The 140,321-nt window shown below is 47.7% G+C and overlaps 9 protein-coding genes and 1 long non-coding RNA gene across 14 annotated transcripts; 5 read left to right on the forward strand and 5 right to left on the reverse strand.

Annotated features, from left to right (window-relative positions):
• The first annotated feature begins 5,568 nt into the window (after positions 1-5,568).
• Positions 5,569-7,041, forward strand: LOC140593164 (uncharacterized). The gene is made up of 3 exons (XR_011993424.1): positions 5,569-5,962; positions 6,434-6,561; positions 6,741-7,041. It is a non-coding gene; the product is annotated as an uncharacterized lncRNA (long non-coding RNA).
• A 14,968-nt stretch (positions 7,042-22,009) lies between these two features.
• LOC140593274 (uncharacterized) lies at positions 22,010-27,333 on the reverse strand. The gene has a single exon (XM_072717255.1). The coding sequence runs from the start codon at positions 27,324-27,326 to the stop codon at positions 23,157-23,159; it is 4,170 nt and encodes a 1,389-aa protein (XP_072573356.1). The 5' UTR covers positions 27,327-27,333; the 3' UTR covers positions 22,010-23,156.
• Positions 27,320-43,152, forward strand: slu7 (SLU7 homolog, splicing factor). Of its 2 annotated transcripts, none has more exons than XM_023833911.2 (16): positions 27,320-27,435; positions 35,680-35,849; positions 36,787-36,940; positions 37,057-37,137; positions 37,308-37,472; positions 37,589-37,657; positions 37,940-37,984; positions 38,466-38,597; positions 38,748-38,845; positions 38,935-39,002; positions 39,325-39,464; positions 39,549-39,710; positions 40,011-40,115; positions 40,377-40,451; positions 40,646-40,756; positions 41,933-43,152. In XM_023833911.2, the coding sequence occupies exons 2-16, from the start codon at positions 35,695-35,697 to the stop codon at positions 42,110-42,112; spliced, it is 1,740 nt and encodes a 579-aa protein (XP_023689679.1). In that variant the 5' UTR covers positions 27,320-27,435; positions 35,680-35,694; the 3' UTR covers positions 42,113-43,152. The 2 variants fall into 2 exon arrangements, with proteins under 2 accessions (XP_023689679.1, XP_023689678.1); XM_023833910.2 differs by lacking the exon at positions 27,320-27,435 and adding an exon at positions 35,221-35,355.
• On the reverse strand, positions 27,343-32,306 carry LOC111855165 (uncharacterized). The gene is made up of 4 exons (XM_072717215.1): positions 31,932-32,306; positions 29,315-31,224; positions 27,423-28,951; positions 27,343-27,357 (listed from the first exon to the last, which is right to left on the reverse strand). The coding sequence occupies exons 2-4, from the start codon at positions 31,161-31,163 to the stop codon at positions 27,343-27,345; spliced, it is 3,393 nt and encodes a 1,130-aa protein (XP_072573316.1). The 5' UTR covers positions 31,164-31,224; positions 31,932-32,306.
• A 41-nt stretch (positions 43,153-43,193) lies between the features above and the next one.
• Positions 43,194-45,562, forward strand: c1qtnf2 (C1q and TNF related 2). 2 transcript variants are annotated; one of them, XM_023833914.2, is made up of 3 exons: positions 43,194-43,451; positions 44,096-44,294; positions 44,855-45,562. In XM_023833914.2, exons 2-3 carry the CDS (start codon positions 44,096-44,098, stop codon positions 45,493-45,495), a joined length of 840 nt encoding a protein of 279 aa, XP_023689682.2. In that variant the 5' UTR covers positions 43,194-43,451; the 3' UTR covers positions 45,496-45,562. The 2 variants fall into 2 exon arrangements, with proteins under 2 accessions (XP_023689682.2, XP_023689680.2); XM_023833912.2 differs by having other exon boundaries at positions 43,201-43,451; positions 44,037-44,294.
• An 875-nt stretch (positions 45,563-46,437) lies between these two features.
• On the forward strand, positions 46,438-61,538 carry LOC111855195 (cyclin J-like). Of its 2 annotated transcripts, XM_023833993.2 has the most exons (6): positions 46,438-46,761; positions 47,683-47,791; positions 51,435-51,645; positions 56,822-57,121; positions 57,215-57,374; positions 58,746-61,538. In XM_023833993.2, the coding sequence occupies exons 2-6, from the start codon at positions 47,714-47,716 to the stop codon at positions 59,233-59,235; spliced, it is 1,239 nt and encodes a 412-aa protein (XP_023689761.2). In that variant the 5' UTR covers positions 46,438-46,761; positions 47,683-47,713; the 3' UTR covers positions 59,236-61,538. The 2 variants fall into 2 exon arrangements, with proteins under 2 accessions (XP_023689761.2, XP_023689762.1); XM_023833994.2 differs by lacking the exons at positions 46,438-46,761; positions 47,683-47,791 and adding an exon at positions 47,821-47,981.
• A 1,354-nt stretch (positions 61,539-62,892) lies between these two features.
• fabp6 (fatty acid binding protein 6, ileal (gastrotropin)) lies at positions 62,893-64,350 on the reverse strand. The gene is made up of 4 exons (XM_023833988.2): positions 64,239-64,350; positions 63,472-63,644; positions 63,119-63,208; positions 62,893-63,021 (listed from the first exon to the last, which is right to left on the reverse strand). Exons 1-4 carry the CDS (start codon positions 64,303-64,305, stop codon positions 62,959-62,961), a joined length of 393 nt encoding a protein of 130 aa, XP_023689756.1. The 5' UTR covers positions 64,306-64,350; the 3' UTR covers positions 62,893-62,958.
• A 6,742-nt stretch (positions 64,351-71,092) lies between these two features.
• pwwp2a (PWWP domain containing 2A) lies at positions 71,093-83,295 on the forward strand. The gene is made up of 2 exons (XM_023833969.2): positions 71,093-72,292; positions 78,353-83,295. Exons 1-2 carry the CDS (start codon positions 71,103-71,105, stop codon positions 80,247-80,249), a joined length of 3,087 nt encoding a protein of 1,028 aa, XP_023689737.2. The 5' UTR covers positions 71,093-71,102; the 3' UTR covers positions 80,250-83,295.
• Positions 83,296-87,500: 4,205 nt separating this feature from the next.
• ttc1 (tetratricopeptide repeat domain 1) lies at positions 87,501-98,382 on the reverse strand. Its single transcript, XM_072717256.1, has 8 exons — positions 98,369-98,382; positions 97,373-97,921; positions 96,775-96,835; positions 94,626-94,738; positions 93,809-93,845; positions 93,367-93,515; positions 92,134-92,188; positions 87,501-87,903 (listed from the first exon to the last, which is right to left on the reverse strand). The coding sequence occupies exons 2-8, from the start codon at positions 97,907-97,909 to the stop codon at positions 87,767-87,769; spliced, it is 1,089 nt and encodes a 362-aa protein (XP_072573357.1). The 5' UTR covers positions 97,910-97,921; positions 98,369-98,382; the 3' UTR covers positions 87,501-87,766.
• A 2,684-nt stretch (positions 98,383-101,066) lies between these two features.
• On the reverse strand, positions 101,067-115,688 carry LOC111855193 (alpha-1A adrenergic receptor). Of its 2 annotated transcripts, XM_023833989.2 has the most exons (3): positions 115,181-115,688; positions 113,931-114,946; positions 101,067-104,612 (listed from the first exon to the last, which is right to left on the reverse strand). In XM_023833989.2, exons 2-3 carry the CDS (start codon positions 114,889-114,891, stop codon positions 104,044-104,046), a joined length of 1,530 nt encoding a protein of 509 aa, XP_023689757.2. In that variant the 5' UTR covers positions 114,892-114,946; positions 115,181-115,688; the 3' UTR covers positions 101,067-104,043. The 2 variants fall into 2 exon arrangements, with proteins under 2 accessions (XP_023689757.2, XP_072573358.1); XM_072717257.1 differs by having other exon boundaries at positions 113,931-115,688.
• Positions 115,689-140,321: the final 24,633 nt, after the last annotated feature.

Raw genomic sequence — 140,321 nt, forward strand, 5'->3', positions numbered from 1 at the left:
AAGTCCCATAGAATAAGGAAGAAGTCCTTCATTAATGAGAAACAGGAATATATTATTCCCAGACATACACCCATAAATTATGAATGAGTGAAACAAAAAATTGTGCTCTGGTCTCTTAATTTTTTCCATGGCTGTATATTGAGTATGTATACCCGGATGTATATTGTTTATATGTTGTTTACACTCTTGCATGTTTTTACTTGACTAGAGTGGTGCTAGACAAATTTTCACGGCTCTACGAACAGTGGCAACAAAGATTCTATTCCTATTCCGGATTCATAAAATGCTTGGGCCATTTTCCATGACCATTTTTGCATAATCCCAAGATACCTTCAAATATATGCATGTGATGCCGAATCAGGGTAACAGAACCTGAGTGGTCTGTCCATCTGCAAGCGACACGTGTGGACTGGGGGTGACTGGGCTGGGGCACCAGAGGCATGTTCAGTCTAGGGTCGGCTGCAGGCTTTGCCAGATTTTGCCCAGCTCAGGCCTCAGTGCCTTATGCCCATATGAGGGGGCTTTTTATTTTTTTCTGCTTGTGTACAGTGTGGGCACATAGCCGGCATTCCCCCCCAAACTGTATTTAGCACCCCCCCGCAGCTCGGGTCTGCAGATGAGTATGACCTAATTACTCTGGAGGCCTTCGCGTTCACATGCCCGGGAGGTGGGGCGGCTGGTGGGTGGGGGGTGTTCATTTATGATACAGCATGATGTCATCCAAAGCCTGAACCTCCCCACCCCTGGAATCCTCCCTGCTGGTACACTGCTGTTTGTGAGTGATGACTTCAGTAATAATGCTAACGACAACCCAGAGAGATTTGTGTGTGTGTGTGTGGGGGGGGGGGGGTCGGGGTCACTTCGATGTAGATTGTCATTGGCGGGGTTGGGTGCCGGATGGGTGATGACACCTTTTTTCAACACCTGTCATCATGGCAACCCCCCCACACCTGCTGCCCACTGCACAGAAAATGGTTATTGTTTACTAAGAGGGCAGTTGGGGATAGGATGTGTTATTTATACCGTGTTGGGGGTGTCGGGGATTAGCCTAGCATCTTGGGTGTCAGAGCGGTGTAGCTTGTACACAAATGTCCCTACAAGGTTTTTTCAATCTCTCACCCCTGGGGCCGGTCACTTTTGCCCTTGCTACGGTTTGCACATCACATGGTCTGTAGCCCACATGCCCCTGGGGGGCGGGGGGGGGGGGGGCGACGCTCTCATTTGGGGTTTCATTGGTTCCTGGAGACCAGCGGAGCCGTTTCTGGGACTCGACTCTGATTGAGCATTGTGTCCAGACTCTGGCTTTCCTTTAGTGAAGTAGTTAAGGATCTGAACTTGAATCCCAAATGTTTTAGGCTTCGGAAAAGTAATCGGCGGGAATTTCCCCAGCAAATGCTGCATCCTGCATTTGGGCCCCAGCTCCTCTAACTCAACATTGCGTGTGTGTCTGCAGGGCTGCACTTCCCCACAAATAATCAGATGTGCTCACAATGTTGCCCCCAATAAATATTATAATTACAGCCTTGGTCCCCCCCCGCCCCCCCCAATGTCTACTCCATTGCATGGAATACATAAAACTATACAAAAAAATTAGAAGGGGAGGGGGGATATAATTTCTAGCTACACCCCTGTGTGTTTGTCTCAAAGGAGAGCAAGATGGGATATGCAAAAAAAGGATTCCTGTGTACTTGCTCTTATGCTTGTGCAAACGTCAAAAAGTCATCAGTAAGATGAATGTGCAAAATTGACTAAATTGTCTGTAATTAACATTAGACAGTCTGCTGGGTTTATTCGCATCCTAACATAAGAAGGAGATGGTAATTTTTTGTATGTTACAACAGACGCATCACACAGTGCTGTCCTTCCAACCTGTACAGGGAAACCTCCTCTTATTAGCAGTAACCTGTTGGAAATAGCTGACCTGGACTGGGTTAGCCGGCAGTGGGGTTAAACTCCCCCCTGGGCTAAGCGTCAATCGGTGCAGTGGTGCTGGCTCACGGTAAATATAGCTTTCACCTTGTTAGCATCGCAGGCGTGTTCCAGGGGAGAGCTCACACACTAAATATAACTGAAAAAATATACTTTCTGGCTGGTTGCTTAGCACTTCTTATTAACAGGCAGACCTGAATCCGATGAAAATGGTGGAAAAACCACATTGCGGCTTCTATCGGCGAGCCGCGGGGGACCTGCCGTAGACGAGAGCTGTAATTTGGAGCTGCTTGCCAAATGCCGTGGTCTCTGTGATTACCGCCGCCCCCGTCTTCCCGTGACGTCCGGTATGGTCAGAGGAACAGCCGCAGCCGGAATCAGCCAACGTCTGGTAAAGACACGCCCCCCCCCCCCCCCGCAGGTGTCCATGGCGATCACACGGGCCTCCCTGTTTACCCTGGCGGGTGCACACTCATCCGGCTGTGGAATGCCTCCCTACTCCTGGCACCTTCAGAGAGCAGGTCCATCCACGCCTAGTGACATCTGCAGACTGGCAATGCCGGCCCGTCTGAGGATCGGGAACCGAACGCCTGGCTCGCTTTTGTGGACCGGGGTGACCCCGATGGGCTGCATGTGGCCAAGTACAGACAAGCCGCAGGGTATTTTGGATGTAGCCGACAGAAGCAGACGAATCGGCCGAAGGTCCTTAGGCTGAGTGTTTTCAAAGCAGAATCCCCCCCACTTGCCGATCCGCCCTCACCTGACAGAGTGTAACAAGGGCTCCAGCGATGACGGCATGACAGATCCACTCACTCCACAGAAATGTCAGGAGGCACCTGTTTGTGTTTTCGTCTGCGTCGTGTCCACAAATAGTCCCCTGCCCGTCACCTGGCATAGGTTCAGACGAGCCCCAATGAACATTAAAGTGCCACCTCCCCAGCTTACCTCACATGCATCTGCCTCATGCACCACAGCTCCTGCGTTCTAAACAAGGAGATTTGTTTTGTGCTTTGTGTTACATCAGCGTGTGCAACCAGAAGCTCACTGAAGCTGTGGAGACAATGGGAAAATAAGACGAGGGTTTTCAGCTTGGGAACGTCAAGCGGGATCCTTTTTGAATGAATAATTAACCCATCGTCCCCCCCCCTCCCTCTCCTGTCTTTTGGCGTGTATGGGAGTATAAGCAGATAGGCTGTTTAAACCACCTTCCCAGGGACCGGGTGCCTAATCACTCGTTAATGTGAGCGTATAAACGGCCGGAAGATCTCTTACAGCTACAAGTGTAATTATTCTGTTGAAGGTGACATCTGTGTACTTTGAGAGAATAATGCAAAGGCCTCTTTACTCAATTCTGTCACAATGCTGACTTCTTCAGTTCCTCTCATAATTGCAAAACACCCCCCCCCCCCACACACACCATTGTGATAGCATTCCCCTAGTGGGTATTTGGTCCCATCCTGTAAATTGGACACATGCTTTTGCCACACGGCCTGACCTTTTAATAGAAAGGGTCTCTTGACAAGTCCCTCGATGCACTGAACTCTGCATGCTTTAGGGAACTGTGAACAGCGTAGGTGTATTACGTGCTATATTTGCCTATGATTTAAAGAAGATTCCGCTCTGCTGTTAAATTAAGACAAATGAGCAAATAAAATTCAAATATCTTGCCGGGGGGAGGGTTAATTCCTTATCTGTTGGCATTTTCCATTCTGAAAAATGCAAAGGTTAAACTTCCTTCCTCAGAAGGTGTTTTCTTAGAAGGTGTGCTTTATATAGACAGGAATGGGCAAACAAACATAATGACTTGATTCATGCAGGCTTGCTGCATAGCTGCTCTTAGCCTCATACTCCATCGCAGGATTTACTGCGTGGGCCCCACTGCAGGCTGAGACTAAGTGTGGCAGATATTTTACCAATCAGAGAAAATGAAGGGCAATGAGGCCCAGGTAACAGCACAATGTGCGCTGCATACAACGTGCCTCTCTCACGCTCTCTCAGCAGTAAGTAGCCCTTCTCCTTCTCATAGGCATTATCAATAGTAGCGTTGTAGTAATGATGGCCGCTATCTTTTTTATGATTTTTCTAGCGTGGCAACAATAATAAAGGTGAGTTTCAATTACAGTTTCAGCTGAATGTAATGCCAAAGGATGACAGCATTGTTGCCTCACACCTCCAGGGCGGCGATGTGAATCCTGCCTCTAGCTCTCTGAATGTGGTGTTTCCATTTTCTGCCTCATGTTTCCTCCAGAAGTCATATAACTGGGAGATTCTTGCCTCTAGATTGCGTTACTGTGCATTTGAGGGATCAGAGGTGGATATTTCAGGTCCAGAAAGGAAAAATCCAGACCAAGATTTTGTTTCAACCAACCCGTTGAGCATACACAGACACAGTCACAGATGACTCTGCTGGTTGGCCTGAGACCGACTGCTATCCTGACTCGATTCTGTACTGGAGTAGTTGTTATGGTAGAGGGATAATGTCACTATATAAAATGCCTGTTAAGACATTAAGGCTGCAGAGACATGCAGTTTTGAACATGTGAATTTAATTAAAGTCTTACTTTTCTTCATTGACTGATTAGTAATGTAGCGCTTCTACTGTGTAAGCCCATAGTAAGCAGATTTCCTGAATTCAGAAATCTTTGCATTATTAGTCACTTTTGATTTCTGTAGAAAAATCTGTAATGTTTTTATTTAAACTCAACAGAAGATAGAGAGGAAGATACAATTCTGGTGTGTTATTTAACTAAACAGCAACCATCTGACATCATCCCCAGCTGATCACGCCCAGTGCTGGCAAACCCAGCTTATTCCGCTTATTCAGAAAACAGAAAAGACGCTCTGTGCAGGGAAAGCCCCCCCACCCCCCCGAGGCTTCCAGGAGCTGAGCTTTAGTCTCTTAATTCAAAGCATAATAAAACATAATATTGTTGTTTTGTACTCATTTTTATTTCAAAGTTTTATTTCAGCAGTAGGGCAGCACAGTCTCCTCCCCCATCTGAATTATCTAATAGGTGTGTGTGTGTGGATTAGGTTTATATTACATTGTGGGGGCCAAATACCCCCCACAATGTAATGAAAACCTGTTTTGCTGACATTGTGGGGACCCTTTTTCAGGGTCCCACAATGATTTGTGAATGAAATCCAAAAGGGAAAAATGCCAGAAGTCTCGTATTTTATTTTGTTACCGCTATGGATACAGGCAGCTTTGGCGTGAGGATGAGGCAGAGTGCAGACAGGAACAAACGTGGATGACCCACTTGTGGCTCACTGGCAGACCAACGGGGATTTATTAACAAACAGAAACAAAACAGTAGAAATACTTATAAACCAAAAACAGACCACGTGGCGTAAAAAACAAAAGGGGAATAAATAAAAACTAATTACAAATGGGTGGGTGGGTGGGTGGGTGGGCAGGTAGGTAGGCAGGCAGGCAGGCAGGCAGGACATATACCAAACAGCAAAACTACAACCAACATGACTTCACTGACATCCAACAAAACTCAACAAACCACTAGCGAACTAAACAGAGGCAGGAACCTAAATACAGGAGAGTAACAAGGCTAACAAGGGGCAGGTGAGATTAGGGAACAAGGTTGGGAAAACAGGTCACAGGTGTAACTAATTAACTCAAAGGAACTGAACAGGGAAAAAAAGAACTAACCAAGAAAACAGGGAAACAGAAACTAACACTAGAGTGTATATATATACAGTATATATATATAAAATCAACTGCTATCTGATCAACGGAAAAAAATTCAGCGCTTGAAGAGTGAGACTCCTGGCTGGACCTGCACACCTGTGAGCAGTGAAAAGCTTCTACTCCACATCTCACAGTCTTAGGAACGCTTGTGTTGCTCTGCACAGACTATGGCACGAGCTGTGGCAGGCCAGTCGTGACTCGAACCTTCTCTCAGCAGAAGCGAAAATGAAAATTACAATGGAAACACTCTCGCCTTTCATCATAAAACGGAATTGAACAGCTGAGAGAGTCAGCACCAACATGTGAAGGCATCCTTAGCTGGTTCTCACGGTGAGGAAACAAAACGTCTTGCATATTTTGCATATTTTGGTCGGGAAATCCCATGGGCAGAGGTTATGGTGTGGACCTGATGAGGCCAGGAAATGGGGTAAATATAGGCCCTGACTAACTCCTCAGGGGGGTAACTCAGAGGATTCAGGTCATTATATGCTACAAAATAGCAGTACTTGAATTTATTGGAAACCATAATGTTTGTTTAAGCTGCCTTGTTTTTGTTCCATTGGGATACTCCCCTACATGGAACGGGGAGAATTTAGACCTGCTCTGAAACTTCCTGAAGTGAGGGGAATTCTCCACACATACTTTCTGTTTCTGTTCTGCTCTGTGTACACATGGTAAATTCCGGTGGGGATCACTCAACCCTGCTTCTGTTCGCTAAATTGCTCTAATAGAAATCCATCACTTTTGGTGAGGGGAGCAAGGTTGGATCTGATACGTGGGACTTTATCTGCCACTCTGCAGAGTGATACAAGCCAGCTGTATCTGTAGCTGGACTAATGGGGGGGGGGGTCCCTCTTGATGGGGGAGATGGGCATCCCTCGCAAGATCAGATCGATAGCGTGTCATGGAGTTTCTCTTCGATAGCAGAGGTGAGCTCACGTCTCCCTACCCCCTCTCTGAACATTCTTCACATTCCTCACTTAATTTGAGGTGAAACGCTCCTGTTATACAAAGCCTGGTTTCTCCAGTCATTACGTCACTCTGTAACTCATCTGCAGATCTGTTTGTTTCAGGGGAGAAAGACATTACATTTCTTTACTCTTGCTAGCATCTGCAGGAGAAAGGTGAGCCTTGACTGCAGTCCAGATGGTCTGTCAACCCCCTACTGGGATGATCTTTGAGCCTTTTGAGGGATGCTGTAGGTACAAGTCAAGGTAAATCCCATTAAGAGACTGAATTTTACTCAGACATTAATACTCTCAGGACAGCAGTTCACCTAAGACAAATCCCATCCCTTGGGTTTGGCACATATCACGTGGTCAAATAGTACTATTTTTTCCTTAAAACATAACATAAATGAAACTTAAAAATGCATCAATATGGATTACTATAAGTAATCTTGCTTATTCATTCATAGGACTGGGAAAATACATTAAAAGATCATGTTACTTACAAACTGCTTCTTACATATGTCTTATACGTCTTATAAGTCTTAAGTAGAGTCTAGCAAGTCAATGAAGTTTTGGCACCAGTACAGTAAGCAAGATAAGTCAAAATATAAAATAAACAGGCCAGAAGTCAAGGCGTTGTGCATTAATATCTCATCCACTCAAGAAATGAATGTCTGGTCAGGGCTTTGAATCTTTTAATAAATTTCGGGACACTGAGGAAAAAAGGTTTAAATTGAACAAGGTGAAGCTGCGCTCCGGCAAGGTGAGATTTGGACATAAGAAGACGGAGCTGGGCCCCCTGCTAGGTACTATGCTACCATTCCCTCAACAGAAAAACATATTAAAAAAAATTAAACATGTAAAATTGCTAATTTCCTGACGCAAAACACGTTTCCTCTTTCTTTTTTTACTATATTTTTACCTCAAAAACACTTACTGATTAATATAGCATGTGGTGTGTATATGGAGACAGCAGACGATGATTGTGCTGTATATTATGTTTAATATTTTTTGTATATTGTTGAGGGTTGTCCTAGTTGTCTTGCTATTTTCAGTGGGGTCTTAGACAGGTATTAATAACACTAGTGGGGGTGTGGTGAAAATCAATGAATGGCAGTGATTGGGTATTTTACATCAGAGTTTGGATGCAATATCCATTCTTTTGATCACATCCTTTAACAAAAAAACTGTTTAAATAAATGAAAAATAATGATGTGTGTGTTTGTATATATTAACAATGAGCGATATTGGATCATGGACGCCTGACTGCTCCACCCTGGCTGAACCTCGCAGAAATCTCCACCTCATTTTGCACCGTCACAAAGGTCTGCTAATGTGTGCATTTGTTGACGGTTGCCTAGTAACGGAAAAACACCATGACCATCTAAGGTAGCAGGAACATTTCACAATTCAGCTCACTCACCAGGTGTCGCAGGTTGGTTGCTGGTGGAGCCTTTCAGAGTGCTGGGCCCGGACACGTAACGGTAATTAAGCCCCCCCCCCCCGGAACAATGCCTAATATGGGCTTTCCCCAGAGCAGGTAGGGGCGTCTCTTCATCCAGAGACCCAGAGATACCAATGTTCTGAACATTCGGGGGATCATCTGAAGAGTGACATGAGTGCTGTACAACTGTGCCCCCCCCCCTTTCTGCGAGACTGGGCCTGTCCTGAAGCACCCATATGCTGTCCATAGTCTGTACTCATCCATGTGAACCATTCTGCTGGGAAATCCTGTGGATTTGTGTGTGTGTGTGTGTGTGTGTGTGGATTATGTTTATATTACATTGTGAGGACTAAATGTACTGCACATTATGGTAAAAAGTTATTTTCATGTGATGGGGACCATTTTTCAGGTACCCACAAAGATCGGTGAATGCAATAAAAAAACTAAAAATGTAAAAGTCAAAGTCTCACAAATAGTTTGGTTACCTAAGGTTAGGGCTGGGTAGGGGTTAAGGTCGTCATTGTTGGGTTCAGGGTGTTGTCCACAGAAATGAATAGATGGTCCCCACAAAGATATCAGTACAGGTCTCTCTCTCTCTCTCTCTCTCTGTGGGTGCGTGTGTGTGTGTGAGCGAGAGAGAGAGGAAGAGAGAGAACTCTTAAAACTAGTCTTAAAAAAGTTGTAATATTATTTTGTTTCCACCAGCTCAAATTTAAACTTGTCCAGTTATGTTGTTTCTGACCAGGCCTAAGTGGAGGGCCAGGAATTTTCCCAAGTCTTTCGACTGGCCACTCCGGGCCTCATTATCAGTGTCAGGTTTTACTATTAAACCACATTTTGCAACTTCCCACTCCCGCCCCTTACACTCCCGCCCCTTACACTCCCGCCCCTTAGACTCCCGCCCCTTACACTCCCGCCCCTTACAGTCCCGCCCCTTACAGTCCCGCCCCTTACACTCCCGCCCCTTACAGTCCCACCCCTTAGACTCCCGCCCCTTACACTCCCGCCCCTTACAGTCCCACCCCTTATACTCCCGCCCTTTACACTCCTGCCCCTTACACTCCCACTTCAGCCTCCTGCCTTCAGGGAGAAGGTGCCGGACCCTCTGGGCTCCACAAGGCTCTTAAACAGCTTTATCCACCAGGCTGTCTGGAGGCTGAACCCTGTCCATTACCCCCCCCCACTCTGCCTCCTGCCCCTGGACAGTAATTTATTCACTGACTACCTCAAGAACTGTTTACATTCATACCTTTCCGCTGCTAATTTGAATTTGACTAGTATGATTGCTACCATTTGCACTCTATTGTTCACCATTTGCATCACTTCCTTATCTATGTTTACCATTTGCACAACTACCTTAATATTACAGTATTACCCTTTGCACAATCACCTCTTCTACTCTTACCATTTGCACAACTGCCTTTTAAACTGTTATCATTTGCACAACTGACTATATATTGTTACCATTTGCATTCTGTACCATCTGCACTTTGTCGATATGTCTCTGGCCTTGTCAGTTTGTCCAGTGTCTTGTTATCTGTCTTTTTGTATAGAATGACTATAATTTTTGTAACTGGACGGTCTGCACACCAGTGAGCGAGAAACCGCACTTCTGTTCTCCTGTATGTCTTGCACATAAAATGTGACAATAAAAATATCTTTGATCTTTGATCTCTTTGATCTTTGACCTAAACACAGTAGAAAAGGGTTTGGGTGAATTTGACCAGAGAGTGAAGGAAAAGTGCTCAGCATATATGTGGGAGCTCCTTCAGGGCAGCTGGCAGAGCATCCCAGGAGGCCACCTCATGGAACTGGGGTAAAGGAGACAGTAGGGGCAACCAGTCCATGGAGCAATTGGTGTTAAGGGCTTTTTTATGGGCACAATGTACTAAATCGTGTTAGTACAACTGAGCTCACATAATCCCTAAAATGAACACACAACTTTTTGTGCTCTCAGTTTGCTATTTCTGGCTCTGTTATTTGTGTTCAAGGGAATACTATGGGTTTTACGGTAGCAAATTTATTCACTGAAAAATTCGTAATACTGCAAGTTTCCCAATCTAAGCTGGTCTTATTCTGCTAGACCTGGCACTTGTCCAAAGTTTCAGTCAGTTCTATGGTGGAAGGTAGGCGTCATGGTTATCTAATTATTAACACTGTGAATGATAATAAACACACATTTCTGATCCCACATATTTATAATAATCTCTGGCGTGCACAGATAGAGACGAGGTGGTGCTGAAGCACTTGCCCTTTTGCCCTCAGTCCAAAAAAGTGCCCTTTTGAAAGACGTGATTTTTTTTTTTTTTTTTAAAGCTGCGCGATTTAAAAAGGTGTGAAAATAATGGCTTGATTTGTGCCCCTTCTTCAAAGACACCCGAACCCTGTCGCTTTTTCACTGTCACCGTGTCACGTGAACACGCTTGCAGTTCATTTGTTGTGAGGCGTGTAGCAGCGGCATGACATAGGACTACTTGGAGTAGGCATAGTAGGCTAACTATAGCGACTGGGAGCCACGGCGGACAACACGGCAGCTCTTTCCCTTCCCAACCAGTCAGGTAACCCATGAATCGAGTGAAATTATTCTGTTTGCCCTCTAAGACCAACCTGCAATTGTTTTGTTGTGAAGTAGCCTGTCAGAAACTGCACATGACAAACTTTGCCAGCTTGCCCCCTCCATCCATCCATATGGATAAACAAAAAAACGACACATTTAAAATGTAACCTAAACCATTTAGGCAACCCCACTCTCCATCAATTCCGACCTTTTTGCATACACTATTGAAAATATCACGTTATGCTATAGGCTACATGCCGTTAGGCAGAGGGCTCTTTTGAGCCCATTTTTCGTTACAAATTTTAGGATGATCTCACGGAAATCTGTGAATAAATACAAAGTTTTCAAACTGAAGTCAGTGACGGGAAGACATCACACTTTTTAGAGATGGAACTGCAGAAAAACCTAAAACCTTGACATGATTATGAATAATAGAATTATGGACGTTTCTCCGTTTTTGTGGATTAGCCTTTCCATAACTAACGTCAACTACTGTCCTACTTTGGTAAGATTGAAATTAATGTCTTTGACTGTCTTTAGTAGGTGTCTCCTGTGAGAAAGTTAGAACACCGTCCAACTGTCTAAAGATGCAGTCTTTAGCCTAACTGGTTGTTACTGACTCAGCGATGCTCGCAGACATTTACGCACTGTGTTGTGACCTGATTGTGACAGAACAGTGACGTTGTTATTGGTAGTTTGAAGGGTACGGTGTTGGGGGTGCATGTTAAAAGTTTTGAGAAGCACTGGTTAGACATGTTAATTTTTTTTGGTGTAACATATTGGCAACATTAACACATTAATTTGCTAAAGGAAAAATAGGCAGTTCCCAATTGCCTGTGAAAACGACCATTTTGAAATAAAAGTCAAATTGCATTTAACCTGTGCGTTTTTTTTATTATAAAAAGAAAAGGTTTTCCACATATGCAAAAAGTGCCCTTTTTTCCCCCTGGAGCACTTGCCCCCCAAAATGTCTGTGCACGCCACTGATAATAATGCATTATGTCTGCTGTTACAAATTTATTCTACTGTACTTTTTCATGGACAGAAACTGCGCTTTGTGGTCATTTAGCTACCAGTTACACAATTACGAATCAGGTAGTTCTTTTTAATGTATTTTCTTTTTATTTTATTCAGTATAAAATATGTAATATGTAACTGTTTTGCTCTGCGTTACATTACCATGGTAACACTCCAACAAAAGTCAGAACATCACTGTAGCAGGAAATCTATAGGTTCCTTTACTGTCAGTTTCCATTCTCATCCTGTCCTCTAAATGCCAGCTCCTGTCAACCCAAGAATGAAATCACCTCAATCAGCCTTTACACAGTATCATGGCTTTTCCTCACTGTGTCGCCACGTTTGCCTGTACGGAAACGTACATCTTCGTTTGGCAAACTATCAATCCTCCCTGAGGTTGGCACTTTCAAATTTAAGAAATTAGGGAGGTCACTCCAGCTCTCTGGGTACATGTCAATAAAATGTATTCATTTTTTTTTTTTTTTTTTGGGGGGGGGGGACTTGGTTCAATATAATCAAGTTAATTGGGATGGGTGCAAAATTCCCATAATACTTACTTGCATGACTTCACTGACATGCAGGGGCAGACATTACAGGTCTAGAAAGTAAAAATACAAACCAGGATTTCATTTCAACAAACCAGTTGAGTTCTCCATAACTTTGACTCAACTGGCCCACCAGGAATCTTCCTGAGTCTTTCAATTGGCCCACCAGGAATCTTCCTGAGTCTTTCAATTGGCCCACCAGGAATCTTCCTGAGTCTTCCAATTGGCTAATCCAGGCGCCATGATACCTTCTGCTGACCTGCTACCAAAACCATTTGCTGAAAGGGGAGGGTAGAGTTGGAGCCAAATTTAGTTTGAATTTGCTTTTGTTTGTGCTTGAGCTTTATTATAGTAAACTCCAGATATCTCGTGCCTCACAGTTTGAGAATCACGGCCCTGTACAATGTTCAAGGCCAGATCATCACCCATACAAATGTTTCCACAACTTTGAGGTGATTTTAAAATGATCAGTGCATTACCCACCCAATGCCTCTGCAAAGCTTGAAAAATATCCAGGAAAGAGATTGCATAAGGGTGAGCATATCGGTCCCAAAACCATATGCATTCCCTGTACAGGGGAAGACTAATGGACGTTGTGGAGCGGCCATTTTCATCAAAGGAAGTCATTGGACCTTTTCCAAACTAGACTCTCCCCAGTCCATCACAGAATGCATTCACTTTGTAGCCACACTGAAGAACATTCACTTCCTGGATGTATAGGGTATGAATACAGCAGCAACCTTTAGGACTAACTTCCCTTTCTCTGGAACTGGTTGTAGCTCATTGGCATGGTTTCCTAACAATTCACAAGGCTCAACAGTTGCCATGATTCCCCAATCTACTGGGGGAAAAACAGGATCTGGCAGGTAGCAGACAGATTTTTATACAGCCATTCTAAGGTTTTTTTTGTGGGGGAGAGAGAGAAACACACACCATTTTCTAAAAGTACAGAAAGATACTTGATCTGAAATACAAGTTGTCTTTATAAATTAAATGCTTAGCTAATTGGGAGTAATTCATGCACAGTGACATGGAACATCTTCCATGTGAAAATACATTGGACATTGTTGCATGAATGCAAACAGCATAGCACTCTCCCAACAGATAAAGGCTGCAGGAGCTAGTTTGGATAAGGGTCATTGAAAATCAGGCTTTGGAATGAAAGTGTTCAGTTTATATTACATTGTGGGGACCAAATACCCCCCACAACGTAATGAAAACCTGTGAGAGAAGCCGTGTACTGCAATTAAGATTGAACGACACTCGTTGAACAGAGGAGGCAGCCTTAGGCATAATTTATCACCCACTTACAATGCTGTTCTTTCAACTGTATACAGACGGTTTCACAGTCGTTCACACCCTGGCCCAGGTGGTCACAGTGACATACATGAGCCAGTGGAAACAACCATCAAGTGTTAACGAACAAGTACTGAGAAAAATATGATAGTGGTTCTTAATTTGTACTGCATCATAGTGAACATATAACATACGTGGGCATCTGAAGTTGTATTCCTGCATGTGTAAGGAATCCACTTGCAGAGTCTCCGCAGTTTCGGTAAAACGGTGGATTATTGAACAGTAAAAAATAATATAATGTGATACAGTGTAGACACACACTGGGTACTGAAAAGCAGCTCAAATACAAATTAAGGGCAGTTCTGCACCCCCTTTATACCCCAAAAGACCCTCCCCGCCAAGGTGCTGTGTGTAGGTGTTGTGAGTGAATTTACATATACAGAGTGACCCCCTGTAGTGTGAGGATCCTGACAGGGAGGGGACAGGACAGGACGGGGATTTCCCGTGAGAGCAAATGGTAGCTCAGCCACTCCTCTGGCCACTGTCAACTGAATTATCTTCCTTAGCACCCTAGTGGTGCCAAATGGATCCCCCATTATCTCCCAGATGTCCCCCATGATCACAACTTGTTAACATTGTCTGTATTCAAATGATCAACCAAGAACATTAGGGCATCTTAACTACTTTTCCTTACACATGCATTGTGCAAACCTTTGGCATTTAGATTTGTTACTATTGTCACATGTGCATTGTTGCCTCATTATATCTGCAGTAGAAATGTAAAATGAGAATTAAGGCTGCACGATTCTGGGCAAAATAAAAGTCACAATTTTCTTTTTACTCAGAACCAAGATTGCGATTTTCTCTCATGATTGTTGATCAATACCTTTCTGCTCCCACATTTTCTGTAACAGTTTGTCCTATTCAGGGTTGTGGGGGTCTGGATGCTCAACATTTCTCTCTCCGGGGGGTGGGAGAATCTCTTTTGGAGTGTTTGCTCTAAATGAGGAGTAGTATTTTTTCCTTTCTGTAAAATAACTCTTAATACAGACATTTTGTCAACTACTGTTGCTGTAGGACAGCTGTAGAATAGAATAGAATAAAATAGAATAGAATAGCCACTTTTACAGTGTATTTCTGAATGACAATAAAAGTGGCTATTCTATTCTATTCTATTCTATTCTACAGCTGTCCTAGGAAATCCCTGATCTGAGAACCCTTGATTTTTAGTGAAAAAAAAATGCAGCATCAAAAATTTAAAATATTTATTCTAGGAATTACCGAGAATCAGCATTATTCCACTGATGTGCATCTGGCAAACTATTATTGTGAAAAATTATCAAAAGTGACACATTTTCGCCCCTTTAATTCTCATAACAAGTCATTTTCCAGGCCCGTCGTTAGCTGTGTCATTTCAAGTGGGAGTAAAGATTACGACAGATCACTTCTGAGTCCCTGCAGCTACGCTCGGCGCTCGCCCTGGTTCCACTCGAGATACCGCAGGTGAGCGACAGGGCTGAGGCACTCTGGAAACGGCTTATCGGCACATGCTGGGTGCTGCCAGAGAGTCAGTTTCGGGGGCTAAATAGCTCCGATATCGCTACAATAATAAAGGAAACCTGCCTGTTGTGGAATTTCCATGGGACAGCCCGTGAGTCGCCATCGAACAGCACGGGGAGATCGAGGCCAGTCGGGCCCGTCTGGGAGGGGACACAGGCATGGAAAGTGGAAACAAGACCCAAACAATAACAGGACCGTCCAAATATCTAGGGTGCTGGTCCATGATGTCACCAGTGATGTCTGTGGTGGGCAGCTTTGCCACTGGTTTGGGGAGCTATTTATTGCCCTTGCCGTGGAAGCTGCAGCCTGGCACAGAAAGCTGGACTGTCTGCGACACGGGCATGTAAAGGTCAGAAACTCCACGTCCGTTCTAAAAACATGACTAACTGCTGTGGGCGTTGAAATGACACATGAAGGGCACCATAGAATAATAAACATCTCCTCTGGATCAAGCGCCGTTCGGTCTGTCCCCCCATTCGGCCAACAGGGGTCACTGCTTTTCCTCCAGAGCCCGGATTCTGGACAGCTGTGTTCTGTTCATGATCTGCAATACTAATGTGGTAAGCCTGAATTGTATCAGTCACTTGTTAGTCTTGTTTATACGTGGTTACCAGTTCTCAGTTCCCCATCTGTGGCTGCATTCTGTATTTCTTTGTGCCTTTGATCACCTACAGGCATGACACAGGGCTGCACATACACTCTTCTTTACACTTTAGTGTCAAACCAGGCCATCATGTCTAATGCCATCAGAACCTGAATTCTGAACCACATTCTGCATGAGATCTGTACTACCCTCCAATGTCCACTGGAGGCACTGTACGACTACAGCGCTTAGACCTTAGACCCCACGAGATGGTGCTCTCTGTTCAAAAAGGGCACAAAGCATGCTCCAAAGCAAGCCAAGAGCACCATCTAGTGGGGTCGGAAAATACAGTGAATGGTTCAGTAATTTTGTCCATCACTTATATATGAAAAGGTATAAAATATAACAATAAAAAACAAGTGTTACCAAATATTATTGTAATATTAAAAACAGTGATATAACTTGTACACATTGGTATTGCATATGTGCCAGGTTGTATCATCCAAAAAGATGTGACCACAAAGGTAATATTGCATATCAGCAGTGGTGTAAAGTACTTGAGTAAATGGACTTCGTTACTGTACTTAAGTATTTTTTTGGCTACTTTGTACTTGTACTGAGTATCAAAAATATAAGCAACTTTTACTCTCTACTCCACTACATTTGTGACTGAATATATGTACTCTTTACTCCACTACATTTGAACGGACGCTTACCGTTACTCGCTACATTGTGATTGCGTGCGACAAGTCAGGATCTTGATCTACCACGGCTAATTTCTTCAAGTATGTCTGGCTGCAGCCTGCAGGAGGGCGGGGTTGGACATCCAACCCCGGCCACATCCAACCCGGCCCATTCGTACCGCGAAAGCCACGCCCTTGTCCAACACGTCTTAAAGCGGAAGCCAAAGCGAACTCGCAGAACGGAATCGTTGTAGTACCTGTTATGTCAGTAAGTTAAAAATCTTTAGTATCCCAGTGTAATAACAGTGCTATCTATTATTTATTATTTTGTTTGTTAATGTTTCTGCTAGACACACTATTGACTGTCAATTACTGCACAAAGATTTTACTGTGGGACCCGCATGGTTGTTTGTGGTTGTTTTGCTGCTGGTTAAACGTTTCCATCAGTTAGCTGACTATCTGGCCGACTCACTACCAAAACTATGGTAACTAGGTAAAGACCTTCTTGCTGATAATATAGCTTCCATGTAGTTAACAAGACTTGACACTTAAAGACTTTGTGCGTCATCAGATATTACTGTCTGCTCAAACGACTGTTCAGCTTGCTTCCTATGGGTTACTAGTTATTAGCTAGTTAGCAAAGCCACTGTGGTAGCATCCATTAAGGCTGTGCGATATAGCAAAAATATTTTTATCATGATCATATCAAACGATATTGATAATTATCATGGTGTAATTCAAGTCATTATTTTATTACTATGAGTGCTCCATTTTTGCTTGAAATACCCTTAAGAATTGCCCTTAAAACACCATTAAAGTCAGCTCTGAATTTGTTTTTTTATTAGTTTTTTTTATTGTTTTACCTTTTTTTTGAACATTTGAGTTTGACTGAGACTGACTTTTTGTTCTATTTTCTTCTTCTGCCATTTTGAAACATTGAGGTGTTCAATTTAATGTCTATATTAGGAAATAAAGCCTCATAAATAAATAGTTCCTTGTTTTCCACATTTCTTGGTGTTCTTTGAGCCTACATTCAGTACGAGTAAAATACTTAAGTTCTTTTAAAATTGGATACTTTACGACTTTTACTCAAGTCTTATTGGAATTGGTGACTTGTAACTTGTAATGGAGTAATTTATACAGTAAGGTATCTGTACTCTTACTCAAGTATGGTTTTCAGGTACTCTTTACACCTCTGCATATCAGTAAATAAGAAGGAACAATATTGCAATCAGTGGCAGATTTGGGCATGGTCAACATGGGCGGCCACCCTGAGGGGCATCCTGGCATGGTCAACATGGGCGGCCACCCTGAGGGGCATCCTGGTAGGGGCGCCACTGGGTGCTCGGCAAAAAAAAAATTGCTGAATGGCACATTTGTGCGATCGGTTTTGATATCTCTCATTTGCACGTCAACTCACTGATATCATGTCACAGTGTGGGTCGGAGTGAGGGCCCTAAGTTTGTGAGCTTCTGTCTGAAAACATTCAGAGGTGGGAGAGATGGGTAGAGGGCAGGGGGGGTAGGCTGACCTCGGATCTCCCCACTAGAGTGGGGGAGCGGGGGTCTATCATATAGCGCTCCTCTAACTTTGTACAATATGGTGCGATTAGTAAAACCAGTTACACTAAGAAATGTTACCAAATAAGCCACTGTTCGTTTATAATAAAGTGAATATATAGATTTACGGATATAATTGGGTGTGGATTGTGTGAATTCATTAATAATATAAAACCTCTCTGCATACCATCAAGGTGAAGTGGTTTAATCTTGACTGTTTTTGGTAGTGTTGGAGGATGGATAATTTACGGATTCTCAGGTGTCAAATTAGCACAAAATGGATAAGAAATGATCTAAGTCATCAGGTGCCCAGTTTAGGGAAAAGAGAAAAGAAGAGAAACATGCAAAAGACAAAGGTATGCAGCTGTGTTATGTCTTTACAATATTAATATAATGCATGGTATTACTCCTCTTATGTTTGCTTGCTATGCTCTTTCACATAGGGCGACAATATTATGTTGTCTGTCCAACTAGCAACTAGCCTTATTTTCACACATTTCACATACGTAGTTCCATAATGATAATGTGTGTAGCCTATAGCAAAATTATTACAACCTAACATATTATTGGTTTGGTTAGCTTTCATTTAAGTGACATCATATAGATTTTCTGTGTTTGTACTGACTAGGTCTTTAACTCAGTAGGCTGAGGGCAATTTTCAGTGCTGTAGGATCTATATCTATATGCTTTCAGTATTTGCCTTACTCTCCCAGTGACTGTAGCTGAAGCAGAGAGAAGCTTTTCAAAACTTAAGCTGATCAAAACCTACTTGTCCCAGGAGGGCCTTAACGGCCTTTCCATCATCAGTATTAACCATAATTTTAATTGCTGGGCAGATTTCATATGATGATGTAATTGATCACTTTGCATCAAGGAAGGCAAGAAAGGTCAGGTTTTACATGCCATTTGAGCAATTTTGTGTGTGTGTGTGTGTTTTAGTGTAATAAATAACTTATCTGCTTTATACTGCAAGACACTGTATTATTCTAATTGTGTGATAACGAATATGTGCAATTTATTTGTATTTGATTCCCTAATTTATTTGTATCTGTATACATTTTAGTTTTGCTAATTTATTTTTCCTATATTTGCTCATTTGTATGTTTTAATAACAAATATGGTTAGTTCAGTAATGTGTCTTTTTTGTTGGCTTGGGTTTGTGTTTTCCCAGGATGTCATACAAGCTGACTGCGATATTGCAGATAGTAACAGCATTACACAACAGTGAAACATAGTGGAACAGATTTTCACCTCAGTGGACAGAGTGCAGATTACAAAGCCTGACTGCTGTGGGGACCAATGGGCTGCGATACCGGTCCTTCACACATGCTGGGTGTCTGTTACTGAAGGAGCTGCCCAGGGCTTCCAGCCCAGACAGTCCATGCTGGGATTCACTGCCCAAAGATATCTGTAATCTATATGATGGATGATTATGTATGTCCTGTGATGGGCTGGCATCACTTCTGCGGTGCATGCTTGGCATGTGTCCCATAGGGCAGGCGCCCTGGGATAGGTGGGTGGGGAAGATGGGGATGGGGTCAGTGTTTGAAAAGCAGCAGGTGTGAAGCGAGATGCTCAGCACATAGCCTGGTCTCAATGCTTCATGGGGAGCCTCTTAGCATTTTTCGCTGAGCTTTTCATCTTCTTTTGCACTGTAGCATTTGCAGTTTCTATTGCTGTTTCATTCTACTGACCCGAAAATGATCACCTCTGTCTATGTAATGTCTGCTTGACATTTAATAAGCAGAATAACACATTCAGGGTTCTTACAAACAGGCTGAGACCTTCATTGATCCTCTTCCACTTGGGTGCTTTCCACAAAAAACCCGGAAATGGTATATCGCATCCACATCGCGTCCTGCAAGTATCGCGACATCTACATTGATTTTTACCATATAGCCTACCGTTATTATGGGAAACTCCATTCGTTAAGTCAATAACGTTATAGTGATATATAACGATATATTTTGGTTTATGTTTATGCTTTGTTTTTAACTGTTTATTTCCTCTTAGACTGGACCATAACACCAGGATTGTGTGGTTCTGTCTGGGTCTGTGGGAGAGCTATTGCCGACACAGGAAGCAGGTTAAGGAGTTCACACGTGTCTGTGTTTGCCCGCACACGTGTTTGATTTCCCGTCTAGTTTGGGAATAAGCGGTTTGGAAAATGGATGGATGGGTGGATGGATGTAGGGAAATGCCCCTCCCCTCTCCTTCACGGTATCCCCCTTATCCTCCGTCTGTCGCTTCTCTGTCTCAGATATAACGGGAATAACAATTTTAGTGCGAAGCTTGGAGATCTATACAAGAGACATACATTCTCATTTCCTCCATGACCACTCCAGGGCTGCTCCTTTACGCGTGTGTCTTTCTCTGTGCAGAGTCACAGCCACAGAGGAGCCCATATAAGGAAGCTTAATTCTTAAATATATGGGATAATGGGATTAACACTGTGGGAGAAATTAAATGAAATCATCACCCGGCTGTTTTTACCTGCTTCTGCAGAATACAAGATCTCTGAACTATGCTCCCCCCCCCCGAGTGAAACGATAAGGCATCTTCCTGATGGTCTTTCCTCGCTGAGAAACAAAAATCGAAACAGCATTAATTACACACGGGAACACTCTGACAGTTGGCTGGATTTAAATAATGTCACAATTTCGTCCGACAATGTTTTTGAGACAGCAGGGGGATTAAGGAAAATATTGCTTCGTGATGTAGAATGACAGAACATGAATTCTGTATGTTGTGATATACAGTGCCACCTTGTGGCATATTTAAGTACTTCCATCCGATCATCCATTTCCTATACCCGCTTGTCCTATGCGTGTTTATACTCTTTACATGAAATTTCATGCTAAACTGTTTGTCTTGGAAGACGGAATTAAAATATTTCTGCCTTATGGACTGAGCGATTCGTCTCTGGGATCCCTCGTTTCCGTATGGACCCCAGGCGGGATCACAGACAGTTGTTACAATTATTTTGTGTGCATAATGTCTGTCCGTAGCCCCTCCATGGTCTATCACGCAGCTGGATTTCTTGCTTAGCCGGATAACTTATCGGATTTAAGGTAGTCTGGGCAAGAAATCCACTTTCGTGATACAGGCCCGAGGGCTCCGTACAAATCCGTATTTGTCAGGTAAGTGTAGAGAACAACTCAGACCATACACAAATTAGCCCACCACCACTGGTACAGGTAGTCTCAGGCAGTTTATGCCGTGGCCAACCATTCTAAAGGCACAAACTGCCTTTAGCCATTCTGCGTGTCATGGCCTCCCATTCCCGATCAGACACTTTTACTATGCATTTTTAACAGTTTACCGAACTTTTGTGCTCTTCTAAACAGATGATTATCTGTGTACAGATGTTCACACAGTCGTAGCATCCTGGAACCACAGAAATGGGTATAAATACATTCCACGCTAGATTATGCTATTCTACCAATAAATTACAGAAGTGTCTGTTGTACTGGTCCACTTTACCATGGCAGCTGCCGAATGTGCATTTAAAGGTATTATGGCTCAATGTTTTTTTTAGTTGCGTTTTGCTGCAGGAAGAGCAGTCAACAGCCCGGCGTCTCAGTGCTATCCTCCAATGTCCACTGGGAGGCGCTGTAAGACAACAGAGCTCACACCTGGAACTCCCCCTGCCAGAAGGAATATGATCGATGGAGCCAAAGCCAAATACGGTATCATTTTCCTCGACATGTTTTATTTAAACCCCATGGAGGAAATGAGGAAAATGCTTTTATATGAAAATCTTTTTTGCCCTTTTAAACTGACTGAAGACTTGGCTCATTCTGTAGACATTTCTCTAGCCAACACTCCTAGATCTTCTCCAGGGATTTCCCAGGGCATTCAGCCTGATGCAATACTCCCCTCTAAATGCACAATAGGCATTATAAAAGGACACAAACATCACTCTGTTCCACAGAGCCATGTGCTCTGGACAGCCTGGAAATGAAAAGTAGTTAAAAGTGGTTCTGGTGAAGCAAGAAGTGTCACAGTATATGGGAAAAAAGGATAGGTTGTGTTTCAATGATAAGTATGTTGTCAAGATGATAGATAAGGTTACTACCAGAGGAAGGGCATCATTATATCTGTGAAATTACGGCTTTCTCACCTGATGAATGTCAGAAAAGCATATTTTCAGAAGACGCACACAAGACCATCACACTCCGTCTACGTAAAGACAAATATCTTTATTGTGTACAAAATTTAACAGTGGTCACTTTTGCATTGTTCTACACCATTTGCAGTCTGATTTCTGCTCTCTTTTTTTTTTAAACTTTTTGCCTGTAGTGCACAACAGTCATTATTCACGCCCAGAGATCAGACAAACATCGAAAGCTGAGAGGAGACGGAAGGTGGTACCACTTTGTCAGAGTAATGGCATCGACAGAGAAAGTCTCGGTGTACCGCAGTCCTTCAGCTAGCGGTACACCTGCAGGGTCTCACGTTACACACCACACGGACACAGCTTCTGAACCCAGAAGCACAGAACGGAGAGTGCCCCCCCCACCCCCAGCTCTCCTTCATCCCTGCTAGGGGTCAGTAATGGGATGAGGCCATGTTATAAAATTAAATAATGACTGTGTTATAACTGTAACTGTTTTATAACCAAATTGCCAGCAGGGACTCAGTTCACACATCACAATCAATGGTGCAGAATAGAGAGATTAATGAATTTGTGCTCTTCCGTTCCTCAGAGACGAGGATTATCATCAAACCTGGATTCTAGGGTCTTTGTTAGAGCCCAAAGGCATTATACCATCTCTAACGCCCTTCTGACTGCCTCGGACTGCGGCTTGTATCACAGCCTGACCGCCATAGAAAATAAAAACAGCTAAAGGATAATGCAGGAAGTTTCTGTATTTTAAGCAAGACATTTGATTCAAACTACACAGACAGACTATTACCTTAACATACAAAAACTTGAGTTCCCAGTATAGAGTGCAGCTTTTGAGGATCCATGAGTTTAAGCAGAGCACAGAAATTCATCCCTGTAGTCCTACTGGTTTTCTGCTACTGACCATTTCAATCAAGGACACTTTTAAAGGATACGTAACAGAACCCCAAAGAGCTGTAAAGTTGATAGAACCACTGTTTCTGCATTGCATTTTAACAATTTGCAGTTCATTCTTTTAGTTACGGTAAGTCATGTGACTGAATTTTATCTTAGTACCATTATACATGTAACACAAATGGAACACAATGGAACTATGGGAGAACAGCGGTAAAATACTTACCGCAGTGTAAGCTGTGGATACTGTTGCTGCAAGTTTAATGTTCCACGCGTATTTTGTGTTTTACACACCACAATGTCAATTTTAGGACCTTTTACCCTCAGAACTTGGGCGAGGGGGAAGTTTGTGGTAAAAGTCCGGAGGAGTGGGATTCGGACTTGAAGTCATCCCTGTAGGAACATAGTACATGCTCTCTAGGTAGCTCTGATCCAGAGGTGGGTGGTTCTGGGACTCACGCTTTGAGCCCTGGTTACCTGGGCTCCCAAAACTTCTGTTGGTCTGGTGGAGAGCTGGGGGTGCTGGGACCTCTGGGTGCCGCGGTGGTTGGGTGGGGGGGTGAGGTGAAACTGAGTAAGGCATGTACTGTGGAGGATACATGCTAGGGCTGTGCAGAGAGGGGTAGGGGACAGTGGAGGGTGGGTACAGACCCGACTGCGGGATTAGCACCTCTACGTATTGGCCGGTCTCGGGGTCGAAGAGCATCTTGCGTAGCGGCTGCACTGGCACCTCAACGTAGAAGTACTTTCCAGTCTCGGGGTCCAGCAGAACACGCCGGGGACTCTGTCCAAAGAGGCTACCACCACTCTCAGGGTAAAGTACTCCACTGTCCCCAGGGCCCTCGCTGCTGTACTCTGGGCTGAACGAAGCTGTGAAGCTCTGCGGGCTGCACAAGTAAGGGGGTCTCGATTCCAGTGAGGTGGGCGAGTGGGTGTGGCTGCCGTAGGGACTCCCTGCGACCAGCTGTGTCGGCTGTTGGGGTGGGCGGGGGTGAAGCACTTGCCTGTCCGTCCTCTGTCCTGGCTGCCTGATGTCCTCGGGACGCGGCTGCATCAGTGGTCCAGGATAAGCAGGTACTGCGGGCGGGTGCTGAAGAGGCTGGAATGGGGCTGGAGCCTGCAAAGTCCTGGGCTGGGTGACTTGTGGTGATGCTGGCTGGAGGTTTACCGGCTGGACATCAGACCTGGGCTCATCTTGGTTGGCTGGGGGGACAGCTTGAGGGTAGCACGCATCCTGGGGGCGTAGTAGTGGTGCTGCAGGAGGAGCTATGTTGGGGGGTTGAAGGCTGGGCTGCCCAGAGGTCAAGAGACTCTCTTGAGCGCAGGAACATGGAGGAACTTGGCAGGTGGGATGGTAACGGTGGAACCTTCTGGGAGGCAGGTCCGTTAAATGCAGGGGGCTGAAGCTCTCCCTCTCGTCATAGCTTGGGGGGTCATCTGAGGTATAAAAGCGATATTTGTCAACATATGGCTGATGTCGCATTGGTGCCCTTGATCCCGGTTCCTTGATGTAACTTGGCGCTTGTGTTGTAGTGGGTGCTGCCATCGTTCTTGATATGCTGGATGCCACTGACATAACCTGCTCCTGTGTACTTGCGATATTTGATTGCTGTGGGCTGCTGGGAGGTGCTGGACTTTGTTTAAAGCTGGTTGTCACTGTTACTACAGGTTGACTAGTGTTACTGGATGTCGCGACCACCGTCGACTCCTGGGTGTAGCTGCTGGTGTGGGTTTCTTCTGTCACTGACTGTCGCTGAGTGTAGCTAGACATTGATGATAAGGATGTTACTGCTTGTGTTTCTCTCAGTGGGGATTTGCGGCTGATCTTCCCCATGTCTGTCTTTCCAGGTGTAAGAGCTTCTTTATGGTGGGGTTCACCTTTAGTCTCCAGTGGTGGGACTAGTTTTGGAGAGATATTAGTGCGTGTTGGTGTGGGATCCAAAATTGTCTCTTTCTTCGCCCCTGGGCCAAGATCTTCCACTGGGCGGCTTTGTAACGGGACCTCCAGCCTGTTGACATGCTTCGGTGTGGACAATTGGCTTCCGTTTGGAGCATCACAAAGCCCGATGTCAGCTTGAAAGCAGTTCTCTTTCAGTAGCATGGAGACGGAGCGGCTGCTGCTGGTGGTGGTTAGACTTAGGGGAGGTGGGGCTGTTGGGTCATTGCTGTCATTCGTTTGCCCATCCTGTAGTAGAATGAGGGTAGATATCTCTCTGTCCTTGCAGGGCAGCTTAGCTGGGCTGCTCAGCTTAGGGGCTCGCTCACTTTCCTTCTGTTGCTTCTCTGCTGGCTTGTTTGATTCTGATACACCAAGGCGGTTAACTTTATTAGACTCCGCATCAGGTGTCTCCTCATGTAACTCTGAGGTAGCCATGTCCTCAATCGAAACGTTCCTGGGTGTAACGTGAATCGAGGCTGTCTCTCTGACTTTTTCCTGAATAGTCTGAGAGGATGGCTCTCGTTGTGCCTTGTCGTCTTTTTGCGCCTCCACAGAAGCACTAACTGGTGCCTTCTCCTCCTTCCTGCTGATAGCCTTGAATTCAATCTGCATAGGAGAAGGAGGTGCAGTCAGTTTTTCCTCCTGTGCTGTGGGAATGCTGTCTTCTGCAGTTACAGCAGTTGCCTTAAACGATAAGCTGTATGTGTTTTTTACCATCTTTCTCACATCTTTTACTCTGTGCATGGGACCTTTAGTTTTGTTAGTTCCTGGATCTACATCTATACTGCTGCCTGTTTCGTTCACAGTCGGGTTTTCAATCTTTCCTTCTTGTTTTTCTTCTCCTTTTGCTGAATGAATGTCAGGACTCCTGCTTGGCATTATTCCTGGTCCAGGAGACAAAGGTGGAACCTTGATGGAAGTCTTCTTCTGTTCACCAGCAATGCTTGATTTTAGGGTTATTTCTGGTGTTTTAGACATGAAGATGTTCCTGGCACTCTGCTGTTTGTGGTTATCTGGCTTGGCGTGGCATTCCTTGATTCTGTTTGTCATTCCGCTCTGCGTGCTTGGGGGTCGGGTGGCAGCCTCGCTTGTGTTGCCGCTGATGGCACTTGCTGAGTCACTGGAGTTTTTCTCCCTCAGGTTGTCATCCGTCAGCTGCTTTATGTTCTCCCTGGAAATCAGTTTCTCGTTTTTCTTATTCTCAAAAGGGATCAGTAGCTCAGACCTTTTCCCCGTTCTCCCCGTATCATTACTATGAAAATCAGATCTGACGGTGCTGCCCTGAAGTGCATTAAGATCGAATCTACAGGATGGCCTCTGCTGGGGGTTGGAGTTGTAGGTCTCGGGTTGTTTGTTAAGGTTGCCTGGTAGGTCTTCTGAGGATAGGCTGCATTCAGAGGGCAGTTCCAAGCTCAGGCTAGACACCTCTGTTTTGGTAGTCTGTTTAATAGAAGATTGGGAGGTGTCAGCAGTTTCGTTTATAGGTTCAGATGGGCTGATGACTCTATTCTGGAATGGTACCTGCTGGCTTGTGTCTTTGTGTTCCTGCTGCATCTTCTTAGAGAGAACATTCTTGATGAAACAGGTAGCCATCTTGGTCTTGCCCGATGTCTCGTCCAAGGAGACAGACTTCTGCAGCTTCTGCTTCCTGTTTCCCAAGTCTGAATTGCTCTTGTAAGACTCCTCCTCGACGGCAGCTGGCGTACTATGTTGGCGCAGAAAGACATCTTTAGAGTGTCTTTTGTGCGTGGATGAGGCCTCAGCTGGATCCCCCCCCCCGCTGTTCTCTTGGGCAGGAAGTTCACATGTGTCACGCTTCTTGAGTTGGATCTGCCTCTTCGGAACGGTCCTTTTGCCCCTGCAAGTCTCGCCCCCACTATCCAGGGCCACATCCACACATTCGAAGCTGCCCATCTCAAAGCGTTTCGCTCTATTGAGGCCGTCTGAAGGGATAGCCGTGGGTGGCTGGCGTAACGGCTCGTCGTTCTCGTAACGCACGGAACCACGTAGATCTGCGTAGGCGGACCAGGCATTTGCACCAGTGCTGTCTTCAGTTGATGGCTGTGACATGTTGGTGGAGGACCTGTGACTGGAGTTGTACACATCCAGATAGTCCACCTGAGGGCTGGACAGGCTCTTGAAGGTTAAGTCTGTGAACCACTTCACCTCGTTGTCCGTCTCATCCAACTCACTACCCATACTGGAGCTGCCGCTGGCACAGTCTGGGGTAGAGTTGATGGTACTGCTGTCGGCGGTCTTTGGCAGTACTTGAGGTTTCCTAGGGCCACTGGGGTGATCGTGCTGTGAACGCTGAGGTCCGAAAGAGTTCTGGTGCTGCTGCTGCCGGGTTGCGAGGAGACACTCTGAATAACAGCGAGCTGGCATTCTCGTCTGTGGCTGTCTGTATGTAGCGGGGGGGCTGTGGCTTACAGGGACTTTTCTATTCTTGGCAATGAATGACAGCTCAACCTGTTCCTCTCTGTAACAGTTCTCTCCCCACTTACCCTCCCCCTCCTTGCCCCACTGATTCTTAGCCATGTTGCCCTCTCCCACCTCACCCCCCCTGTCTCTGCAGGGGTAGTTGTTGTGCTCCGCATTGCAGGGACTTCCACTGGATGACGGTTTTGGGTTCACAGCTGCTCTGAAGGTAGGAGGGCCGCTGTGGCTCTTTTCACCCTTCAGCCTGCTCTCTCTGTTTGCAGATGCTTTGTCCAAAGTGGAATGTGACTCAGGGGAGCAGAAGCTCTTTTGTTTGGTGTTATTTTCCAGGCCTACAGCTGGTGAATCTCTGTCTGTATTGCAAGGTTGATGTAAGTTCAATCCTGAAAGTTCAGGGGAAAATGAATTATTAGATTTGTTTTGTTTAAACAAGGGAGTGTCTTCCTGGGCTGAGTCTATAAATTTGCATTCAGGCGAGAAGTCTGTACAGTAGGTCTTGGGCGACAATGACGGGCTTCTGGGTTTGGACAAGATATTAGTCTTTTTGGGTTCAGGCCATAGGTTGGTTCCGTTAATGTCATCCCCTGATTCTACTGAGAGACCTGAAGTGTTAGGATCAGACTTGGGCGGGAGAGCTTTAGTATTGGGTTTGGGTGAGGCTGATGTTTTCCCAAAATTGGATGATGGACAAGTAGCCTGGGATTTCAGTGAAGGTGTTACTGTACTAGGTGTAGCTGAAGGGGGTGTTGTCTGGGGTTTTGCTGAGGTTAATGTAATCCCAGATGTGAGTGATTGAGAAGCAGATTGAGACTTTAGTGAGGGTGATGCATTCTTGGGTCCAGGTGATGGGAATGCACTTTGGAGTTTGGAGAATGGGGATATAGTCTTGGGTGACAGTGATGGGGATAAAGTCTGGAGTTTGGGTGATGGGGACGTAATCTGGGGTGTCAGTGATGGGGATGTATTCCTGGGTGTAGGTACTGAGGATGTGGTCTGAAGCTTGGGTGATATAGATGTGTTTGTGGGTGTAAGTGATTGGGATGTAATCTGGGATATCAGTGCTGGGGAAGTGTTTGTGGGTATAGGTGATGGAGATGTAATGTGGGGTGTCAGTGATGGGGACATATTTCTTGGTGTAGGTATTTGAGATGTGGTCTGAAGTTTGGGTGATGTAGATGTGTTTGTGGGTATAGGTGATGGGGATGTAATCTGGGGTGCCAATGATGGGGACATATTTCTTGGTGTAGGTATTGGAGATGTATGACGTTTGCGTGATGTGGATGTGTCTGTAAGTGACAGGGGTGTGTCTGTAGCTGTAGGTGATGGGGATGTAATCTGGGGTGTCAGTGATGGGGATGTATGTCTAGTTGTAGGTACTGAGGACATGGTTTGAAGTTTGGGTGATGTGGATGTGTTTGTGGGTGTAGATGATGGGATGGTGTTTGTGGGTGTAGGTGATTGGGATGTAATCTGGGGTCTCGGTGCTGGGGATGTGTTTGTAGGTCTAGGTGATTGGGATGTAATCTGGGATATCAGTGCTGGGGAAGTGTTTGTGGGTATAGGTGATGGAGATGTAATCTGGGGTGTCAGTGATGGGGACATATTTCTTGGTGTAGGTATTTGAGATGTGGTCTGAAGTTTGGGTGATGTAGATGTGTTTGTGGGTATAGGTGATGGGGATGTAATCTGGGGTGCCAATGATGGGGACATATTTCTTGGTGTAGGTATTGGAGATGTGGTCTGAAGTTTGGGTGATGTAGATGTGTTTGTGGGTATAGGTGATGGGGATGTAATCTGGGGTGCCAATGATAGGGACATATTTCTTGGTGTAGGTATTGGAGATGTATGATGTTTGCGTGATGTGGATGTGTCTGTAAGTGACAGGGATGTGTCTGTAGGTGATGGGGATGTAATCTGGGGTGTCAGTGATGGGGATGTATGTCTAGCTGTAGGTACTGAAAACATGGTCTGAAGTTTGGGTGATATGGATATGTTTGTGGGTGTATGTGATAGAGATGTATATGTGGGTGTAACTGATGGGGATGTAATCTGGGGTGTCAGTGATGGGGACATATTTCTTGATGTAGGTATTGGAGATGTATGACGTTTGCGTGATGTGGATGTGTCTGTATGTGACAGAGATGTGTCTGTAGCTGTAGGTGATGGGGATGTAATATGGGGTGTCAGTGATGGGGATGTATTTCTTGGTGTAGGTATTGGGGATGTGGTCTGAAGTTTGGGTGATACGGATATGTTTGTGGGTGTAGGTGATAGAAATGTGTTTGTGGGTGTAAGTGATGGGGACGTAATCTGGGATGTCAGTGATGGGGACATATTTCTTGGTGTAGGTATTGAGCATATTGTTTGAAGTTTTGGTAATATGGATGTGTCTGTGGGTGTAGATGATGGGGATGTGTCTGTCGGTATAAGTGATGGTGATGTAATCTGGTGTGTCAGTGATGGAGATCTATTCCTGGAGGTAGGTATTGGGGCAGTGGTCTGACATTTGGGTGATGTAGGTGTGTTTGTGTGTGTGAGTGATGTGGATGTCTTTGTGGGTGTAGGTGTTGGGGATGTGTTTGTGGATGTAGATGATGGGGATGTGATTTGGGGTCTTACTAATGGGGATGTATTCCTGTGTGCAGGGATTGGGGATGTGGTCTGGGGTCTCAGTGATGGAGATGTATTCCTGGGTGCAGGGATTGGGGATGTGGTCTGGGTTCTCAGTGATGGGGATGTATTCCTGGGTGCAGGGATTGGGGATGTGGTCTGGGTTCTCAGTGATGGGGATGTAGTCCGAGGTGTAGGTATTGGAGATGTGATCTGGAGTCTCAGTGATGGGGATGTATTCCTTGGTGTAGGGATTGGGGATGTGGTCTGGGGTCTCAGTGATGGAGATGTATTCCTGGGTGCAGGGATTGTGGATGTGGTCTGGGTTCTCAGTGATGGGGATGTAGTCCGAGGTGTAGGTATTGGAGATGTGATCTGGAGTCTCAGTGATGGGGATGTATTCCTTGGTGTAGGGATTGGGGATGTGGTCTGGGTTCTCAGTGATGGGGATGTATTCCTTGGTGTAGGTATTGGAGATGTGATCTGGAGTCTCAGTGATGGGGATATATTTCTGGGTGTAGGTATTGGGGTTGTAATCTGGGGTGTCAGTGATGGAGATATATTCCTGAGTGTACATGACGGGGATGTAATCTGGGGTGTAAATGATGAGGATGTATTCCTGTGTGTTAGTGTTGGGGCTATAGTCTGGGGTCTGGCTGAGGGGATAGGACATCTTGGATTAGGTGAGTGATTAGATTCCCTTTTTTCAAGTATAACTGTGGTGTTCTTCCTTTCAGGTGGGAGGCCAAAATTCCTGGAATTGTATATATCAGTATTTCCTGGGTGAATTGAGGGGCTGATTCGGTCAGTGGCACCCTTGGACTGAAGGGGCAAATCAGTGTGTTCTAATGTGGGTGAAGTGCCTGTAGATTGAACATTGCTGGATTCAAAACTAGTAGGCGTGAGAGAGCAAGAATCTATACTTTCTGGACTAGATAACAGCACAGTGTCTGAGGATGCTGGGGCATGAGTCTCTGTAGAATCTTCAAAGGTCTCACTAGAATCGCTCAACTGCTCAGAACATATGGCTGTGTGGTAAGAGCCTGATGATTCATTATTGGAGTCATCTGCTAGTGTAAAATCATCTACCTCCTTCATAGTTAGGAAATCTGAGGCTGGGCTGCAGGACGGAGTTGGCGACTCGCAGTCATCTCCAAATATGTCGCACAGACAAGTCGTCTCAGAGATAGCTCGGTGATGGCTGTGGATGTTGATGATGTCGAAGATTTCCACATGGTTCGGGCCATCATTGTTGCGTACACCAAAGTCTTGGGGCATGCTGGGATGGAAATGGAAGTGGTCCTCCTCCGCTGGCCAACTCTCCATCTCCACCCAAACCAGGCTCCAAGGCCGAGGGGCTCTGTCTTACATCCAAGTGGTGGGGAAACTTAATAGGAAACCAAGAATGACACATTGAATGTTGGAAACTTCACTGCCCCTATCACATGACCCATTTAAGAATGTGAAATGTGAAATACATAAGTCTGCATCAGCACCTTCATGAAACATCACAGCTAATACAGCTACTGTACATCAAACTGTTAGATTCTCATGGTTCAGATCAACACACTTACATAACGTTGATATGTTATATTCACTATCAAGCTGGATAAACTTCAAATTTCTAATAAAATAATTAATAAATGGTGCACAATTATCTTTAGAAAATGTTAATTCAACATTTCCTAAATTTCCTGTAAAAAAAATCAATTGACATATATAGAAACAATTCAGCAAATAATCATAACAAACACCACATATATAAGCTGTCAATCCATCATGAACCTTACATCCCCATTTTCTGGAGCATTAAAAGCTTCAATTGATATAATTAGATATCACTTGAATTCAGATTAGATCCTATGTATTCAGTGAAGTTTTCCATATGTCCAGTTTAAACCATTACTCATGAAAACATTCATTGTCCTTTTTAATCCGGCAGCTGTCTTGTAAAATGACAACTATTCCGAATAAAAATCTAACATATCATTAAGTTTAAACAAACAAATAGCTTTAGGGTGATGAATGACTGATGAATGACTATGAATCTGACCTGTTGCTGCAATTTGGCAGAGAGGTTTTTCTGTACTGTACCTTCAGGTGAACACACTCCCCGGGAGACAGACCGTCAGAGGTGCCGTGACCCAGTCGTATAGATGAGTTCAGCAAGGACCCAAAGTCCATCCAGCACCGCAGCACTGTACCGGTACAGTCCAAACTCAGGTCACCGCTTTGAAAAGGGGAAATAAAAAAAATAAAAGCAGGCCCACCCACCCTTAAACTACCGGCGTTAAGGATGGGACGAGTCTGACCGGTATTTTTTCCCGCTGCGGTCTGGAGACGGAGCCCCGCTGGATCGCTGGTGCTGTCCAGTCAGAGAGAGCGCTATACTTAGCAGCAGGTGCTGATAGAGCCGCCATGGGGCATGCTGCTGAAATCCGACACGCGGGACCAGCAGTCAGAGGGCACGGTAAATATAGCCCCCCTCCTGAATAGCATCACTGAGAGATTGCGCTTGGGCGCCAGGCACTCTGACAGACATGTGGCTGAATTGCTCTCAGAATGGCAAACTTAACGCTCAGGACTCTCGCCTGTTTGACATGAATTCTGGAGCAGCATTTGCATGTCGTATCTGTTCAACGTACTGTCCCCTACGCGCATCTTACATTCATAGTTTCTTTTAAATGAAACGGCCAGTCACAGTTTCACAGGGGAATTCTGGGTTCGTTTTATGCTCCTCCTGTGACATGCGGTGCTGCGGGAGGCTGGAGCCCAACGGCGATCCAGTCGCCGCGTCCTTCAAGTTGCGGCCTGATTACTCCCTCCCACAGTAACGTGCAGCGCGGTTGGTATTTGCCGGGCAGCTTCCCAGCTGTCAGAGAACACGCCGGCGACTCGAAGATGAGCAAGGCGGAGTACGCCCGGTTTGACTTGGCAGGCACAGAAAAACCACAAGGGGCGACAGTGCCAAGGTGAAGTGATACAGAGATACCCAGTACCCAGCAGCACAAGGCACCCCCACCCCCCAGGCTGGCACAAGTGTCAGGTCACGGGGCATCTGCAACCTCCAGGGCGAGCCCACTGTTTATGATGCATGCCCCGCACAAGCCCCGCCCACAGAACCACTGTTTATGATGCATGCCCCGCACAAGCCCCGCCCACAGAACCACTGTTTATGATGCATGCCCCGCACAAGCCCCGCCCACAGAACCACTGTTTATGATACATGCCCCGCACAAGCCCCGCCCACAGAACCACTGTACAGTGACTCATTCTCCTCCCTGCAGTGAAGGTGTATTAAACAGGCCCCAACCTCAGAGGAGTCAGAGGGAAAGCACGTTTGGCACCCTAGAGGGGCTTAATTTGAGGGGAGAGGATTATGAAAAAGAGCCTCTGCCCCCCCCCCCCACCGAATGCAGAATGACACATGACCCTGTCCAAGCTTATCCTCCATGATACACTCATGCCTCAAATATCATAATTGAGTAGTAATATCATTAGACAGAACATTAAGTCCACTGTCCAGGAGTGGCACAGCATGGCGTGAAATTACATTGTCAAATTATTAGAGGACGCAGAACAGAGACATGGGTCAGTGGACCTAAAGAATTTGGCTCGCAGCTGGTTAAAGAACCGGAAAAGTGCTAAAATGTGCCATAAACTGCCATTCGGTATTATCCTGCTTGGCCAGCAGGGGGCATATTTGGTTCTTAGTAAAACCATTGGAGGCCAAAGAAAGATCATGTGTAACGTTGCCTTGAGGTTAATTAATCGGAGTATAGCATCGCGTTTATAGCCATCTGATTTAAACCAGTAACCCAAGAGGCAGCAGACAAATGGCAGGGAACAGCAAAGCGCTTAGAAACTGGATTAGAGCTTGGAAGAATGACAAATAATATAAATTATTGCAGACCAGTTTTATTATGAAACACTTCACTAAAAATAGGTTTTTATTTAGTGGTGCTGTAGGTAGCACTGCAGCTTCAGGGTCAGGGGTCCAAATCATACCTGTCAAGTTTTGGATTTGAAAATAAGGGAAATTTTCCGGCACCCACCGCGAGCCACCCCACCACCCCAACCAAGCTCCAGTATCCCTTACGTTTTAAGACAGGTGTACAATAAATCTAAAATAACCACTTGTCATTTACATTTTATTTTCATTACACATTTTCTTTTATTTTCTCATGTTCACTCATGTGGCTCTCTGGCATTCACTAATGACTTATTATACAGATTTGTTATTATGCAGACTTTGTATCCTTGTTCAAGTCATCACGTTGTTTTTCGCACACAGTATTGCCATTTTAAGCTCCGCATTTATGACCTGGTTAATGTTGTAAATGACCTGCAGACTACTGCAGGTGGCAGTTCTCGCGAGGCTATGACAGTTCAGTTTGGAGAGGCAGAGGAATTTTTTTTAAATGATATTATAATACAGGAGATTTACGGGAAAATACTAATACGGGAGGACGGCGGGAAGGAGAGGGTAAAATACGGTAGTTTCCCGGCCAAAACGGGAGACTTGACAGCTATGGTCCAAATCCCCCCACATACTCTGTGTGCATGGGGTCTGCATGTTCTTACCATATGTACAGCTTTTTTCCTGCAGGTCAAAGACAGATTGGTGAAGTGATATTGCTAAAATTGCCTAGTATATATGTACGTACCCTGTGAAGGACTGGCACTCTATCCATGGTGTCCCCCTAAACTGTAACTGATTTTAGTAGTCATAACATCTCTTGTGGAAATACCCACATGGATCAAATATGAAGATAATATATGCGATATTCACTACAAACACGGTATTTAAACTCAACGCTTGCCTATTCTTATGGTGAAACCGTAAGCAGAGACCTGGGCATTCCTAAGCCTATGACGTGGATCGTTGGTGAAGCAGGTGGGGAATCGATTTAATACTCTGGAAGGATGATAACACTGTAGCCTTCATTCAGACGTAGAATGTAAGCAACTGCATGACAAATATATGTGTGCAACCCTTCAGAGAGAAATACGGGGCTAGAGCAGCACTGAAAAGTACACATAATAAAAATTATACCGCCATCTAGTGAAACAAATTTAAAAAGATTCATCAAAAGACTGCGTCCCTTCCAAGGCCGTAGCTTATAAACTACATCACTGCAATTTGAATTTCGGACATTGTCGATTCATAATTAGTTTTACTTCAGCTGGTCACTGAAATTAAGCTGTCCTCCACACACAAATCGCATCTTTACAATAAAATATATACAATTTAATGGCGGCATGGTGTTGCAGTAGTTAGCACTGTTGCCTCACACCTCTGGGAATGTATGTCCATACCTCTGGGACCAGCGCTTTGACTGCGTTTCAGGGCGCATGCGCCAAAACCATAAAAACGTTCTGACGTTAGTATGACGTCGGTCACGTGGTTCTATTGGAAAATGGCGGCGCTATAATGTGATTGTAAATACGACGGATAAGAAGAACTTAATACCAGCTTTATATATAAAATATTGTTTATCTTACGTTTTGCGACAAGGTACGTGATATTTAATGAAACATTAATATGTTTATTTGGACCCTCTTCAGTAAGCGTGATGTGGATGGTTTGTCTATACAGCAGTTCCCTGTTGGCAATATGCTAGACGGACGCTGCGAAAATAGATGAGCCCCTCTTAAAGTTTAGATGTCTTGTTACAGTTGTACCTTCTCAGAAATATTTTTTGTTAGATTATTACATGATGGAAATATATAGTTACATTATCTGCATAATGCTCTACTGGCACTGTAGGAGAATGTTATGGCTAAGGTGCTATTTATTATAACATGTATTTAGTCCGTTACAATAAATCTCTTATTTCAGAGACTGTTGGGAGTCATGCAGGAAAGTAGCGGAACAACTCAGGGGTCGGAGGGGTTAGTAGGGCTGGAGGAACCCAAGAAGATGACCAGGGAGGATTGGAGGAAGAAGAAGGAACTTGAAGAGCAAAGAAAGCTAGGAAATGCTCCAGCTGAGGTGGATGAAGAGGGAAAGTAAGTCTCTCTAAGAGGAGGATGTGGGCTGGATGGTAATGCCCGGAATCCTCTGACTGTGGCTCTGTGGCTGCGAGTGGACTTAGATGCCCGTAGAGGACTCTGCAATGAAGCGAGGGTTGTCGTACCAGGGTTGTCTTTATTAAATAAAATTATATATAAATAATCTTCTAACCTGTCCAGAGGCTGCTTTTAGGAGTAGATGTTTTTGTTGGAGTAGGTGAAAAGGAATCTAAACATGGGGATTAATAAAGCATCATTATTAAAGAAGTGCATCAAATTCTACTTGCAGTACCAGTCAAAAGTCTGGGCACACCTACTGAAAATCATTTGTTTTTTCGACTAGATAATGACCCTAAGCACACCTCGTGGTTATGTAGTAAATATTATTATTGTAAGGAAAGAGATGGAGTGCTGACATAACTTGGCCCCACAATTGCCCAACCTAAAATATAAAGCTAGTTTGGAGTGAGTTGGATCAATGAGTAAGAGCAAGGTAGCCAACCTGTGCCCAGAACTTGTGCCAACCCCTTCAGGACTGTTAGAGAAACATTCCAGGTGGGTACAGTCTGTAATGCTGTCATTAACGCAAAAGGGGGCTATTTAAGTCTAAAATGTATTATTTCATTGCCTCAAGTCCTTTTATTATAAGGTGAGTAGCGTAACACAACTAAAATAGAGACAAATGCATTAAAAACGGGGTGTGTTCAGACTTTTGGCTGTTGAAGAATTTGTATACAAGAGGTTGTTTTTGCTTTCTGTAAAGAAGACGTATTTTAGAAGTCGTTAGTATAAATACAGCTGGTGTTTTATCTTGATTTGTTTTTACTGTACTCTCTTAGCTGGTTGAGGCAGGCAGCTTCTGCCTGAGCCCACATTCTTGTTAGCTTCTATATCTGCTGCCCCAGTCCTTAACTTCTCCTCTTCCCATCTTCAGAGACATCAACCCCCACATCCCTCAGTACATCTCATCCGTACCCTGGTACATCGATCCCTCAAAGAGACCGACCTTGAAGCATCAGAGACCCCAGGAGGACAACCAGAAGCAGTTCACTGGGATTGGCGATTGGTATAAGAAGGGTGTGGTCGAGGTGAGACTCCTTAAATCTTGCTCCCTTCCTTCTCTCTCCTCCTGCTGAGGGGGCTGTACGGTGCAAGCTGAGTGCCCGCCTGACTTCTGAAAGTCCTGTTTGTCTTCCTGGAACAGAAGCCTGCTACCACAAAGTACCGGAAGGGGGCTTGCGAAAACTGTGGGGCCCTGACCCACAAAAAGAAAGATTGCCTTGAGGTGAGGAGGCGTAGGCTTTCATATTAGCATAAACAGATTTTGCTTCTATGGGACAGCAAAGCAGCAAGATGACTCTGAACAACTTACTTTGAAATGCTTCTGGTGATTAGTGCTGTCTGAAGTTGATTTTGTGTCATGTGCATATTTCCCTCCCTATTCTTCACCCCAAGCGGCCTAGGAAGGTCGGGGCAAAATTTACAGGCATGGGAATCGCCTCAGACGAGCACAAACAGGTCCATCTGTTGTTGGACTATGACGGGAAGCGGGACCGCTGGAATGGCTACGACCCTGAGGAGCACATGCGCATTGTAGAGGAGTACGCCAAGGTGGACTTGGTGGGTGTTGATTATTACTACTAATATCATTCTAGTGCAACCAGCTTTTGTTGTACTGCCTATGCGTGAGTGCAGTGATTTGCACACAAACTACATGCCCCCATGTGCTCTCACAGGCGAAGCGCACTCTGAAGGCGCAGAAACTGCAGGAGGAACTGGCTTCCGGGAAGCTAGTGGATCAGGCGGTGAGTGACAATGTCCCCTTTATGCGTTCCTGCTCTTCGATCAGAGAAGTGCCATTTAGAGAATGTGAAGCACTGGGAAATAAATGATAGGCAGATTGCATTTAAATAGCTGGAAGTACAGGAATGTAAATAGGTAGTTCATTCTTCTTCTGCAAAAAATGTGAATTGACTATAATTGTTTACAGTTAATCTTTGTACAGAAGTTTATCTCAAAACTTTTGTCATCTGCTGCCAGGCCTTGTTCTCATTTTGTCGGGTTCATCATTTTCTGTTTATCTCTAGGCCTCATCCAGGAAGCAGTGGGATGAGGATGAACATGGTTCACAAGTAAGAGTTCTTAAATAAATAGCATTTGTTTGTGCCTGGCCCTCGATTGAGTAAAGTGAAAGCAGGTGCCGGTTGCTGGATGTTGGACAGATGTGAGGAAGACAGGAGTCATTCTCCATAGCTGGGGCTGCTGCCGTCGAATCTGCACTGTGGGGCTTAACTTGCTGAAGGCCGAAACATATGTAGTTAAGATGTCATTTTAAAGAGTTTAGAAAATGTAATTCTTTTAAGGATTTTACAGCCAGACTCCAGTAGTTATAACTTTGGGTGTATCCATTTTTCATACCGTCCTGCACATTCATAAGTTGTCAGAATATCATTGATTCTCTGCGTAAGTGATGTATCACTGTATTGTGTGAAGTGTTCACTTCTACTCCTAAGGATTTGCTGCATTGCGTCCCTGGACGACTTTCTGTATGTTGATTCTAAGATAGTTTGTGATCGGTTAAATCCATCCATGCAAACCATCTCATCCCCCCAGGAACGGGAGCACAACAGTGAGGACGAGGATGAGGACAAGTACGCAGATGACATAGACATGCCCGGGCAGAACTTCGACTCCAAACGACGCATCACTGTGAGGAATCTGCGCATCAGAGAAGACACAGCCAAGGTGAGATGACCGTCTCACAACTACAGTCAGAAAAGTGCATTGCTGTATCAGATTATTAGTTTACTTCTGTGTCCGTAGAGGGATGCATTTGTTTAGACTTTTTACAGAACATAACTGTTTGTTCTAACTTTCTGCACTTTACCCTTGTAGTACCTCAGAAATCTGGATCCCAACTCGGCCTACTACGACCCAAAGACTCGCGCCATGAGGGAGAACCCATATTCCAACACTGGCAAGAACCCAGAAGAGTATGTTCTCTTTCTATCCATATTCCTGGATTTGTAGCATCTTTAGAGTTGTTCTCAATCCTTTCTGCTGTCTTTGTTTCACGCGGTAGGGTTGGCTATGCTGGGGACAACTTCGTGCGGTCCACTGGGGACACCGTCACCATGGCCCAGACGCAGCGTGAGTCACGCCTCCCTTGTGACATAAGCTTGGCAAAGAGACTGGGGGCCTGTGAATTAACGGGAGGATAAGGGATATGTCTGTGTCATCTGCCAGAGACAGTCGGGGTACAACCAGTCAAGTCTCACTTCCTGAGACTAAGCCTGTAGTTTGGGGCGTTAAGCTGTGATCACACAGCAGAATGGTAGAGTCGTCTAACTTTGGTGTGCTCCATGCCGAATCACACTCAAGCCATGGGATGAGTGAGCACCTTTCGTAGGGTGTGCGTTCGATGGGATGAAACGGGGGAGGAGGATGATTAAGCTTCTGGTCTGCTTGCCAGTGTTCGCCTGGGAGGCCTACGAGAGGGGCTCGGACGTCCATCTGCAGGCCGATCCCACTAAACTGGAGCTGCTGCACCAATCCTTCAAAGTAAAGAAGGAGGATTTCAAAGAGGAGCAGAAGGAGAGCATCCTCGAAAAGGTATTCCCTCTTCTCTCTGTTAAGCTTATTATAAATTTCAGTGTCTTCTGGGTATTTATGTTTTTTTTTTTTATCTGGTAACAGTACGGAGGTCAAGAACACCTGGATGCACCTCCGCGGGAGCTGCTCCTGGCCCAGACGGAGGAGTACCTGGAGTATTCCCGCCACGGTGCCGTACTCAAGGGTCTGGAGAAGGCCGTGGCTCGGTCCAAATATGAGGAGGACGTCCTCATCAACAACCACACCGTGAGTGCCTCAAGGCCACCAGAGGGGGGCAGTAGAGCTACTGCTGCATGTCCTCAGTTTGTACAAACGTAGATGTGGGGAGTCTGGAGTCGCTGCCTCTGACTGCACTAATAGGTTTATGTAATTATTCTGGTCAGATGCAGGCTGCATGCTGATGACACAGAAGGAAGTCATGTGTTTTTCTTTAGGTTTAACCAAAACTGTGTGTTATCTGCAGACAAACTGCTGTTTTAGAATCTGAATGAGCTGTTGGATAGGTGAAAGTAACAGATCGTGTCTGTGTTCCTTGTTGAACTTCAGTGCATCTGGGGGTCATACTGGAAAGATGGCTGCTGGGGCTTCAAGTGCTGCTTCTCGCTGGTGAAGCAGAGCTACTGCACCGGAGAGGGTGGCATTAAAACAGTGGTAAGCAAAGAGCGTACTCAGGACCATGTGGGCATGCTCTTAGCCACCATCAGCATTTTTCAGGGACTTGGAGCAGAAAAACGTTCAGTGATAGACGATGTGTTCTGGTGAGTCTCTGCATATCGATAGCTTACGTTTGTCTTCATAGCTTATTGCGATGAAAAGTGCGCCGTGATGGTGGGTGACAGTGACACGTTCCATCTCGAATATCCATGCAGAAGAGTGTGTCCTGATAGGTTGACTGAACTTCTCTTCCTCTAGAACTCCAACTGCACTCCGTTTGAGGAGGACCTGGAAAAGGAGGTTGAAGATGAACAACCTAAGACTTTGTTGGAGGTAAGTCCCTTTTATTGAACCTTTATCGCAGACAGGAACCCTATTTTTTTTTGTTTAAGCTATTGTTCATCTTTTTTTCCAGTTAATTTATTTTTTTTTTATTACTTTCATTGTACTCGTGTTTCCACGGGACTTTAGTGAACTATGGGACATTTCTCTGTTGAGACGTGTACCTGCCATTTTGTCCCCCACAGATGCATCAGGAAAAGATGAAAGCGAAAAAGAGGAACAAGAAAAACAGGAAACGGGACTCCGACAGCAGCGACGACGAGGATGAGGCCAAGAAGAAGAAGAAGCTGATGAAGGTAAGGGGGGGACGTCTTCTGCTCTGGGAACCAGGCTGCCGTGCACCAAAAGGGTTTACTGTCATTCATGTAGATTTATCTCAGTTCTTGGACTTGAAAAACAAGAACTATTTACCACTTTTTTTTAATCCTTAATATGCATATTGTCAGTAAGATGTCTGAGATAATATTCCAGTAACCATACACTCTCAGAAAAAAGGGTAAAAATATGTACCTTTACTTGTTGCTGGGGCTGGTCCTTCAAGGGTCTGCCAATTATACCCTTAGCTGTAGGTAATTGTATCTTTTTAAGGTACAGAAATGGACTCTGAACACTTCTGTATCATTAATGTACATTAATGTCGTTTGTACCTTTGGGATGTTCCTTGGAGTCCATTCCTGTACCTCAGAAGGTACAGTTACAAGGGTACTGCCCAAGGTCCATTCCTTCCTCGGTCTGCCCTGCAGCCCCTGTCCCCGGCGAGCTCCTCTCCTTCCTCGGCCTGCCCTGTAGCCCCTGTCCCTGGCGAGCTCCTCTCCTTCCTCGGCCTGCCCTGTAGCCGCTGTCCCCGGCGAGCTCCTCTCCTTCCTCGGCCTGCCCTGTAGTCCATTTCCCTGTAGCCCCTGTCCCCGTCGGGCTCCTCTCCTTCCTCGGCCTGCCCTGTAGTCCATTTCCCTGTAGCCCCTGTCCCCGTCGGGCTCCTCTCCTTCCTCGGCCTGCCCTGCAGTCCCTGTCCCCGTCGGGCTCCTCTCCTTCCTCGGCCTGCCCTGCAGCCCCTGTCCCCGTCGGGCTCCTCTCCTTCCTCGGCCTGCCCTGCAGCCCCTGTCCCCGGCGGGCTCCTCTCCTTCCTCGGCCTGCCCTGCAGCCCCTGTCCCCGGCGGGCTCCTCTCCTTCCTTGGCCTGCCCTGCAGCCCCTGTCCCCGGCGGGCTCCTCTCCTTCCTCGGCCTGCCCTGCAGCCCCTGTCCCCGGCGGGCTCCTCTCCTTCCTCGGCCTTCCCTGCAGCCCCTGTCCCCGTCGGGCTCCTCTCCTTCCTCGGCCTTCCCTGCAGCCCCTGTCCCCGTCGGGCTCCTCTCCTTCCTCGGCCTTCCCTGCAGCCCCTGTCCCCGGCGGGCTCCTCTCCTTCCTCGGCCTGCCCTGTAGTTCATTCCCCTGTAGCCCCAGTCTCTGACCTTTCTCTGATCCTTACTTCTCTCAGGCCCTCACTGCAGAGGAGCAACGTCTGAAGCAGGTGGACAAGCTGCTGCAGGTGGATGAGCGCCGACGCCCCTACAACAGCCTGCAGGAAGTGAAGGAGCCCACTGAGGAGGAGATCGAAGCCTTCCGCATGAAGCGCAGCCGGCCCGATGACCCCATGGCCTCTTTCCTGGGCCAGTGATCAGAGATGGGGGCCTCTTTGGACCCTGATTGGCTAAGTGGTGCAAGGAATCCGTGCTTTTCATTCAGGAATCCTGGGGGTGTGCATTGGGAAAATGTGACATAGTTGTCTTTGCCGCAGTTGTCCATAATAAAAGTATTAGTAAATAAATCCATGTATTTTTGGCTGTCACAAACTACGCTAAACTGCATGGCGTAAGTGTCTTTTTGTAACTCATTCATTTTAATCTCAGTCCTGACCTTGTATGTAAATATTGAACATAATGGAGGATAAAACCTTGTCTATGTGTTAACACTCTTCTCCTCCTCCTCCTTCTGGTACAGCCCTGCTGTTGGAGATTCCATGTTTCCTAATCCTTGTGAGATTTCATTTCCCCGCAGATGTATTAATGCAGAAAGGGTTTGAAGGGACTGCAGCAGCTGTCTGGTTGGATATGTTTGCCGAGAGCGGAATGGCACTTAGTTTGCAATCGGACATACCTCTAAGAGTATGTCACAAAATTTATTGGGGGAAAAAAATGTAATTTAAATCTGCAACAATAAAGGGGTTCCGAACAAGACTGTAACTGTAATGATGCTCAAGAGAGTGGAGAGCATTAACTGGGGCCCATTTGGGATGTGGATCTGGAGTCTGAGAAGGAAGACTGGGGAGGGGGTGGGGCGTGACCCAGCCAGCGGTTTAGCTATCAGCTGATGGGAAATCTTAAGGTCCTACTACACTTCTGAGCCGTAATGCTAAATCCGAGAACATAACGGAGGAGAGATGAAGGACATGGTTTTCTTAGCACGTGCTGACTGTTCAGCGAAGGGTCTCCCTTTTTATGCCACTTGGCCTGTCTGCCTTTGGATGTTTCTATGCAGAGGGACGCGGTTCGTATCGCGACCTTAACGACGCCGCGTGCCCCTGAGAAACACGTGTCTTTAGTCATATAGGGGAATATTGAAATGTTTTTAAAAAGGTTTCATAAGCAAGTAGATAAATACTTCTGTATATTTTTTGTGTAAGATTTTCACAAATAAATGCATACGGTAATTCATTGAGTGGCGCTTGTTTCCTTCTCGTTCATGTATTTCCGATGTTGTGATGTTTGATTCATTACGGCAATGGAGCAAGTTTGCGTCACAGATGAAATATTTCTTGGCGCAGATGGAGGGTTGCTGCATCGACAACGGATGGTGAAAATAAAGCTGCCTTAATGTCTTCATGTTCTCTGTGGGGACGTCATTTGTGCGAAAAGCTTATCACGCAGTCTAACAAAAGTTCGGGGGCATAACAGCAAGTTCGTCTCCCCTCTTCACAAGACGGATAAAACTGCAGATTGCGAGGAGTGAAGTTGGTGGTAAGATACTTTCCTTAATTAAAGTAATCTGTTTAGCCAGAAAAAGGCAGGGCTCTTGAGAGCGTACTTATAGTCCCACTTCATTGTTAAGACAATATAGACATTCGTATTCTCGTAGATCCGATTGTACGCCCATTTTCTGTGGGTTTAAAATTAGTTGTAAAACATACAAATAAATGCTAAATTTCACATATTATTGCAACATCTTAATAAGCATATTTCCCTTATTTAAAACGCGCAGTCCCTCTTTTTAACGGAATCATCCTGTAAAAATGTTTCGTACGTTTTTCAGCAGGATATGTTTACTTAAGCAGTAGAATATCAGGAGTTAGGCCTATTTATTTTAGACTCAATATTTGTCTTTATCTGAGCATTGCGATTATAGCGTTCAGATATAGAATGTTCATTGTTTTCGGACGTATGATCATCTTGTACACTGACGCTGTATCCAGTGCCGTTCACATTGTGTCGTTTTTTCCCTTTATCTATAACCTACCGTTTATCCGATTATCATTGCCGCCGACTTTCCCTGACACCCTAGTCGCATTGCTTTTTACGTTTGCCTGCCCTGCTTTGCCTAACCAGGTGGGATCATGCTCCCGCTGGTGCTTCTGGTCTCTATGCTGTCACTCACCTGCCAACAGATGGCGCTTCCTCCCTTTAAAAAGGGCCGGAACTTCACCATCCATTCCTCCCAGCTGGCGTGCAGCCTCCCCGGCCCCCAGGGCCCCCCCGGCCTACCCGGAGCCCCGGGGCTCGCCGGCTCCATCGGCAAGATGGGCTTACCCGGAAAGGACGGTCCGGATGGAAAGGATGGGAAGAAGGGCGAGAAGGGAGACAGAGGCATGTTCAGCACTTTAAATGAGTGAAGCATGTGCTGTATGGTAAATTTAAACCTTAATATCCATTTCAGTAAAGAGGACTTACCTGACATGATAATTACTGTCATGACTGTGTGAGCAGGACTGTGACACAGGATTACTGCAGTTAACAGAAATACAGGGAGTCCCCTAGGTAAGAACGTCCGACTTACGGACAACTCCTGCTTAAGAAGGGACTACCATAAAGCCCATTATGGTAATGGGCTAAATATGTACAATGGTTCATAATAATAAATGCTCGCACTACTTAGTGAGCTCGTAAAAACATTGCAGAACTTCAGCGGTCCGTCGGCTCAAGGTACAGTACCGTACCATATGTAGCTACTTTTATTATTACTGTATAATAATTTATTATTATTATGTATTGTATTATTATTTTTCTAACTTACCTGCAAATTTGGCTTAAAGAGAGGTTTAGGGAAAGATCTGCCTGTATAGAAGCGGTGACTAATGTATAGTTTTAAAAACAGGAGATAACTGATGTATGCACCCCCCTCCCCCCACCCCCCACAACTCCCAAAGGTGAACAGGGCAGACCTGGAAATCCTGGGATACCTGGTATCAAAGGCCGTCAAGGCGTGATAGGCAAGGCGGGACCCAGGGGCCCAAAGGGGTTACGTGGGGCCCCAGGTCTCGCAGGGGTCCGTGGAGAAAAAGGCAAGGCAGGAGATGACGGGCAAGCAGGGGTCCCAGGGGGCTGCAACTGTGGGACCAATGCAGCACGCTCTGCCTTCTCCGTGGCCGTGACCAAGAGCTACCCCAAAGAGCGCCTGCCCATCCGATTCAACCGCATCCTGATGAACGAGGGTGGTCACTACAATGCCAGCACTGGCAAGTTCGTCTGCGCCATTCCTGGCATCTACTTCTTCAGCTATGACATCACGCTGGCCAACAAGCACCTGGCCATCGGGCTGGTGCACAACGGCCAGTATAAGATCAAGACGTTCGACGCCAATACGGGAAACCATGACGTGGCCTCTGGCTCCACAGTGCTCCGTCTGAAACGTGGGGACCAGGTCTGGTTGCAGATCTTTTACTCGGAGCAGAACGGACTTTTCTTTGACCCATACTGGACTGACAGCCTCTTCACCGGATTCCTCATTTACGCCGATCAGGATTTTCTTGACAGAGGGGATGAGAAGGTCACTGCTGGACCTGTCTGATGTTTGACACTGCCAATCTGTCAAAGTGAAAGATCTTAGTCAAAAATCTAACTCATTTAATTAGATATCCGTCTTCCATAATGGACCATATGCCAGTAGGAGACACCCTGGATGGGATACCAGTCTATCACAGGGCACAGACACACACTCTCAATCACAGAATGGGCAATTTGGAGTTCCAAGTATATCTAACTGCATGTTTTTGGATTGTGTGGAATCCCCAGAGGAAACCCACTCAAACACTTTAATGTATTAAACAGCTAACAGTAATTCTGTGCTATTCTTTTTATTCCTGCTTTTCCTGCTCTCTCTGACTCAGCTGTTTTGTCTGTGTTGTCAGTGTGAGTGACCCAGTTTCACTACGTTCTGTGACCCAAATACTGGAGCATTAAAGCTGTCAATACCACATTCACGCAACTCATAGTGACCCGTTTCTCTCACTGATTACCATTTTTGCTCTTCGGGGAACATTTGTTGACTTATTTGTGGTTTACATTGCATCTCAGATGCATGCAATTCAGGTTTTTAGAGCTTAGCTGCAAAAATTACGAGACATTTCTTGTTCAGACACAACCCGACTTTGACAGCAGATGGAGCCAAATCTCATCTTAAACATTCAAAATTTATTACATACGTGTTTATAATGGCTGTTACAGTGCAGCTTTTTGCCGTCATCATATCTAATTAGTTACTGCCAGGATACTTTCAAATACTTTTGACAATTTTGTTGCTAAAATATATTGCATTTAGCATAAGGTTATACAGTATATATTATTAAGATATAATAGCTTTTTCCGAATTCCTGTTTAATCATAATAATGGAAATGAAATATTTACATGGAACAATAATTAAATTATTAGACAAATTTACTTAATAATAAAAAAAAAGTTTGAATGGTGCGGTCATCACTTGAGAACTACAACTCCCAGAAGCAACCAGTGTCCAGCCTCTCGCCGCCTCCCCCTTGTGCAGGTTCACCAGCCCTGGAGCTCCACACCACAGTAGCAGCTGGGGTACTGATACTACTCCGCTGCCGGAGAGCGTCAGGAAAGACTGCTGTGGGGGTAATCGGGGGAAAACGCCAAAGCATCCTGATAGATCCCCCTTCAGAGAGTTTTGGACCCGTTGGAGTCGTTATAGACGGGAGGGGGCCTCGTCTTCCCGGATTATTCCCCTTGCGCGGGTATAAAGAAACTTCCAGCAGGATTTGTAAATTCAGGATGTCGGTGTGAAACAAAGGGGTCCGGAGCACTGTTGTCTGAGTGGTAAGGGTATTTCTGCTCGCATATCTGCAATATCCTTAATGCAATGATTTTGTGAGGAGGGATACGTCAAGTGAGAGGCTCTGATTGATGAAAACACGGATTAGCCGGTGATCGTGAAATAGGTGGTTAATGAACTGGGTAGGACTGTAACGGTGAGCTTCGAGTGGTGCGGCACGGACGCCGGTGGAGGGGTAACTATCACATGGAGCACGCAGGATCACGCCTCGTTGTTGCTAAAACACGATCAAAGCACGGCCGCACTTCGGGGGACCCTGAACCCCCCGCAGGTTCCTCTGTACCCCGTTACCCCCAAGAGATTAACACGCGTTGAACTGCAGAAAAAGTTTTCTATAATATGACATGTATAACAGCGATCTGCGCACGGAAAACATCGCGGCGCCTGGTGTGGGAGTGAGAGGCTGAAAACAGCCCAAATATCTGATCTGTGACCCGTTACCGCATAAAAATCACTTTTAAAACCCCAAATACGCCCCGTAGTATTATTAGCGGAGTGGAAATACTGTAGGGAACCACGCGATCGACTTTTTAACCGCATAAATGTTTAAAAGGCTTTTCAGACAGCTGAAAGGAGTTTTAGTTAAATTGTTGCTTTTCTAGCATTTCGTATTTGACGGTATGGGATATTTAAGTTTGTTCAATACAAAAACACAACAAAGTAACATTTTGGATTGGACTTGCCTACATTCATCTTCATGGAAACTTAATGGTAGAAGTATGAGAACGTAGGTTAATGAGAATGCAGAGAAATGGGGAAAGGGGCCGTTGTGGGGTCTCTAGGACAGTGTCTGTTAAGTGTTATGTGGTTAAAATGACCGGAACCGGCCGGTGAATTGAACCGAGGTGGGGGTGTCCACCCCGGGTGGGAAATGTCCGAGCCCAAATCCCCTTTGATCTTGGCAGGGTACGATTGCGTCCTCTTCGCCTGCTCTGGATGGGAAAGATGGAAACGGAAGGGCAGTGGTGGAAAAGCCAGCTCGCAGCTGACATCCATCAAGCTCTGCGCGTCAAGGTGAGTCCCGCTTTTATAAACGGTAATCCTTACATCATGCTTTTTGTTGTCGAGTAGGGAAACAAGATTAATTGGGTGGCAGAGGGTGGGATGCTTGTATATGGCTCCGTGCGCCTTTGATGTGGAGGTGTGAGATGTGGCGTGCGTCTATCAGCCCGTGATAACATCTGACTCCTCCGTCTGCGGAAATGTGAGGGAACCGTGGATCAAACGCATACCTTAACACTCAAAGACTATCCTGCTGTACATAACTGCTAACCTTCTCTTTGACACCACATTGTTTTTCCTTTGTTTCCAAACCTCATGTAACTATGCAGTTACCAGCACAGACGTCTGCTTGTACAGTTTTTGGATATATTGTCTCTGAAGCTCAGGTATCAACACACTCCTAATCGTTGTCTTTATGTTGCTATGCTCTTATGTGTATTACTACCTCAGGGACAGATCCCTTTGGATTAACCGTCCAACGTGCTTGTAGAATAAGTGGGATTCTGATTCAGCTTTAAACGCCCTGACAGTCTGGTGGATAACACTGATGTTGTATCATCGTGGTGTATGGTTGGTCTTGTTGGGTTGAAGGTGACCTTGATTGACTGATTTGTACCCAGCAGTGTGTACCTTGGCCCAGTGTTGTTTGCTTTATAGTTGTTGTCCTTTATTCATACGCTAAGCGGCGCTAACTGTTGGTCCCCTTGAGTTTCACATCATCTAGATGCATCTACCCAGGTTCCCTCAGAGCCTGGCCACTGTGTGCCTGATTGCACGCTGAAGGCCCACTTAGACAGTCCCTCAGAATATCAGGGGAAGCAGCTGAGAAGTCTGTGCTGATCTAGCAGGGCTTGTGGGCCTCTCGCTGGGAGATGCGATGCCATAACTGGTAAATCCTGGGCCCTCGACTGCCTGGGGGCGAGGCGCCCTCGGGCTAAGTGTCTCCCCTGGGGCCTGCCGTCACCTTGCTCTACTGCCGGCTGTCGTTATAGGATCCTGCCCCGTTTGCAGCGGGTCTGCGGGGAGCGCCTAAAGCCGGCCCAGGTGACGCCGAGCCACTGGCTCTTATCCCGGCAGATTAATCCTGACCGGAGTGTCTCTGATAAAGGGCGTCAGAAGGTGATAAATGTAGAGAACAGCGGCTGAAAAGCTGCCGAGGCCGTCTCGAGGCCGTGCACGGCGGATAGTGACGCATTCACGTCTAGCAGCTGTAGGGCGAGCGTGCGGTCATTGTACGAGCGCCGCGTCGCACGGGACGAATCCTGCGGTCCCTCAGTAACACGCTGACACACTGCACAGTCTCTCTGGAGAATGAGCCCTGCCATCATCATCATAATCATCCCCTTGGTCACAAACGCAGGCTTTCATGCGAAAATACTACACTCTTTGTTCCCAGTATCAACTACTGGGATGTGAATAGAGCTTTTCAGAGGATGGGAAGTTTTTTTTTTTTGGCATTAACCTTAAATTGTTGCCCATGGTTCCAGTGACGCCGAGGCTTATTGGAAACTCTGGAGCAGTTGGGCAGTGAGATCAGCTGCTGCTTTCACCTGTTTCTCGTTTCTGGTGGGGGTGGGTCGTGCGAAAGTGGAGGTGAATCCGCGCTCCAGGTTTTCTTTAAGAGGGCATTGAGCATTGGGCTGATTTTATTGGTGCGTGGGAGTCAAGCATTGGGATGGTGATGAGTAATTTATGGTGTCTGCATGTGTGTTTTTTTTTGGGGGGGGTGACTGTGTTTGTGTTTGCTGTCGACGTTATGATGCCTTCCTCCAGACGGGGAGAAGCTGTCTGCTTTGAGACAGGGTGGGGGTGGCGTGAGAGTGACTGAGCAGTTCAGGGACACAGGGCTGTGTTTGCTGTGAAGGTGGGGTGGAGGGCGCGGGGGGGGAGGGGGGGGCAGTGACGTTCCTGTGTTTACCGTCACCAGACCTCTGATTCATTGTGTCTCGGTGTATTTCTTTACTGTAAGCATGATTGTGAAATTATTACAGAGCTGCTCACCCCCCCCCCCCTCCCCCCAGCACAAACACAGTTAGAAGAGAAATGATGGAAGAGCCTAGTCCCGCTTTATCCTTTTGGTTGGTACCTGGCGTCCGGAGCAAACATTCTCTACCATCAATCTTTAAATTACCTGCCACGTCTTTTCAGATGTCCCCCCCACCCCCAAAAATAACATGGGGGGGGGGGGGTGAATGCCTGCACGCTGATTTATCACCCCTGTGGAGGAGCAAGCGGTTCGAAACGGCCGTTACGGTTATGAGCCGAGTGCTCCGTCGTGGTGCCTGGTGTTGATTTCGAAGGGATAAAAACCTTTTTGAGAGGGGGGGGGGGGGGGGGGTTTCACCTCATCTAAGCAGGGCCACCCACCACCACACTCCCATCCAATAGTGCTTAACACACGCTGAGTCAGCATTAATGCAGCGTCGGGGGGGGGGGGGAGGTGGGGAGGTGATCAGGCATGGGAATAAAGAAGCAACTGCATAACCCCGTTCCGGCCCCGGCCCCACAAAGCCCCCCCAGCCTGACGGGCTCCAGCGTTGCCCCCCCCCCCCCCAGACGGACAGATGGGCTGCCCTCCTGCTCTCTCCCTGCAGGCCAGGCTGCCTTCCAGTGCGTCCCTGTCTGTGGCATTTAACTTTTGTTTACAAAAAACCCCCCCAAAAAATCAGTGTGTGCTTGTCTCCCCCCGTGTTCTCTGTGTGGGGGGGGGGGGGGGGTGGTTCAGAGTGTTAGAGTCCGCGGTGAGGGGTGTGTGGGGGGCCACCGGTCTGGAACAGGGGGTCGTCAAGGAGACCCACAGAAATCCTACTGCTGCAACTCCCACCTCGAGCCGGAAAATCTGCCTCCGCCTTTATTTGTTGTTTTTTAGGCTGTGTGTTTGTCTTCAGGGGGACAAAGTGAAACCTTTGAATGGTGTTATCTCTCACCAGGCAGCAGGGAAACTCAACCCCCCCCCCCCCATATGATTCTGAGGAATGATTGCGTTTACGTGTCGCAACATCTTAAAGCCACTGTTTCTCATTTACAGCAGTGGCGGCCTTAGAGGAGATGACCGGTGGCCGGAGGGTAACCCTGACCCTCCATGCCGGGGGTGTTTGTGTTGTGTGCCGCCATTTGCATTTGTGTGATTAATTTAGCCACTGTTGGAGGGAAGCTGCTGATCTTTCACCTCTTGCAAAATCAAGACATAGGTCTGACGTTCTTCCATGCCTGTGAGCCCCTGGACATCTCCCTATTGTAGAAGACCCCTGCGGAAGGTTCCGGTGGGGCTGAGCCGCTCCTGAAATAACAGGCACTCTTTCCAACAAACTCCTCCAATCAAGCTCCTCGTTTCCAGGAGGAAATCCCTCCCACTCTGGTGACCTTAAAGTCACGGCTCGCTTTTCGCCCGGTTCTCTGAGCTCCCGAAGGCTGTTTGTTGTTCTAACTGAGCAAATGTTACAGCTAGTTCAGGGAGCCCCTTTTCGGTGTTTATTTATGGACTTGGATGGTAAATGCATTCGAAGTGTGAATTACGTGAGTTTCTAGGAAAATTTACATGTGAATAAACATTAGTAAAAAATTAAACATTGTTTTTATTTTTTTTTTTAACAGATGGATGTGTCTGGCAGCCAAGGCTAATTTTTTGTTGTTCTTATTCCTGTCTGTGGTTCAGGAGTTGAAGCTGCCCACCTACCGGGCCCACTCACCCCAGATTGGAATGCGGCGCTACTTCGCCGACCTGCTGGCCATCCTCAGTAACCGCTACCAGCTGTGCCCGACCGCCCGCCACCTGGCCGTCTACCTGCTGGACCTCTTCATGGACCACTATGACGTGGCCCTCAAGCAGCTCTATGCTATCGCTCTGTCCTGCCTGCTCCTTGCCAGTAAGTCACTGTGATGGGGGGGGGGGGCAGCCAGTGGACTGCATTTTGATGACCCCCCCCAATCCCCCTTATCACACAAATACACCAGCCATCTCTGGATACTCCAGTAATACCCCTGTTTTCTGATGTGGGTGCATTCTGGTGGCTAAGGGACCCCAGGGGGGGGCGAGGCGGCACGCGGGGTGGGGGCTCAGCACGGCGCAGCTCAGTTCGGGCAACCAGCCGGCTCCTAATGGTACCTCACTGTGGTTTTCTATGACAAACGTCTGTGCAGCTGAAAGGCTCCCCACATGGCGAGATCAGAAGAATGGAGAACAGGAATGGGAAATTAATGAGGGGGGCAGCGTGGGGGGTGGGGGCTGCTCAGGCAGACGAGTGGGGAGGGGGGATGGGTGCAGGAGTGCTGGGTTTGGGCGCCCGCAGAGCGGAGCGGTAACCTTTATACTTCTGAGTCCTTTTAATTAGTGTCCCTTACACATGTGTTATATCTGGCCTTGTCTACCCTTTAATCCAGCCCACCGGCTCCCCCTGGCTGTCACATGTGGCTCCTACATGTCTCCGAAGCTGGCAGCTTCGACAGGCGAAATGGGAAGCCCTCAGCTTCCTGTGTCCCTGGAACCCCGGGGGTGGTGGGGCGTAGAGGAATGGGCAGGTCTAAGCAGTCATGGCCCTACCGACACTGTGTGTGTGTGTGTGTGTGTGTGTGTGTGTGTGTGTGTGTGTGTGTGTGTGTGTGTGTGTGTGTGTGTGTTTTGTTTCAGAATGGGCGCTTGGGTTACAAGAATCTTAAAAATGCTAAAAACGGAGCTGCTTTTCAATGCCTTATCTACTGAGGCAGGGCCTTGTCTCTTGCCCCCCCCCCCCATTCTTCTCTCCGCCTCCTAACCCCCAGCCCCACTGTGAGGCCTCTATCCAGCGGCCCCCGGCACGCCTGCTTCCCGTCGCCGTGGTTTCGCTCCGCAGTTGCGCCGGGCCGATCTGTCTCGCCGTTTGTTTGGCTTCTCCAGGTGGCTGCTTTTAAATGAATATGGGGGGGGGTGCGCGTGACCGGTGTGGGGGGGGGGGTCACCGAGTTAACGTAGAGACTGAGCTCTGGGTCCACGTGCCGTGTCTGTCGCCATGGTGAGGATCGTCAGCGGCATGGGTCTCTGTAGCAGAGCCTGGCGAGGGTGGGGGCACGGTGGCCCGGAGGGGGTGGGGGGGTCCTGTGTGCTGAAGGGAGTCTGCCATATGCTCTCCTGAAATGGGGAGGGGGTTGACAGGCTAATGCCATGGGGGAGCGGAGCGGAGTGGAACATTTTTTAATTTAAGTGTGCAAACAGTGACTGCGGAGCTCTGAGCTCAGCGCTCATTAATATGCCACAGGATACGTCTGTCTGTCCTGTGTCATACAGGACCCGGGGGGGGGGCTGGCTTGGGTTTATAGAACTGACCTGCTGATGGGTGGGGGGGGGGGTGCGTGGTCGTAAAAAGCAGCGTGTCAAATTGAAGGGCGCATGCTTGCAGGACACACTTCCTGTCTGACACACCTCATCTGGGGGTGGGGGGGGGTACAAACGACCCTGTGAACATAAAACTATATAATGGGCTCTTCCTATTTGGGGGGGGGGGAGCTAGTGAAGCAGAGCTTCAAAGGTGTGTTGGCCGTCTGTACTTGCCTGTGTGTGTGTGTGTGTGTGTGTGTGTGTGTGTGTGCGCGTTTGTGTGGAGGGAGGGGGGTCATGTCTGAGCAGAACCCCTCCCCAGGAAGCCCCAGCGGGCAGATCAGGGTGACTGGAAGCTCTTCTTTGTGGGGGGGGGGGTGCTAAAGCGGGGAATTAATCTGCTTGTCGCAGATTTTCGGGGTGACTGACAGTCGCAGGACCTGACCAAGGTCATCTGGGTGGGGGGGCCCATTAGGGGGGTGGTATTGAAGGAACAATTTTCCAAGGTTGAGAGATGCTGGGGGGGGGGGTGGTATTTCCCTCCGGTGAGAGGTGCATGGCCCACGTTCCTGACGGGGAGGAAACTCGGAGCGACTGTCTCACCCGGCACCCAAGCACAAGCCCTCCGGGTCAAAGGTCACGAAGGGCCTGCATTGTTCACGGGGGGAGATTTGGCATGGGGGGGTGCAAACTCAGCCCAAGATTGAGGTCTTGACATGATCGATTTCACATAGTTTGGACCGAAAGATGGACTGCAGTTTAAAAAAAAAAAAAAAAAGAATTCCTTCTGGGTGTTGCTGGGGGTGACGATTGAAGGGGGATGTTTCATTAAATCCGCCTGGAAATGGCTGGAGGGACAACAGCAAGGGTTAATGAGGGTGTGTGTGTCTGTCTGTGTGTCTCAGCGTGTCAGTGTGTGTATGTGAGCAGCTGTGTGTGTGTCTGTGTCTTTGTGTGTCAGTATCTGTGTGTCTGTGTGTGTGTGTGTCTGTGTCTTTGTGTGTCAGTATCTGTGTGTCTGTGTGTGTGTGTGTGTGTGTGTGTGTGTGTGTGTGTGATGTGTTCCTGCACAGCCCCTCTCGGGTTTCGCCGTTCTCCATCTGTATGGTTACAGGTGTTCTGCTCTGGCTGCTCCTTCCATTCCACCCCCCTCCCCCTGATCCCTGTCTCCCACTCCCTATGAGCTCACTATTCTGTTCTGTACACACACACACACACACACACACCCAGGTCCCCCGCAGCGCGTCTCCTGCTCTGTCCGTCAGGGCCCATCTTCCCGTCTCCTTAGCCACATACTATGTACGTCGTGCGCTGTGAGTACCCTGACAGTGCCGGCTGTCTGCCTGACCCTCCCCACACTGCCCCCATCCACACACGCTTATCGGTCATCGCCAGCCATCCTGTGACCTGCCGATGCTCGTGGCTGTGCCTCTGTAGCAGGCTGTCCCACAAGCCATGAGAGAATCCATCTTAATGTCCTCTGTTAGACCTAACTTTCTCATCCATTCTATATTCCACTTTAAAGGTGTTCTGCTGGGTTATACGTTATATCCCAGTTAGGTACACCTACAGCACCACTGTACCACCTGCCTCCCTTAAAGGGGAGCCTCTGACCCCTGGGAGTAGAATGGAACAGGCCATCAGGTTCTCCGTGCACAGGGGGCGCTGCCTCCTGTCACGTTTATTTTGGGTTCACTGGTATTGTTTGTGTGTCCGCATGTGTGTGTGCGTTAGTGCAGAAAAGCACAGCTGTAAGGCAGGATGAATCCTGAATATCCCACAATATAGCAGCCAGCACCAGAGTGTGTAATAGGAGGACAGAATATCAGCTGATCGAACACAAACATCCTGTGGAGACCATGTGGGCGGAGCAGCCTGCCAGCTCACCTGTGATTGGCTCAGAGTGTCACCCCCCCCCCCCCCCAATTTTTTTTTAAACCCGCAGGTGTCATTTGTTTCGCTGTGTCTCTGTGCTGCAGAACTTGAGGAATTTCACTGTGTAGGGTGTTTAATCACGTGCTGGACTGTGTACAGTCAAGAACTCCCATAGCATTTCCGTTACACTCCCTTCATCTCTGCGGTTACCGAAGGGAACCAGGTAACTGGAAACATGGGAGTGGGGGTGCTGTGAAGGGGCTTCTTATGCATCTGCAGACCCACTCTGTGAGCTCGTTGCTTTCCGCCTCGTGACGGAATGTTCCAGGCCTCTTTATCTCCTGCTTCCTTCTCGAACATAAACTGGACTCCAGTTGGCATTTTTTCCTGCCCTGCGGTGTAGAGTCACACAGTCTCTCACGTTAACTAACGATCCAATTCTTTTTTAAATTGTCCTGGTTTTTTTCGTATTGTTGCTACCAGGTGGCCGGATCTCTCCGCCTTTGCGCGGAGCCGGTGTCTGTGGCATGCGGCCGTCCCTCGCTGATGACAGCGTGCGGCGGATGGACCGGGGGTGTCCCGCGGGGGTGTCCCGCGGGGGCTCGACAAAGGCAGTGTGTGCCTTTACAATGCGGCACTTATGACACGAGGACCCTTTACATGCCCACCACCCTCTGCATTCATGTGCTTCTCCAATTAATTCAATTAATTATTATTTCTTGCTCTGAGTTTTTCTTTGATTTCATTGATTAGCATTTTTAGTGTGCGCGCAATTGAAAATAGAAGTTTTGTTCATTTGCATTACAAGGATGTCCCAGTGACCCCCCCCCCCCACCTACCATAAGCACAATGGAGCACCGGGGTGTGTGTGTGTGTGGATGGGGGGGGGGGGGTTTAGTGACGCTGTAACCTGAGCCACAACTAACAGCCCGTGCAGCCGCTGTCTGTCAGGGTGCAAAAGCGAGATGCTCACAGTTCATTGGCTGAGGGGACATGTGCTGTCCTGCTATAGCCAATAAAATGTCAGGAGCTGGGGAAGCCTTGAAGGCACTTTACATGGTAGGATGGTTCTAGTTGGGGCGTGTATGTCTAATATGCTAAAATGCTGGACTGTGGGCAGATCTGATTGGGCAGATCTGATTGGGCAGTTTGATATGTCGTCCTATTTGTGTCCCTGCCTTCCAGTACCCTAACCCCCCCCCCACCCCCGCAGTCCCATCTGTGATGAGCTTCTCCGACTTCAGTGTCCTTCTAATGGCTGGCCTATTGTTTTATCTTTCTGTTTAGACCCCAGTTAGCTATTTTTTTTTCTGTGAGACGTCAAAGCTGATAATTAGGGCTCCATTGTGAAGGACCGCCTGCGTTCTTTACGACGCTCTTTGTAAGCTCACCCCTACCCACCCTCAGGCGTCTTAGTCCCAATGCCCTCTAGACAATGACCAGCCCTGTTGTTTGTGGCTGTGCTCGCCTACCACCCAATGAATCCGCATTCCTGCATTTTTATCCGACTGGCTCTCAGACTTACCTGCCAGTTCTCACTGCATACTGGGTTAGAACCCGGTTAGTGTATGGTGAACCCGCAAGCTGACTGGCTGCCACTGTGTGACAGGCACAGTGTGCTTGTGTTTTATGGGGCTCATGATGGTGATTGTGGACTTGGAGGACCGCTGCCTCACAGGGGTGCATTGTGGGTAGACATCTCCCACTGTCCCACAAATGTCCCCATTCTCATTCCAAGCTTGGAGAGCGGCTCGCGCTGCCTGTCGAACACCCCGTGTAACTTCCCTAGGCCCCCGAACATCGTTCCTCTTGTCCGATTCCACGGGAACTTAGCCTCTCTCCCGTAACACCCCGCCCCCCCCCCTTGTCACGTCCAGGTAAGTTCGAGGAGAAAGAGGACCGAGTGCCCAAGCTGGAGCAGCTGAACGCCTTGGGCTTCATGTGCAGCCTGAACCTGGTGCTGAGCAAGCGCGACCTGATCCGCATGGAGCTGCTGCTGCTGGAGACCTTCGGCTGGAACCTGTGCCTGCCCACGCCCGCGCACTTCATTGACTACTACCTCCACGCCTCCGTGCAGGAGAGCGACCTGCACAACGGCTGGCCGCTCTCCTCACCGTCCAAGACCAAAGCCTTCATGGACAAGTACACACACTACTTCCTGGAGGTCTCGCTGCAAGGTACGCGGGTCGGGGGGCGGTCGGCCGAAGCGTGTTGCCCGTGTTGGGGTCTGGTCTCCCCGTGTCTCTCTCTAACGCTCGCCTGTGCCGCAGACCACGCCTTCCTGAGCTTCCGACCCTCCCAGGTGGCAGCAGCCTGCATCGCGGCCTCGCGCGTCTGCTTGCAGGTCTCCCCCGGCTGGACCACTGCGCTGCACCTGCTCACAGGCTACACCTGGGAGCACCTGACCCAGTGCATCGAGCTCATGCTCCTGTAAGAGCCCCTGGCTGCCCGCTGCCCCTCCCCCCGCCTCGCTTGGCATGCGTCCTTGAATCCCGCAGAATCTCAGCTTTTGCTTGCGACACCAAAAGTATAAGGGAGTTTCTCAATACCAAGAATGTGAAGATCGTACTTGTGGTCTTGACAAGACTGGTCTTGCTAACTTGCCTCCCAAGGACAAACTTTGGGGTGCAATGAATCATGGGACTGATCTCATTTGGCAAGGATGCAATCAATGAATCCTTGATATTTGAGGCAGGACAAGAACGACATTCAGGGATCTTTACCGTCCTCCGTACTTCTGTTCTTGTGCATTGGAACTCGTCTTTGGCGTTGGAAGATGAGGTAAAAGGGGTACATGAGAACACAAGTACGGTCAAGTATGTGTATTGAGAAACACATTAGATGTTTTTTATAGACGTACATGTATGTATGCAGAGTATGGGCAAAATAACAGAAACTCCTAGCAAATGTATTAATATCAAAGACCTGACCAGGCATAGGGCCACTACTTCAGCTTCAGTCCTGGTTATATGTCAATGTAATATGGTAGAAGTGAAAATCTGTTTTGTCCCTCTGGGGTCCTAAGTGTCCCCTAAATGCTTAATGACACATAGCTCTGCTGCTTGGTGATGCCACAGGAGGTGACTGACTTCATCCTGGCATTCCCGAATCCACCCCTGCGTTTGTTTAGCCATGTGTATACGGGTATTATCATCTTGGGAACATCATTAGAGGACATTGTTTGCGCCACAGGGTGTACCCAGCCCTGTCAAGAGATCTCGTATTTCTTGGCTGTTGGAGGAGCGTGCAGAACAATGGCGGCGCTAATGCCCCCCGCGGGATTGCCGCCCGCGTCAGCAGAGGCGGCGCCCCGGAACCTTCCTTTGACTTTCTTCAGAGGGAAGCCTGTATGCAAGTAGGACAAAGGGCAGAATGACTCCTCAGGGCATATTAGCATTTTCTGTTGCTTAGGGGCCCAGATTTTAGCATTTCAGCCGTAGACACAAGCACCTTACGAATGCAGCCCGGCCATAAATACCATCTTTGCTCCCGCTCAGATGCTGGCTCAGTTCCCTGCTGACTTCAGCGGGCGTTTTTAGCAGCTGTTTCGTTAGCAGCCCGTCTTCCTTGACCGCTCCTCTTTCCTGACACGCTCCTCCCACGTTCGGCGTCATGATTTTTGCGACCGTGGCTCTGTGACGCTGCTGGCTGTCAGCCCTCTGTCACGTACGGCCGGCTAGCTTCAGCCTAATCGCACCCTCATAGCTGTGATCGCAATGTACCCGTTTTATATATCCTATAATCACATGTCTGAGGTGTCATTGTATTGTGTTTTTTTTTTTCCCTCTCGTCCTTTTAAAGTGCCCATGACAATGACGTGAAAGAGGCCAACAAAAGCAAAACGGCCCCCTCATCTGGCCAACTCTCCCTGCCGTCACCGGCCCAGCCCTCGTCCCCGGCCTCAGCCCCCCCTGCCCAGAGCCGGGCCGCTTCCTCCCAGCAGCTGCTGTTCCAGCCGGCCGGCTTTGCCCATCTCTCCCAGCACCCGGCCCCCCTGTCCCAGCTGCACATGCTGGCTGAGGCCCCGGCATTGGGCCCTGTGGTGTCACACGACTACCTCCAGTCCCATCGGATGGGGCTGCTCTCCGGAGCGGCCGCCGGGGGCCCCCTTCACTCATACCCTGGCTTGGCATCGGGGCTGCAGCCCGGGGTGCGTGGGCTGCCCCTGCAGGCCCCCCTGTCCGTGCAGATGGCCGGTGCTGGTGAGCCACGCCACTGTCTCAGTGTGGCCTACCCTGCCGGCTACCTGGGCTCCCACCGCGGCTTCGCCGCCAGCTGCTTCGACAGGTGACGCCAGAAGAGGGAGCCCCCCGAGCTCAGACGCGCACGCCGGCCCACCTCTGCCCCCTCCCCCGGCCCTAGTCCCGCCCCCCTCCAGAGACGCAGCAAGCGTAAATCGAAACGCGGCACCGGGGGGGACACCACTGCCGTCAGCGGGCTCACATGACGCTCTTGCCGCTGGAATGGACTTGAAACAAAGACTTTGCTGAGCCCTTTATTGAACCAGAGGAAGAGAGACTATTTTTGTTGATAGTTTTCGCCACTGATCGTGTTTCACCACACTGTGATGGACAGATCTACAGCCATGGCTCAGTTCTGTTTTGAAAATCATCTGTGGCTCTTCTGGTCTTGGAGTGGGGGGGGGGATTAAGGTATTATCTAAAATAGCTCTGATTCCCTCATCTGTCCGGGTTAACAGCCCCTCATTAAACTAAAGTGCTGCTTTATTTTCAAAAACAAGCCAAAAGAAAATGATGAGTAAGACTGGAAACATCCATCCAATAGCGAACACCCCCCCCCCCCCCCAAAGAAAATCCTCGGACTGTGGTCTCTCGCCAGTTTTGACCAACATTTTGACCTTAAGCTGCTATGTTTTTTTTCCTCTGTTCCTGTGGGTGAAACACCATAAAGGTCTGGAGGTTTAACTGGTCTCGCTCGCCTTCTTCCCTCGGCACACCTGCAGAAAGGAAGTGACATCATTCTGCAGCCTGTTGTCAGTCTATAAAATGGACCTACCCCCAATGTTGCTGCCTTACAGAAACCCAGCGAGCTGTGACTGTGAGGCTCCTGCCCTGGAATTGTTTACATGTGCCATGCCGATTCAGGGACCGACATGTTACTTGAAGGCGATGACTTTGGGGCATTGCTGTTATTTATGATCATTCCTCTACGCTTTGTCTCCTTCAGCTGCCTTTGTGCCCTCGTGGTGTACAGATATGTTCCTGCTCCTTCACTGTGCGGCGGCCATGTGACGGTCACGGCCGGATGGGGAGGCTGTCCTGGCTTTGATGCCAGAGGGGACTCGGCAGGGAGGGGCCGTCTTTCTACTGCCTGTCTTGGTGGGGGAGGGGGGTGGAGCTGTTGCACTCAGTCATTTAGAGAAACAAAATATAATGGTACATCAATACATGATTATGCATTTACTGTTACTATTTACGGCCGAGTACTCTGAATGCCACAAACACACACTGTAATGGGCCTCTGTCTGAGTGACCAGCCTGTAATACACTTATTCTCAGTGCAACCAGATCTCAATGGAGATGCTGTGGTGGCCTCTGATTGGTTAGCATTTGGTGGGCGCTGTCTAAGCAGATCCTTCTGATTGGAAGCCAGGCAGTCTGGGCCCTCCCCCCCATTCCTATGCTGTATGACTGTTTTCCATGAGGGCAGTTCCCCGTTGTGCTGTATGGCTCTTCTCAGGAAATCTGTAACGGAATGCTGAACTCTGATAGGCCGCTCAGGATCACAGGGGCACTGTGAGTGCTGTCCACATGGCAGAGAGACTGGATTCTATGTAAGGTGGGATGACCCCCACGCCTCAGGGTCACGTCCCACTCGGTTATGCCCGACCCCAAGCAGCCGTGGCTCAGAATGCTTCCTCCGCCACCCTTCCTCTGAGCCAGTGGAGACGTCTGTGAAGCACTGAAATCCCACCGTGTCTCTCTGCTTGCCTCATGCAGGCACTGGTCTACCAGTGTTACCCATGACGCTGGACCCCGGACTTCTGCTACCTCCCTGTACCTCATCACTGTATTACGTCAACTGCTTATACTTTGTTTTTTTTTTTTTGTTTTTTTTTTTTTATCGTACCTTGTAAATTCTTGTTTCAATTCTTCATAATGTACGTTTTCAGATGCTGTCGTGCGTGCGTGTATTTGGAGCCCACATTCTGTTCAGCATGGGGACCCTCTGATCGTCACGGTTACGCAGCGATAGGATTTTCAAAGAATCCCAGGGTGCAGTATGTCTGTGAATCTTTAAACCGATTACTGATCGATTTCAGAGAAGGTTAGTATCATTAGTAACTTATTTGAGAATTTTCTTTTTGTTTGCTTGATTTTTACTGCTGGTAGGCAGTAAGTTTTAACCATAATGAAAATGTTGCATATTGCAACCGTGACGATGTCGCCGCAGGACTTGCGTGTGTAAGAACTAGTGCAGGTCCATAGCCAGCAACTCCTGCCTTAGGAACAGGTCATAAACTTTCTCTCTCGTCCACGATGTCAGACTTTGTGTGGTTGTGAGGATACAAGCTATGCAGAATGGACACCTGCTGTCATCTTGACCACCCAAAATAAAGACCAACACAACTAACTTTGTATCAATTTTTCAGTTACTGTTCACCGTCCAAGCCATTTTAAAGTTCAGCAACGATCGGTTTTGGGAACTGGTGATGTCATCTAGCAAGGATACAGCAGCTGGTGACTGACGGCACACGCTAACGCTAACGCTAACCCTCTGTGGTGTTTAAAGCCCCTCACCGTGTGCATTCTGGGTGCAAGTGCCTCTCGGCGAGTCAAAGCACAGCAGAGCACAAGGGAAGGGGGATAACTGAATTCTGAGTTCTTTGTGTGTTACTTTAAGACAGACAAAGGAGAATGGTTAAGACTAAATAAGGGGGGGGGGGGACGTCCCTCTCACATCAATCACTAAGTACGGGGAAATGCCAGACTGGGAAAAATTACAGGAAGCTTAAAAAAATGGCAGGACATGCTGCCGTTTCCGCTGTTGAGTCTGACGAATTACCCAGCAGTCTCATGGAAAATCTTATCTGGGATTGCACATGTTCAGCGGGCCTTCATGCTTACTGCAAGTGAGGGTGTACATGCAAGAGAGACCCCCCCCCCCCCACCCCCCCGGAGTCTTTGTCAGACTTTCCCGCTATGATCTGCACTTATCTTTCCCTGTTGTGTACAGTCAGCGACATTCTGTTTGTCTAGCACCCACCCCCCAAAAGCCCTCTCATTACATTCCACTCTCCGCCACCAACGCTGGGGGGGCGGAGCGTTCATGGAACCCCAGACTTCGGGGTTTCTGTAATGCCCCTCGGGGGGCAAGGTGGGGTCCTTCCGCCAAGGGGGTTGGGGCCAGAACCCCCGGTCCTTTTGTGCAGAAGGGAGCAGCGGCCTTTGCATTGCGTGGCGGGGGCTCACTGAGAGATCATTTCCATAGAGACAGTGGGGGGCGGGGTTTCCCTGCTGAAGGTGGGGGTGAGGAGCTTCCATAATGAGACCCCCTCGATCAGCATGCTGCAAAGCTCGCAGAGACGCATGCCATCCTGATGGAGAACTCCAGCCACACCAAGTTACACTCCAGCATAACGCTGTACACTGCCATAGCTGGTAAACCCCTTAAACGTCACCACATCCAGAGCCCACAGCAGCGATACCAGTAAAGAGCTCAACCTGTGAATGGATGTGCATACTTATTGCAGGATTTCCCACTGGAGAGGAACATAAATTATGCAAATCGGAGGCTTTTCCTTAGGACAAAAAGACACGTTTTGATGAGTTGTGCCCCCTTGTGGTAATTAACTGGAGCTTCACTTAAAAATCTGCAGTAACCTTTCAGCAGATTATTTCAGAAGGGGCAGATGTATTTGCATGGACCAGCCACTAGGGGGAGTGCAAAGCCACTCCACAGGGCAAATGAGCAGTCTTGAGACGGATTTTGCCATTTTAGTATTTTAATTTTCAGCTAGAAGTAGGCTGCTAGGAGTGGGCCGTCGCTTTTCCTAGATCCGCTTGCTGATTCTCTTCATGGTTACATCGCCCTGCTCTCCGGAAGCCGTCGAGCACTGGGATGGAGGGAGAGAAGCCACACAGGAGGTAAACGTATGTGCCTTACAGAGCCCCCACACCCCGAGAACGGCGGGCCCAGCGGGGGACACTCACCTCCACCAGCTTGTCCCCACAGACCTCAGCTGCGAGGTGATATTTGGGGAATCGCACGGACAACTTGCCTCCCTCCAAGGTGACAGTGACCTAAAGTTTTTTAACAAAAAAAGAAAAACATGATACACTGGAAGTTGTGGTAAACGGGTTTTGGCAGAAATGCCACTGTCCGATGCTCTGTAAGCGCTTCTGAAAGGCGCTATATAAAGATGAACTGAACTGGAATTTAATAAATCAAGAAAAGCAGCTGGTGACTTTGTGTAGGACACTGGAAGTGGTCGCTCGCTATCTACCATGGGAGAAGGTCAGGCTGGAGGGTGAATAGCAACCTAAGCGAAGGTCATCACACTGACCTTGAACTTCTTGCCAGCCATCGTTTCCATCTCGCACTCCTGATTGACGATGAACTTGTTGGTCATGGTCTTGTTGGGGTATGTCTGGGACCAGACGAACGTGTTGCCATCTTGAACCACCTCCGTGATGACCTTGAAGTTACGACCCTTCTCGATGACATCATCGGGAATGCCTGGGATTGGGGTGGTATGGAGAGAGGGGCAGTGCTCTCATTAGGCTCCCCCCGTGTTGTCGGAGGCTCTCTCGTTCAGAAACACGTGCTAATCCCTCAGTACGCCCTCAAGCCAAATCCGATGCTTTATGCTGAAGCCCACACAGCCATATAAATGGCGAAGAGTCTGCAGAATGTAGCTGGCTTTCTAACATACACTGTAAGCATTTGACTGTGCTAAATCACTCGTTAGCCAGTTAATTGTACACCTTAATTAAATAAATAAAGGAGTAAAAAAAAAAAGTTTAAAAATAGGTAAAGCAAGCAAGCACTTTTAAGGTGTGTTCAATATTTTTCCATTATTGACACACAGAAAGCATTTGGTTTTGCCCACGGGCATTGATAGGCCTATTTAAGGGGGGCTTTACCCCCCTCCCTCCAAATAAATGTGAACTTATTGGTTTAAGTAATTAAAAGTTTGCCATCAGCCCCCCCCCCACCCCATCCATTCATCTCTAACTACACCCCTGGTTTTGCCTTTTATTTATCATATATTCAAATATCAGGGTGCAAAAGCTTGAAAAATTACCCCCTCCGAAACACACAGCTTCTTACCGATCAGCTTGAGGAATTCGTCGGAGTTCTCCTGGCTCTCGAGCTCGTACTTGCCGGCGAAGGACATGGTGAGCGGTGAGGAGTGACGGCAGTGCGTGGAGGTGAGTAGGCATCAGGCGGCCCGCTCCATAAATACACCCTCCCTGGGACCCCCCCCCCCCCCCCCATCCCGGCGCAGCCTGTCATAAAGTGCTATGATGACACCACCACAATCGCAGGTGAGTGACCGCTCGGTCAGCTCCGTAATTGTGTGCTTACACTCCTCAAAGGAAGGACTTCTGGCATCAAATCAATTTCTGTGGCATGTCTTTGTAAGCCACACATATGCAAATGAATATGTTGTCCTCACCCCTTACAGAAAGACAGAATTTTTATTATGCTAGATATAAATAATGATTTTCTTTTTTTTTAAGTGACAGCACTTCTGAATCATTGTTGTTCACCCCAGTTTCTTTCTGTCCTGTATGCCTCTTTTTGCCACACTGAGCCATGCAGTGATATCATGCAGTGACAGGGGCGCAGTGGACTGATTCTGGCTATGACAGTGTCTGCAGGACAGTGTGTTCCCCACAGAGGCTGACTCAACAGAAAGACCTCTGTCTGCGGTCGAGTCAGACCTGGATCCCGGCAGCCCCTTGCAGCAGTGCTCCTGTTTTACGAGGGATGGGGGCTCTGAGGAGACATGGCCCAAAGACACGTGATCGTCTGAGATGCAGTTTGCCCCCACCACAGGAAAAGTGTGCACTTCCTTCCCCCATGAGCTCCAGATGCAGACAAGCAAGCTCTCTGCCTGCTCCCGGGATACACGTCTGTATTAGAATTTGTCACCATCCAGCCGCTCGGTTCTGCATGGGAAGAAGCCACAGGTTCAGACAATCTCTACCACAGACGAGGAACCGGCAGAAATGCTTGACTCTGAACAGGCTGGCGGTTGCTATTTCAGCACGTGGTCCATTGTTGTGGTCAAGTGACTCTCGGTAAAAAAAAAAAAGAGAAGAAATGTGGACGCTCCCTGACAGCGTCTGCCCGTGCCTATGGGATTCCTCTGGCTAATGGAACGGTGATGCTTTATTAATTCCTGAGGGGAAATCCTCTCTTCACTTAAACTCCTGTCTTGTTTTCCATGAGACACACAGGCACATTTGTAGGTGGAGCAAGGTTGGGGGTCACGGTGAGGGGGCAGCCGCCTTGTGGGGGTTAAAGGGCCATGCTCATATGACTAGTCTGTCAAGGCCAGGCTTGAAGCAGTTCCTTCCAATCAGAAGCACAGAGGCTTAGCCCACTGAGCCACACACAGGCCTGAGCCCAACAGGGAAAGTTAGAATAACTCCAAGGGCCCCTGACTGACAATTCATTATAACATAATTGAATTGGCATTGTTTGGGGTCCCACAACTCTGACTCAACCCTTAAAAAATATCAGAATGGCAAAACTCTTATGACTGACGTGACTCCAGAAAGTCTTAGATGACCCTTTTAAAATGTACCAGTAATCTGAATGTGGGATGAAGTGGTCATCAGAACAGGCATCCGGAGGTTCCGGGAAGGGACGTGGGGAGGGTTAGCTCAGTGGGAGATGTTTTTAACATGAGCACCCACAGGTGTTCCCTGGAGAGGATCTCGTGTTAATGAAATGAAGTCATACCTGTAAAAGGGAAATGAGAGCCTGCTGTCTGAGCACTAACCTGCCCGACTGCAAAACCCCATAAACTGGAATGTCCTTCAGCACAAGGCTGAGCTCTTTTATTCCTCTCTCAGGGTTAAATGTGTTTGGACAATATAAAACATAGTGACTCATGAACCTTTTTACGACCAAACTGCGGTATTAAAAAACGAACTTTCTGGGCTTTCACTAGCAAACTTCAGATCGTAAAACCGCATTTTGTCACATGGTCATCTGTTAGTTTGGCAGGGACAGGTACAATCTATGAGGGCAAAAGTTTATTATTACCATCTCAAATGTGTCCTTGAATACCTACGTAACATAAATGATCAATGAAAAATCTAAATATTCTCTTCCTAGACTTCATTGAAACAGAGATGTATGCATTAATTCTTCTGTATTTTGACTTAAATTGTGTCCTAAATAGAAAGTGGGTGAATGAGCCAGTTATTGACCCTTGATGCACGAAAAATCCATGGCGTGCTGGATGAAGCAGAAGAACTTTCATGTTTTGATTCGAAGTAATGAACGCAGTCCTACTGAAAAGCTTTGGTGTGACTTGCAATGAGTGGCTCATGAGACAATGGCCCAAAGTGGCCAAAAACTATAGAGGGGTTGAAGCAGTTCTATGTTGGAGGCCAGACCTAGATACTTGCGAGCCCTTGCTGGACCAATTCTGTAGTGCCAGCAAGATGGCTTCGAGTGGCGGAGCCCGTCTGCATATCCCGGCGTACTTGCGAGCCGTGTAAATGGCCCCTGTATGTAACTTTTATTGTAAGTACTTGTGTGTCCCCGACTGCTGTGTGTGCCCTTGCTGTGCCATATGTGAACCCCGTCCGATCCTCTTGTGTCTTTAGGAATTGTACCAAATTCCCACCTTGTGTATGCTTACTGTCTGGCGTCAGACCTCTGCGTTTCCACATTAGGTGTTTTCGGAGGGTGGTTGTTATCTGTGTGAAGTCCTTTTAAGGTCTGCGGTTAAAAGAGCTATTTTGTTTAAAACCATCTTGCCCCACCTGCTTTTGGCCACTGCGATGCCTGAATCTGCAAAGTCCTACAATACATACGTTCAGTTTAACATGGGAAAAGTACTTGTTATTTTAGTTTGGTCAGATTATGTAGATAATATTTCTATTTTTTTACTAAGGAATAAAAATTGAAAAAGAACACATTTGCAAATGTAAAAAACATTAATAAATAATATAATCTTATTGCAGCACAATCCAAATGTATGCCACTACATTTCAATGCAGTACCAGTGTCCCAGTCTAAACATAGCATTTCATAGCAGATACAGTTACAGTGGTACAGTGACATAGGTAAGTGATTTTTTTGACGACATACAGTGGATGACACTTGCATGCTTGCACTCTGTACAGAATTATTAGGCAAGTACTATTCCTGGGAAAAAAGTTTTTAGTGAACGTTGGGCAGACTTATAAAAGTGAATTCAGAAGTTTTCTTTTAGTCCTAGTAAAAGTAAATGTATTTAGAGAGAAAGTGTTAGAAACTTTTTAAAGTAAATGTTTCTCTCTTCACCATCAACAGAAATAATAAAAACAATCTTAGTTATTAAGTCTATATAAAGAATAATGAACTATTGGCCATTATATACAGTTCACTTTACCAGGTTTAATGTCCATATAGCCACCTTTCTTCTCAATGACCATCATGAGCCTGTTGCCCACTGAACCAATCAGGTTTTTGATTTGATCCTGTCCTATATTAACTGAGCCAGCTAGGACCACCTCCCAGATGCTGCTCTGAGAAGGGCACTGTTTGCTACCTTGGTAAATCTCACACTTTGGTAAGGCCCAGTAGTTCTCAATGGGGTTGAGTCAGGCGATGAAGGGGGGTAGGTCATAATTCAATTATGTTTTAAGCTTTTCTAGACCAATCTATGGAATACTTTGATGCATAGGGAGGGGCATTGTCCTGCAGGAATATCATAACCTTTTAGAAAGCAGCTGACTTCTTCCTGTGCCAGTGTTTGAAGATGGTATCTTCTAGAATTTGGCAGTAGATCTTGTTGTTAATTTTTACACCATCTGCAAGTCGTAAAGTTCTGACAAGTGCATCACTGATAACTGCAGCCTGCATTCTCACCCCTGAACCACCTTGCTGGTGTTTGAAGAAGGTGTCCAACCATTGGCCCATCCATCCATCTGCTACATCAAGAGTCACTCTCATCTCACCGGTCCATGGAGCCCATGTAAAATCAGCCTTGAGACGTGTCCATGCACATTCCTGAGGTTGTAGCTTGTGTGCTGTATTGAGTGGAGGTTGTGTCTCAGCCTTTGTGACCATAGCAGTGTCAAGCAGCACTCTGCACATAGTACTTCCAAAGATTCCGTTCAAGATCGCAAATTTGAAAAATGGTGGCATTTGATTCGGAAGGATTTCTGGCATATTTTAGGCAGTTAATTTGTGTCTTCTCTCTACATGTCTCTTCCTTCTTCTTTGGCTGTTAGCCACAAAACATTCAATTGTATGTTGAACACGTTTTATAAGTTTGGCAGTTTTGATGGTTTCTCATCCCTCTGACAGGCACTTTATTTATTTATTTGTTTACGTTTGTCGCTCTCTGTAAGGTCCTTTTTATTGGCTCATTTTAATAGTAATAATAATTTGCACAGGGCTCGTTTTCCCTTAAATTTCTTAAGGCAAAGTCGTTCATAAGTTCTACCTTAAGTTGTCTCTTAGCTGTCTCATCGCTGTTTTCGACTCATACTCCTCATTTAAAATAAGAACATCGTTAAGGGTACAGTTTCATAACTAAATATCACTTAATTTAAAAATTAACTGGTCCACATGATAAAATGATTTTGTCTGATACATTACTACAATCATCATCAGGTTTCGTCTTTGAACTCTGAATGCGCAGAGAATTGGCCTCAGTAATGCACTGATTCATAATGAAAGATAAGGAACGCCCTGTTGATTATGTATTTATTAATTGTGAAGGAAATGAAGGTTCTGCTGATACTGGGATGTGGGCGTTCCCCCAATTTCCGACGCCGCTGGAACGCACACGCCTCTGTAAATATGCCAAAGTCACAGTATATCAAAACTTTGCTTCATGAGATTGATACGATTCGACGCAGCAGGTTCATTTGCATGAAAGTCCAAAATAGCACCCTGGAATAATCCTTAGAAGCACATAGGACATTCTCTTACGTTTAAATAGTAACACAACTTTTCTTTCGGCTATTGTGCCATTGCTCCTCCCGATATCAATGACATGCACACATGCTAGTGCACGCAGGTGTTTTATAGAATAAATAAAAATAAAATGGTGATACTACAATGTGGGGAGGCGGGTTTCGTGCGCCCAATCGGCGAAAATCTTATTTACGATTAGATGATTCAAGTTGTTAATTTTGTACTTTATTTTTATTTTGAAGGAATCCTGCAGTTTTATATTTATAAGGAACACCACTTTCTCTCGTGCCGCAGTTGCTGCATGTAGGGAATAATCAATTCTGGAGCATCGATGTTAACCAATCAGGTGTTCTGGCGCCTATTGAGGTTGCTCTTTAGAAGCTCTCCTTGAGCAATCTAGAAGATTATATATGTAGGAAAACAAATACCTTTCGTAAGATATATCTTTAGAGTCTTCGTAAGACTGTAAAGACTCGTCGTTATCGGGAATCAGGTAAGTACCTGTGATTTCCAGTTTTACTCCAAACAGGAATCAGATAAAATACTGAGCATGCTCTATTTTTAAACAGTCCATTCTTACTTAGAGATTCATCTAAACTATTAAGTTGGAAGAGCAGTTACAAGTGTGATAATTCTACACGTAGTATACAATTAGAGGGACCATATCAAGGGGGCCGGTTTATGAGCTGGCAGAAAACGAGGGGAGAGGGGAGGGCGGGAGCGCTGTGTAGGCATATATGCATACTGAAAAGCCATGATGGTTCACCGGAAACGGTGCGAGTGGTCATTCCGTTAAAAACGGGGCATGGTGGGTTCAACTGCTAACTGGCTCCTGAGGTTTGTGGAGGAATCAAATATTTAGTTGTCTCGTTCAAAACACTACCTACCCACAGTCAGATACTCTTCTAAATGCTGTATTTCATCTAAATGATTACAACAAAAAGCCACCTAATGGATGTGATATTAATTGCTGACCATTTCATCATATTTTCAGCACCGGCTGCTTCATGCAAGGAACTAGCCCTAGGTGCTCAAATAACTGGCGTTGTGCCCCAGGAGAGTGCTTGCATTTCAAAAGAACTGCATTAGGTAACTGCATTATTGTAAAGCATGGTATTATCGCTCAGGTGTATTCTAGAAGACAGTGTAATTTTGATAATGTGTTGTCGTATCGAGGTGTATAAATATTAGGCAGGTTTGGAAATGGGTTTTGCATTGAATCACGAGTTCAGCGTGGATTCATAAGGCTTAACACGCCTAGTAGAAGTAGCAGTAAATGTATCAGATGGTTCAGATGACTTAATGGATGGATAAATAATGCGAAATACTCAACACCTTTTATTTACCCCCCAACCAATTACTATGCTAATATCTATTGTATTATTTATACAGCATAGTACAGTATACAGTACATGTAAATCTTAACCTAAAACATGAGCAGAAAGGCTGCTCGGGAACTGAAATAAAAGCAGGTGATATGTCTTCCTGTTTCCGATATGAATTTCTGGGTAACTTCAAGACATCAGAAATGATCACTTCAGAAGTCATACGGATAAGGCTAGTATTTTTACTACAAAGAGGAACTCCGATTGACTATGACTAAAATGAAGATGTAAAGATGAACGCTAAAATGTTAATTGTAAGACTACGCCTGGGAATGTCCATATTATTCAAATGGAATTTTGTATAGTAAAGATTTTGTTAGAAAGAACAAAAATGCATAATGAACAATGTATGTATTTAATCGTCTCTCTATAATTGCTATTTATATTTTATGATTATTAATTATATTTACAAAATGTATAGTTACATATAACATTGTTGATATTTTTGTTTGTAATAATTGCTTTGTGCACTACAAATGGTCATTTTCGTTCGCTACTGGAGGGTAAAAACATGACACAATATCGCCCCCTGTGTCACCATCAGTGCAACCTCAATCCATAAAAGTAACGGGACTGATGCGACGGACACGGATTCGACCAATTAAAACGGCCGACTCCTGCGCTCCGTCCTGATAGACTCAGAATCGGGCAACATATGCAGGAGCTCCTTGCTTTGCAGCCAATGGGAAGTCCCGTGGGGTCGCGGTGGGAGGGATTACATCCTATCACAGAGAGAAGGCTGAGCTGGTGGTGGAGGAGGCGAAAGAAAATGGCGGCCGTGGCTGCGGAGCCAGGAGCTTCTGCGGCAGCAACCACAACAGCGAGGGAGGGAGCGGAGCTAGAACACGAGGTGGTGCAGCCAGCTGCGAGGGAGGCCCAATTTAAGGCCGAGGCTGCGGAGCACCGCGCCACAGTGATGGACCTTGTGCGCGTACCCAAGAACGGAGATGCAGCTCAGGAATGCAGCGTGGGTCGCGCCGAGGCGCAGCGCAGAGCTCCCCAAGAGGCCGTGGGCAGTGCTCGCTGTAGTCCCGGAGGGGACAGACACGCCGCGGAGGGGAGCCCTGGAAGTGAGCCCGACGCTGTCCCGAAGAGCCCCGGCTGCAAGACAGGAACCTGGAAGGACCTCGGGTGCGAGGAGGTGAACTCTAGCGCTGGGTTGACTCCCAGTGAGGGGACGGTGAGCGAGGTCGCTCCGCGCGGGTCGCCTCCACGAGTCCAGCTGGCCGCCGGATCGGAACCGGCAGCAGCAGAGCTGTCCACCGGGTTCCCGGAGGCTGTCCCGGCGGTGCCGACAGAGACGTGGCTCGCAGCGCCTTTTTTGTCTCTAACGGATATGACTGAACTGGGGAGAGGATGCGCTGCCCTCATCGAATCGGACCTGACCGGGGGCACCGACATCCACCCTGAAGTACGCGTTTCATTGGAGCCACCTGCGGTCGAACCATCGCCAGAGCGCGGACTGGGGAGCGCCGATCTCCTGCAGGCGTACGCGATGTACGCGGTCCCCACAAGTCCGAGGACCACGGAACATCTCACGGTTGCAGAAAGCAGCGAGGAGCGCACGTACCCGGAGGCGCCGGTGGACAAGGATCGCATCCCGGCTGCATCGGACCCGCAGCACTTTGACACGCCTCCGATCAGCGCCGACGTGCAGGACGCCCCGCTGAAAGCCGCGCTGGCCGGCCCCGAGGACGAAGGGCTACGGACCGAATCTATTGCGCAGCTCATCCCCGGGTCAGAGGTTCGAGTCTCGTTGGATCACATCATCGATGACGCCCTGGTGGTCTCGTTTCGGCTCGGAGAGAAAATCTTCTCGGGGGTCCTTATGGATGTCTCTAAAAGGTAGTCACATGGGTGTCTGTTAACTTATTGTTATTCAGAAAGCTAAAGATCTCTGTCAGTTTTCCCATTAAGCGGTATTGTTTAAAGGGACTCCTGTGTCCGTGTTGCAATTACGTTCCTTTTAAGTTTTCCACATGTTGAATGTTTACATAGTGGGGTTTACCGAACCACAAGTTATTAAAGACACCTCGTGTTGTGTTTATTTAGGATCCTGATGTCCACTTGGGTAAGACACCAGAAAATGGAATGTGACACAATTAATACGTATGCTTTGCTCAGACACAAGTGACTGGAGTTTCCCACACAGACCAAAGATGGTCACCTCTTTAACGAGATGGTGGCTTTTGGTATCCAGAGACTGGCCAAACCCTTTAGTAAACACTTGTGGGGTGACGTGCAGCCGTCATCTCACGATTGAACTGTATCTTCTGGCTGTTTAGTTGTGTATATTTTTATGTCGCACACAGGAGACGTACTCCCTTCTCTTTAATCCCTTAATGTATTTCTTTCTTAACAGCCCTGTGATCTCAGTAAGACTCAAACTGCGGTTTTTGTAGTTTATGTTGCCCTTAGCTGCAATTTGGCGTCACTCTCAACTAAACATATTTTAGGATTTCTGTCTCCAGGGCTCGCCCTCCTTATCCCCTTCTCGTTTGCTGTCTTAATTCGTTTCACTCCCTTTCTAACACCTCTCCCGGCCCTGTTTCATCACCCCTTCATTCTATTTCTGTATGTCGTGAGTCGTCAGGCGTGCATTTCTAACCTTTTTTTTTCCCTCTCTTGTGTGTGATCCTGTAAAGACACGGCTCTGATGGCCTGACACACATCGACTGCTGCGTGTTGCGTATCTGTCGGAGCTATTTAACTGAAGAAGTAAGACTGAGTACATGCTTGGTTGGGATGCTCCTCTGCTCTGCTCCCTTACTGATTGTTCATCCATTGTAGAATCTCCCCTCATCCCTGGTTTTATCTATATTTTAACAAGACAAAAGCTGCCTTTTAACATCTGCCAGAAGTCGTCAAAGGGGATCTGGGTTAATAGAGTTTTTCTTTCAGGGTCTGACAATGAGTTTTAGGCCACACTAGTCCCCAGGGTTTCTTGAGCACTGATTGGCCAGACCGGCCGCACGGCCCACCACTGGCCAGGCGGCGATGCCCAAATTGCTTTTCCTGCTGAGTGTAGGTTGGGCCACAGCTGTGGTTTAGGCAGGGACCTGCATTGCCCTTTCTCTCCTCCCAGAGAGGGCCTTGTCCGTCCCGCTGATGGCCATCTCACACAGGGAGGAGAATGGAACAGCATGCCATGTCACTCCCGGGCTCGGCGGACGTGAGTAGACATCTCCCCTCAGGGGATGCTGGACTGCACGTTGTGTTGCCGCCTCTTATGACCTGTTTCATTGTGCTCGTCACAGAGGCACCTCAAAAGCCACAGCACGTGCAGTTTGTGGGAAATGACAGCAACAGTGGTGATTTTCAGGTCCTCAGAAGCCAATGTGGTTCGGCCTGTAATCAGCTGCTGCCAGTTATCTCCTTCTGCTGGTTTAATTTTAGCTGTGAGCAGCGTAGGGGGCTGACATGTTCACGTTTTCCATGCTGGTGCAGAACTCGAACCTTCGGGGATGGTGGCTTCTGAAGAAGTGGACCGTGAGTCGGTCTCCTGCAGATCCCGCTGCCCAATTGGTGCTGAAAACCAAACGTTTTCATTGTACTTGTGAATAACAAAAAAGCAGTGGGATTTGTGTTTTTTTTGGCCAGCGAATCCCGTGGACCTGCTTTCTGGTCTTGTGGAGCAGACTGGTGCATGATCTGGCTACTGCAATGTAAAATCTTAAGTAGTCATTCATTGGCCATGTTTTAGTTTTTTATTTTAAGGTTTAAGGGTTGAGGATGGCAACAATTATGACCACAGGCTTAGTGATAACCATGCTGACAGAGTGAAGGTTTCAGAGGGAAGACTAATCTTATTTTGTCATATGGAATGACATTTCAGCTCAGGTTGATTGTGGGTCTTGCACTTTTATCAGGTAGAGGGTTTTTTCTTTTCCTTTTCCCTGCACCCCACCCCCCGCTGTCATATCCCTGCTGTGGTGTCGCCCACAGCCCCGCACTTCACATTACATCTCTATTTGAAATGTGTGACCACACATTCTCCCTGGACTAAATTACCATGCCTCAGTACGTAAGCATGATGGGCTTGTAGGTTCGGCATGGAGAAGCGTGGTTTTCATAGAACGACACGGCAAGTTGACCGGAACCTAGCGGAGTACGGTTGGATCAGTCACATTATTGGTCGAGCTGGTATTTTGACCAGTTGAGGGTGGGTTAAAATGGCAGCACCAATTTGTCTTCTAACTGACATCCTTTGAAATTGAGTTTAATATATAGGAATCAAACCTGGAACAATCCTGTTCGAAGCCTAAGGTGGTAGTGGCTTCATCTGTTTGGCTGAACCAAGCGCGTGAAAAGAGACATGAAGGAAGGCTTTCCTAACCCGCTGATGGGAGGGTGGGTTACTGGGGAGTGGGCTGAACGTGGTATCCATGCCTAATGTTCTTAGGAAGTGGTCATTTAGGGATGTATTCGCTCTTATAGCAAACAGAATTAATGGAAGTAGAGTGTAGACACTGCCTGCGATTACGATCAAATGTCGTTGTGAAGCTTTGAACCTGTGGAAGGACACAGTGTTCCCATGTGTGTTTTGTGGTGAGGAGCAGTGGAGTTACGGGTTTTTGAAGTCCTCTGAAGGTTTGGTTACTTATCTAGCCCATAGTCGAGGCACATGGAAGAGCATTTGGGGGAGAGCTCTGTGCTGAATGCGTGTGATGTCACAGGTGGGAATAGTCCAATTTTGGGGTTTGCAACCTTTCTGTTATTAAGGATGCAATATGTCCCCCTTGAAAACGTGTCTAGCTTTGACTGGGGTTGTGTAACCATGATGGTTATGCTGACATACGTTTCTACGGACCTCCGGCAACTGATCCACCGACACCCCCCTCCCCCCCCCCCCCAGGGGACATGGACCCCAGGTTGAAAAGGCTTCCCAAATTTCAAGCAGCTGTTGGGGTAAGATCACGTTTCACGACAAAATAATTCAATAGGTCCTTTGCTTTTGCTCTGAATACAGGGCTAGATCATTGGGAATTAGGTAAAGTGAGGGAGAGGATACGAGAGCCTTCCGGGGACATGTCAGCGAAGATGGGTGATTCATACATCGCCTGGTGGTCTTCTCAGCCAGGTGCAGCTCTCATGTGGCCGTGACTGCATGAGACCATGCTCTCGTCGGGCATTTTAATGAAGCGCTTTCCCAGAATGGGTGAGACGGATGAGCATGTGATCTTGTCACGCAGGGGGAACCGTCGACCTTCAAGCGTTGCCTGGTCTTGGCGTGGAGCGCGTCGTTTAAAAGGCTCGCAGCCCTGATGAATTTCAGGACAGAAGGACGAGGCATTGCGGGCTCCGACCCAGCAGCTCGCATCAGGGACAGTTGTTCGTGTAACAGGATCCTCCATTAGCGAGGGGCTAATTCCCTCAGGGCAGCACGATTTGCATAATTTTTAAATTTAATTCATTTATCTGATGCTTTTATCCAAAGCAACTTACAGTAGAGGGAAGGGTTGCAATTTATGTGTGTTCCCTGGGATCTGAGCCCACAACCTTTGCGTTGTTAGCACAGTGCTTTGCTTGTTAAACTGCAGGAGCTCTAATTTTCACTATACTGGAGCTGGTTGGGGGGGGGTAGATTTATAAAGCAGGGAGGTTGTAGGGCCCTGACCTGAGAAGGGCACCGTATCTTTAAATCCCCAATTGGGAGGTGGCCACAGATTGGTGATTTTTATGGTTCCCACGGAAACGTCCACTAAGCAAACTGCAGTGCACCGCAGAAGCTCAGCTGCTGACCCCAGTGCTTTGGACTGGGTGTAGGCCGTTTGCCTTGTGGCGTTCTCTCCCAGCAACCCACCTCAGAGCAGTATGTCTGACTGCTTATGAGCTTGGTGCCCCTCTCTGTCTCGCACGCCTCCCTGTTAGAAAGAGACTCTGTGTGGTGCTGGCTGGAAGGGATCACACAGCCAGGTCCTCCACTCTAATGAGACTATTTTTCCAGCTCATGAGTACATATCCACCTGGTCCGACAGCCTTTATCGGTAGTGCGTGCTGGTGACTTTGCCCGTTGGTGTCCCATTCTGCTGCAGCTCTACCCTTATGGGGTCTTATTTGTGAGGCTGGGGCGACGTTGCAGGGCTGCGTGGGAGTGCATGCACACGTAGGCGGGTGATGTGCATTCCGGTGCAAGACGGCTGCTGTTAGCGGCTTGACTGGAAGGATGTAGGCTGTTTGCCTCGTCAGTCTTGTGATAAATCATAATCTATAATTCAGATCAGATGTGTTTTAATACTGTTTAGACTGTTATGGTGCAATTAATTTCAGCAGCATGATGGAATAAACGGTGCATTTTACCGCGCTAAAGGCGTCATGGGTCCCTTCATTGCAACTTGAGAAGGTGCTTACCTGCTCCACCATAAATATTCAGCTGTATAAATGGATGTCATAAGTCTTTCATCGCTGTTAAGTCCCAACTGGGGGAGATGTTTCCAGAAAGGTCCATGGCCCATGCCTTCCTTTCACGTGTGTTTACAGTCAAATAAGAACATCCCAGGCAGGAGGACATGGGGGGGGGGGGGGTATCGGTCAGAATGATGCACAGGGGGTCACCTGTTCCCCTCTTGACCTTCAGCAGAACAGCGGGCAGGCTGGCCTCAGACTGCTTAAGCGCCTTTCTCCCTCGGAGCGAGACATGGCCGGCCTCCGTAGGGCTGCCACAGCGGTCAGGCGGTCTGCCGCGAGCCCGAGAGCTCTGGCGGCAGCAGCCGGCTGATGGAGGAAGCAGATGGAGGGATGTGCGGAGGGAGCTGCTGCCAAGCTGATCAAAGGTTAAGTCACAGGGATTCAGCTCCGTGCCCGTTTTTGATCAGCGCCCCCCCCCCCCCTCCGCCCAGAATAGCTGTAATACCTTGACATAGCAGTAAGCTCCAGCTGCATTCGCTCGTATGGCCCACGGGTAACAATGCGGTTGGCAGGACGGGAGGCATGCAGGTGCGTACGCGGCATGCTGTACGCCATCACGCATTGATCCATTGTGTGTCGCTCGATTTTGGACAGTCACGTAGGAAAGGACTTGGGTTATATCCCTGTCCTGTTGTGGCATGTCATGTCTTAATGTGTCCTCGTAAAGCCTAATCTTATACATGTGGCTCTGTGTGTATTATTCAAATTAGCTAATGTATTTTTCTGTCTTTATCTGTTATTTGGCAGTCTGCCTGCCCCCCCTTTGGATGCTGGCAGGTTTCACTGGCCTCCTTGGCTGTCTGTCTCCCCCCCCTCCCTACCAATAAAAAGCTTGTGAAGGCAGGATACCTGTAGGTTTCTGACCTACATGCTCCCTGGTAGTTGGGAATAAAGCTCCTGTCACTTTAAGCACATTAATCTGATGCCCAGGATGTGACGGCAGAATGACCAGTGACCCGTGATCTCATCTCTGGGACGTCTGTAACACCATTCTGGCACATTCTGTCAGCCGCTCCCCTGTCAGATGTCACTGAATGCCTCAAATGCAACCTATTTATTTGTCTCGTCTATCGGTCTCCTGGCGTCCTCACAGTCTTGGCGTAGGTTGTATCTTGAAGCACACACACAGCAGCTCTCGTTGACTGTTGCCAGGAAGATGTCCCCCCCCCCCCCCAACTTTGAGCTTGACTGTGCTGTAACCTCGGGTGGATTTGTGCGTCTGCATGAACCCCTTTGATCTTGGAGCTAATTAACTTAATGCACTGTATCACTCCTCTGCTGTAACCACGGCTACTTTGCCTCGCCAGAGTCGACAAACGAGGAACGCTTTCTTGCACCTTCACGTCTTAAATGTTTCATGATGACGATCGAACCCGGATTCGCTGAACTGCAAGGGCGTGAACTGCGGGCTTGGGGAAAAAGGGGAGCGGTATGGACTGGCTTTTTATCCCAGTGCCTGCCCTGTTTATTGATCCTTTCAAAAATGTCTCTCCTCAGGTTCGGACCGTACGGGATTCCGGTCACCGTGTTTCCCAAGAGGGAATACAGGGATAAACCCGAAACTATGCAGCTAAAGGCAGAACCATTCCCGTCAGAGCTGGAGAAGGGGCAGGAAGAGGGCGCCCCCGACGAGCAGCGGGGCGAGGCCTGCCAGACTTCCAGCGTGCCCGAGCCCGAGCCCACCACCACTCAGTGGACCTTGAAGCCCCCTCCTCTGTTCCAGGAGGGGGTACCGTACCCCCCACCTTTGTTTATCAGGGACACTTACAGCCAGTCGATACCTCAGCCCCCTCCCCGCAAGATCAAACGGCCAAAACGCAAGCTGTACCGGGAGGAGCCCACGTCCATCATGAATGCCATCAAGCTCCGCCCACGGCAGGTGCTCTGTGACAAATGTAAGGGTGCCGTGGTGGGTGGGGACAAGCGGGAGGTGAGGCGTGGCCCCGGGCCAGAGTGCCGCGCCGAGGAGGCCAAGCGTCGGCGCGGCGAGAACACGGCCGGAGCGGGCAAGCGACCCCGCACCGAAGCCAGGGCCGAGGGCCCCCGCAAACAGGGGCCAGTAGTGCGAGTCGCCACCACGATGGGCCAGGTTAGGGGCCCCAGCGTGATGGAGGATGATGCAGCCGCTGCACCTGCCGTCAGCGGCCCCCGCGTCCAGCTAAATGCCAAGAAGGTGCTGCAGAACAAGAACGTGGACCACTGCAAGGCACGTGAGGTGCTCAAGATGGCTCGTGTCACACACCGGAGGCAGCGGGACAAGGCCAGCGCTGTCACCAGGACACCCATCAGCAGGACTTCCTCCCCCCAGGACACCCACCAGAAGGTCCACTTCACCCGGCGGCTGCACCAGATTAGCGGGGGCGGTGGAACCGGCGTGGCTAGCAGTGCCGCTCTGCCTCCGCGGATTCGCATCAAGCCTCAGAGGTACCGCAACGAGGAGAACAGCTCGTCAGCCGGTGTGGCTCTGAGCTTCGAGAGGGGGTCCGCAAATGGCGGCAAGGTGGCAGGCAGGTCGGCGCCGCCTCGCTGTGCCTCCACGCGCTCCTCCTGCTCCGGCCCCCTGGCCGTTGCTGCTGCTGCTGAAAACCACAGCCCGCCTGCGGACTTTGACACTGAACTCGGATCCTTGCTCCCGTCCGAGGCCCTACCCCACCCGGAACGGGAGCACAGTCCCCAGCTGAAGCCCGGGGACCCGGACGTGGAGGCTGATGAGCTAGGGGGACAGGAGGAGAGGCAGGGGGCCAAGGCAGGTAGCCTCTCGATGTACGTGTCCCTTAACGCCAGTCAGCCAGACTCCTCCAGCGTCTCTGTCTGTAGCGTCGATAGCGCCGATGACCTTAAGTCCTCCAACTCGGAGTGTAGCTCCACGGAGACCTTTGACCTACCCCCTCCCGGCGCGCTGCACTCGCCTCCCGTCCCTAGCTCATCCTCCATAGTCACCGCTTCCTCCACAACCCCGTCTTTCTCTTCCTCCTCTTCCTCTTTGTCAGTCCCTAAGGAGGAGAAGAAACCTAGCAAGCCCTTAAAAGCTGCAGTCTTTTCCAAAAACGTCTCTAAGTGCGTCACGGCCGACGGCAGGACCATATGTGTGGGGGACATCGTTTGGGCCAAAATTTACGGCTTCCCCTGGTGGCCCGCGCGCATCCTAGTCATTACCGTGAGCCGTAAAGACAACGGGCTCTTGGTCCGGCAGGAGGCTCGCATCTCCTGGTTCGGGTCGCCTACCACGTCCTTCCTGGCCCTGTCGCAGGTCACCCCCTTCCTAGAGAACTTCCAGTCACGCTTCGACAAGAAAAGAAAGGGCTTATACCGCAAAGCCATCTCTGAGGCGGCCAAGGCGGCCAAGCAGCTCACCCCAGAGGTGCGTGCCCTGCTCACGCAGTTCGAAACGTGAGCGCCCCCTACTGGGAGGGATGGGCGGTCGCAAAGGTGAGCGCCTCTCCCCAGACCATGCCAACCATTTACCAGTATACCCCCCCCCAACCTTTTTGAAAAAATAGCTTGAGACCAGCTTGTCATGTATGTACTAGTCAGTGGAAGTGGGGGTTACGGGCAAGAGGGACACCCCCCCCCTCCCCCGTCATCATTAGTGAGGATAGGAGCTCTGTGAGGGCCGTGGACGAGGCTGAGGAGTGTTAATGGTGATTTTCGTTATTTGTTTCACTCATCCTGTTTCTTTATGCTCATGCCCAGTCTTGTGGTGTGTAAATGCCAATGGGAATGACATGTTAGAACCTGGGGGTGATTCCCACCTCCTGCCAGGTGCCTGGGTCCTCCTGCTGCCGCTGTAGGCCGACCCTCTAACCCCCTCCCCCCAGACTTCAGCCCCCGTAGTCCTTTTTGCCTTCCACATGCACGGCAGGGTGGGTCTGATTAGCTTCAGTGCAGGCTGCGTAATTGACTTTTCTCGTTAGCGCTTGGAACAATTGAGCCCCCTCCCCCAGCAGGGGGATTGTGTTTCTGGCGGTGCGTGTAATGGACGGTCGGGAGCATTTGGAGAGCGTCCAGCCCGCTAGCGCAGTGCATAGGGCCTGCTGGCGGGAGTGCGGTTGCCTGGCGACACTTGGGAATGCTGTTGTGTTGAGGTTTGCTGATGTCCACGGCTGCCACCTACAGCTTCTGTTGAGAGAGCCTGTGGGAGCGGCCCGGCGACCTCAGCCTGACGCCGAATCAGGGCCCGTCTGCGCTTCGCGGCTCACACATGCCGAAAGTGTCCGGTTTTCAGTTCAAACAAGGAGCCCGATTACTGGCCTAAGATCAAATGGCCCGATTTTGCGCTGACAGCTGTGAACCCTGATTGGTGATATCAGCATGCACTATTTCCCGTCACCAAATGTTTTTAAAAGTATAAAATCAGGTATTTGGGCTGTAGACTTTGAGGTACCCTTAACCAATCCAAACGAACGATATCGTATTCTATAGAAGAGATCACTACAATACTGTATGTACTTTAGACTGTGTGTTTCTGTGCTCGCGTGCATGTGTGTGCATGTATGTGTGTGTATGTGTGTGTGTGAGAGAGAGAGATCTTTCTGGAATACCTCTGGGAGCTCCCTGCTCCACGTGGTGGGGGTGAGATGGTCGGCCGAGCCTGAGAGTAGCATTCGCTGCCTGAATCTCATCTGACTGCTTGCGGACTGTCCCCCCACAAGACACAACAGCAGGGGACGCTCCTGCTGTCTCACCTCATTGGCTGTTCCATTAATAGTGCCCCCCTCCGTTAATGTTGTGGTGCAAAGAGATCATGATGTGAATAGAATCAAATATGCACTGAAATGTGCTTTGAGATTAACCTGAGAAACTCTCTCCTTGTACTGTACTGTGATTCTGATTATGAACTTTTTTTGACCGTCAACATTATGCTTCTGGTTTGGCCAGGAGTTGGTTGTAACACTAAGTCACTCATTTCAATTTCCCTTTGAAGCTGCTTGTGGTGTCGGTATGTGGTGGAGGGTGAGATTGTCTGCCCCCCTCCCCCCACACATACACACACACACACACACACACACACACACACTGCTTAGGGCTAGCATCCGGGGGAGGTAAGGCTCATTTGCCGGAGGAGATTATGTGGGGAAGGCATCCACTGCTGGGTAATGTAATCTGACGGCTGTCCTGTGACTGAGGTCGTGGCCTCCACTGACGTGTGGGGGCTGGATTAACAGGATTGCCCTGCTCACAGTAGGGTGGTTTGATGGCTGTGGGAGGCGGAGCCCAGTGTGGCACAGCCTTGTATGGTGGTGGTGGGGGGTGATGCCCTGTGAGTGCCTGCAGGAGGCGGGGCCCTGTGAGTGCCTGCAGGAGGCGGGGCCCTGTGAGTGCCTGCAGGAGGCGGGGCCCTGTGAGTGCCTGCAGGAGGCGGGGCCCAGTGAGTGCCTGCACGAGGCGGGGCCCTGTGAGTGCCTGCAGGAGGCGGGGCCCTGTGAGTGCCTGCAGGAGGCGGGGCCCTGTGAGTGCCTGCAGGAGGCGGGGCCCTGTGAGTGCCTGCAGGAGGCGGGGCCCTGTGAGTGCCTGCAGGAGGCGGGGCCCTGTGAGTGCCTGCAGGAGGCGGGGCCTGGGATGCATGGCCCCATGTGGCTGCAGGAAGAGGGGCTTGCACTCAGCGATGATCAAAAGGCCCTGCTTGTTGGAGGGAATCCAGAACTGAACGCAGGCAGGCAGCCCACAGCCCCTGAAGCCCAGGCAGCCACCATGCAGATGAGAGCCTCTCTGTGCGATCCCTTTCATCTCCTCTGAGCACTAGGCCCCTCCCTCTCCCAGTGACGCAAAACCTGATAGGACAGCAGAGTGCTGTCACAGAGCGAACCCGCCTGCTCTGAGAGGATGGGTAGAATCAGTTCAGTTTAAATTTATCATGTCCCTGGTGACACCCTGTCGAATCTTATTGGCTTCAAAATGCAGGTTGGGAATGTGCTGGGAGTGCTGCTCTGCAGTGCTGCTCTGCAGTGCTGCCTCGGCCCCGACCCGCAGTTGGCCTGCACACCGGCCCCATGCATCTGCCACCTTCTTCCCTGACTTTGGAGTTCCAGGATCGCTGTCCACGTCCCGTTTTTTTTTTTTTTTTTTTTTCCTGGCGTGGAACCCATAGTGACCTCTGTGTACTGTCTAGAGGCGTGGGCGGTGGTCCCCCCCTCGTGTGTGTGTGTGTGTGTGTGGGCTGGCCTTTAAGATGTCTTGACCCGCAAGTGTCTGGCCTACTTATTGCTCTAGTGGACACTATCAAATGATGTCATGCCATCATTGTATGTTTTTACCCAAAACTGGTTCAGCCCATGTTTTTACTACACGAAGGCCGACTGTCTCGGCTCCGTTTATACAAAAATGTGAAAGAAATGGACGTATGAATATGAAGGCATTTCTGCTCCTCTTGCTCCACTTGGCCTGAACTGCACAACAGGCCGGTTTTTTATTTTAACCCCCCCCCCCCCCCCCCCCCTCCCCCTCCTCCAACATACGCTTTCCTGGTAGGACACACTGAACTATCACCCACAAGGCAAAGTGGTGTATTTAAAGGTTGGTGTTTTTGTTTTGTTTATTTGATCAGATTTTCTTCCCCTTCCTATCTGTTTGCAGACCAGAGAATGCTGTATAGTGGACAAAAAGAGCAATGGGGAGAACATAATTTGTGTAAATGTTTTCTGATGTAAAAAGATTATGTAAATAAAATCTTAACTACAAGAGCCTGACCTAGTTGTCATTTATTCATTGTAACCCCCATCCCCTACCCCCATAACCCTTAACCGCTCTGTTAACAGTGGACGGGTGCATTTCACATTCATCAGACCTAGGCAGCACACCTGAAGGGAAACGGCCTGCATGCTGCACTCTGGAAGACGCAGTCGGCTGTGCACCCTACCGGCATTCTGCTGTCCTGAAGGGCATTCCCAGATTTCCATGGCTGCTTCTGAATACAGGAGAATTTGGCCACTAAGTTCCCTCTTTTGTTATCCAAAGAGCAAGCAGAAAAGCTGTGGACTGCGACATTCTGGAGAAGTTTTAAAAGCCGTCCTGTCTTTCTCTTGCCTGCAAACAGATATTAATGGGTATCTTACACCCCCACATTAGAGCAGCCTGAAGAGATTGTCTTTTCTAAAGGATCAGCCTGCGGGCAATCTCTTGTCACCGGTAACCTGGGGGGAAATGCCCTTTTGAATTCTACTTGGAATTTTTTTCCAAGGTCATGTTAAATTGTTTTCTGCTCTGTTCTGATTTCCAAGCGTTTATCATATGATGTGATCTTAATGATCCGACTTAACAGAACTGACATCTTTCCTTATCTATGTATGAGTTACTTCCAGGTTGAGCTTTAGCTATACAGTTAAAGACTAAGTGGATCAGGGTACCTCTCCTGCCACATACCCACAGGGTTGGGGGTCTGAATCCCACATCTGTTCTCTCCGCGTGGAGTTTCCTCTGAAAAGTATCACCAGATACCGTTATGGGAACTATGCTTTTTACGAAACCTAGAGCATCATTATTAACAACCATGCAGAGGCTGCATTAACATGACTGCCCTACTTATAGAAGGGGGGTTTAAGGGTCTCTGATGTGCTGGTCGGTTTGTGGCCACAGGGGGCGGGGCCCTCGGATGCATGACCCCGTGTGGCCACAGGGGGCGGGGCCCTCGGATGCATGACCCCGTGTGGCCACAGGAGGCGGGGCCCTCGGATGCATGACCCCGTGTCGTCACAGGAGGCGGGGCCCTCGGATGCATGACCCCGTGTGGCCACAGGAGGCGGGGCTTACACTCGGTGACAATCAAAGGGCCAGCCATGGGGAGGGATCCAGGATGGAAGGCAGGCCGCCCACAGCCGGAGGGGTGCCCCTAAGGTCCAGTTAGGCTCAGGCAGCCACAGTGCAGGTGAGAGCCACTCTGCATGATTCCTTTCATCTCTGAACACAGGGCTGTGGGCAAGCTTCTGTGGGTTTGAAATCGGCAGTAAAGTTTCCCATAAGATAATATGACAGTATGAATTCTTCACCTTCCACATCGATACTGGGGAACAAGTCGAGGGACAGTCGTGTTCTCATCTTCCAAAGCCCAGTCATTGCTGCAGAGACGTGAAGGTGGTTTGGCCCTGGTGCAGATCGGCTGGCATTGCATGCATTCTGCAGACAGCAGGTAATGGCTTGTCCTTGATAAGAACCTGCTTTGTGTTTAAAGATATTAAAAACTAGTGGGGAGGCGGTCCTTGTTGAGCTTTTACATAACCTGAATCAAACAGGAGCAGTGGGGGGTGGGGACCACGAGAGGCCAATCAGTGGTCCTGCCTTCACACAGTATCGGTCCCTGACAGCTTTCTCTCCCCTGCCTGGATGGTAGATTGTTTTGTAAAATAAACAGAGGGCCTTGCTGTAGGCTGTAAATCCTGTTTGTTTTGTTGTATTTCAGCGCAGCAACACAGAAGGGCTGCTGATTGGTCACCATCACACCATGTTGATGCTGCTGGAGAGCCAATCAGAGGGAAGACCATACAAAACCAGTGGAATTTCTGGCGGGTGAAGATTTTTCATTTTAATGTGCTGGCGAACAGCACAAAGAGTTATTCCTCATGGCCATGGGATGCCTGTTTGGTCTGCACTCACAATACTGCAAGGTTACTCTTCTCCCTGTACATCAGTCTACCACAACCACAAAAAGTTAGGACGGAGTAACCATATGCAATAGTGTTTCCCAACTCAGTCCTCGGGGAACCCCGGACACTCCACCTTTTTGCTCCCTCCCAGCCAATCAGGAACACCAAATACCTGGTACAGGTGCGCTGGGAGCTGAGAGGAAGCAAAAACGTGGACTGTCCAGGGTTCCCTGAGGACTGGGTTGGGAAACACTGCTATCGGTGCATGCATAGAAATCTATAGCCAGTCAAATAATTCTGTGCTGACTTACACCCTCCTTTTCTGTACGGAGGGACTCGCCCAAGACTGCAACAGCCCTAATTATGGGTCCACAGTTAGCAGAGCCCATTAAGCACTGTGAACAGCCCTGACCAATGCAGGTTACCGGAACTGATCAGCAGCACACATGCCTGCCCGTAACACATCCTGCTTTACTGCAAAGTGTGAAAGGATGCTGTAGTCCCCACAGAAAGTCTATAGCAAGTCTTAATTGGGAAGACATGTACACACAGAAATAGTGACTCACAGGCACCTCCCCCTCCACAGGGGGACCCACTGAGCAAAGTGGGGGGTAGAGCGAGGTCTTGGCAAGTCAGTACAATGCAAGAACGCCCTATGTGAACCCACAGTCAGGGTGCATCAGTCTTATTAAAAATGTGGCCCGTCTGTCCTTCTGAAATGGCACTTCAGGCTCTGGGGCCGATGACTGTGATTTATGGCCTTGTGGGGACATGGGGGGGGGGGGGATTGGGCACACATGCTCCATTAAAAGGCTGGGGACATTCAGGGACATATACACTATGGTGGCATTACAGAGGGAACAACGTGTCCCAAAGATACAGGTCTCATAACCCCGCTGTTGTAAAGGATCTTCACCGAATCAGTACTCACTGTCAGCCTGCAGACGGCCAGCAGACCGCCTCATCTCACTGTCAGCCTGCAGACGGCCAGCAGACCGCCTCACCTCACTGTCAGCCTGCGAACGGCCAGCAGACCTCCTCATCTCACTGTCAGCCTGCAGACGGCCAGCAGACCGCCTCACCTCACTGTCAGCCTGCAGACGGCCAGCAGACCGCCTCACCTCACTGTCAGCCTGCAGACGGCCAGCAGACCTCCTCACCTCACTGTCAGCCTGCAGACGGCCAGCAGACCTCCTCATCTCACTGTCAGCCTGCAGAAGGCCAGCAGACCTCCTCACCTCACTGTCAGCCTGCAGACGGCCAGCAGACGACCTCACCTCACTGTCAGCCTGCAGACCTCCTCACCTCACTGTCAGCCTGCAGACGGCCAGCAGACCTCCTCACCTCACTGTCAGCCTGCAGACGGCCAGCAGACCTCCTCACCTCACTGTCAGCCTGCAGACGGCCAGCAGACGACCTCACCTCACTGTCAGCCTGCAGACGGCCAGCAGACCTCCTCACCTCACTGTCAGCCTGCAGACGGCCAGCAGACCTCCTCACCTCACTGTCAGCCTGCAGACGGCCAGCAGACCTCCTCACCTCACTGTCAGCCTGCAGACGGCCAGCAGACCTCCTCATCTCACTGTCAGCCTGCAGACGGCCAGCAGACCTCCTCATCTCACTGTCAGCCTGCAGACGGCCAGCAGACCGCCTCACCTCACTGTCAGCCTGCAGACGGCCAGCAGACCTCCTCATCTCACTGTCAGCCTGCAGACGGCCAGCAGACCGCCTCACCTCACTGTCAGCCTGTAGACGGCCAGCAGACCGCCTCACCTCACTGTCAGCCTGTAGATGGCCAATATTAATATTGCTGGGAGTGCAATATTAATTGATTGTTTGTTTTTGAGATTTGACCCCTTTTTGATAAAACATTTGTACAGGGCACACTCTGGCATGTAAGTCTCGCGGGGTAACGGGTTAGGGTAACACTGGAGCATTAAGACACTTCTCGCCTGAATTAACGGAATCCTGTTGGATGACTAGTAAAAAAGATAAACGGGCAAAAACACTGGCTGATGTATTTCCTACAACTTCAAGGGAGGTTGTAAGACAAAAATCCATGGCTGCAGTTTTGTTTTTTATGGTACAGTTTATTTACACAAACGCAACACGTGGACACAGGACGGCCGCCCACCTGGGTTTACAGTTACCTTTCATGTGGTGCCCATTTTAAAAGGCAGTGCAAGGACTTGCTATCCAGAAATCAACTGAACAAGAACTGCAATACAGTGCAGGCTAGCAGGCCGGTCAGCCTCCCGGCAGCACTGCGACGGGGGCCTGCTGCTCGCTGTGACTCCACTGCTGCCCAAGGCCGCGGCAGGGCCGATGCCTGGGGTTACCGGTTGTTGTTATTCGGGTTCTGCACAAAGTTAATGGAGTAGGATCCACTGGAGGGGTCCTGGTTGACCTGGAAGTTGGAAGTTGACAGGCCGAAGGGGCGCAGGAACATGTTGCCCAGGTCCTTCAGTTTGCCTGTTCAGCAGGAAGACAGACGCATGGAGGAGGAAGTCAGCACCCGGCCAAACCGATCAGCAAAAGTACTGCAGCAACACAGAACCTCTGGCTGGGGAACACAACAAAGCCGGGCCGACAGAACCAGCTCTCATCTGGACGTTAGAGGGACGTTACTGAAAAACAAGGTCGCTCAAAAGACCCGATTCATTTAAAAACAAATGCACATGACTATATTAATATCTGTGTCCTGAGACAGAGTTGCTATAGTGACACAGACAGACACACATAAGAGACAGGCAGACCCACACAGAGACTGACACATACACAGGCAGACACCATTCTTACAGAGAACCAAACTGTCATTCACAATCCACCATGGGGAAAGTCATCAGGAGTGTTAATGGCAGGTATTAGGGCAGGTGTTAGGGCAGGTATTATGGCAGGTATCAGACCCCAGCATCACACGGCTCCTAGATGCTTCTCCCAACAACCCCAGTTCTGCCTCCTTTTGCCTTCTGAGCCGTCAAGGGGAGCAGCACAGACTCATCAGCGGCGAGCTTCTCAGCTGCAGTCAGATCGATAGGAAACGCCACTGTGTTGCTAAGCAGCTGTGCCCCCCCCTCCCCCCCCCGAATGGTGTTTCGCAGCTTCGCTCGGCCTCGTTGCGAGGCAGACTTACTTGGCCCTACCAGCTGCAGGTCTCCAACACTGAAGAGCCTGCATCTGAGAACAGCTGCTGAAATTCCCAGAATGCTTTGCCATTTTCGCTTCCTGCCCATCCACAGTCTCCTCTCCATGGACATTCTGACCGTGCTGACTGCATGAACTGTTGGGCCATGCTGGGTTAATTTGGGTTGTGCTGGTTGAGACGTTACACAGACTGCAAAATGGGCATTTCTCCTTAGTAGGGCTATGGAGCATCGACTCCAGGCCGATTCTATTACATTATGATTATTTAAGGAACTATTAGATGCATCTGATATCTTTACTTTTTTCCACGAGTCGATTTGTTTTGATAACCTTAATCCAAAACTTTTAAAAATTCAGTGAAAACATTTCACAAATATGATCATAGAAACGTACACACAATTAATAGATTTCAAATAAAGTAGAATCTCAGAACACAATTTTTAATTATTAAACTGGGCCAGTCTACAATGTCAAAAAGCCCAACTACTGATTTGTACAAAATAAACATAAAGGAAGTGCTGCCTGATTGGCCGATTTCACCTAACTAGTGGTGCGGTGATGTGGAAATTTTGACTGATAGCAATAACCAATATATTTGTCTAATATGTCTAATATTGCTGATTCTGATGACAGGCTAACCTTGAGCCACTTGGGTTTGCCAGCGCAGATTAGCAGAATGACACATCATTGTTTTTTATTCTGCGGAAAATGCAAGATTGAGCCGAGAGCCACATTTATAATGAATTTTAAACATGTTGCAGGCCAGTACCTTGATGCCTTTTCTAAGTGGTGAATGATCTGACGAAATCGCTCGTCCTCCACTGTGGAAAATGGCTGATCGCCCAATGCAACCGTCTCCATTATCTCATTTGTTGTGTCTTTAGCTCTGGGGCTGCCAACTTTGAAAACTGAGAAAGTTTAAATGTCGGCCAGCAATACTTGGCCAAGAATGACACACCAGACTGATGCTGACATTTTTATTTTTAATGAACATCAGCCATTACTGATTTGTTAACCGCTATAACAAATCTTGAAGGCTAACATTACTTCTTAAGAAACTACCTAGTTAGCTACCTCAGAATTGCCGCTGACTAGCAAAAAGAATGACCTTTTCTGAACTACAAAAGAGGGGCATTTCCCGAAAGCATCATAGTGCAATGAGCCTCCTTTTTGAATATAAATGAACCTTCCTATTATCCTGTGTTTCAGAAATTTAAACGGCAGCCCTGCAACTTTGCACGTCTACCTGCAGCCTGTCAACGTGAGAGCTCCCAAAAATCAATTATAACCGATTGTTGTTACAGATCGACGCGGTTGAATCGGCACAATAAAGCAATTCATCACAATGCATCTTTCAAAACCCCTAACCCCAGAGTGGACAGGAGGAAGACGAGGAGATAAGGAGCAGACACTGATCACAGCGCACTGCCACACCCACAACGCGACAAACCACCTCAGGGATGAGAACCTGAGTGCAGCCATGCAGTGGGTGATATCTCAGCACCACACCAGTCTGAATGGACCAGTGTGAATTTTTTGCAGTGGCTGGAGTGCCAATCACCAACACCCAAATTTCTCTAAGTTAGAGGACTTCCTTGCAGGGCTGGATATAAATTAGCGTCATATCCAGGATGAAGCAAGTGCAGCTTAAAGGCCTTGCTCAAGGGCCCAATGGAGTAAGATCACTCATGGCATTCATGGGATTCAAACCAGCAACCTTTCGAAGTTTACTAAGGTTAAACATGTGTACCTCTGGCCTCGCCAGTAGGAGTACTGCAGGCAAATCACGTTTATCCTCCATGAGCCCCTACGCACCCAGCCCACTGCAGCCCGCAAGCAGACACATTGCTCTGTGGGAGACTCACATTCACTGGATAATCCAAAGTCGGAAAAATTCTCCTACACTTTAGTCAGCCCATCGGGTCCCACTGACATCCCATAAGTAAATCTGCGCAGTGCTTCCTAAAAATAACCAGTTTCCCGTAGCCAGCTGTGAAACGCATTAGTTGGAAGCATTCATACATCTGCATACATCTTATTCCACCCTATTAAGAGCATTCCTTATTAACTGACTATTCTGACAAAGTCATCGCTCTCCCTAACTTCAGAGCACGACTCAGTCGGTCAAAGAAAGCAGGAGAACAAGTGAAGATCTCCAGCAATGTCCAGCCGTTTCAGGTCCTCACACTCCCATGGAGGCAGAGCCCCACGTCCCAACCCACGGGGCGTCCTCCTCAAACGGCCACTGAAGCAAGGGATCGTGTGGGAGATGTTAGACCTGCAACCCAGTAAGGGCCGCAAGACACACGGCGCATCCTGCCATCGCTGATTTATGGGCACCAGATCCAAGCTGGGTGAGAAAGCCCGGTGTGGATAGTGTGAGCGGGAACGGAACTCTCTCAGGTATGCCGGTGAGCCCCGCCGGGCCGCGAGAAGCCAGTAAATGTCCTGTTTTTAAAACATCATGCTGAACTGAGAAAGCTGTAAAAGCGGAACCTACGCAGGGCAATTTCATGGGACTGCGCCAAGATCAAGAGAGCCGTGAGCACCGCCGGCTGCTGGTGGACGAGGAAGACGAGGAAGAGAAGCCCAAGCCTACATCACAGCCCCAGCTGCCCATTTCCGCCTCTCGCTTCTAGAAAATTATATTATTTGTGAGACTGGGGGGATCTGTGCTGTTAAAAAACAAAAACGGAAATGGCATCCAGTCTGGCTCACCTGGGCGGAAAGGGCTTCTTTGTTGGCCTGTATTTATTTTACCCTCTACCAGCTGATTTCTCATGACATCATCATCCTGGGGGGGGGGGATTCACCCTGAATTGGTGCATCCTTCAGGAATTGTGCATTTTTCTCCTTATTTATCTTTATACCTAAATCACTGGACTGACTGGTTATGCACAAAATATAAGGTGATGAGCCGGAGACTCCTTACACACCTAATAAATCTGTTTAGCATGTGAGCTGACATCCCCAGTCCCTTCTGGCTACAGGGGACCCCATCAGAGGTGCAATTACTGGTCCGGATCCAGGAAGGATGACATTTACGAAGGTCCTGGCCATGGAGGTGAAAACCTCGCAGAAGCCAAGAGGAAATGTCATATGCACAAGCGGCCCGACTCTCCTGGGCCAGGCGGATTGAAATGGCCCCGCCTGGCTCCCCCTGCGGGACTGCCAACCTGAGACAGCAGTCAGACAGCTGCATGAAACTGGGGGTAGTGGGATCTCGCGTACAGCCAGAGCCATGGAGCACGAGACAGCAGGGGGAGTGGGGGGAGGGGGAGCGGGGGTACCTCAGCCATGTACCAGTGATGGGAAGACCTTCCCCTTCATGAACTTTTCATAAACTATTAAGAGAGAAAGCATCTCTATCTCTCTTTCTCACACACAAACATACTCACAGAAAGCAGACAGAAACCATGGACGGGTCTATCCTCCATGGACACACACAGTGTGGCCTTATCCTCTTTCCTGACCCCCCCCCGAGATACAGCGAGCTTCAAGTCCCTGACTGGAGCGAAGGGATGGCGGCGGCAGGGACAGGCAGGAAGGGTCACGTACCCATCATCTCCTCCTTCAGCCTTTCATTCCTCTCGTGGATCTGCTGCGGCAGGCGCTGCGGGAGGGGAGACAGCAGATGAGCCTCTGAGAGGAGTGGCTTCCACTGGAGAACAGCACTGGAGAACCAATTCCCACCCGCAGACTTTGACCCACTCAGGTGTAAGATCCAGACACATCTCCAAGCTCTAGTGGCACAAAAATCCCCCCCCAACTCCTATGCCACTTAAAATTTCTTTGGCCCATTTCCTGCACCCCCATCCATTCCATTTTTATAGAGTGAAAAGGAAACTCAAGGATGGGACCGCACAGCAGCCAGGTTGTCTTGACGACAGCCATAGTGTGTCCTTAAGGAGAATCTCTCGCATGCAACGTGCGTAACCCTCGGATGAAAGCCACGGACTGAACACGGGAGGCCAAGCAGATGCCCACGCACGTCTATGACAGACAGAAAATTAACACAGAAGGCAGAACCTTAAAAAGATTAAGGTTACTGCCAAGGAGCAAAAGAGGTCTGAAGGTTGTGCACCTTGCTAAGAGTTGGGAGAATGACTCACTATGTCAGGAAAGGGATTCACTACAGGACGAATATTTATGCCAGTAAGGGATGCTGGAAGTTGGTTAGAGGCTGGAATTCACTCTTCCTAACGCCTGGATTTAGCTCGTGCTACAATTCGCAGTGCTTGGGAGACAGAATCCTGGACAGGAAATCCTTTTTGCTTTATACCTACCTCATTACATGCATGTCATCAGTTGAATCTGCTCCCATACACTGTACATCTCCAATCCTCCATACCTCCTCTCATCCCAGCCCCCCCCACGTTGTTCCGGCACACTCAGTGCTCTACAGGAAGGAAGCATCTTGCATAACCCTCCCCCTACGCAGTTCACACACAAAGGGTCCCCTGACGATATGCCGCGGCGTTGGAGCCCGAACACTCGTTTCCACCGGCTCACGTACGCGGCCTTGACTTCACTGAACATCCTGCTTCAGCCCCCATCCCCCCCCCTGCCATGTCCTGTCGTTAAACGCACTCTACGTGGAACGCTGGGTTTACGGGTCGTTCCGTGCCTGTCAGTGAGCATGTGCACAGAAGGACACTGACGAAATGCGTCAGGGCATGATCATATGAGGTCAGGCTACATCATGTTATGCTTTTGGGGCTACAGAAAATGCTGACCTCGCTGCGCAGACACCCACATGGCGGCACTCGCGGGGAGCAGACGGCGGCTCACCAGGGTGGCCTCCCTGGCCTGCTTCATGCTGGGGTCCTTCTCCAGCACCAGCTTGTAGTCCTCCAAGGCCTCATCCAGCTTGTCTGTCTTCTCATACAACTCTGCCCTCCTCAGGATGGCTCTGATGTAGTCAGGGTTCAGCTCTATGGCTGAATGAGTCGAGACAGGGTGGCCCACCATCACCACGACGAAGCAGTCGTCCTATGGGACTCTAATCGGTCCCTATCCACAAATCGCGAGACCGTGGGCGTCATTACATTTACACAACAATTTCTGGTAGGAAAGGATCACTGCAGGAACATCAGCTCCCTCCCTAAGACACTCGCCACAGCACTTGGTCACTCTGCAGTGACAGAGCCCGTCCACTGCTCACTGCACATTCCAAACACTTAACATCCGGTGGGGGCGGATGGCTCTGCAGCTGAGCCTTTTCTCATCTCACCTTTGGTGCAGTCGGCTATCGCGCTTTCATTTTTATCCTGAAAGAGATGCGGGGGGGCGGGGGAGGGGGGGGGGAGAGGGAGGAGAGATCAGAGCTCGTCATTCTGCATCCAGTAAGTGACATGTGCGACTGAGCGGGGAGGCGTGGTTACGAGGGGAACGAGGACCACGCACATCTGCATGGGGAAGCAACCTGTTAGCCAGCGGCCTGACAGCCATCAAACCACCCAGAAAGGAACATTCTACTCCTATCGAACAGAAAGATTCACGACAGGAAGACTGTGATCATTCAGAGTGGCTTAGTACTTGGTGCTGTGTCGGGCGGCTCAGGACCACGAGCCCACATGGAGAGAGTGCTACCCCTAACCCTAAGCCTAACCCTAACCCCCCCCCTAACCCTAAGCCTAACCCCCCCTAACCCTAACCCCCATCACCGTCACAGGGAGGAAGGCGTCCTAGAGCCTGTAGGCTGAACACGCTCTCCTCTGCCAGGTGACGGATGACTCATCTGACCATGTGACTCTCCCACTGCCTGTTCCTCACCCGTCTCGCTCACACAACTGCGTGTTAAAGTGTAATAAATGCTTTATGCACTTCTGCCTGACTGTAGCTGACATCCCTGTGAAGTTCTCGACGAACTGGGCGCATTAGATTAGCAAGTGTGTCAAAATACCTGAGGTGATATTTTACTTTGCATATTAAAATTCAGGCTTATGACGAACTCTAACACTTTCCAATAGAGGTTTAAGAAAACCCTCTCCAGCTATTAGGGAGAGAGTGGGGAGAGGTGAAGTCGTCCAATTTCGGCGCGGGCTCACCAGATGCAGTCGGGCCGCCGCACGGTTCGAGAACAGGATGGCCCTCTCCTTGCCATAACACACAGGGGATGCCCTCAGGGCAGCCGTGTACGACTCCTCTGCTTCACAGTGCTCTGAGGAGAAAGGTGTGCATTAGGCAGTGATGCTGATGGCATCCCAAACACCTGCACCCACAGTAGGGATGTGCACGAGTACTCGATTAATCGATTACTCGAACCCATCAGCGACGATCGAGCATGAAAATGACGATCGATTGGCTCTAAAAATGCATTTTTTAAATTAAACTACTCTCATTCTTTCTGATTGGTTATGCTGGTATTTGGGCGGCAATCTGATATTTGATTGGCTATGGCTGTGAGAAGTTGCGGTCTAGAGACAAGACCGGAGCACAGAGCGAAAACGGCTTCTAAAGCGCGCAGCGATGTCTGGCAACAAGATGAGCAGCGCCACAGTTGTCTACAACTCCACAACGAGTGCGATGCGTTATCATCTTGCACATAAACACAAAAAAAGCAGATGATGTCGATGCCACTACCAGCAGTCAGACGAGCATAAGAGATTTCACCATCAGACAGAAATGCGACAAAGGCAGGGCAGAGAAGATGACGCAGTTAATAGCAGAAATGACAGCAGAAGGCTTGCTGCCTATTAGTTTTGTTGAAGGTGAAGGTTTTAAACGTTTAATGAATTACGTTGAGCCCCACTATACTGTCCCGTTGCGCAAAACGGTCACTGCAAGTATTGCGGGGCTTCAGTTGCCGTTGTTTTAAAGTAACGGGAGAAGCGCACCCACTACTTTATGATTGGCACGTAGTTCAAGCTTACATGCATTTTGTGTAGATAAATACAATTTGTAATATAACATTTACACATTTATGTATCTAGGCTATGTGATTAATTTTATATACAATGCGTCATGTAGAAAAAGCGCTTCAGCTTCACCCCATGCTGTTACTTCTTTTAAATGTTTACTGTATACTGTGACGCAAACGCCCCGCCCCTTGCTTAAACTCCACCCCCGATTAATCGAGTACTCGTTTCTCAAACCTGTGGATTACTCGAAATGAAATATGATCAAAAATGCCCATCCCTAACCCACAGCGGCTCTCCGTGAATCAGGTTCACCACCCCTGGATAATTCACAAGTGGAAAACATTCAAAACAGCTGTCCTCTCTCCAGGAGTAGACATCCCAGCAAATTTCCCCCAAGGTCAGACCGTACAATGTTCAGAGAAACTGCAAAAAACCCCAAGACCTACATCATAGACTCTACAGGCCTGTTAGCACATTAAATGTTAAAGGTCAGGACAGTACAATTAGAAAAAGACTGAGCAAGTATGGCTTGTATAGAAGGGTTGACAGGAGAGTCTCTTCTCTCTAGGTTTTCAAAGTTGCATCTCAACAAACCACAAGACTTGATTTGGGCTTGTTTTCCAGCCACAGGACCTGGGCACCTGGCAGTCATTGGGTAAACCATGAACTCTTCTGTATACCAATATCGTAGAGTCAAATGTGAAGCCATCTGTCCGACAGCTAAAGCTTGGCCAAAATTGGGTCATGCAACAGAACAATGATCCCAAGCACACCAGCAAATCTACAACAGAATGGCTGTATAAGAAAAGAATCAATGTCTTGCAATGGCCCAGTCAAAGTCCAGACCTCAACCCGACTGAAAGGCTGTGGCGGGACCTTACGGGAGCCATGTATAAACGAATGGCCACAAACCTCAATGAACTGAAGCAACGCTGTAAAGAAAACTGGGCCAGAATTCCTCCAAAATGAGACTGATAAAATCATACAAAAAACAATTACTTCAAGTTATTGTTATTAAAGCTACTGAATCCTGGGATGTACTTGATATTTAACACATGGCTTCTGCATTTTTACTTTATTTTTGTTAAATAAACAATGACACAGTAGAATCTGTTGGGCATTGTTTTACACCTGAAGTTAGATTTAAATCATTTTAGAACCTGGTAAGGACCAGATGATTTGTTTTTAGTTATGTCCTGATACGTGAAACCACAGAACTGAAAGAGGGCATACTTTCTTTTTCACATGACTGTAGTAGCCAGATGCAGCAACAAGTGATGGACAGTTACAAATACAAATAAGTGCCTCCGCAGTGCTGGTGGGGAACGAGGCCTACCCCCTCTCTTGAACTGTGCATTTCCTGTCTCCTTCAGTTTCAGGCTCTCCTCCCTCCGGCTCTGAAAGACAAAACAGACCCCAGGGGAAAATATCAGGGTTAAACAATTCTGTCCCAAATTCTGATGAATACTGTTTTCACGTAACACACTCAGGAGCCCCAGCCATGTGTACTGCACCCTATGTTACTTCTAAATATTGCTATTCTATAAAAATGACAGTGTGTGTTCCCTGACTTATATCATTATGGTTACTTCTATGCAACATTCCTCAAATGGAGGTGTTCCTGCGATTTCACCCAGACGTATCAAATTCCTTGTATTTCACAAATATACAGCCCAGCTGAGCTGGTGAATGTGAACCACTGGCTGCGCGTGACAATTTGAACAAATGGCTCAGATATGGATGGACTCTCGTACCATCCTGGGTGTACCCTGCCTCATAAGGCAATGACCCAGGATGGATCAGTTACAGATGGACTCTCGTACCACCAGGGTGTACCCTGCCTCAAAAGGTTGCAGCCCAGGAACTGAAGAGATGAATTTCTAAAAGGACTGGCAAGTCGCCTGTTCAGGAATTAAGAACAAAGACAGGGGCACCTCTTTTTCTTCTTGGCTCAGGTCTTTCTCCAACTCGCTCAGGTACTCCTCATCAAATTCCGGTACCACCTCTTCCTTCACCCCAAACTCGGACTCTTCCACTCCATCCTGAGATGAATGCGCCCCCTGGTCCTCCTCACTGCACTCCACCCAGCTCTCCTGCTCCGGCTGGTTCCCTCTGTCCCTCCCTTCCTTGCTCAGATCCAGCTTGTCCCACAGCACAGGTTCCTCTTCTCCGTGAACATCCTGTCTTCCCTTCTCCCGTTTCCTGTCTGGGTGATTAGCGTCTCCCTCACCCTCCTGCTCTGTCCTTAGCCTGCCCAAACTGTTGCTTGCTGGTTTTTCCTCAGTATCCTCTAGAGTCTCTCGACAGTCATAGAAGTTCTCCTCCAGCTCCGTCTCCCGAGAGGCGACACACGGGGGGCAGTCTCGCCCCCCATCAGCACTGCTGTACTGTTCAGAAACCCCCAGGGTGCGACCCAATGCTTCCGTAACCTTTTCCATGTTGCTAGCCTGCACCTCCCTGGCAGACTCCATTCGACCTGCCCGCTACACAAAGTCAGAAAGAGACCATATTTAATCCACAGTCAGAAAGAAATGACTTAAACTGAGAAACAATCTTAACAATTAATTACTCTTACAAACTATTTTTTTTTAAAATCTACAATGAGGAATTTCAGTAGGCCCAGTGCTAATACACCTAGTTTACCTAGACATTTCATGGATTGGTGAAAATCAGAATACTACAGATATAACTATTAGAAAAGTTAATTCACAGCTAGAAAACACAAATGAAAATACCAGAATTAGAATAGAAACAAACAAACAAAAAAAAACCTTCACACAACAATCATTGATGGTTGACAAAAACAAAAATCTTAGATAGAAAGCAATTAAGAAAGGACCAGAAGGTGATACTGTAAATCGGGGGGGGGGGGGGGGGGGGGGCAATCTTATCCGCAAAGGGCCGGTGTGTATGCAGGTTTTTGGGATAACCTGTAGGTCAGCTGTTCATACCCAGGTGTGAGGACTCTTCAGCCAATCAGTCCTCTTATTAGTAATCTAATTAGGGAGTTGCAGCGAAAACCCGCATACACACCGGCCCTTTGCGGATAAGATTGGCCATCCCTGTAATAAATAATGTGCTTTTGATCGTGGGCTACATAGCGCGGAGGTGGTTTATGGCCCGCCGCTTACTGACACGCGACCTTCTACGGATTAGGTGCCCGGAAAAGGTTTCACTTCTGCTTAACGCTACCAGTGATTAAATGTTTACCAAACACACACTTCGGATATATGACATTTATAATATACATAACAAAGACGGCTCCGTAGGTATACTTATAAAAAACGAAAACGAAACAGCTTGGTAATGTTCGTTTGTATGCTTTAACTCGTGAAATGAACAAACACATAGAATGGGTTCTCAAAAATTAATTAACTTTGCTGTAACGTATAAGACGTGTAATTTATTTCATCCGTATATAAAGGAAAATTTTCAAATGAAGAAGACAGACTGAAAATATAATGTTAAAGATAGCAATTACATACAGCCGACACGCTCCGTCATTCCTACCTGAAAACACAGGGCGCTTCCGGAATACAATTTCCGCTCTGTCAGCGAATCAAAAGCTGGCCACGGGAATATGTGGCAGGAGGATTATGGGATTCCGAGTTCTAATGTAAAACAAATTTATAGACTGCTAGGATTTATACAGTAGTCTAAACATGAGTCCAGCAAGCTATCAGTATAGGAGCGAGCGTCTCCAGAATTATACAGTGTAAGTAATATTCAGAGAAATACATTTGAAAATATCGTCAAAACATACACTGTACACTCCGTATGTATTATTTCTTATGTGAATTTGCTGTGATGGTCAATATGAGGCACAAACCATAATAAAATCTCAGTAATTCTTGGTCAAACGTACAAATCATAATATACAAAACACTCCAGGTTATAAAAATGTCTAATTATGAGTTATCCTCGGTTACGTTGCCTCAACAAGAGAGGAAATGTTCTCGAAGTCACCAACCTCTTGTGACACAACCAATGGGACGACGATCCTTGAAAATCCGCTTCATCCATACTAAAGAATTAAATGTATTCTAATGTAATTCATATTAGTCCAATACACGTCGGCTGACAGGGCTTACCTGTACCGAAAAAAAACAGGCGATGAAAATATGAAGTCGGTAATTTCATCTTTGTGCGATGTTGCAATCAGGCACACAATGCTAAATGGACCATGTCTCAAATGGCGTGAATCCACCTTTGCGATAACACTTAAGATGACCCCCATTGTCCTTCTATAGGTGATATCCAGTGACAAACCGAACACCCTGCTGAACTCACTGAGGAATATGAAATATGTGTCATTAGATTACTATTAGGGCAGCGGGGTAGCTCGGTAAATTGTACTATATCTTCGCTCCTTCATTTAGGGGTGGGAATCCGGTCCCCGATTTATGGGTGTGGAACTTGCATGTCCTCCCTGTTTTTCCTGCAGTTAAAAGCCATACAGATAACTGAAATGTTCCCCCAAATGATGGTGTGTGGGCCTGTCCTGCGATGGACTGGCATCCCATCCAGTGTGTCCTCTGCTTTATGCACTTGTCATAAAATGTCTTCTTCCAAGCAATGCTCAAAACAAAACAAAAAATACATTTTGAAAATGCTGAAGTGTTAATAAAGCAAATAATGACACCTTTGAATATAGATAATAACAACAACAACAACAACAACAACAATAATAATAATAATAATAATAAAAACCTGAATGGACAACAAAACAACTTAGAACTTTTCTTAGAAGCTATTGTAACAAAATACCAAATAAATAATAATTAAACTCATTTTGGTGTAATGCCTTTTAGTTAAACTATTCCTTGTGTCTCTTACATCCTGTGCTTGTCCTTATTTGAAATAAGCCAAAAAAAAACCCATCTGCCCCCAAAATGGCTGTGCCATGATATTTCAGAGTGAATATGCACCCAGCAGAGCATAGAAACATCTGAGGCCCTGTCAGCTCGTCTCTCTCTGCCTAACGTGAGGGAGTCAGGCAGGCAGAGGGTGCCAGGCCTGGGTGATTCCCACGATCAGGCTAGCCCAGTTCTGACAGCTAATACTCCACACCTGTCTCAAAGTCCTCGGTGACTGCACACCACCTGGGCAAGCAAAGACAAGGCAGAGGATGGCACGGGGAGTCCGTCATTCCCATGTATGCTTTGATCTGCAGCGGTGTTTCCCAACCCAGTCCTCAGGGACCCTCAGACAGTTCATGATTTTGCATACTTACTGGAGCTAGGAGCGAGTAAAAACAAAGACTGCCTGTCAGGGAGCAAAAACCTGGATGGTCTGGCAGGGAGCTGGGAGAGAGCAAAAACGGGACTAGGCTGGGAAAACTGGTCTGTTGGGTTTGCAGTGGACACCAGTAAATAAGCAGAAGGACACACAGGTGACATAACCCGCTGTGAGTGATGAAAAAAGGTAGCAAAGGAGAGAAGGACTTGGGGAAGCTCAGCTGTAATGGATTATGAAAAATCATGAGAGCCAGCACTGTGAAGGCCCCTGCAGCCCACACTGTGCATACCTGTGCAGCAGTACCTTCAGCTTTCACAGAATATAATTCTTCAGACTTTAGGGAGCATAATTTCCAAATTAATGTAGAGCAAAAATGACACGAGTTCACAATAGGATTTCAATGTACCTTTAATGACAAAAACGTAAATAATACACACCTGAAATCAGAATGTGCGGCTGCAAGGCCGAGGCCGGCAAACACGTGACCTCAATAACGAACAGGAAATGCCACTTTCAGAACCGCATCCGTGGAATGCATGTATTTTTTGTCTTGATGAAGAGAACGACGATCACCCAGAGAGACGCAGAATATTTCAACCATAGTGAAAAGGACATCAAAGTATTACCAGCCACAAAAAAACTCTTGGATGCAAAAATATTATTGACGAAATATTTTTTTTACCCTGCTTCATGTGGGCACCTCGAAATAAATGAACAAAATAATAAACATTTGAAATCTTTAGTAGATACTACAAAGGCATCCCATAAACCCATATTTTGCTGTCTTTATTTACAAAGGTTTTAAACCTGCTATGGGCAAGGTTACTCTGGTGTAATGTTTCGTCAGTTCCTGCTAGATCTGGCTGACAGATGAAATGCTGGGACGATGGACGGAGGGGACAGGTTCAAGATTCAGTCTGGTGGAACCGGCCCTCAGTTTTGGCTACTTGATGGCAGAAAGATATATGTTTCTTACTTCTCTACAACAGTATGGTTATTTACTGACGCTTGCATAGCATACATACTGTATGTATAGTGTTGTGTTAGTATACCGTCATGTTTTGAAAAGTTCCGAATTATAGAATTCCTATTGAATACGTATATATTACCTCTGCTAGAGTGAAGCATATGAAATTCAAATCTATTGAGGAAAAAACACATTTCATATTGAATTGAAGCAGTGAAATGAAATGTCTCCCAGTTAAAGCAAAACAGGCACTGAAGAAAGGTTACAGGAACAGAGGAAGACCTCCACTGGAAAGCATTTCCAAGCACACAGCCTTCATTTTGAGCCGGCTTCTCCGACCCACGGCCTTTGTTTTGGGCCGGCCTCTCCGACGCCCGCTCCGACCCACCGCCTTTGTTTTGGGCCGGCCTCTCCGACGCCCGCTCCAGCCCACGGCTTTTGTTTTGGGTCGGCCTCTCCGACGCCCGCTCCGAGTCACCGCCTTTGTTTTGGGCCGGCCTCTCTGACGCCCGCTCCGACCCGCGGCCTTTGTTTTGGGCCGGCCTCTCCGACGCCCGCTCCGACCCACCGCCTTTGTTTTGGGCCGGCCTCTCCGACGCCCGCTCCGGCCCACGGCTTTTGTTTTGGGTCGGCCTCTCCGACGCCCGCTCCGAGTCACCACCTTTGTTTTGGGCCGGCCTCTCTGACGCCCGCTCCGACCCACCGCCTTTGTTTTGGGCCGGCCTCTCTGACGCCCGCTCCGACTCATGGCCTTTGTTTTGGGCCGGCCTCTCTGACGCCCGCTCCGACCCACGGCCTTTGTTTTGGGCCGGCCTCTCCGACGCCCGCTCCGACCCACCGCCTTTGTTTTGGGCCGGCCTCTCTGACGCCCGCTCTGACCCACGGCCTTTGTTTTGGGCCGGCCTCTCTGACGCCCGCTCCGACTCATGGCCTTTGTTTTGGGCCGGCCTCTCTGATGCCCGCTCTGACCCACGCGTTCTCAGGAAACCTCTGCTGCTGCCACCGAGGTCAAGTAGGAGATGGTAGATGCGACAGGCAGACGGGCAGAGCCACCACAGTGTCATGGCAACGACGCTCCACCCTGTATTACAGCAACAGCCTTGGGAGCGAGTCACAGTGCCTCCACCCCCATCCTGTCAAAGACTGTTTTTGTAGTACTGAAGACTGAATTAGCGATCTGAGGTGACACATTCCTGAGCGGGTAAAGATCACAACGATCTTTCTGAAAGAAGCTTTTGGCAGGTTGACTAGTAGCTGAAGGATCACAGCGACTGACCTTGAGCAATGATACTTCCACGTTCAAACGACTTTTCTCCAATATAGTAGTGGGGGGGCTTTAATGATAGAAAACCCAATGCCCATCTCTGAACAAAAGCAACACAAATGATACAATACGCCAAAGAAATCTAAGGAAAAGAGTTTAAATATGTCCATACATATTGTACAAGTCCTGCCATGACCCCGACACGGTCAGAAGATGGATGGATGGATGGATGTATATTATACAGGACAAATATATCAAATATTGCTTCTTTTATAGCTATAGGAATATATTAATGTTGTCATGCAAATAAAGATAAAATTGCAATGTTTAATATATTTGCTATACAGGATTCAAATTGGCATAATACATTTTTCATAATTTTTACTTTTAAATTTCATTTCAGTTCCAAAGTAAAAGCTGATAATTTAACTGTATAATGAAAACAAAGCCACAGGGATCATGTGAGCGTAAATTGAGTCCGATATGCACAGCACAGATGTAAATGCGGGTTCCACATGTAAACAGTGCTCAGAAGCACCACGTGACCTGTCCGGTCGTTTGACACCCCGCGTTACGGAATGATAAGTGCAGCTTATTGTTTGGTATGGATGACACATGAACCATCAGTCAAAGAAACAGACAGTGTTATTCTTCTGGTTTCCTGCACAGAAATGTCTGTAATGCTGGAACGCCATGTCAGATCGTGCGCCGGCAGGAACATGATGGCGCACGGCACATATGCAAAAAGTCAGGTTCGCCACTTTACTGTGATATCTATACACGGGATGTAAACCTGGTGTAATACTCCCTCATTCATAGCTTGGCCTGGTATTTTCTTGCTGGTTTCTCTCACATTCATTTGCTGATACCCCTGAAATCACTGCTGATTGGTTAAGGCTATAAGTGTCATCGCTGACTGACACTTGCAGTGCCTATTAGAAATGTTCTCAGCGAACATCCCGTTTAACTGAACAAGTGTTAGCCCCCCCGGTACAGTCCATTGCACGCTGACGAATACAGACTGCGTTTATCCCCAAATATCCTCTCTGCCCCTTTCAAGGTTAATGCACATGGCCGAGGGTTTGGGGCCAGGCTATGGGTGTGGGACTCATCTCAGCGGGGAGAAAGCTCATACGTCACAGCACACTTTCCAGGGCCGTCCTGGTCCGCTGATCATGCTCCACACACCTGCTGCCGTTCTGCCCGCACGGGAGCCGGAGGCTAGTGGACTGTAGCTCCCCAGGACACAACATGCTGTGTGCACTGAGCCTGTTGCTAGGGCTCAGGTACAAGAACCCTCCCAGATGGCTGTCAGAGGGGCTTCCAGGCAGGGAGGAAGGGGAGGTGGACGCCCATGTGTGGTAGGCGCTGAGCTCCACCGGGGCGCCCTTGTGAAGATAGCTGGGGCTGGGGGTGGCTGAGGAGAGCGTCCGCTGGCTACCGTTGAGGCAGGTGGAGTTGTTGCCCACGGAGTCTTTCCTCGAGTTGCTGGAGGAGCTGAGGTGGGAGCTCCGGTAGTTGTAGGCCTTCCAGCCTGGGCGTTTCCTGTGCCGGCACTGGCACCTGAGGATGCGGATGAAGGCCAGCTTGAACTCCCGGCTGTAGCAGGGGTAGATGATGGGGTTCAGACAGCTGTTGAAGTAACCGAGCCAGAAGATCACATTGAAGAGGGGTTTAGGAGCACGCAGGCTGGCGTTGAACGACCCTGTGGAAGACATAAAGATTTTAAATAGGTGTATTTGACACATATTAATTCTTCCCCTTTTCAATATTGTTTTATCACTCTATCATTATTTTATTTGTTCAGTATTATTTTATTATTAAAAACTACCTGAGTGTACATTTCAGCACCTGCAATGTGCTTTATAAACCAGAAAATATATAATATATATAAAATATATAAAAATCAAGGAATATGCTAAGTATTCAGCTGAACTTCTCATTCGGTGAATGAGTCTCAGCAAACCTTATAATCCGTTCCATCTCATCGTAATTGAGGGCCTGGGATTAACTACCCATAACCTTTTTCATACGTTTTCGTTCATGTTGCCTGTAACGACTACTTGTTGTCCGACAGAGGGCAGCATATGACAACAATTAATATTGGTAAGTTGTATTCGTAATGCTGGCCGCATTGTTATTTTATTTTTTATGTAAAAGTAACCACTATCTGGTTTTTTAAAAGGAAATGCCATCAACATTCTTTTTTGCTTAATCTTGTAAACACGCGGCGAAGAGAGGCAATTAATCCAGCATATTTGCGTGTGACATTAGCCCTATACAATTTTCTTTCCCCATACTCCACCCCGCTGAAAAAAAAATCTATTTAAAACCCAAGAATGATGCACGCACACATGGGCACGCCGAGCCCCTCTCACAGCGCGCTGCCGAGGTCAGGATGGCGTGATAGGGCCCTTTTACTTTTCAGTCATTGGCTTCCCAGGGTCTCTCAGGTCCTCTTGGGGTCTCCAGTAAACACGATTCCCCCAGGACTTTGGTACTCCTCTCTGGCCTCGCAGCTATTTTTCGGGGGAGGGGGGATCTGCCCTGTCCCGCCGGCACCGCGGTGTGCATTTGACGGGGGGTGTGATGAATCGCATTCCTATTCTGTTACACTTTCTATAAAACGGGGAAAAACGCAGACAGAAAACCTCCGCAATTCATACTCAAGCGGCGGTTCTTGCTTTGCGTTTGCTGGAAGGCAGCACCATGGGACTGTATCGCCATAAACAAATCACCGAAACTACCGTGGCTTCCTGTATTACCATTATTTATGATCACATTTTTGACAATATACGGGTTTTTCTTTATAAGCGCATTCGTTTCCAATTTAATCTAAAATCTAAAACCATCTGTGCATCCAATATTTTTTAACTAATTTTATCTATGTCATTCCACCATTTTAATTCCACTTTTTAAAAACGATGCATAATGATTTTTTTCCAGCAGTCTCTTTGCCAAACGTCCCATTATGGAAAGGATCTTTACAGTTAATGAAATGAACGCTAAAGACGGCCCCGCTAACTCTGCCATGCATTCTGGGGGAAAACCACAGTAAAATCTGATAAAGTGCCCTGGCCCGGGGCTCTAGGCTTGGGGAAAATGTCCCTGCAGGACCAGATCAGATGGGCTCCCGATAATGCCTGTCCTAAAGTGATAGCCCATACACACGAACCATTGTAACCCGCACCGTGAGTGAATTCAATTGAGTTAACCAAAGTGCACAAATTACATTCAAGCGCTAACGCAACAAGTAGTCTATTTCAGCTACCGTAACGAGAGGTTCGGCTAAATGAAACCACCGCTTCCATTAATTACCATACATTTTAAGGATTATACTGGATGAGAAATGTTTAATTTTACATGTGAGGTTTTTTTTTCTTTTTACAGAAAAAGTCGATTTTCAGGTTAAAATTACAGAGATGGTGTATTTTTTAAAGGAATGACAAGATGCTGAATTTTGCCAAACAGGCATAATAGGATAATAATAATAAAGTATGATGTGATGTATTTTGATAAGTTGTAAAGATGGTCATGCCGCATTTAACAAATAGTCAAGATTCAAAAGATGCTGCTGTTCCAGGTGGCAGCCGCCATTTCTTCTTGCTTTCCTCGTCACCACCGTCGGACACAAGAGCCCCTTAAACTCCATTGTTTGTGCAAATGACACCCTAAAGACGCGTGTGCGTGGGGTGGGGTGTGCGCGAGGAACCCATCCCACACATGATATAATCCCGCTCCATGGTCACTCCCGGAGGTGAAAATGGCATGTGGAAGCACCGGCCGCTGAGTGAGAGGGAAGGCGTCTCCCAAAGGGTGCGGACACGCGGGCCACATTCTGCTCTTATCGCAGGCCCTGTTGTCGTCATGCTCCACTCCTCATTCCCCCCGGAGCACCGCGCCATCTGGCACCCCTGCCCACGCGGCCGTAACGGCCAGCTACCAGGCGGGGGAGGCTGGAAGGTAAGCGAAGGGGCCTCAGACCCCGGGTACACGCTGCCAGGTAAGAAACGGCCCCCAGGAGACCGGCTTTGACCCACGTAGGGAGGGGGACGGGGTGGAGCAGGCTGGCTGTGAGGACTACGAAGGGGGGAGGGAGGCTTTCGCGAAACATTCTCCAAAGCAAAAGGCTTCCCCGACAGTATCCCTTGAGATGCTACTCTATCGGATGTCACGCTCCCTCTCAAAGGGAATCCCAATAATTAGCAGGCACTCAGCTGTACACCTAAAAGTCCAACAGGGGTTTCACACTGCACAAGAGATTTACTCTTACAGGGTCGCTGAGCACTGTTAATTAAAGGCAAACACAAACGAACTAGCTCAGGAGAGACTAGAAAGGAAGAGACATATTGGCTTTGGCGGCCGGTGCAAAAGCCGGCTGGCCAAAAATAATCGCCCACTATTATCTGCAAAAAGCCCGTGATAATTCTCTGTGCTGCTGGCAGCTGTGATATCTGTAATCCGATGCAGGATGGACACCCAACACCACGCTGGACTTGACGACCTGCTATTTCTGTGCATTCACCCAAGGGTGCTGCAGACTAATATGTAATTAAAGTTTCCCCATCGACAGCTCAGTGGTGGTGGATAGACCACCACTAGCTATGGGACTGGATAAAGAAACAGTGCGGAGTGACCCTGCTCTCCACACGGGAGAATGCAGGCTTGGGAATGTGTTACCATCCACTTCTCAGGCATTCGAGATTTTTCATTTGTCTTGCGCTGCCAAAGATTTTGATGTTTTTTTCCACATAGGTTACATAATAATGCTGATAAAAATCACGTGTTGCCCAGCTAAAGCAAACTCTCATCGCAGGATGTGATTTAGTAGAATCTGACTTGAGTCCAATATTGAATTTTCCTCATTTCGATCCATCATCGACAAAATTAGCGATGCTGCTCTTTTGTTAAGCCATGCTGGTTTATCACCATGGTTGTTTTCACTTTATTCTGGGCTCTAACACTCATCCCACTTCCTGTTGACTTGTTGTCGTGTGGGGGAGTGTAGTCTCACAGAAAAGGGGCGTCTGGCTGAGTTTGGTCTGAGGCAGTGCATGATGGGTAATTGACTGAAGTGTTACTGAAGATCTGAGCATTTTTCCACCTGTGGTTTATGGACGACAGGCAAGAGATGTCAAAAAGATGTCACCACTGTCAGAAACAAGAGCTGCCTCTGTGAGAAACAAAAGATTCACATCGTGGTCGTCCCACCCTCAACCACGCATTCACTCAGTGACATCGCTGTCAATCAGTAATCACTGAGATTGACATGTAGCTGCGTAGCACACAATGAGAGCTTGCACACCACAAATTGATTAATCAAAGCCTAGTGCCATATGCTCATCAAGCACAAAGATAGCTGCTACACCATGGTAGCCCGACTGATGTGATCTTTAAATTAAATGGTGAAAAACCACCCTGAGCTACAATATAATTTCATTATGACTTCTAAAGGCAAGTCTGAGATGTCAAGTGAAGAGAGATATAAACTGCCCCCCCCCCCCCAAAAAAAAAAAAACACAGAATGATTCATATCATCGGTATGTTTCGAATATAGCCCTCAAGATCCTCCCTAAGCAGGGGTGCATCTCTGGGGGGGGGGGGGGGGGTTGTGTCTGCGGCTGAAAGATGGGATGCAGTTCTTCCCTTTGGGCCTCAGTGCTCCAGTGACACCAGCACATTTCCGGCGCTGTGCACTTAGCCGCTCATTACTCTTCGCCTGAGATGCGTTTTCAATTTCCACTGGGGTTGGGGGGGGGGGCTTCTCCCTCATCCCAGGGCACATTAAAGACGCCACTCCACTCTGGCAGCACCCGTGTCACGTTCGGCGGCCCGGCCGTCTCTAATTGGGAAACTTTTGCGGAACATTAGCACCGATCGTACCTATTAAATGCCTGCGAAATCTGAGTGGGAAAAAATAACGCAATTATCCACGGAGGGCTAATGATTTTTTTTTTTCACCACTGTGAGGATGCTGGGGAAGGGAGCATCCGGGCTTCATTTCCCACAGCCCTTTCTGCGTGATGACTGCATGCCATGGTGCCACTGCGTGTCATGCATGCCCGCATGCAGAGACTGCCTCGCTCCAATGTTCAATCCTGTTACATCCCTGCTTACAGCAAAACTGATTAATATGTAAAAAAGATTGGCTCTGCGATAATCTCTGCCATCGTTATGGGACTAGGATGCTGAGCCATATGTCTCATTTCATTACCTCCTTAATGTGATTCACGTAGACATGGCCGTCAGTGGAGACAGTTCTTGCTGTGAGAGGAGAGCACGTTTCTCCAGTGTTACAGGCACGTTTCTCCAATGTTACAGGCACATTCCTCCAACGTCACAGGCACGTTTCTCTAGTGTTCTCCAATGTTACGAACAGGTTTCTCCAACGTTACAAGCAGGATTCTCCAATGTTACGAGCACGGTCTCCCCGCTCCGAGCAGCCTCTACAGTTCTTAGTTCCGCTTCCAATCGACTTCTGTGTTTGAAGGAGATCGGAGTAAGCTAGCTTGCTATTTTTGTGTATCTGTGTGTGTGCGTGTGTTTGTGTGTGTGCGTGCGTGTGTGTGTATGTGCATTTTCCCTAAACCGCCCAGCTAGCCGACCCTCATGTTTACACTCAAATATCCGCTTTGCTTTGCCTTCTCCCATGTGACCTCTTTGTGACAGCGATCCCCACCACAGCAGACTCCTGGTTCTGTTCACTGTGGTCCAGATCCTCTATTTGCCCAACTCTGCAGGTTTACCACTGACTTTCAGAAGAAACCAAGCAGGAGGGAAAAACCAAATAAATAAACAGTGGAGCCATTTTTCTTGCTTTTTGTCTATGGTGTATAAGGGCGAGCTGGACCATTTCTAACATCTAGCAGGGAAATGTGGGACCGCAAAAGAGCAGCAAACCACCTAATAACTCTGTTAGCAAGCACTACTCAGCACACAGAGCAACGTGTAATGGGAGCACTGGCCGGGTGAGAGGATAAGAGAAGAAGGTACAAAGCCCAGCTCATGTAAAAACACCAACGTGTCCCTTCCAGGAAGGGGAGGGTCCTCTCGGAGAAGAAGGAAGAGTCTGAAGAGGGGAGAAAATGTTGTATCACATGACATCACTCATACCAGCCCTGAGTGGAAATACAGACGTCTGAAGACGTGGATGGTCACAGAAGAAAGGAATTAACTCAAAAGCACTACCAGCAAACTCAACGCTGCATTCTGGCACGGTATGTGAAAGAGAATGCATTAAAATTGCCCCACATGTGCTAATCCTTCCATTCAGATTCAACATGAGAATCCTTTGCCCTTAGCACCTTGAGACTATGGTCTTCAGACAGCTATCTTTCATTGTCATCTCATGCTCAGCATGCCCTTCAAAATCAAAGAGAGGGCCTAAGTATCCTCTTCAGTTGATTAAGGAACTTAAATTCCCAGAGTTTATCATTATTCACAATCACAGACCCTTGTTACCTTTGGTATCAACGTGGCAGAGCAGTCAGCTGTGATGCTTAAAGGGATTTGTGTCACTTTAAATAACAGGGTACTAGTCGGGCTAAGAGGGTAATCGTTCTAAGATGGCCACGTAAGATTACTTTTGATTGGTCAAAAGCATGTCGCCCTCGACAACTGCGAGAACCCAGTTAAGCTGAGAAGACACCACAGAAGAAACAGAAAATGGGACCCAAAAAGGGACGCATTTGTCACTAGCCAGCGGCTGAGCTCAAATGAAGTGCTGCGAGCCGGCAGGGATTGCCTGAAATGGTAATTCACGTAATCCACGTGTTTGCTGGCCACAGGAGCTGTCAGCACATGGCTGAGAGTCTCTTTCCCCTGGCTGGACACAACCACTTGGACTAGTCCCGCGCGTTTCCTCACACGTCTGCCTTGCCAACAAAAGCCACCACAGACGTCTCCCTGACGATACCTTTCATGCAGACAGCCCCATAACTTTCAGACATCTTTCACAAAAGCAGTTCATTATGCTCACTTTGGGGAGGAACTCATAAATCTGACAAAAACATTGCTGTTTTACAGCTGGATAGGTACATGGGGTAATTTTGTCTGAGTAGCATACTGCTGTAGTACAGAAAGACTCATCCTGGTACTTCAACAACCAGCAACCATTAGGAGTTACAGTCCACCCCAAAACCACTGGGCTAGCCACCCTTAGAATTCATTCCCAATTTTGCCATCTTCCTCTTCATCCATCTTCATCTCGGCTTTCCCTTTAACTGACGAATGCCACGAGCAGGGCAGCGTGCGGCTCCGTGGGTTAGGATACTGTTCAAATCCCATGGCTGGCAGAGTGATGTCACTGTTGGCTAGGCCCCTAAGCCCAATTGTTCCTGGGAACAGCTGACCTTGCCTTCTCAATTGTATGTTACTCTGGATAATGTAAATAAATGAATGTAAATGCAGCCGTTGGCTTCTACTGGTCCGTTCTGGTCTGGCATGACCTGCAGAAATGTGACTAAACTCTTGTCAGGTTTCACTCCCCGGATCAAAAGATCACCTGGAGCGTGTCTGATTCTGGGGACCATCCCAGTCCTCATCTCCCTGCAAAACCCATCAAAATGGAAAGTACTCACTCATAAGAAGAAAAGCCTGGGCTGTTTATGAAGACCTTGTTGTCCAGATGCCTAATATTCCGTCATTGACTGAGTCCAGGATGTGTACATATCCTTGATAATTCATAATTCCGACACGTATTGAGAAACCATGCTGGACGACCACGTCTTCTCACTGAACGTTCCCACATGGTCAACATATGGGGTTCCACACAATGGGAGAGAGGGATACATTGTATGTGTTCCCCACTCCATGCTTCCATGACCATGGTGAGGAATTGGTGATGCCGTTACTGCACTTGGCACGACATTTAATTTCCACTAGATGACGCTATGCAGAGAGTGCGGGGGCAGTGGCGTGATGCATCACCCGACCGTGCCTGGGCTACAGGAACCCACTGGGGGGCCTGGCATCAGTTTATGGGATGGCAGAGCTCTGGAGACTCTTCGGGAAGTGGCTCTGATCTCCCTCCGGTCTCCTAGCAACTGCCTTCGCTAGCCCAGAGCCTGCCCGTGTGACCATCCTGTTTATGCAACACTATAATCCTGTCAAACGTGGACGGGGCACTCATTCTTACCACGTGGACCACGGCGCGCTTTGAAAACTGGACTTCTGTGAGGGATGGACCCTAAAGTCTCTAACGCCAGAGAACCCTCTGACCCGCTCCAGGTAGAAAACAAAGTCCAGGAGCAGCGGTGCCAGGGTTCCATGGAAGCTGCCCTCTGTCCGCAGGGCTTGGCTCTGCACAAAGGGTACAAATACCCTCCTGCTAATATGAAGTGTTTGCGCAGTCAAACAAACTACTGCATCACAGATCTGCAAGATCGCCGTCAATTTGTGCTGCTGCACCTGCGCACTCCCTGTTTTCACATGAAATATGTTGTTCATCAAAGCAAATATATATCACTGCGATTGTTTTCAGACATATCTCTCCCCAGCTGTAACAACTCTTGCTAAACTCGGGGTCACACTTTAACGGCATAAAATATTCTGGATAAAATTCAAAAACATGCACGAACAAACCAAACAAAAACACATGAAACACTGAAGTCAACACTAATTTTTTTTGATCAGTTTTGAGCATTTATATCTTTAAAGGAGGGAACATTTAGTCTATTCCCACGGAGATTATAGTAAAGAATGTATGTAAAGATCAGTAACAATCACTAACAATCCACAGTGAAACAGATAGTAGGACGTGGCTTTTTAGCACAGTGCAGGAATGTAAGTGAAAAAGACCTGGGTCCGTCTAACCAATATCGGGATTAAATGAAACGTCCAGGACATCAATTGGACAATATATCTGTAATGTGTCCCAATTTAAAACTACACTAAACACTGGGTCCGCAGTCGGTGTACTGCTTGAGAAAGGGTTTGACTGGGAGTCGAGTTTGGCCTAGGGCGGGTAAGATCCCAACACATGGAACTGGAAAATTGATATGCTGGGAACAAGTATATACCATGGCTGGCATGTAAAAGTTTCATATTGAAATGTTAGATTATTTTCTCGGAGAGACACCAGTTCATATTTTGCTTGATGTACTCACCTGACCTTGTGTGGTCTACCTTAATAATGGTCTATTAACAATGAAACGTGCTTAAAACATTAAAAAAAAATTAAAAAAAAACACGGGAATTTGCCCTGCTTTCACCAAACTCCACCTAGAGTAATTTGTTTTGGCCTTTTTTATTAATTAATTTTATAATGTTTTAAAATTCATGCTTATCATACCAAAATTTTTAAGCTAACGATATTTCGAAATGTATTTTTTTTCAGTCATCTAGACAATTTTTCAGACTAAACAAAATATGCGTTCAATTATATATTTCTGTCATGTAAAAAGTTCTGTCCTATACAGTTAAACACACTTTAGTTCAAAATATGCCGTTTGTATTATCACAACGCTAGAGTCATAATAATGTAGCATCCGTTGGATTAAAAATAAATGCTAATAATAATACAATTATTTTATCTTAGAAATATTGAAATCATTTCAAAACATCGTCAGCATTTTACGTTATATTTTCCACTATTCATTTTATATTTTTAAATATTCGCATCAACTTTACAAAGTATTTTATATATCACGTTAATAACAACAAAAAGAGATCCTGCCTTGTAATAAAAGTGTTATTTTGATATTGCTGAACTTGACTACAAACAGCTATTTAGATAAAATCGTGATTTTATTACTTTTGCCGTATAACGCGAAAAATTCGGAAACGCATAGTTAAAAATTAAGATTTAACATTTGTTCATAGAGATCATAGAGTTCATACCAATTAAATGTAATATTCAAAAAACATTAGGCCTAAATGAAAAATAAATTTTCCAAGAAGTGCACATAAGATTAATGATTACAGTTAAATTCGCTGGAAACATTTCTTCTGACCAAAACCATTAGAGGTTTACTTTAAGGGGCGGCGGTACATTTATAGGAGCAATAAAAGAACTGCCGCTTACCAATGGGCAGCGCGATGAAGAAGGGCAGCCAGCACAAGGTGAACATGCCGACTACAACGCCCAAGGTTTTAGCAGCCTTCTTTTCCCGTGAGAACTTGAGCAGCTTGACGGTGAGGGAGCTCCGGCTTGGCTGACCCCGGCCCTTGCCGGTGCTCCCGCTGTCCTCGTGAAGCTGCGATCCTTTGTGGATCCGGAGCGTGAGCTCACTGGAGTCCGTCCGCTCCTTCATCACGCCGGCCTCCAGGTTCTTAGTTGTCTTTTTGGCCACTATGTACACTCGGCAGTACATGGACAGTATGACCACCAAAGGTATGTAGAAGGATCCTAGGGATGAAAACAGTGCGTAAAAGGGCTCCTCGTTAATTCTGCATACCCTGTCGTCAGGTGAGGGCGCCTGCTTCCAACCTAGCAAAGGTCCGATCGAAATGACCACCGACAGAACCCACACCCCGAACATGGCAAGGAGAGCTCTCCTCTCTGTAACGATGCTGGGATACCGTAGCGGGTAGCTCACTCCGATGTAGCGATCTATGGAGATCACGCACAAGCTCATGATGGATGCTGTGCAGCATAACACGTCCACCGCCGCCCAAATGTCGCAGAAGATCCTGCCGAACACCCAGTAGTTGAGGATCTCCAAGGTGGCGGAGACAGGCAGGACCGTGGTGCTCAGCAACAAGTCGGCGATGGCCAAGTTGATAATGAAATAGTTTGTGGGGGTCCTCAGATGCCTGTTGCACACCACAGAAAGAATGACAAGGATATTGCCCACGATGGCGAAAACGATAAATGCGCCCAAGACCATACCCAGGGGGACCGCCCGAGTGAGGTCCAGGGCATTCGGTTCGGACTCATTCCCCGAAGTCAGATTTGTGCTGTTGGGCTCCAACAGTAACCCGCCGTACAGCTCCGAGGATCCGTTACTCCAAAACTTCGCAGCATCATCAGTGTCCGAACTCATTTTGGCGACACTGGTCCTCCATAGCACACTAGCATTTCTCCGACATGCAGTAAACCTATAAAAACATCAGGGACAGAAAAACAGCATGGCACCTTGATGCTCTTCAGATCTCAACAGTATGATCAGCGTATCAAAAGCCAATTTGTGTTCGTACAATGATTCAATATAAACAACAACACATTTTTGAAAACTTTTCTTTAGCAGTTCAACTGTGAAATCTACAGTTCTGTTTGCAGAAGCGCGGCATATTTTTGTCCGTTTAAATTCTTTTTCTCCGTGCTTAGCTTGCCTGTAGACGTGCTTTGGTTCTGCAGCGCCCTGTGCACAACGTGGGATCCTGGACAACCGCAACTTCACCCGCGCTGCCGCTGCCCCTCCGCTGTCCGCTTAGTGCTATGAATGGGGAGCGCTTTTGGGGGGGACGAAGCGTATGGCGTCATCGACTATACTCCACGTCGCGCATACTGCGACAGAGGACACGCGTGAGCTGCAAACCAACGCCGGGTCCGGGAGCGCACCTCTTGCCCCAAGTCAGTGGAAACCTGTAAGGACTCTCTCACATCTAAATGCTTAAGTGTATAAGAAGTGCCAATCAGTCTGTCACCGGCGTTAATTAAACGGCATGACAGGCTTGAAAAAAATATAATTTCTAATAGTGAAAAGTGCCTAATTCATCTAAATTCTATCTAATTATTATCCAACGGAACGATCCAATCTCTCATTATTAGTATTAGTAAAAACAAGAGGAATATAGCGTAATACTATAAAGAGTATTGCTACTGCTATTGCTACATGTGCTGCTATTTCTAGCCTATTATTATTACGGGTCCAAAGCACATAGTGCTATGGACCATTATTATTATTATTATTATTATTATTATTATTATTATTATTATTACACAGTTAATAGACAATCGAATATTTTTCATTCCTGTGGTAATAGCCCGTATTTCTGCAAAAACTTATCACAAAAGAAGAATCAGTTAAAAACAGCTAGTCTACAGGCTTGGGACTAAAATAAAATAATGATATTTAAAATATTTTATACTTTTTTAACACCGTTAATATAGATGACGGACTCCTGTCCGGACGGCCTCTTTATAGCGCTTCATCATAAATATTTCTATATAGTATCGCTGGTTAATATCTACGTTAAATAAAAGTTACATTATATTTATATTTTTTTATAGCGGAAAGACATTACATATATGCATAAAATGCTACATACATAGTTTAATTCTAAATATAATTATACATATATATTTTTTATTGGAATTAAAGCCTGGACAATAGGGTAATGTTCTTACAAAAATCGACGCAACAGCTAAATATAACGTATTCACAAAGAACCCAAACTAACCAAATAGCTCGTATACAAACGCAGCTGTCGCGTGTGTCTGTCCGGGCATTGTCGCAGACACCGGAATGTATCAGAGCGCTAATGTACTGTATAGAGATATTTTTAGACAGCCCTCAGAACTTACCCTGCCTTCATAAGACTGGCATGGACCTGCAAGTCAAGCATTGTTTACCCTGACCCTGCTGACAGTAGCTTTCAACAGATAATGATTTTCATTACCACATTTAGAAAGTTTTTTTTTTTCCAATAGGAAAACAAAAACATTTTTGTTGTTCTATAACTTTTAAATACAACTGCATGGTTTGAAATTTTACCGATTATTTCAGCAGGCAGCTTGATGAAGTTTAATTTCCTACACAAGGGTACAACAGCAGTGTTCCATAGGCGATGTGAAGCCGCAGCTCCATAACGCGTCTCTGTAGCTCACTCAGCCCAGCCTGAGCCCATATCTCAACGCTGCCTTTCTAAACCTTACAGTGAGGTGGTTACACGATATTTCTTCAGATTACACTTTGTTTTTACACTTGGGGCAACCAATATAAATCCAATACCAGCACTGACAGACATAATGCAAAGTACTGACTTTTGTGGCTTTAGTGTTTGTCAGTAGCAGTTAAAACACTGACGGCAAGAAGTAGGTTTTTTTATTGTTATTATTTTTCCGAGGTGTTTGGCATTAAATCTTAGCATATTTTTTTGGGAATCGAGAAGAATAAACACGTCAGATGCGTTCCACTCCACAAAGATTTCGTTTTACTTCCTGAGTTACATCGTCCCCCAAACGGGGGCGATCCGTCTAAGATTAACTGGACTTCTGTATGTCTTGCCTCACAATAAATCCCAATTGCACAGATGTTTGTAGCCATAAAAACAATTCCTAAAAATTCCTGAAAGTGAGGCGTGACAGCAAAAGGAGTCAGGAGCGTTGATTTCTTGCTCTGGTTTTACTTGGTGGAAAACTCATATATATTAAACATTCCTCCGTGGTCGTTTTCCAACCAATTTTAACATTAATGTATATTTCCTAATCTCGTCGGCTGCTGGTAGTTAGCATCTCATAAAATGATAATAAAGCTATCGTTGTTGGAAACAATTTATCGGCATTACCAAAGGGCTATTTATTCGCAGTACGATTTTTGGACATCTGTTATGGCTGGGTGCTTTGGGACTGATATGTAACTGCGAAGAGGGTTCTTTGGACGTGCGTCGAGTCCTGCCAAGGCAAACCGCGCGTTACTGCCAGCACAGTTAAGCAAGACGCTTAATTTCTTTTCATTAAGTAATAACGCAGTGAGTGAAATGTCTTTTCAAAGGCTTTTGAGCAGGATAAGTTCCTCCAGGAAAAACCCAATTAAAAAGCAAAGCTGCAGGGTATGATGAATGGTGTTAAGAAGTGTTAAGGGTGATTAGTGGGGATGTGTTCCTTCGGGTAGGCTTTGGGGGAAGGCAGGTAAAGCCAGACTGGAATGGCCAAACTGCCACAGAGTCATGTCAGTGCTAATGCAGTAAATGCATGCATGAAAATGAACCATCCTTCAGACGGGTGGATACGGTTACAAGTCTTACGTCTGGAATTCTTAAGGAAACTGATATTTCCTCTTACATCTTATCAACAATCCTACAAATTTTTGCGACAAATCAAGATTTCATAAGCCTTTTACAAGAGTATTAAACTCGTTCAACTTCACACAAAATGTAGGCTTTTATTGTGCCTCTCTGTCACCCTATTTCTATGTTGATGAGGAGTGTCCTGCAGTCTCCCTCACGCTGATAGGTTCTTATTCCCAAAATCATGGTGTTGACCTAGAGTTTGGTCAGAGGATTCCAAGTGGACAGCAAGTCCTGTCAGCAGGACACACCAGAGAGAAACGGAATGACTGTGATTTGAGCGACAGAAAATAAACAACAGCAAATGGGAAACGAGGAGGGGTGCTGCGCTGAAGCCTGGGGGGTGGGGGCAGGGTGGGGAGTGTGCTCGATATCTGCTGATGCTTTTTCTGGGAAAAAAAAAAAGATTCACGTTCCGACACAAAGTTTTGTATATAAACATGCTGTCGACAGCCGGAATGATGGTCATTTAAAAGCACTCTGTGCATCATGGCAAACGGGCTCTGTTTAAAGGACAATTGTGAAGAATGAGGAAACAGCGGGACGAGTCACGCGAAAACGGCGCCTCTTTCTGCCGGCGAAACGGACATGGGAAGCCAGGACATTCTGTTCCCTCCTCTCTGGAGAACAACGGCTTTGCCACGCGCCGCTCGCTCACCGCTCGCTTCTGGAATGGATTTACGAACGCCTCCCGGACCGGGGCAACCCTGGGCAACCCTGGGCAGTGACATCGGCCTTCTGGGGCGAGGCAGGTTTTCCTGCCTCTAGGTCTAGTTCCCTTCACATGGCGCCTCTTTAGCTATTTGCCACACAGAGCGGCGCTCGCCGAGTCCTTCCGCATTGGCTAAACCACAAGATGCTAAATATGGCAAATTTTAAAATAACACAGAGAGCCCGGCATCATAAAACCCTCAGTCATGACCACTAATCCAATAACACAATTTTAACGTTCATCGTTTTAGTGGAGCACCCAAAATGAAGGCCCAACTTGTATCTTCGATCTGAGCGGAAGTTCTGTCTGGCTAGCTCAAGCTGGCCTTCACGCGAGCCTATAGGCAGCTCAGAAAATTTGCAGGGGCCAATGACATGGACAGGCTCCTCGAATGATCCGTTCAATGGGATCGCATTAAAATTCGCCATAACTCACTTACTTGGAACGTCTCCAGGAGAACAGGAAAGGGAACGTCAGTGCGGCAGCGAGAACAAGCTAAAAGCTAATAAATACATAAACATTTGGTGTGACAGAAAGGGCAAGGTCCAGCTGGAAAAAGTTTTAAATACATTTTGATGAGATCCCTCTAGAATACAGGAACATCCTTTCCCAATGAAAGGCTCCGATCTTCCTGTATGCAGAACAATCCATTCTCCCTAATTGTGATGAATTTGTATCTTATTGCAGTTCACAGGTCAAATAACATGCATTTATGTAGACTGGAAGTGTTTATGGAATCTCATGGAACATACAACATGGGTGGGGTGGAGGAAGGGGGCTATTATTCTGACACATAACAAGTAAACAAACAGAGATTTGCAGAACTCAAGTCTGTCACACAACATCCATCCATCATCCAAGTGCTTCTCCAGTACAGGGCTTTGCGGAGTCTGTCCTTGAAAGTACAGGACATGAGACAGGAGGGCACTGTGTGCAGAATGCCAGCCAATCACAGGGCACATACACAGAGAGTAATTCTAACGAACTGCATGTCTTTGGATTGTGGGAATTTCTGCGCATCTCATCTCTCATTTAACACCTGTCATTTAATTGCCCACCTGCATGACCTCATTAGTGTCATAAAAGAAATACCATTTTGAGATATCAATAAGAAACTGGAGGGTGTTCAACACATATGTTTTTTTCATCATAGAAATTTAATATTTTATGGTGATTTTTTTATTGATGGGTTTGCATTTTAAGTAATATTTGGGGTTAAGCTGAATTTATAGAAATTTCTGCCTTTCCTGGCTGTCCGGAAGCATAGTGGTTTAGATTCCTAAAGGATGTTTGCCTGATAAACGCCATCTTGATCCCCATCCATACTCAATGGAGGACCACCACAACTGTCATGGTTTTCAACAAGTGGCCCGACGGGTCACCTCTAGGGGGCAGTGTTGCAGCGATCAACAAAGACAACCCAGCGAGCTTAGAGGAACCATGGGAGATTTCAACTCTAGGTGGGATGATCGGATACCATCAATGAGCAGCTGGTTCCTCCCACTTCCTGTTAGTCACGTTACAGGTTTCCATTGTGCCTCACCAGGTGATGTTTTTCCTCCCACCACCAGCTGAATCGCAAGCTGAACGATGGCTTATCCTAGATCAGGTTGAGTTGTACTGCAGCCTGATTTCAGAAGGGTCCTCACTGCTGCACGACACGAGGTTCCTGGATGTGTCACACACCCTTGTCCTTTCTGTCCAATCCAAAGTACCATTCCTTTTTTTTGTTCCATTAGTCACTGTGTATGTCATGTGCTCTTCAGCAACCTACCCCTCTCTGTCTGATCTGAACGGTGACAAACGATTGGCTGATGAGTCTTTGTATCATTGACGTTTTGCGTAGGCCACAGAGTCACTGGGTAACGTGCCAAGAATCCACCACGGGAAGCGGGCCACAGCCACCCCTCTTGGATTTATTTCCTGCCTCGGTGCTCTTTGCCAGCTCCTGCTCTGCTTTCCCACTTCCCAAAAGGACGAATGAAGGGGCAGAAGCAGAGGTGTATGGTAAATCTTCAGTCCCATCAGCTTTGCTCAAAGCCCATGAGACTGAACGTTGGTGGATGTTGAATACTTGGATTCTGGCTCGCTGGTGAGGAGTGTCCCACTCCTTTTAACTTTGTGCTGGTCAGGATCCTTTTGAAGACCATCTCTCCGAGGTCAACATCAAGGGGTACAGGACATTGCAGTCCATGTAGGTGCCCCAGGGTCCTACTGCGCACCGAGCTCCATCAGGTACCCAGTAAAACTGAGGTTTCCGCCAATCATCCTCCGTCTGAGTACCGAGGGCTTGAAGTGTTTAACCCACACAAGCACTCTCAGCTGCCAGTCCAAACCCATCTCTCTAATCTACTTTCAAATTTCTCAGCATACGCCTAATGATCTCGGTGTGTTTCCTGGTACAGGTTAAAAGGTAATCCCTGCTACTCAAAGGAGGTCAGCATGCTGAAAGTTCACCCACGAAAGGTCAGAACACTGCATGGAATGACACGCCAGCCAGCTTCAGCAGTCGATAACGCAGAAACGGGGCCAGCTTCGGGCTGCATCCAACAGCCACGGATACGTAACACGCAATCCACAGTTAATGGCACGTCAGTCCCATGCAACAGCAACCTGGCTGTCCAATTAGGAAATTATGGTTTGGAATATATATTTTTAATTAAAAACACCTGCTTTTCATGGGAAAGCAGGATCCTGGTTAGTGTTTTGCTTTTCACTGGAAACTTAAGGTGACATATATATGTTTTTCTTTCTTTTTTTAAATCGTGTCTTAGCGTCTCGCTGGAAAACAGCAGCTCAGTTCGCGGTTTTCACAAAATTTCCACTTATTTTATTGGCTGATTTTCACCGTTACTAAGAAAAAGCCTTATTAATGAAAACAGCAGTCTTCTCTCACCAAGACTGGTGTAGGGATTAAACAGTTATTAAGACATTATTAAAGTATGTTTCCACTGTCTGGCTTACGGACAGGTGCTATTATCAAAGACGTTAAGTGTGTTTCGGTCCATTTTCTACGACACTTTCTTGTAAACGAGGACATGTAAAACACGGCTGGCTAATTCGTCTTAACATAGTCTGTGTGAGTCTATTTAAGTGAAGACTAATATGTTCATCGCATTGGATCCATTGGTCACTCTTCCATCGATACTGGGCACTTGTTTCCATAGAAGCAGATTCCTCACCTGGCCCACCGAATGCAGGAATGACAGAGAGGGATAGTGGCTAGGAGGAGTTTGACCCTTGCCCTCGGGGTTTAAACAGCCTGGGTGAGCGAAGTCGAGATCGACTAAGCGCACGCAAGTCCCAGTTCCCAGTTCCCAGAGTTCCCACCACACTGCCCTCCTGGAAAATACATCTCCGACAGAGCGGAGGAATGCAGGAGAGGAGGATTAAGCACAAGATGTTATTTGTTCATTATTCATCTAGGAGACACATCCTGGGTACAATTTAGCTCACTGCGCTGAAGTCGGGGGGGGGGGGGGGGGGGGCGGGGGCATGCGAGGGGCCTCACAGAGACACACGGCATACAGGACTTACAGTATACGTCACTCCTTGGAATGAACAGGACCGTTTTCCAGAAACCATGAAGTCAGGTTTTCAGCAAATCATACTTTTAATGTTACTGTCCTCCTATAGCCAACTACCCACACCCGCATTCCCACCTGGACGCTCACCCAGTACAAGTTAATCACACCTTTCGTGGTATTAAAGCACCAGCCAATACTGAATGGAGGAGATGCAAGGCCCCATTAGCGAAGGACAACACCCCAGAATGCTGGCACAAGTCAGATTCGAACCCTGGTACTAACACTGAACTTACAGGATGAACCAGGAAACGCTTTTTTAAGTAATGTTTACCAGATTAGGAAGTGAGCACTACAAGTAGTTAGAAATGAGTATTACGAGTACAGTTCTCAGTGAGTATTCTGAGTATTATAAGTGCAATTGGCATTTAGCATTGTATTTTGTACTATTGTTTCTAAAATAGTGAGCTGCTATTCCATGCCCCGAAAAAATTAGTCATTTGACACAGACACACTCATAAAACCTGCCGGCCTCCCTTGATCCATACTAGTTTTCATACTGCCCCAACTGGTCTACAGAGGACGCCGTAACTTTGGCCCTACACATCAGAGTGACACACCTGGACAATACAGACTCATTCATCAGTTCATTGATTTCTGCTCAACATTCAAAACAGTAATTCCACAACAACTTACCCAAAAGCTGCCCTAGTTATGACAGAAAACCTCACTGTGCCACTGGATCCTGGACCTTCTGACGGAGACGCCACGGTCTGTCAAGGAGAAGACTGCACTTCCACTTCCTTCAGACTGAGCACAGGAACTCCCCAAGGCTGCTGCCTCAGCCCCCTAATCCTCACACTGCTCTGTCCAGACCACCTCTCCCCACGTCACAGTGTTCAGACGACACCTCCACGATGGGCCTCATAAGTGATGGTGATGAGTCTGCATGCGGACAGGTGGTGAGAGAGCTGATCTAGTGCTGCAAGGCCCACAATCTGCTTCTCAACACGATGAAGGAAATGATTGCGGACTTCAGAAAGACCTGGGCAGCATAATCCTTTGTATATCAGTGGTTCTACTGTCAGCGAAGCTCAGAGCATTGAATTTCTGGGTGTGCACCTCACTGAAGATCTGTCCTAAAACCAGCATGTGTCCTCCCTGACCAAAAACCCACCATAGATCTTACTACCTGCAGAGTTTTAGACAGGTGAGACAGCCACCTCCAATCCTGTCCTCCTTCTATAGAGGTATCATCGACAGTCTCCTCAAAAAACTGCATCGCGGCCTGTTTTGGGTCCTGCAACACCTAAGACTACCGCTCCCTCCTGTGGGTCATTAAAACTGCAGTGCAGATTGCTGGGACCACTCTGCCTTCTCTGCTGTCGGCGACAATGGATGCTGCATTCAGGGGGCTACAAGCATGATCAGAAACCCATCAAACCCCACTCAGTGGCTCTGCCGTCACACTGCTGTCTGGTAGGAGGTTATGCAGCCACAAAGCAGGACAGTGAGGCTTAAAAACAACCTTTTTTCCCCTCAGACTGCTGAACAGTCTGACTCCTCCCAGTCTAAGACTGAATCTGTTAAAGGATTCTAAACTAAACTAAGACATATGGTCTCATAACTCTGAAACTAAATCTATTTATTTATTGCACATTCTACTCATCCAATTCCATGCCAATCAGGTGCTTAACCGTATTTCTTTTGTCTGTCTTAATGCCCATGTCCTACAATGTCATGTTTTATATTATGTTTCTACACTTATATTTTGACAAATGAGAGCGTTACTTCAGCTCAGGAGTATGACTGCATGTAGGGGTGGGCGGTACCGGTGTCACAGTCATTACTGGCGATTGTGCGCCAGGACATGGATTACATTACTCTGGTAACAACAGCCTAATTATACAACAGCTTATTTATATATTTCAAAAGCATTTTATTTTCTTTAAAGCTTCAGTTATAGACTGAATACTTGTCCTTATATAGTACAGTGGTACCTCGGTTCTCGAACTTAATTCGTTCCGGACTCCGGATCGAATCTTAAAAAGTTCGAGTTCTGATCGAATTTTTCCCATAAGAAATAATGGAAAACTAATTAATTGGTTCCCGGCCCCCCAAAATTACACCTAAATATGTTTTTTTTTTAGCATTTAAACACAAAATGAACAGGATAAAACAAGAAGAGCATTTTTTTCTTAATGGCTTCCAAAACGATAAAGATTATCCCAACATTACCCCTGTCCTGCCCCTATCGTCCACTCCTTCCGTTTGCCACGCCCCCTCGTATGGGATCCCCATGTGATCAGCTGTTTCTGGTCGTTGTTATTAGTCCTCTGTATTAAGTCCGCGTTTCAGTTTGTTTCCCCAGTTCGGTCATTGGGTGCGTTGGACTTGCTTACAGCGCTGGTTTAAAGCAACGCATTCAATTTCTGATCCTGACGCAATGCATTACGGTTAGATGCATTGCGACCTCTCACCCTGCTGCACAAACTGGAACCGCCTCCGTGACAACACATCTTTGCATTTATTGGCTGAAGAGTTTAGTTACACGCATGACGTTTGTATCCCAGGCAGTTCCGATGCGTAAATCTGCTATTTCTCCCGAATATCACGTAAAGCAGTGAGAACTGGTTTTCAGTTAATTTACCTGGTAAAATAAAGTTTAAATAAATGACATAAATGCTCTAATAGTACACGTAAGTTAGTGGTTTATTTATTGTTAGTTACTGTAATGTTGCGCTGCTTTATTTGGTTAATCGTCCAGCCTGTGAAGAAGGTATTCAAGTAATAATTGCATTGTAGTATGACTTATTTCCTGGTGCGTTCAGCATTCACGGTTCGACTTCTGATATTCAGATCGAGTTCTAGGTCAAACTGGTTTGTTCGACTTTCAAGAAATTCGAGTTCTAATGAGTTAGAGAACCGAGGTACCACTGTATATGTATCTGCGTTCTGTGAATTTTCTATTAAACACTCTGCCACCATGTGGTGATAGCAAATGAACAAATTCAGCATAAACAGATTTTGTGTAATTATACATATTAAACAAAAAATAATCCGGTTACATATACATCGTAGCAAATTAAAATGTATAAAATTTGCTAAATCAGTACAGTTGTACCTCAGAACTCGAACTTAATCCGTTCAGAACTGTGGATCGAATCCTAAAAAGTTCGGATTCTGATCGAATTTTCCCTATAAGAAATAATGGAAAACCAATTATTTGGTTCCCGATCCCAAAAAAATACACCTAAATATGTTTGTTTTTTTTTAGCATTTAAACACAAAATGGACCTTATAAAACAAGAAGAGCATATACTGTACTAAACACATCTAAGCACATTGTCATGCCCCGATCGTCCGCTCCCAATGTGTGCCACGCCCACCTCGTTACCTCGTGTGATTCCCTGATTGTTCTCACCTGTGATTCGTTACCCTTAGCCTGTCTCCTGTATTTAGTCCGTGTCTAAGTCAGTAGTCCCCAGTTCCGTCATTGTATTGTTATGCGTATTAGTTTTTGTCTACCTTCTCGTGCCAATTAAAACCCTGTTTACCCCTCCATCTGCCTGCTCTCACCTGCTTTCCTGGTCGCCCGCTCCGTGGCACAACAGAATGACGGAACTCCCGAAAGAAAGACCAGGTACTTCGCCGGTGTACCCGCTGAGGGACGATCTACCCGGGATTCCCAGGATGATCCCGGCGAATTTCGTTTTCTGCGACCCCAGCCTGTACTGGCCGGATGCCGACCGGCGACGAAAGCCGGCTCCCGAAGTGCCTGGCCGCACAGCCGCAGCAACGCGGAAGAAGCGGAGAGGCAGGACACAGGAGGACGCAGCGGACGAGCTCCTTGTCAGGTCCGTCTACCTTTCCGCCACTTGCCCTGCTGCGCGTAAGGAGAATCCCCGTCCGATTCTCCACCCGGCGGTGTTCGCGGGTGACGTCACCGCCGCTTCGCTGCCCAAGCCTGAGCCAGCCACATGCCCCTTCAACGGGACGCACCTGGCCCTTAAAGGGCCCAGGTCCGTTAAGGACGCTATCCAGCGGGTTCTGCGGTTTCGGAAGCGGGCAGCGCCCCCCGTGGTTCCAGAGGCTGCAGCGCCCCCCGTGGTTCCTGAGGCTGCAGCGCCCCCCATGGTTCCTGAGGCTGCAGCGCCCCCCATGGTTCCTGAGACTGCAGCGCCACCCGTGGTTCCTAAGCCACGGCCCCGCCTGGAGACAGCTAGGAGGTTTTTTACCCTCCAAGGGCTGTACTGGCGGGTGGTAGGGGAACCTGCAGTGAGAGACTCCCCGGAGGCGGTCAAACTCACGGGGCAGCTGCGGAGGGAGTTCGCAGCAGTGACCCCTGAGTCCCCGCTCCAGCAGCTGGTTATTCCAGAGGAGACCGTGAGGGAGTTGCTCCGTTTGCGTTCGGAGCTGGCTCCTCCAGAAGCTCCTGCAGCGCCCCCCGAGGTTCCTGTGCCGCCTGCAGCGCCCCCTCAGGTTCCTGTGCCACCTGCTCCAGCTGCACTACCCCCTGCTGGCCTGGAGTGGGTGCCCCCTGCTCAGTCCCCTGTGCAGCCTCCAGTGCTCCCTGTGACTCCAGTGCTCCCCGTGACTCCAGTGCTCCCCGTGACTCCAGTGCTCCCCGTGACTCCCGCGCCTGCAGAGGTGCCCGTGTCGTCTCCTGCTCCTGCGGCAACCCCAGAGGCGCCTGTGTGTGTTCCTGAGGCGCCTGCTGCGACCCCCGAGGCCCCCGTCGCCCCTGTGTTGCCTGCTCAGCTCCTCGAGGCCCCTGCTCTGTTCCCCGAGGTACCTGTGATGCCTGCAGCACCCACTGAAGCTCCTGAGCCAGCGGCTGCTGCACCTCCTGAGGCCCCTGAGCTCCCCGCGGCCCCTGAGCTCCCCGCGGCCCCTGAGCTCCCAGCTCAACCCCCTGTGGCGCCCCCTGCTGGCCATGTGTCGGCAGTGCCCGCTGAGGCGCCCCCAGTGACTCCTGTGCTCCCTGTGACTCCCGTGCTCCCTGTGACTCCCGTGCTCCCCGTGACTCCGATGCCTGAGCTACCAGCTCAGTCCCCTGCTGCTGCTGCAGCTGCGCCCCCAGTGACTCACGTGCCTGCAGCTGCGCCCCCAATGACTCCCTTGCCTGCAGCTGGCCACCCGCCTGAGGCCGCCGCTCTGCCCGCGGCCCCGCCTGAGGCCGCCGCTCTGCCCGCGGCCCCGCCTGAGGCCGCCGCTCTGCCCGCGGCCCCGCCTGAGGCCGCCGCTCTGCCCGCAGCCCCTGAGCTCTCAGCTCAGCCCCCCATGACTCCCTATGCTCCTGTCCCCGAGGAGGTCCCTGACTGCTGCCCTGATGCTCCTCCCTCCATAGTGGAGTCAGAGGGGGAGCTTGAGTGGGACCCCTCGGGGATTGCCTTGGCTACCCCCGTGGCTTCCCCTGTGACTACCCCCTTGACTTCCCCTGTGACTCCTCCACCGTCACCCCAGTGTGACGGACCCCGGCCAGGTCCCCGCCTATCAGTCTCCTGGAAAGGGCGGGGACACCTGCGTCGGGCCCGGGTCCCGCCCGCCCTGCCCCCTGGCTCGCCAGTTCGGCCCCTAGCTGTTGCTCGGTGGCTGCCTGCGGGTCCTCCGGCTCCGGGTCGGCGGTCCCCTCCGGGTTCCCCCCCGGTGCCTCGGTGCCGGTCCTCGGCGTCGCCTCCGGCTCCATGTCGGTCACCTCCGGGCCCCCCTGCTTCGGCGGGGCGTCGGACGGCGCCTTCGCCGGCTCCGGCTGCGCCGTCGCCTGCCGCAGCTTCCCCCTCCTGCCTGCCTTCGCTGGTGTTCCCTCCTGCTCCCTCCGTGTCCCCTCCGTCTCTCCCTCGTCCCGTTCCCTCGGCCCCTGTGTGGTTCCCTCCTGCTCCCTTCTTCCCTTCGCCTGTGGCCCCTCCGGCCGCTGCCCTTCGCCCGCCTGGGCTCCTTCGGGCTCCCTGTTTCCCCCCGCCCTTTGCCTTTGTGCCCCCTGTGTCTGCTCCTCGTCCTCCTGTTTCTCCTTCGTTCACTCCTGGCCCCTTCGTGTCGCCTGTGGCTGTTCCCTCTGTGTCTCCTTTCTTTATCTGTCTGTCCACGTTTCCTGTTCTTTGTCGGGTCCTGTCCTTTTGTTGGTCCTTGTTCCTGTTCTCTGTCTCTGTCCTGTTTCCGGTGTCTCCTTAATGTTTTTGCTTTTGTCTCTCCAGGTCCCGTGTCCCCGGTCTTGTCGCGTCCGTCGTCTCCCCTGGGGCGCGCCCGGAGTGCGCGCCTTTGGGGGGGGGTCCTGTCATGCCCCGATCGTCCGCTCCCAATGTGTGCCACGCCCACCTCGTTACCTCGTGTGATTCCCTGATTGTTCTCACCTGTGATTCGTTACCCTTAGCCTGTCTCCTGTATTTAGTCCGTGTCTAAGTCAGTAGTCCCCAGTTCCGTCATTGTATTGTTATGCGTATTAGTTTTTGTCTACCTTCTCGTGCCAATTAAAACCCTGTTTACCCCTCCATCTGCCTGCTCTCACCTGTTTTCCTGGTCGCCCGCTCCGTGGCACAACAACATTTATCAAAAGAGTAATTTGTAAAGTAAGAAAATAAATGTATCCAAACAATGTGTAAAGTTAAAAAAAAGACAATGTGTCCTGCTCCGATAGTCCGCTCCTTCCGTGTGCCATGCCCCCTCGTTAACCTCGTGTGGAATCCCTGTGTGATCAGCTGTTTCTGGTTGTTGTCATTAGTCCTCTGTATTTCGTCCGCATTTCAGTTTGTTTCCCCTGTCCGGTCATTGTATTGTCAGTCTGCGTTTTGTCTGCCTTACCTGTAATTAAGCCCCGTATTTCCCGATACCCTGACGTCTGCGCTTTTGTCTCTGTTCCGTCCTTGTTCAGCAGGACAATATTATTATAATTAATTGTATTAATGGTTTATTATTAATATTAAAATAATAAATCTTTATTTTTAAATGTATTTTATTATATAATAATTACTGTTATTGTCTATCATTGTCTAAATGTATTTTTACTGTCAAACTATATGTATTAAGCTAGTGTAAATATGCACGGTGCTATCACAGCGAATGCAAGGCTGAGACTGAAGCTTTACCCTTTGTTTAAGCTGAGAGAAGTGCCGTGTAACTCATTTCTGATGTGTAGGGCGCGTACAAGTTATCTTAGGTCGGCGTTCACGGTTTGAGTTCTGAGATTCAGATCGAGTTCTAGGTAAAAAATTTTTCGAACTGATTAGTTTGACTTTTAATAAATTCGAGTTCTAATGAGTTAGAGAACTGAGGTTCCACTGTATATCAATGCGCCATTGCCTTCATGCAAGGTGCGCGGTAAAAGCCACAACTACCCAATTAATGAGTGCTGCATGACGTTGTGCCACTTAAGATAAATCTAGGCTAAAAAAGTTAATGAAGTTTGGGAAAGAGGAATAAAAAAAGACATGAGTGGAATGTCGGAACCAGTTTAGGTGTCGACAGGAGAGGAGACTCTCGTTCCAAGAAGGGGGGGCACCTCTGTTACTTGGAACTGGCTCAGTTTTAAATCATCCGGGCAAACTTTAGTATTAAGCAAGCGTTGTCGCCGTGTCGTGATAACGCTGACGCGTTGTTACCTCGCCCTCCTTATTCACTTCTGCATCATTTAAACACTTCGCAGTACAGACATCGCAGCTTTCCCGGACGTTCAGGAGTCTCCTGCGTGTTGGCAGCGGCTCCCCGACGCCCGCGCTCTTGCTCCGAAGATTTCAGATAAACTTATGAGTCTTTTTTTCTGAAGTCCAGGTGTCCCGGATATTGTGGATAATCTGCGGGCGTCAACATGCGGGAGACTCCTGGAACTTCCGGGAGAGCTGCGACGTCTGCGCTGTTCGTTGTAGTAGCCATGTGCCTTGATGCTTTCATTTGTGAGTTTTTGTGTTCCCTGATGTCACCATGTGACCATAAAAGTCTTCTAATTTGGGAGCAGCAGAACTGGTCATTTTAGTTTATTGTAGCACATAAAAGTTAATATCAAGATCTTAAAACTTTCTGCAAAATAAATACTGTGGATATGTCTCCCAAATTAATCAATGTCAATGTGAATATATATATATATATATATCACATGAAGTTGACAATAACGTTTACTTTGCCTTTGATTTGACACACACTAACACCTTCACGCTCATGTCGACACACTCACTCTCGGAGATGCTGTGGTGTAGGACTGACTGCGTTGTCGGGGGTAACTGATATCGCGTTGGTTTTTGCACCTTCAGCCAGGCAGATGCTCTGTAACCACGCACGAAATTCATCTCACCAGCCCACGGAGTGACAGTCACACGCCTCGCGGTTACACAGAGCACCCCCGCCCCTCCCCGCCGCCGGTGATTTCCGGTCCTGTGCCAGGGGTCCGGGAGAGCTGGTTTGTTCAGCTGCTTGTCAGCCTTCCAGTCTTAGGAACCACTGATCTTAAGGCAACAGCCATTAGACGGGAGATTAAAAGCAGAGAGGAGATTTGACGCTATACCGTGACTTCGCAAGATGCACGCCTGTGTCTAATCCATCTAAATCCTACCCAGCTGGCACGGCTGTTCTGCAGATGCACGTGTCGCCGGCAGGGTTCACTAGCCGGGCTTCACCCTTGTCGCATCACTCGTGAAGACACTAATCCACTTTGGGGCACGCGACTGCTGGGGGGGTGGGGGTCTTCCTCACAGATACATTCAAAGGAGGGTTCCACTCTGGGTATTCTCACTGGGGGTGGAGGGGGGGATCACAGTGCAGCTGACTAATGCTCATAGCTGTTAACACTCCTGTTAATGGCCCCCGCTAAGAGGAAGACCAGGCCCGGTCCGTGTGAGGCTCCCTATGGAGAAAAACCACATCCAGATGATAATACTGTGCGGCCTGCTTCTTAGAAGCCTGGCACCTAGGGGGGCGGCTCTGATCTCTTAACTTTCTATGCCTGACAGTTATTTCATACAAACTGCAAAAATAGAGAATGATACCACCAACTCTGCATGGCATTTACAGCGTTTATATAAAACGCTCTGCCCATTTATAGTCAATTTTTTTTTCGATTGTGCTCCCACATCCTTAGCCTGGAATGCGTAATCTGGCTGTTTTTCAACAAAAGTGCAGCAGAATTCAGACCTGAACAAGCACAGTACACAAACTTGAAATGACACACAGGATGGAACGTTCCCCCAACCCATGCACAGGCACGGGACAGGAACGAAATGATATTAAACTCGGGAGAATGGCATCATAAGCAAATGAAAAAAATCCAAATAAAGAATCTCATGGTTTTTCCCGAACATTCTCATATGCAAAGGGACAGGAGCAGCGGCTGGATGCTATCGGAAATGGTCACTTCATCAGGCATCCCAAATCCTGGCGAATTTGCGGACAGCGTCTGTCTTTTGTTAGGCAGGGTGCTGATGTTGCCTTTCTGGGGGCCCAGCTCATTAAAACCTCATTTTGAAGGCGACATGTTTTCTTTTTCCACTAGGAAAGTTGGAGAGAAAGAGTATCCAGGGGCTTGATAACGGGCTGGTCAATTCTTCTTAATCAATCAGTCTCAGAGAAATAGCTTCACTCTGACCACAACAGCTGTTACTAAGAGAATGGATGCATCCTCTCTACAGACGGCCAGAATGCAGAGAATGTTCTCCCCAGCTGGCTGTGGATTCCTCTAGGCACCTGATGTCCTCACACCTGCCTAGTAATGTGTCCTATCAGAATCAGAATCAGAATTCATTTCATTGCCAGCATCTACGAATATACCAGAATTGTTTGTGGTCCAGTGCCAAACATGAAGTACAGGACAAAATTACAAGACTTACAGGAGAATCACTTAAGAGAATAACTACGAATACAAATATTTAGTTTACAGATGATGATTGTATAGAACAGGGGTGGGCAATCTTACCCACAAAGGGCCAGTGTGTGTGCAGGTTTTCACTGCAACTCCCTAATTAGGTCACTAATTAGAGGACTGATTGGCTGAAGAGTCCTCACTCCTGGGTTTGAACAGCTGACCTACAGGTTATCCCAAAAACCTGCATACACACCGGCCCTTTGCGGATAAGATTGGCCACCCCTGAAGATACAGCACAAGACGTCTTAAGACAATGAGTTAAATGTTAGAACTAGTGCAAGAACCATTGTAGTGCAAGCTGAAATGATATTGCATGTATACGATGAGGGGGAGATGTCAGACAAGGGGAAGAGGGGAATTGTTCCTGGATGATGGCTTACTGAGGAACTGGGTGAGTTTATTTAGGAGCTGGGTGGCCATGGGTAGCTTGTAGTCATAATGCACTTGAAGCTCCCCTGTGCTGGCAGTTTGGTGAAGAGGTGGCTGCCTGGGAGGATGGAATCAGCAGCAATCTGCCCTGCTCTCCTCTTTGCCCTGACGCTGAGCAGGTCTTCCAGTGTTGGCAGCCGACAGCCTGTGATTCCCTCAGCTGAGTGGAACACACACTGTATCCTGGTCTTGGAGAAGGTGGAGGCAGCAGGAAACCAGGAGGCGATGGACAAAACTGTCAATGATGGCAAAATTTGTTCCCCTTGTAGCCCACTGGCATCCCACCCAGGAGTTCCACTGCCTTGTACTTTTATCTTTGATTTCATAATTGTACTATGTGTGACTGTATGTTAATATCTATCTATCTATCTATCTATCTATCTATCTGTCTATCTGTCTATCTGTCTATCTATCTATCTATCTATCTATCTATCTATCTACTTATGCTGCTTGAGTTAGCCTCTAGGTTAAAGTCAACCCTGTACTGGAAAAGTGGATGGATGGATGGATGGATGGATGAAATTCACCCAGACACAGTACCATCCTCTTCCTTGCTAAAATTGTTTGCAAAATCGATTTCTGAGTAAACAGCATACGTCACCACGCACACGCTACTTAATTACCATTCATTACAAATGCAGCACAGGGAAATCCTCAGGGTGAAATCAAACATGGCTCTAGGTCTCACTGTTCGCAAAAACGGACCATGTTTCCACGCAGGCACGCAGCCCGTTCCACATACGCGCCCTTATCTGTTACGGTTTGGTACTGACCCGGGCGGCTGTGAGGAGTCATGCAGCTCAGCTCTGTCTCAGTGCTTCCTGCATGCAGATGCTCTACTACAATATGCAAAATACACCCTGCGAACACAATGTCATTATTTTCCTTTAAAAACAGTCAAATATCATTTACAGAGTGTGCATTACTTTCACTTACCAGTGGCTGGTGGAAGACGAGTGCAGGATTACAGATGCACCGATTATGGCCAAATGGAAATGCCTTTGTCCCAGGGCAAGAAAACTCTCAAAACCAAGCCTGTCATGATTTTTATGCATCTGTTCCATCCTTAAAGAGGGGCATCGTGGGTAATAGGAGCAGGGTTATGTCAAGTGGGCAAGTAGGAGGTCGTGGATCAGAGGTCGCAGTGTGATGCTCTGATCAGAACCAGATGGCCGTCCAGCTGACAGACGCCGCCGAAGTTAAATATTTTCATTCCTCCATGGTCTGAGTTTTGCACCCCGGGATTTGTCTCAGCGGTCATGACAGAAGTGACCAACTGAGAAGCTTTTGTAGCGAGCAGGACAGACTGCAAGCCTTGGCATGTTTGTAAGTTTGCCATCCATGTTAGAGTAATATGTGTATGTTGGCCCCCTCCTCCTACACCCCTGAGCTCCGCCCCCGTCCCAAAATGGCAGTCTGAAACAATCATGGAATGAATATGGTCACCAAGCAGGGTCAGTGTCTTACCGAGAAATGGCACAGAGCTCACAGTCAGATAGACGCCTTTGGAGGGCCCGGGTCTCCCCCGTCTGAGGACTGTACATGGAGTCGGCTTCAAAGGCTGAATGAGTCCTGAAGAAAAGGGGTGTCCGTGGGAGCTGGGTCCTCTACTGCACCCTGCTGGTAGGAAGACCAATCTACACTCATGGTTACCCCCTATACATACTCATACTCATCTATACAGCTATTGACCACTCTCTCCCTATGTGTATGTGCCGGTCCCCTTCAGCTTTCAATACGGTCAACCCCCTCATACTCTTCACCAAACTAATGGCGATCTGCTCTCCCCAACTAGCTTCTGGACTTCCTGTCCTGACTGTCCGTCAAAGTGAACAGTTCACTGCCCACCACCCTGGTCACCTGCTCTCGCTGCGTCTCTTTATCTTGTTCACTAATGAGCTCACATGACACCAGCACTGGCCCTATCTTTGATAGCGATGAAGCATAGAATCACATAGAAGTGGACGGAGCAGTCACCTGGTGCACTGACAAAGTCCATATCAACGGTCAACAGTAATGGATTCTTTCCCATTTCCGGATACCTCCATCTGCAGTTCCTTCAATGGCAGATTGACTCAGACCAGCGGAGTAAGAAGGCAAACCAGAGCCTGGATTTCCTCAGGCAGCTAAAGTTGGAATCAGTTGTCTCCTCCTTGTACAGTTACACACCTCATACATCACACAGAGCATCCTGACATGTTCCATCATGGTTTGGTAAGGTGGAATGGATTCTGACACTAGGAAAAGACTTCAGTGAATGGTTACTAAGGCACCTAAGATCTCTAGGTCTGCCCTGCCATCTACCCAACGGCTTCCACCTTCAACGCGTCAGTAAACGTGCCCAGAGTTTTACCGAGGACTCCACACATCTTGCGCACGATCTGTTTCAGCTGCTTCCCTCAGGCCGACGACTCACCACAAGCAACATGCTTCAAGACCACCGTCTTCCCTGGTGCCATCATATTCTGCAAGTCCCTTCTGCTTGTAATCAACAACAATGCAACAATCGCACCATTTAAATGTTTACATTTCCTTCAGCACAGACCTTTGACAATCTGTTTGCACATTAGAGTTGCACATTGCATGTGATGTATTCTCTACATGTGTTTACATACAGTACTATGCAAAAGTCATAGGCAGCCATAGAAAATGTTTAAAAGTATTTATCAGGGTAATATGTGAACATTTGCTTGGATAAAAAAACACTCACAATTTAAAGTATGTAAATTAATAGTAACACAATAAAAAGTAACAAGAATTTTTTTCTGTTTTCCAAAAAGTTACCAGTATCTTACTGGATGGCTAGAAGAAATTGAATAAATTTCACCACCAACTCATTTAATTAATGAACTCAATTTATTAAATAACTTGTTGAGGTATTGATTAGGCAAACATGGTACACTAGCAGTCAAGTCACCATATACCTGAATATATTACGAAAGTTGCTGCAAATACTGGGGAGAGTTCAGAAGAGGTTTTGAAATGGCAAAGCTAACACGCTTTGACAGACATGATGTCATAGTTTTACATCAACATGAAGTTAATTTAAGCATAATTCTTTGTGACTGCCTATGACTTTTGCACAGTACTGAATGCTGTCTGCATTGCACTATTTCAATTTGCACAAACTACGGTGTTTATCATGTTCCCTGCGTTTGCTCCTCTGCTGTGTGTCCTTTGTCTTGTATTTATTCTCTGTCTGTTATGACCTAATTGGTAGCTGTGCCAACAAAAATTTCCACTGGCCTTGTTTGTGTGGCGATAAAGATTCTGATTCTGCACTGTTCTTAAAGCCACTGAACGCAAAGCAGGACTCATTATCTAACTGTTAAATCTGCAGGTCAGAGGTCGACACCTAATACTCTGTCCCCTGCAGACAGGATTGATTGTGTTTTTCTTTTGGGGGGTCAGTAAACCAATAATTTTAATGACACTTTGATTTATTTTCTTTTCTTTTTTCCATGCTCTTACTCTATGATTCTGCCTCCCCCACGCTGATATGAGAAAAAAGCAAAGCTGCAGTTTAGAAAGAGTAAACTTTAATCGCATTTTCTAAACAGGTCCCAAAATAAAGACAGGGGCTGGATGGTTCTTGTGGAGCAGGGAGCCCAACACTGGAGGGAATTTTTCCCGTCCTGAGAAATGTGTAGCATCCGGAGATACGGAGCGGGAGACGGGAGACAGGACAGGAATATCATTTTCGTTATTCCACAAAAAACAAACATGAGAAACTAGTTAGCTAGAATGCGGAAGAGCGGGTAGGGGGGAGGATGGACCTAGAATTGCACGAAAGATGTGTGGTGACGTCTGATAGAATGGTTTGGGAGGCGAGATGGAAGCGGAACCTGATTTTGATTCCATCTACAGAAGGGGTTCATTTTTTTGTATCGTGGCCCATCATAGGCAGAGATCAAAGGCTGAAACTTGAAGCTGTATCTCATTTCGGGTCGGAATTGGAAACGCGCTTCGTCCTGAGTCCGTGCCCTTACACGCAGGGGCTGAGGGCCCGGCAGGCATCTGACTATCGCTTCATCCATGTCCTGCTCTTGGGGCGTTGGGTCACATGTGCGGCTATCAATCTGTCCAGATGGTGAATCGGTTTCTCCCATAAATAAGCTGCGAGTGGACCTCTAACGCCTAAATGTTTAGACACAACCTCTTCCATGGCTTACAACACAGTCACAGCGCTGAGAAGAGATATACAAGGCTCACGTAAAAGACAAACGATATTTAAGGACAGGATAAATAAATCCAGCACTTGTTAGTTCACTTTAGAGTTTCGTCAGCAGCTACTTTTCAAGATTTTCACACTTTCTCAGCGAGCTGCCCGTTCCGCGGCTTTCCGGAAGGGACTAGGCCCAGACCTCGACAGACACCAGCTTTCCACACCAGTGGGTGTAGGATCATTGAAGGGCCTTTTTGTTGTCAGTGGGAACAGCACCTCCCAGGGGTAAAAAGCATGATTTTTTTTTTGTTAAAATAGAAACTCCGTAAAGATGTTTAGATGACTAAACAAATGAAGTGTATGTAAGTTCCACCCAGAAGACTTAAAGCCTTTAAGAACACACATCATCCAAAGATCACACGCTTGCTCACATCCTCTGCTTTAAGTTCTCAGAGCAACTCTCTTGCTCAGACAATTAGATCTGTTGACCTGCACACCCCCCTACATCAATACAGCACTTTTTGCATTAAAAAATCATGGCTTAAGTGTGTATTGAGCTTACATCAGGGGCCTCAGCTCCCCCTCCACCTACACAAACCAAAGAAAAGAAATATATCCTGCAAATCCACCGCATGATTGTTCTTGGATGACACCACTGCAGATAATAACTTACTGTAATCATCTCTGGTCAAAGTCCAACTATGCAAGCAATATAAAGGCCTTATAAAGTTAGGCAGGCAGATTCAGAGGCATCCTGCAGTCTGGTGGTCATGGATATGAACTCTTCACCTTAAGAGTTCAGCTGCTGCAGATTTATACCTGTAGGTGAAGCAGATAACCTGAATAGTTCAATTACAACATTCAGCCGCATGAATGGGTTAAAAATTCCTTTGAATAAATTCACAGATTATGCGATTTAACGGATTTTGCACGTAAGTACGTGGCGTTACACAACATACGTGTGAAGACAACACTTTCATCCAGAGCCACTTGTAATGCATAAATATCTCCCATTTCCACAGAGGTATATTTGTAGAAGATGTGGGACATGTTCTTAGGCTAAAAAATGTTAAAGGGTACAACAGAAGTAATCTCAGCTTTCTGGATCCATGACAAGCCTTCTGCTGTAACGAGCGCAGTTCAGGGTGAACGTGGCGTGGCCTCTCCCCCGTCTGAGTTTTACTCGAGCGTAGTACTGAGCACATTTGCCGACACCCTAAACCCCTTGTTGGCCTGGTGTAGGCTGGAAAGTTGGAGAGTTAAACAGTATGAGATATCCCGCCCTCATTAAAATGCAAATGAAGTCTTTTGACGCAGTGGTGCCGCAAACTGGGGCGATATTGACGGGGAGAGGCTGGAGCTGGGGGCGGCCGGCGGTGAGGTAATCCGACGTATCTCCCCTAGGCCTCGCGATTCAGTGAAAGCAATTATAGCAAGTCGTTTATCAACAGGTAGTAAGGAGAAGCTGCAAACGAGGGGAGACTCAGCACTTCAATTACACCCATAGTGAGCCGTGCCTGGGGCACTGGGATGGAGCTCTTCACTGAATGCAGGCGAGGCAATGCAGAAAAACAGACGTAATACCCCAGAAAGAACTGATGTTTCACTGAAAATGCATTAATAACAACCAAACCGATTAAGTTGTCCAAAACGTCAATTCCAATCTTCAGAGCACAGCTTTCGGCTTAGTTTCTGCTCACTAGCAGATCACCAGGATTGACTAATGGACAGTTATTTATACTACACGCGTTCCTGCAGGCAGGCAGGCGGCAGATTATATAAATTACCCCAATATCAACCGCATAACTAGAGCAGATAAAAATCTATTTGATAGCAGTTATTTCTCCAGGACAGCTGTAGCTGTAAGCCTCATTCCCTGGATTACCTGGGTGGGGTAGGGGGGCATCATTTTGAGGACCACCGAGAGGCTCTGCATCCATCCAGGGAATGAGATACGGTCTCATTTCTGATGACGTCTGAGACGCACAGGGGCTTCAGTGGGTTTTGATCGATTAATCTGCTGGGGTTTTAGAGCCAGAATGGTTTCAATTTAGAGCAAGACTATGGCGAATTTGCGTAATTTTATACATGCACATACGTCAACAATATATATGTGGATCCTCCATTCTGCTCAAATTGAGTTCATGCCTCAGTTACATCATGTGGCAGTATGGTTTATAAATGGAGTTTGTAATATTTATAGTTGTAGAACCTCTGGAGGTGGTTCAGCATTGATTTATACCCATTTTCCTCTAGAAGAAGGACAGACGCTCATTCATTTATTGCAAGGCTCTGAGAGGGAGTATTTAATCCTTAAACTCTGACCTCTTCTGTCGCTCCCACTCTGAATCTTTGGATGTAATGGGGCTCACAATTACACCCGGCTCTGACTTAATTCCCGCTGACATCATTCTCAGGCTGGCAGATGGCTGGTACTGACATCACAGTAATGCCCGCTGCCAAACAGGTGAACCCCACTGACATCCCCGTGATGTAGACAGATGGATGGCATTGACACTGAGGAGAAACGCCAAGATGGGCGGCCGGTGCCAAGAGGGCCACGTTCTCCTGTGCTTTGGATTTTGTGTGGACCCTCTTTTGCGCTTATTTGTCTTCTCCGATGTTTGAGACTGACTTTTGACTTTGAAGACCATGAATTTCTTCTGACCGGGGGGGGCAGGGTGGGGGTGCGGGTTGGCCACCTCTTAACCGACCCCTACCGACACCTGTTGGCAGTCACCTGCGTGTGAGCAGTTCATGGGTGACAGGCGTGTCACTTTCTCCCGCACGACAGCATTTATAGCCTGCCGTTTGCTGGGGACGCAGACGTAACAGACGCAGGCTTCCCGCTGGGAGCCCACACGGACCACGCGGACGCCGAGGGTGTATGTGCTGATGGGGGAGGGGGGGAGGGTTTCGTGGAACGCCAAGTCCCATGCAGAATTAGATATGTCTAAATTAGCACGGAAACCAGCAGAGCGAAGGCTGGCCCCAGGCTCAACACGTGTGAAGCGTGACCCCGGACAGGGGGCCGTAAACAGCAGGGCCAACGCTGTGCTTTATGGAAGCCTGACTGGGCTCCCACCTAGATCCCCGGACTGCCGCTACGACCCGCACAACCCCCAGGGACACGGAAAGAGTAACGGAAAGATAAACACCTACGGGTTAAACTCTGGTCGTGTTACACTCAGGAACCACGTGGAGCCTAAAATTCCTTCCCAAGGTCCTGCAGAGCAGCCCCATCACTCCTGGATCGGAAACATCACAGAGAACAAGCGACTCGTCATCCCCGGCTGCTGACCATCAGAGGTGTTTCCTTCCTGAAATGTCACCACCCCCACCCCCCGTCCCGGTGTTACCCAGTGCTGCCCGGACCGGACCCCTCTCTTCACACAAGGGAGCTGGGCTCTACGGGAAGCAGGGATGGAGGTGGGGGTCGGGCCGCCCCCCCCCGGATGTCAGGGCACGAGCTGGGAAAAAGGTGCGGGAGGGGGGGGGACTCTATTTCTGAACAAAGAGCTGGGCTTCGGCCAGCCCAACACCCTCCCCCGGGCCTCCGTGCCCCCCGCCGCTGGGCTGTGTATATGTTCCTAAATAGAAGCCATTAGACTTCGAAGGCTAATCACATGACAGTTTGTCGTGTGGGTGGCAGCAGCTGAAGCTGGAATATTCCTCATTCTGCTTAATCCACCACACCCCGCCACTGAGCCCCAGCCTCAACACATACGACTCAACAACGAACTAGTCATCTGCTACTAGAGCAATATCTGCTTGGACCCTGTGGAAGA

This window comes from Paramormyrops kingsleyae, chromosome 10, assembly GCF_048594095.1.
Source record: "Paramormyrops kingsleyae isolate MSU_618 chromosome 10, PKINGS_0.4, whole genome shotgun sequence".
In the NCBI taxonomy this organism is placed as follows: domain Eukaryota; kingdom Metazoa; phylum Chordata; class Actinopteri; order Osteoglossiformes; family Mormyridae; genus Paramormyrops; species Paramormyrops kingsleyae.

What these genes read in the sequence shown, in the direction of transcription:
- ttc1 (XM_072717256.1), bottom strand. Translation starts at nt 97,909, where the DNA reads ATGGAGTCTGCCAGGGAGGTGCAGGCTAGCAACATGGAAAAGGTTACG. An exon ending in TGAGCCAAGAAGAAAAAGAG is followed by an intron (nt 96,836 to 97,372) that starts GTGCCCCTGTCT and finishes TTTGTCTTTCAG; the next exon opens with AGCCGGAGGGAGGAGAGCCT. An exon ending in CGGCGGCCCGACTGCATCTG is followed by an intron (nt 93,846 to 94,625) that starts GTGAGCCCGCGC and finishes CATCTCTTTCAG; the next exon opens with GATAAAAATGAAAGCGCGAT.
- LOC111855165 (XM_072717215.1), bottom strand. Translation starts at nt 31,163, where the DNA reads ATGGAGAGTTGGCCAGCGGAGGAGGACCACTTCCATTTCCATCCCAGC. An exon ending in ACGTCATACATCTCCAATAC is followed by an intron (nt 28,952 to 29,314) that starts CTACATCAAGAA and finishes CATCTCCAATAC; the next exon opens with CTACACCAAGAAATATGTCC.
- LOC140593274 (XM_072717255.1), bottom strand. Translation starts at nt 27,326, where the DNA reads ATGGCTAAGAATCAGTGGGGCAAGGAGGGGGAGGGTAAGTGGGGAGAG.
- LOC111855193 (XM_023833989.2), bottom strand. Translation starts at nt 114,891, where the DNA reads ATGAGTTCGGACACTGATGATGCTGCGAAGTTTTGGAGTAACGGATCC. An exon ending in CTTCATCGCGCTGCCCATTG is followed by an intron (nt 104,613 to 113,930) that starts GTAAGCGGCAGT and finishes TGTCTTCCACAG; the next exon opens with GGTCGTTCAACGCCAGCCTG.
- c1qtnf2 (XM_023833912.2), top strand. Translation starts at nt 44,045, where the DNA reads ATGCTCCCGCTGGTGCTTCTGGTCTCTATGCTGTCACTCACCTGCCAA. An exon ending in GGGCGAGAAGGGAGACAGAG is followed by an intron (nt 44,295 to 44,854) that starts GCATGTTCAGCA and finishes CAACTCCCAAAG; the next exon opens with GTGAACAGGGCAGACCTGGA.
- LOC111855195 (XM_023833993.2), top strand. Translation starts at nt 47,714, where the DNA reads ATGGGAAAGATGGAAACGGAAGGGCAGTGGTGGAAAAGCCAGCTCGCA. An exon ending in CCTGGAGGTCTCGCTGCAAG is followed by an intron (nt 57,122 to 57,214) that starts GTACGCGGGTCG and finishes CCTGTGCCGCAG; the next exon opens with ACCACGCCTTCCTGAGCTTC. An exon ending in TGCATCGAGCTCATGCTCCT is followed by an intron (nt 57,375 to 58,745) that starts GTAAGAGCCCCT and finishes GTCCTTTTAAAG; the next exon opens with TGCCCATGACAATGACGTGA.
- pwwp2a (XM_023833969.2), top strand. Translation starts at nt 71,103, where the DNA reads ATGCAGGAGCTCCTTGCTTTGCAGCCAATGGGAAGTCCCGTGGGGTCG. An exon ending in CTTATGGATGTCTCTAAAAG is followed by an intron (nt 72,293 to 78,352) that starts GTAGTCACATGG and finishes GTCTCTCCTCAG; the next exon opens with GTTCGGACCGTACGGGATTC.
- fabp6 (XM_023833988.2), bottom strand. Translation starts at nt 64,305, where the DNA reads ATGTCCTTCGCCGGCAAGTACGAGCTCGAGAGCCAGGAGAACTCCGAC. An exon ending in TGGCTGGCAAGAAGTTCAAG is followed by an intron (nt 63,209 to 63,471) that starts GTCAGTGTGATG and finishes AAAAAACTTTAG; the next exon opens with GTCACTGTCACCTTGGAGGG. An exon ending in GTGGGGACAAGCTGGTGGAG is followed by an intron (nt 63,022 to 63,118) that starts GTGAGTGTCCCC and finishes CCTCCATCCCAG; the next exon opens with TGCTCGACGGCTTCCGGAGA.
- slu7 (XM_023833911.2), top strand. Translation starts at nt 35,695, where the DNA reads ATGCAGGAAAGTAGCGGAACAACTCAGGGGTCGGAGGGGTTAGTAGGG. An exon ending in AGGATGAACATGGTTCACAA is followed by an intron (nt 37,985 to 38,465) that starts GTAAGAGTTCTT and finishes TCATCCCCCCAG; the next exon opens with GAACGGGAGCACAACAGTGA. An exon ending in TCAGAGAAGACACAGCCAAG is followed by an intron (nt 38,598 to 38,747) that starts GTGAGATGACCG and finishes TTACCCTTGTAG; the next exon opens with TACCTCAGAAATCTGGATCC.